The sequence below is a fragment of the Bufo gargarizans genome, chromosome 9 (genome assembly GCF_014858855.1).
Source record: "Bufo gargarizans isolate SCDJY-AF-19 chromosome 9, ASM1485885v1, whole genome shotgun sequence".
Classification (NCBI taxonomy): Eukaryota; Metazoa; Chordata; class Amphibia; order Anura; family Bufonidae; genus Bufo; species Bufo gargarizans.
The window spans coordinates 572,716-702,652 of record NC_058088.1 but is presented as its reverse complement, the minus strand read 5'-3'; the positions used below and the strand labels follow the sequence as shown (position 1 = coordinate 702,652).

At 44.0% G+C, this 129,937-nt stretch overlaps 1 protein-coding gene across 1 annotated transcript; it reads left to right on the top strand.

Moving 5' to 3' along the window:
- Positions 1-38,370: 38,370 nt before the first annotated feature.
- On the top strand, positions 38,371-123,916 carry LOC122919501 (cytochrome P450 2G1-like). The gene is made up of 10 exons (XM_044268565.1): positions 38,371-38,440; positions 40,849-41,201; positions 59,590-59,755; positions 69,627-69,776; positions 79,366-79,526; positions 79,621-79,797; positions 83,097-83,238; positions 105,726-105,913; positions 107,005-107,146; positions 121,544-123,916. Exons 2-10 carry the CDS (start codon positions 41,028-41,030, stop codon positions 121,723-121,725), a joined length of 1,482 nt encoding a protein of 493 aa, XP_044124500.1. The 5' UTR covers positions 38,371-38,440; positions 40,849-41,027; the 3' UTR covers positions 121,726-123,916.
- Positions 123,917-129,937: the final 6,021 nt, after the last annotated feature.

The following is a 129,937-nucleotide window of genomic DNA, read 5'->3' as shown; positions in this document are numbered from 1 at the left end:
CAAGCACATTTCTTGTTCTGGGTTGAAATACAATTCCCATTTAGCAATTTCATAATTTAGTGGTTCCTGCTATATCAGAGCTCTTTGAAATCTATCCCAAAAAGGGTATATAATATTGAAGGTGCACATAGGGTCATTCAGAGTAACTTCACACACACCCGCTACTGTGTATTTCCAAGTCTAATTCTGTCACTAAATCCATACCGGTGACCCAGCGCCTAAATACTAGGCCTCAAATTTAATTCCCTCTAAATCTCTCGTTACCCACCGCTGTACTGTTGTTGCTGGGCAAGATATTTAGTGTCCGTCAAAGCACATTTTTTGTTCTGGGTTGAAGTACAATTCCCAATTTAGCAATTTCATAATTTAGTGGTTTCTGCTATATCAGAGCTATTTGAAATCTATCCCAAAAAGGGTATATATATTGAAGGTGCACATAGGGTCATTCAGAATAACTTCACACACACCCGCTACTGTGTATTTCCAAGTCTAATTCTGTCACTAAACCCATACCTGTCACCCAGCGCCTAAATACTAGGCCTCAAATTTAAATCCCTCTAAATCTCTCGTTACCGTTGTCCTGTTGTAGCTGGGAAAGTTTTAGTGCCCGTCAAAGCACATTTTTTGTTCTGGGTTGAAGTACAATTCCCAATTTAGCAATTTCATAATTTAGTGGTTCCTGCTATATCAGAGCTATTTGAAATCTATCCCAAAAAGGGTATATAATATTGAAGGTGCACATAGGGTCATTCAGAATAACTTCACACACACCCGCTACTGTGTATTTCCAAGTCTAATTCTGTCACTAAATCCATACCGGTGACCCAGCGCCTAAATACTAGGCCTCAAATTTAATTCCCTCTAAATCTCTCGTTACCCACCGCTGTACTGTTGTTGCTGGGCAAGATATTTAGTGTCCGTCAAAGCACATTTTTTGTTCTGGGTTGAAGTACAATTCCCAATTTAGCAATTTCATAATTTAGTGGTTTCTGCTATATCAGAGCTATTTGAAATCTATCCCAAAAGGGTATATAATATTGAAGGTGCACATAGGGTCATTCAGAATAACTTCACACACACCCGCTACTGTGTATTTCCAAGTCTAATTCTGTCACTAAACCCATACCTGTCACCCAGCGCCTAAATACTAGGCCTCAAATTTATATCCAGCTAAATCTGTCCCTAGTGCTGTAGCTGGGCGAGTTATTTAGTGTCCGTTCAAGCACATTTCTTGTTCTGGGTTGAAATACAATTCCCAATTTAGCAATTTCATAATTTAGTGGTTCCTGCTATATCAGAGCTCTTTGAAATCTATCCCAAAAAGGGTATATAATATTGAAGGTGCACATAGGGTCATTCAGAGTAACTTCACACACACCCGCTACTGTGTATTTCCAAGTCTAATTCTGTCACTAAATCCATACCGGTGACCCAGCGCCTAAATACTAGGCCTCAAATTTAATTCCCTCTAAATCTCTCGTTACCCACCGCTGTACTGTTGTTGCTGGGCAAGATATTTAGTGTCCGTCAAAGCACATTTTTTGTTCTGGGTTGAAGTACAATTCCCAATTTAGCAATTTCATAATTTAGTGGTTTCTGCTATATCAGAGCTATTTGAAATCTATCCCTAAAAGGGTATATAATATTGAAGGTGCACATAGGGTCATTCAGAATAACTTCACACACACCCGCTACTGTGTATTTCCAAGTCTAATTCTGTCACTAAACCCATACCTGTCACCCAGCGCCTAAATACTAGGCCTCAAATTTAATCCCTCTAAATCTCTCGTTACCGTTGTCTGTTGTAGCTGGGAAAGTTATTTAGTGCCGTCAAAGCACATTTTTTGTTCTGGGTTGAAGTACAATTCCCAATTTAGCAATTTCATAATTTAGTGGTTCCTGCTATATCAGAGCTATTTGAAATCTATCCCAAAAAGGGTATATAATATTGAAGGTGCACATAGGGTCATTCAGAATAACTTCACACACACCCGCTACTGTGTATTTCCAAGTCTAATTCTGTCACTAAATCCATACCGGTGACCCAGCGCCTAAATACTAGGCCTCAAATTTAATTCCCTCTAAATCTCTCGTTACCCACCGCTGTACTGTTGTTGCTGGGCAAGATATTTAGTGTCCGTCAAAGCACATTTTTTGTTCTGGGTTGAAGTACAATTCCCAATTTAGCAATTTCATAATTTAGTGGTTTCTGCTATATCAGAGCTATTTGAAATCTATCCCAAAAGGGTATATAATATGAAGGTGCACATAGGGTCATTCAGAATAACTTCACACACACCCGCTACTGTGTATTTCCAAGTCTAATTCTGTCACTAAACCCATACCTGTCACCCAGCGCCTAAATACTAGGCCTCAAATTTAAATCCCTCTAAATCTCTCGTTACCGTTGTCCTGTTGTAGCTGGGAAGTTTTTAGTGCCCGTCAAAGCACATTTTTTGTTCTGGGTTGAAGTACAATTCCCAATTTAGCAATTTCATAATTTAGTGGTTCCTGCTATATCAGAGCTATTTGAAATCTATCCCAAAAAGGGTATATAATATTGAAGGTGCACATAGGGTCATTCAGAATAACTTCACACACACCCGCTACTGTGTATTTCCAAGTCTAATTCTGTCACTAAATCCATACCGGTGACCCAGCGCCTAAATACTAGGCCTCAAATTTAATTCCCTCTAAATCTCTCGTTACCCACCGCTGTACTGTTGTTGCTGGGCAAGATATTTAGTGTCCGTCAAAGCACATTTTTTGTTCTGGGTTGAAGTACAATTCCCAATTTAGCAATTTCATAATTTAGTGGTTTCTGCTATATCAGAGCTATTTGAAATCTATCCCTAAAAGGGTATAATATTGAAGGTGCACATAGGGTCATTCAGAATAACTTCACACACACCCGCTACTGTGTATTTCCAAGTCTAATTCTGTCACTAAACCCATACCTGTCACCCAGCGCCTAAATACTAGGCCTCAAATTTAATCCCTCTAAATCTCTCGTTACCGTGCTGTTGTAGCTGGGAGTTATTTAGTGTCCGTCAAGCACATTTTTTGTTCTGGGTTGAAGTACAATTCCCAATTTAGCAATTTCATAATTTAGTGGTTCCTGCTATATCAGAGCTATTGAAATCTATCCCAAAAAGGGTATATAATATTGAAGGTGCACATAGGGTCATTCAGAATAACTTCACACACACCCGCTACTGTGTATTTCCAAGTCTAATTCTGTCACTAAATCCATACCGGTGACCCAGCGCCTAAATACTAGGCCTCAAATTTAATTCCCTCTAAATCTCTCGTTACCCACCGCTGTACTGTTGTTGCTGGGCAAGATATTTAGTGTCCGTCAAAGCACATTTTTTGTTCTGGGTTGAAGTACAATTCCCAATTTAGCAATTTCATAATTTAGTGGTTTCTGCTATATCAGAGCTATTTGAAATCTATCCCAAAAGGGTATATAATATTGAAGGTGCACATAGGGTCATTCAGAATAACTTCACACACACCCGCTACTGTGTATTTCCAAGTCTAATTCTGTCACTAAACCCATACCTGTCACCCAGCGCCTAAATACTAGGCCTCAAATTTAAATCCCTCTAAATCTCTCGTTACCGTTGTCCTGTTGTAGCTGGGAAAGTTATTTAGTGCCCGTCAAAGCACATTTTTTGTTCTGGGTTGAAGTACAATTCCCAATTTAGCAATTTCATAATTTAGTGGTTCCTGCTATATCAGAGCTATTTGAAATCTATCCCAAAAGGGTATATAATATTGAAGGTGCACATAGGGTCATTCAGAATAACTTCACACACACCCGCTACTGTGTATTTCCAAGTCTAATTCTGTCACTAAATCCATACCGGTGACCCAGCGCCTAAATACTAGGCCTCAAATTTAATTCCCTCTAAATCTCTCGTTACCCACCGCTGTACTGTTGTTGCTGGGCAAGATATTTAGTGTCCGTCAAAGCACATTTTTTGTTCTGGGTTGAAGTACAATTCCCAATTTAGCAATTTCATAATTTAGTGGTTTCTGCTATATCAGAGCTATTTGAAATCTATCCCTAAAAGGGTATATAATATTGAAGGTGCACATAGGGTCATTCAGAATAACTTCACACACACCCGCTACTGTGTATTTCCAAGTCTAATTCTGTCACTAAACCCATACCTGTCACCCAGCGCCTAAATACTAGGCCTCAAATTTAAATCCCTCTAAATCTCTCGTTACCGTTGTCCTGTTGTAGCTGGGAAAGTTATTTAGTGCCCGTCAAAGCACATTTTTTGTTCTGGGTTGAAGTACAATTCCCAATTTAGCAATTTCATAATTTAGTGGTTCCTGCTATATCAGAGCTATTTGAAATCTATCCCAAAAGGGTATATAATATTGAAGGTGCACATAGGGTCATTCAGAATAACTTCACACACACCCGCTACTGTGTATTTCCAAGTCTAATTCTGTCACTAAATCCATACCGGTGACCCAGCGCCTAAATACTAGGCCTCAAATTTAATTCCCTCTAAATCTCTCGTTACCCACCGCTGTACTGTTGTTGCTGGGCAAGATATTTAGTGTCCGTCAAAGCACATTTTTTGTTCTGGGTTGAAGTACAATTCCCAATTTAGCAATTTCATAATTTAGTGGTTTCTGCTATATCAGAGCTATTTGAAATCTATCCCTAAAAGGGTATATAATATTGAAGGTGCACATAGGGTCATTCAGAATAACTTCACACACACCCGCTACTGTGTATTTCCAAGTCTAATTCTGTCACTAAATCCATACCGGTGACCCAGCGCCTAAATACTAGGCCTCAAATTTAATTCCCTCTAAATCTCTCGTTACCCACCGTTGTACTGTTGTTGCTGGGCAAGATATTTAGTGTCCGTCAAAGCACATTTTTGTTCTGGGTTGAAGTACAATTCCCAATTAGCAATTTCATAATTTAGTGGTTTCTGCTATATCAGAGCTATTTGAAATCTATCCCTAAAGGGTATATAATATTCAAGGTGCACATTGGGTCATTCAGAATAACTCCACACACACGCTTCTGTGCATTTCCAAGTCTAATTCTGTCACTAAATCCATACCGGTCACCCAGCGCCTAAATACTAGGCCTCAAATTTATATCCCGCTGAATTTGAATACAATACATTGGGCCAAATAATATATTTGTTGTTGTGGTGAACCATAACAATGAGAAAAACATCTAGTAAGGGACGCGGACGTGGACATGGTCGTGGTGGTGTTAGTGGACCCTCTGGTGCTGGGAGAGGACGTGGCCGTTCTGCCACATCCACACGTCCTAGTGTACCAACTACCTCAGGTCCCAGTAGCCGCCAGAATTTACAGCGATATATGGTGGGGCCCAATGCCGTTCTAAGGATGGTAAGGCCTGAGCAGGTACAGGCATTAGTCAATTGGGTGGCCGACAGTGGATCCAGCACGTTCACATTATCTCCCACCCAGTCTTCTGCAGAAAGCGCACAGATGGCGCCTGAAAACCAACCCCATCAGTCTGTCACATCACCCCCATGCATACCAGGGAAACTGTCTCAGCCTCAAGTTATGCAGCAGTCTCTTATGCTGTTTGAAGACTCCGCTGGCAGGGTTTCCCAAGGGCATCCACCTAGCCCTTCCCCAGCGGTGAAAGACATAGAATGCACTGACGCACAACCACTTATGTTTCCTGATGATGAGGACATGGGAATACCACCTCAGCATGTCTCTGATGATGACGAAACACAGGTGCCAACTGCTGCGTCTTTCTGCAGTGTGCAGACTGAACAGGAGGTCAGGGATCAAGACTGGGTGGAAGACGATGCAGGGGACGATGAGGTCCTAGACCCCACATGGAATGAAGGTCGTGCCACTGACTTTCACAGTTCGGAGGAAGAGGCAGTGGTGAGACCGAGCCAACAGCGTAGCAAAAGAGGGAGCAGTGGGCAAAAGCAGAACACCCGCCGCCAAGAGACTCCGCCTGCTACTGACCGCCGCCATCTGGGACCGAGCACCCCAAAGGCAGCTTCAAGGAGTTCCCTGGCATGGCACTTCTTCAAACAATGTGCTGACGACAAGACCCGAGTGGTTTGCACGCTGTGCCATCAGAGCCTGAAGCGAGGCATTAACGTTCTGAACCTGAGCACAACCTGCATGACCAGGCACCTGCATGCAAAGCATGAACTGCAGTGGAGTAAACACCTTAAAACCAAGGAAGTCACTCAGGCTCCCCCTGCTACCTCTTCTGCTGCTGCCGCCTCGGCCTATTCTGCTGCTGCCGCCTCGGCCTCTTCCTCCGCCTCTGGAGGAACGTTGGCACCTGCCGCCCAGCAAACAGGGGATGTACCACCAACACCACCACCACCACCTCCGTCACCAAGCGTCTCAACCATGTCACACGCCAGCGTTCAGCTCTCCATCTCACAAACATTTGATAGAAAGCGTAAATTCCCACCTAGCCACCCTCGATCCCTGGCCCTGAATGCCAGCATTTCTAAACTACTGGCCTATGAAATGCTGTCATTTAGGCTGGTGGACACAGACAGCTTCAAACAGCTCATGTCGCTTGCTGTCCCACAGTATGTTGTTCCCAGCCGGCACTACTTCTCCAAGAGAGCCGTGCCTTCCCTGCACAACCAAGTATCCGATAAAATCAAGTGTGCACTGCGCAACGCCATCTGTAGCAAGGTCCACCTAACCACAGATACGTGGACCAGTAAGCACGGCCAGGGACGCTATATCTCCCTAACTGCACACTGGGTAAATGTAGTGGCAGCTGGGCCCCAGGCGGAGAGCTGTTTGGCGCACGTCCTTCCGCCGCCAAGGATCGCAGGGCAACATTCTTTGCCTCCTGGTGCCACCTCCTCCTTCTCGGCTTCCTCCTCCTCTTCTTCCACCTGCTCATCCAGTCAGCCACACACCTTCACCACCAACTTCAGCACAGCCCGGGGTAAACGTCAGCAGGCCATTCTGAAACTCATATGTTTGGGGGACAGGCCCCACACCGCACAGGAGTTGTGGCGGGGTATAGAACAACAGACCGACGAGTGGTTGCTGCCGGTGAGCCTCAAGCCCGGCCTGGTGGGGTGTGATAATGGGCGAAATCTCGTTGCAGCTCTGGGACTAGCCAATTTGACGCACATCCCTTGCTTGGCGCATGTGCTGAATTTGGTGGTGCAGAAGTTCATTCACAACTACCCCGACATGTCAGAGCTGCTGCATAAAGTGCGGGCCGTCTGTTCGCGCTTCCGGCGTTCACATCCTGCTGCTGCTCGCCTGTCTGCGCTACAGCGTAACTTCGGCCTTCCCGCTCACCGCCTCATATGCGACGTGCCCACCAGGTGGAACTCCACCTTGCACATGCTGGACAGACTGTGCGAGCAGCAGCAGGCCATAGTGGAGTTTCAGCTGCAGCACGCACGGGTCAGTCGCACTACAGAACAGCACCACTTCACCACCAATGACTGGGCCTCCATGCGAGACCTGTGTGCCCTGTTGCGCTGTTTCGAGTACTCCACCAACATGGCCAGTGGCGATGACACCGTTATCAGCGTTACAATACCACTTCTATGTCTCCTTGAGAAAACACTTAGGGCGATGATGGAAGAGGAGGTGGCCCAGGAGGAGGAGGAGGAGGAGGAGGAAGAGGGGTCATTTTTAGCACTTTCAGGCCAGTCTCTTCGAAGTGACTCAGAGGGAGGTTTTTGGCAACAGCAGAGGCCAGGTACAAATGTGGCCAGCCAGGGCCCACTACTGGAGGACGAGGAGGACGAGGATGAGGAGGAGGTGGAGGAGGATGAGGATGAAGCATGGTCACAGCGGGGTGGCACCCAACGCAGCTCGGGTCCATCACTGGTGCGTGGCTGGGGGGAAAGGCAGGACGATGACGATACGCCTCCCACAGAGGACAGCTTGTCCTTATCCCTGGGCAGCCTGGCACACATGAGCGACTACATGCTGCAGTGCCTGCGCAACGACAGCAGAGTTGCCCACATTTTAACCTGTGCGGACTACTGGGTTGCCACCCTGCTGGATCCACGCTACAAAGACAATGTGCCCACCTTACTTCCTGCACTGGAGCGTGATAGGAAGATGCGCGAGTACAAGCGCACGTTGGTAGACACGCTACTGAGAGCATTCCCAAATGTCACAGGGGAACAAGTGGAAGCCCAAGGCCAAGGCAGAGGAGGAGCAAGAGGTCGCCAAGGCAGCTGTGTCACGGCCAGCTCCTCTGAGGGCAGGGTTAGCATGGCAGAGATGTGGAAAACTTTTGTCAACACGCCACAGCTAACTGCACCACCACCTGATACGCAACGTGTTAGCAGGAGGCAACATTTCACTAACATGGTGGAACAGTACGTGTGCACACCCCTCCACGTACTGACTGATGGTTCGGCCCCATTCAACTTCTGGGTCTCTAAATTGTCCACGTGGCCAGAGCTAGCCTTTATGCCTTGGAGGTGCTGGCCTGCCCGGCAGCCAGCGTTTTGTCTGAACGTGTATTCAGCACGGCAGGGGGCGTCATTACAGACAAACGCAGCCGCCTGTCTACAGCCAATGTGGACAAGCTGACGTTCATAAAAATGAACCAGGCATGGATCCCACAGGACCTGTCCGTCCCTTGTCCAGATTAGACATTAACTACCTCCCCATAACCATATATTATTGGACTCCAGGGCACTTCCTCATTCAATCCTATTTTTATTTTCATTTTACCATTATATTGCGAGGCTACCCAAAGTTGAATGAACCTCTCCTCTGCCTGTGTGCTAGGCCTAAATATATGCCAATGGACTGTTGCAGTGGTGGGTGACGTGAAGCCTCATTCTCTGCTATGACATGCAGACTGATTCTCTGCTGACATGAAGCCAGATCCTCTGTTACGGGAGCTCTCTCCTCTGCCTGGGTGCTGGGCCTAAATTTATGACAATTGACTGTTGCAGTGGTGGGTGACGTGAAGCCTGATTCTCTGCTATGATATGAAGACTGATTCTCTGCTGACATGAAGCCAGATTGTCTGTTACGGGACCTTTCTCCTCTGCCTGGGTTCTGGGCCTAAATTATGAAAATTGACTGTTGCAGTGGTGGGTGACGTGAAGCCTGATTCTCTGCTATGATATGAAGACTGATTCTCTGCTGACATGAAGCCAGATTGTCTGTTACGGGACCTTTCTCCTCTGCCTGGGTTCTGGGCCTAAATTTATGAAATTGACTCTTACAGTGGTGGGTGACGTGAAGCCTGATTCTCTGCTATGATATGAAGACTGATTCTCTGCTGACATGAAGCCAGATTCTCTGTTACGGGACCTCTCTCCTCTGCCTGGGTGCTGGGCCTAAATTTATGACAATGGACTGTTGCAGTGGTGGCTGACGTGAAGCCTGATTCTCTGCTATGACATGCAGACTGATTCTCTGCTGTCATGAAGCCAGATTGTCTGTTACGGGACCTCTCTGCTCTGCCTGTGTGCTAGGCCTAAATATATGCCAATGGACTGTTGCAGTGGTGGCTGACGTGAAGCCTCATTCTCTGCTATGACATGCAGACTGATTCTCTGCTGTCATGAAGCCAGATTGTCTGTTACGGGACCTCTCTGCTCTGCCTGTGTGCTAGGCCTAAATATATGCCAATGGACTGTTGCAGTGGTGGGTGACGTGAAGCCTCATTCTCTGCTATGACATGCAGACTGATTCTCTGCTGACATGAAGCCAGATTGTCTGTTACGGGACCTCTCTGCTCTGCCTGTGTGCTAGGCCTAAATATATGCCAATGGACTGTTGCAGTGGTGGGTGACGTGAAGCCTCATTCTCTGCTATGACATGCAGACTGATTCTCTGCTGACATGAAGCCAGATCCTCTGTTACGGGAGCTCTCTCCTCTGCCTGGGTGCTGGGCCTAAATTTATGACAATTGACTGTTGCAGTGGTGGGTGACGTGAAGCCTGATTCTCTGCTATGATATGAAGACTGATTCTCTGCTGACATGAAGCCAGATTGTCTGTTACGGGACCTTTCTCCTCTGCCTGGGTTCTGGGCCTAAATTTATGAAAATTGACTCTTACAGTGGTGGGTGACGTGAAGCCTGATTCTCTGCTATGATATGAAGACTGATTCTCTGCTGACATGAAGCCAGATTCTCTGTTACGGGACCTCTCTCCTCTGCCTGGGTGCTGGGTAGTGTTGAGCGCGAATATTCGAAAAGCAAATTTTTTTCGCGAATATCGCAACTTCGCGATTTCGCGAATATTTCGAATATAGTGCTATATATTCGTAAAAACGAATATTCGTTTTTTGTTTCCCCCCCCCCCCCCCACAAAATTACAGTACACATATAATTGATTGTTTCCCAAAGGTCCAACAGCTCAGATCTTACTCACATTGCCTAGAAAGTGATTGAGGCGCGAATCTTCGTAAGGCGATTTTATTAGCGCACATGCGAATATCGGCACGTCCCAGAACAGAGGCAAAGGGCTTTGCATTCATACATTAGTGAATTGAGTTGCGAATCTTCGTAAGGCGATTTTATTAGCGCACATGCGAATATCTACACTTGTCCCAGAACAGAGGCAAAGGGCTTTGCATTCATACATTAGTGATTGAATTGAGCTGCGAATCTTCGTAAGGCGATTTTATTAACGCAAATGCAAATATCTACACTTGTCCCCAGAACAGAGAGGCAAAGGCCTGTGCATTCATATAGTATAGCACCATATTCGCGAATACGTAGAACTTCGTAAAATTCGATTTACGAATATTCGTATTTTTTATTTTACTTTCCACCTTACAGATTACATTGATCTGTACTCTGTCAACTACTGTCATCACCCCCCACTGTATCTCGATTGATTCCCAAAAGTCTCACATTCCCTAGAAAGTGATTGAGGTGCGAATCTTCGTAAGGCGATTTTATTAGCGCACATGCGAATATCTACACTTGTCCCAGAACAGAGGCAAAGGGCATTGCATTCATACATTAGTGATTGAATTGAGTTGCGAATCTTCGTAAGGCGATTTCATTAGCGCACATGTGAATTTTGCATAGCATATGTATTATGCGATAATTCGAATTATCGCATATGCGAAATAATAACGAATTTGAATAATCGCGAATATTTTACGAATATTCTTTCGAATATTCACAAAATTTCGCGAATTCGAATATGGGACATGCCGCTCAACACTAGTGCTGGGCCTAAATTTATGACAATGGACTGTTGCAGTGGTGGGTGACGTGAAGCCTGATTCTCTGCTATGACATGCAGACTGATTCTCTGCTGACATGAAGCCAGATTGTCTGTTACGGGACCTCTCTCCTCTGCCTGGGTGCTGGGCCTAAATATATGCCAATGGACTCTTGCAGTGGTGGCTGACGTGAAGCCTCATTCTCTGCTATGACATGCAGACTAATTCTCTGCTGACATGAAGACAGATTCTCTGTTACGGGACCTCTCTCCTCTGCCTGGGTGCCGGGGCCTAAATATCTGAGAATGGACTGTTCCAGTGGTGGCTGACGTGAAGCCTCATTCTCTGCTATGACATGCAGACTAATTCTCTGCTGACATGAAGACAGATTCTCTGTTACGGGACCTCCCTCCTCTGCCTGGGTGCTGGGCCTAAATATATGCCAATGGACTGTTGCAGTGGTGGCTGACGTGAAGCCTCATTCTCTGCTATGACATGCAGACTAATTCTCTGCTGACATGAAGACAGATTCTCTGTTACGGGACCTCCCTCCTCTGCCTGGGTGCTGGGCCTAAATATATGCCAATGGACTGTTGCAGTGGTGGCTGACGTGAAGCCTCATTCTCTGCTATGACATGCAGACTGATTCTCTGCTGACATGAAGCCAGATTCTCTGTTACGGGACCTCTCTCCTCTGCCTGTGTGTGTGCTGGGCCTAAATATATGCCAATGGACTGTTGCAGTGGTGGCTGACGTGAAGCCTCATTCTCTGCTATGACATGCAGACTGATTCTCTGCTGACATGAAGCCAGATTCTCTGTTACGGGACCTCTCTCCTCTGCCTGTGTGTGTGCTGGGCCTAAATATATGCCAATGGACTGTTGCAGTGGTGGCTGACGTGAAGCCTCATTCTCTGCTATGACATGCAGACTAATTCTCTGCTGACATGAAGACAGATTCTCTGTTACGGGACCTCCCTCCTCTGCCTGGGTGCTGGGCCTAAATATATGCCAATGGACTGTTGCAGTGGTGGCTGACGTGAAGCCTCATTCTCTGCTATGACATGCAGACTGATTCTCTGCTGACATGAAGCCAGATTCTCTGTTACGGGACCTCTCTCCTCTGCCTGTGTGTGTGCTGGGCCTAAATATATGCCAATGGACTGTTGCAGTGGTGGCTGACGTGAAGCCTCATTCTCTGCTATGACATGCAGACTGATTCTCTGCTGACATGAAGCCAGATTCTCTGTTACGGGACCTCTCTCCTCTGCCTGTGTGTGTGCTGGGCCTAAATATATGCCAATGGACTGTTGCAGTGGTGGCTGACGTGAAGCCTCATTCTCTGCTATGACATGCAGACTAATTCTCTGCTGACATGAAGACAGATTCTCTGTTACGGGACCTCCCTCCTCTGCCTGGGTGCTGGGCCTAAATATATGCCAATGGACTGTTGCAGTGGTGGCTGACGTGAAGCCTCATTCTCTGCTATGACATGCAGACTGATTCTCTGCTGACATGAAGCCAGATTCTCTGTTACGGGACCTCTCTCCTCTGCCTGTGTGTGTGCTGGGCCTAAATATATGCCAATGGACTGTTGCAGTGGTGGCTGACGTGAAGCCTCATTCTCTGCTATGACATGCAGACTGATTCTCTGCTGACATGAAGCCAGATTCTCTGTTACGGGACCTCTCTCCTCTGCCTGTGTGTGTGCTGGGCCTAAATATATGCCAATGGACTGTTGCAGTGGTGGCTGACGTGAAGCCTCATTCTCTGCTATGACATGCAGACTAATTCTCTGCTGACATGAAGACAGATTCTCTGTTACGGGACCTCCCTCCTCTGCCTGGGTGCTGGGCCTAAATATATGCCAATGGACTGTTGCAGTGGTGGCTGACGTGAAGCCTCATTCTCTGCTATGACATGCAGACTAATTCTCTGCTGACATGAAGACAGATTCTCTGTTACGGGACCTCTCTCCTCTGCCTGGGTGCCGGGGCCTAAATATCTGAGAATGGACTGTTCCAGTGGTGGGTGACGGGAAGCCAGATTCTCTGCTATGGAACCTCTCTCCAATTGATTTTGGTTAATTTTTATTTATTTAATTTTTATTTTAATTCATTTCCCTATCCACATTTGTTTGCAGGGGATTTACCTACATGTTGCTGCCTTTTGCAGCCCTCTAGCTCTTTCCTGGGCTGTTTTACAGCCTTTTTAGTGCCGAAAAGTTCGGGTCCCCATTGACTTCAATGGGGTTCGGGTTCGGGACGAAGTTCGGATCGGGTTCGGATCCCGAACCCGAACATTTCCGGGATGTTCGGCCGAACTTCTCGAACCCGAACATCCAGGTGTTCGCTCAACTCTAGCTATGACATGAAGCCTGAATCTCTGCTATGAGACCTCTCTCCTCTGTCTGGGTGCCGGGGCCTAAATATCTGACAATGGACTGTTCCAGTTTTGGATGACGTGAAGCCTGATTCTCTGCTATGACATGAAGCCTGAATCTCTGCTATGTGACCTCTCTACTCTGTCTGGGTTCCGGGGCCTAAAAATATTTGACAGTGGCCTGTTCCAGTGTTGGGTGACATGAAGCATGATTCTCTGCCATGACATGAAGCCTGAATCTCTGCTATGGGACCTCTCTCCTCTGTCTCGGTGCCGGGGCCTAAAAATATCTGACAGTGGCCTGTTCCAGTGTTGGGTGACATGAAGCATGATTCTCTGCTATGACATGAAGCCTGATTTTCTGCTATGGGATGGGACCTCTCTCCAATTGATATTGGTTAATTTTTATTTATTTTAATTTTTATTCATTTCCCTATCCACATTTGTTTGCAGGGGATTTAACTACATTTTGCTGCCTTTTGCAGCCCTCTAGCCCTCTCCTGGGCTGTTTTACAGCCTTTTTAGTGCCGAAAAGTTCGGGTCCCTATTGACTTCAATGGGGTTCAGGTTCGGGACGAAGTTCGGGTCGGGTTCGGATCCCGAACCTGAACATTTCCGGGAAGTTCGGCCGAACTTCTCGAACCCGAACATCCAGGTGTTCGCTCAACTCTACATACTATGTAATTCGGTCCATACAACAAAAAGAGCTTCACCACATATAACTGCACCGCTGAATGGCAAATAGGCCCTTATTTTTTTCAACTTTTAAACTACACAAGCCTTATTAACAAATAAGTGCAACGCTGAACGGCAAATATATATTTTTTTTCCGCCATAAATACACGGCAAACAGGGCTTTAGAATATATCACTGCACTGCACAAGGGCAAATATTTTTTTCTTTTGGAACTAATACACAGCAAAAAGGGCTTTTCAACATATAACTGCACCGCTCAAGGGTAAGTACGGCATACTGTAGAAATATTTCCTTGTAATAAACCCTGTTAATGCCTGTATCAAACAGCACTTGCACCCCAATAAAAAGAACCGTTTGCTGGAATTAGAGAGCTGTATAATGGCAATTTGGATCCCCAGTCAGTGCAGCAAGGTGTAATAGGATTGTTTCTATTACCCAGTCAGTAATCTCTCCTACTGTACCCTGTTCTACATAAATGCTGTAGAATGATTTCTCCCTATCCTTTCCCTGCACTTACAGACGTGGACAAAATTGTTGGTACCCTTTGGTCAATGAAAGAAAAAGTCACAATGGTCACAGAAATAACTTTAATCTGACAAAAGTAATAATAAATTAAAATTCTATAAATGTTAACCAATGAAAGTCAGACATTGTTTTTCAACCATGCTTCAACAGAATTATGTAAAAAAATAAACTCATGAAACAGGCATGGACAAAAATGATGGTACCCCTAGAAAACACAGAACATAATGTGACCAAAGGGACATGTTAATTCAAGGTGTGTCCACTAATTAGCATCACAGGTGTCTACAACCTTGTAATCAGCCATTGGGCCTATATATATGGCTCCAGGTAATCACTGTGTTGTTTGGTGATATGGTGTGTACCACACTCGACATGGACCAGAGGAAGCAAAGGAAAGAGCTGTCTCAAGAGATCAGAAAGAAAATTATAGACAAGCATGTTAAAGGTAAAGGCTATAAGACCATCTCCAAGCAACTAGATGTTCCTGTGAGTACAGTTGCACATATTATTCATAAGTTTAAGATCCATGGGACTGTAGCCAACCTCCCTGGACGTGGCCGCAGGAGGAAAATTGATGACAAATCTAAGAGACGGATAATCCGAATGGTAACAAAAGAGCCTAGAAAGACTTCTAAAGAGATTCAAGGTGAACTTCATGCTCAAGGAACATCAGTGTCAGATCGCACCATCCGTCGTTGTTTGAGCCAAAGTGGACTACATGGGAGACGACCAAGGAGGACACCATTGTTGAAAACGAATCATAAAAAAGCAAGACTGGAATATGCCAAACTACATGTTGACAAGCCACAAAGCTTCTGGGAGAATGTCCTGTGGACAGATGAGACAAAAATCGAAGTTTTTGCCAAGGCACATCAGCTGTATGTTCACAGACGAAAAAATGAAGCATATCAAGAAAAGAACACTGTCCCTACTGTGAAACATGGAGGAGGCTCTGTTATGTTCTGGGGCTGCTTTGCTGCGTCTGGCACAGGGTGTCTTGAATCTGTGCAGGGTACAATGAAATCTCAAGACTATCAAGGAATTCTAGAGAGAAATGTACTAGCCAGTGTCAGAAAGCTTGGTCTCAGTCGCAGGTCATGGGTCTTGCAACAGGACAATGACCCAAAACACACCGCTAAAAACACCCAAGAATGGCTAAGAGGAAAAAATTGGACTATTCTAAAGTGGCCTTCTATGAGCCCTGACCTCAATCCTATTGAGCATCTTTGGAAGGAGCTGAAACATGCAGTCTGGAAAAGGCACCCTTCAAACCGGACACAACTGGAGCAGTTTGCTCATGAGGAGTGGGCCAAAATACCTGCTGAGAGTTGCAGATGTCTCATTGACAGTTACAGGAAGCGTTTGATTGCAGTGATTGCCTCAAAAGGTTGCGCAACAAAATATTAAGTTAGGGGTACCATCATTTTTGTCCATGCCTGTTTCATGAGTTTATTTTTTTACATAATTCTGTTGAAGCATGGTTGAAAAACAATGTCTGACTTTCATTGGTTAACATTTATAGAATTTTAATTTATTATTACTTTTGTCAGATTAAAGTTATTTCTGTGACCATTGTGACTTTTTCTTTCATTGACCAAAGGGTACCAACAATTTTGTCCACGTCTGTATAAATTGTTTTTTTTCACCACAATCAAGTCTTTAATAGCTGTATCAAACAGCACTTGCACCCCAATAACAAGAACAGTTTGCTGGAATGACAGAGCTGTATAATGGCAATTTGGATCCCCAGTCAGTGCACCAAGGTGTAATAGGATTGTTTCTATTACCCAGTCAACCTCACCTACTGAACTCTGTTCTACACAAATGCTGTGGAATGATTCCTCCCTATCTTTTCCCAGCACTTATAAATAGTTTTTTCACCACAAACAAGTCTTTCCTAGCACTGTCCCTAGCGCCTGCAGACGTCTCTCCCTGCACTAAGTACACTGGTAAATGGCAGAATCTAAGATGGCTGCCACTATTTATAGGGTTGTGACATCTCAGGGCTGGCTGCATGCATGGCATTATGGGTGATCCCGTCTTCCCAGAGTTCCTTTCTCCGTGTCCTCACATGTGCAGCAGCCATTTTAGGAAAAAATTTGATTTGTTACCACCAAAGCGCGAGGAAATTCGCCTTCGGTGCGAAACGATTTTTTCCTGAAATTTGGAACAAATTCCACTTTATCAGCTTTGATTCACTCATGTCTAGTCATAACTGATGACAAAAGACAACTGTATATAAAAAAAATGCATGAGTATGCAAAAAAAGCTGCATTGAAAACGCACAGCAACCGCAATGCGTTTTTTGACGGTGATACAATAACATGTTAAAGTATATTCAGTCACTGAGGAAGGAGCTAGTTTAAACTCTGAAACGCGTCTGGCCTGAACAAGCATACACATAGTATCTGGGACCCACTCACTAAAAAACTATGGAAATATGAAGAAAATATTCTTCTATTGAAAGCTGTGGAGTGCTCCACAGATACTACAACTTTCCATCTTTGAAAATAATTCATTCAAAGAAGCCATTTTTTGCAAATCTGACCAATGTCACTTTATGCATTAATAACTCTGGGATGCTTTTACCTATCATACTGATTCCGAGTTTGTTTTTTCGTGACATATTCTACTTTATGTTAGTGGTAAATTTTTACCGATACTTACCTCGTTTCTTTGTGAAAAATTCATAAATTCATGAAAAATTACAAAATTTAGAATTTTTTTTACTTTTAAATAGAGTTGAGCGAACACCTGGATGTTCGGGTTCGAGAAGTTCGGCCGAACATCCCGGAAATGTTCGGGTTCGGGATCCGAACCCGATCCGAACTTCGTCCCGAACCCGAACCCCATTGAAGTCAATGGGGACCCGAACTTTTCGGCACTAAAACGGCTGTAAAACAGCCCAGGAAAGGGCTAGAGGGCTGCAAAAGGCAGCAACATGTAGGTAAATCCCCTGCAAACAAATGTGGATAGGGAAATTAATTAAAATAAAAATTAAATAAATAAAAATTAACCAAAATCAATTGGAGAGAGGTTCCATAGCAGAGAATCTGGCTTCCCGTCACCCACCACTGGAACAGTCCATTCTCAGATATTTAGGCCCCGGCACCCAGGCAGAGGAGAGAGGTCCCGTAACAGAGAATCTGTCTTCATGTCAGCAGAGAATTAGTCTGCATGTCATAGCAGAGAATGAGGCTTCACGTCAGCCACCACTGCAACAGTCCATTGGCATATATTTAGGCCTAGCACACAGGCAGAGGAGAGAGGTCCCGTAACAGAGAATCTGGCTTCATGTCAGCAGAGAATCAGTCTGCATGTCATAGCAGAGAATGAGGCTTCACGTCAGCCACCACTGCAACAGTCCATTGGCATATATTTAGGCCCAGCACACACACAGGCAGAGGAGAGAGGTCCCGTAACAGAGAATCTGTCTTCATGTCAGCAGAGAATTAGTCTGCATGTCATAGCAGAGAATGAGGCTTCACGTCACCCACCACTGCAACAGTCCATTGGCATATATTTAGGCCTAGCACACAGGCAGAGCAGAGAGGTCCCGTAACAGACAATCTGGCTTCATGACAGCAGAGAATCAGTCTGCATGTCATAGCAGAGAATGAGGCTTCACGTCACCCACCACTGCAACAGTCCATTGGCATATATTTAGGCCTAGCACACAGGCAGAGGAGAGAGGTCCCGTAACAGAGAATCTGTCTTCATGTCAGCAGAGAATCAGTCTGCATGTCATAGCAGAGAATGAGGCTTCACGTCAGCCACCACTGCAACAGTCCATTGGCATATATTTAGGCCCAGCACCCAGGCAGAGGAGGGAGGTCCCGTAACAGAGAATCTGTCTTCATGTCAGCAGAGAATTAGTCTGCATGTCATAGCAGAGAATGAGGCTTCACGTCAGCCACCACTGCAACAGTCCATTGGCATATATTTAGGCCCAGCACACACACAGGCAGAGGAGAGAGGTCCCGTAACAGAGAATCTGGCTTCATGTCAGCAGAGAATCAGTCTGCATGTCATAGCAGAGAATGAGGCTTCACGTCAGCCACCACTGCAACAGTCCATTGGCATATATTTAGGCCCAGCACACACACAGGCAGAGGAGAGAGGTCCCGTAACAGAGAATCTGTCTTCATGTCAGCAGAGAATCAGTCTGCATGTCATAGCAGAGAATGAGGCTTCACGTCAGCCACCACTGCAACAGTCCATTGGCATATATTTAGGCCCAGCACCCAGGCAGAGGAGGGAGGTCCCGTAACAGAGAATCTGTCTTCATGTCAGCAGAGAATTAGTCTGCATGTCATAGCAGAGAATGAGGCTTCACGTCAGCCACCACTGCAACAGTACATTGGCATATATTTAGGCCCAGCACACACACAGGCAGAGGAGAGAGGTCCCGTAACAGAGAATCTGGCTTCATGTCAGCAGAGAATCAGTCTGCATGTCATAGCAGAGAATGAGGCTTCACGTCAGCCACCACTGCAACAGTCCATTGGCATATATTTAGGCCCAGCACACACACAGGCAGAGGAGAGAGGTCCCGTAACAGAGAATCTGGCTTCATGTCAGCAGAGAATCAGTCTGCATGTCATAGCAGAGAATGAGGCTTCACGTCAGCCACCACTGCAACAGTCCATTGGCATATATTTAGGCCCAGCACCCAGGCAGAGGAGGGAGGTCCCGTAACAGAGAATCTGTCTTCATGTCAGCAGAGAATTAGTCTGCATGTCATAGCAGAGAATGAGGCTTCACGTCAGCCACCACTGCAACAGTCCATTGGCATATATTTAGGCCCAGCACACACACAGGCAGAGGAGAGAGGTCCCGTAACAGAGAATCTGGCTTCATGTCAGCAGAGAATCAGTCTGCATGTCATAGCAGAGAATGAGGCTTCACGTCAGCCACCACTGCAACAGTCCATTGGCATATATTTAGGCCCAGCACACACACAGGCAGAGGAGAGAGGTCCCGTAACAGAGAATCTGGCTTCATGTCAGCAGAGAATCAGTCTGCATGTCATAGCAGAGAATGAGGCTTCACGTCAGCCACCACTGCAACAGTCCATTGGCATATATTTAGGCCCAGCACACACACAGGCAGAGGAGAGAGGTCCCGTAACAGAGAATCTGTCTTCATGTCAGCAGAGAATCAGTCTGCATGTCATAGCAGAGAATGAGGCTTCACGTCAGCCACCACTGCAACAGTCCATTGGCATATATTTAGGCCCAGCACACACACAGGCAGAGGAGAGAGGTCCCGTAACAGAGAATCTGTCTTCATGTCAGCAGAGAATTAGTCTGCATGTCATAGCAGAGAATGAGGCTTCACGTCACCCACCACTGCAACAGTCCATTGGCATATATTTAGGCCTAGCACACAGGCAGAGCAGAGAGGTCCCGTAACAGACAATCTGGCTTCATGACAGCAGAGAATCAGTCTGCATGTCATAGCAGAGAATGAGGCTTCACGTCACCCACCACTGCAACAGTCCATTGGCATATATTTAGGCCTAGCACACAGGCAGAGCAGAGAGGTCCCGTAACAGACAATCTGGCTTCATGACAGCAGAGAATCAGTCTGCATGTCATAGCAGAGAATGAGGCTTCACGTCACCCACCACTGCAACAGTCCATTGGCATATATTTAGGCCTAGCACACAGGCAGAGCAGAGAGGTCCCGTAACAGACAATCTGGCTTCATGTCAGCAGAGAATCAGTCTGCATGTCATAGCAGAGAATGAGGCTTCACGTCACCCACCACTGCAACAGTCCATTGGCATATATTTAGGCCTAGCACACAGGCAGAGCAGAGAGGTCCCGTAACAGACAATCTGGCTTCATGACAGCAGAGAATCAGTCTGCATGTCATAGCAGAGAATGAGGCTTCACGTCACCCACCACTGCAACAGTCCATTGGCATATATTTAGGCCTAGCACACAGGCAGAGCAGAGAGGTCCCGTAACAGACAATCTGGCTTCATGTCAGCAGAGAATCAGTCTGCATGTCATAGCAGAGAATGAGGCTTCACGTCACCCACCACTGCAACAGTCCATTGGCATATATTTAGGCCTAGCACACAGGCAGAGCAGAGAGGTCCCGTAACAGACGATCTGGCTTCATGTCAGCAGAGAATCAGTCTGCATGTCATAGCAGAGAATCAGGCTTCACGTCAGCCACCACTGCAACAGTCCATTGTCATAAATTTAGGCCCAGCACCCAGGCAGAGGAGAGAGGTCCCGTAACAGACAATCTGGCTTCATGTCAGCAGAGAATTAGTCTGCATGTCATAGCAGAGAATCAGGCTTCATGTCAGCCACCACTGCAACAGTCCATTGGCATATATTTAGGCCTAGCACACAGGCAGAGGAGAGGTTCATTCAACTTTGGGTAGCATCGAAATATAATGGTAAAATGAAAATAAAAATAGGATTGAATGAGGAAGTGCCCTGGAGTCCAATAATATATGGTTATGGGGAGGTAGTTAATGTCTAATCTGGACAAGGGACGGACAGGTCCTGTGGGATCCATGCCTGGTTCATTTTTATGAACGTCAGCTTGTCCACATTGGCTGTAGACAGGCGGCTGCGTTTGTCTGTAATGACGCCCCCTGCCGTGCTGAATACACGTTCAGACAAAACGCTGGCTGCCGGGCAGGCCAGCACCTCCAAGGCATAAAAGGCTAGCTCTGGCCACGTGGACAATTTAGAGACCCAGAAGTTGAATGGGGCCGAACCATCAGTCAGTACGTGGAGGGGTGTGCACACGTACTGTTCCACCATGTTAGTGAAATGTTGCCTCCTGCTAACACGTTGCGTATCAGGTGGTGGTGCAGTTAGCTGTGGCGTGTTGACAAAAGTTTTCCACATCTCTGCCATGCTAACCCTGCCCTCAGAGGAGCTGGCCGTGACACAGCTGCCTTGGCGACCTCTTGCTCCTCCTCTGCCTTGGCCTTGGGCTTCCACTTGTTCCCCTGTGACATTTGGGAATGCTCTCAGTAGCGCGTCTACCAACGTGCGCTTGTACTCGCGCATCTTCCTATCACGCTCCAGTGCAGGAAGTAAGGTGGGCACATTGTCTTTGTAGCGTGGATCCAGCAGGGTGGCAACCCAGTAGTCCGCACAGGTTAAAATGTGGGCAACTCTGCTGTCGTTGCGCAGGCACTGCAGCATGTAGTCGCTCATGTGTGCCAGGCTGCCCAGGGGTAAGGACAAGCTGTCCTCTGTGGGAGGCGTATCGTCATCGTCCTGCCTTTCCCCCCAGCCACGCACCAGTGATGGACCCGAGCTGCGTTGGGTGCCACCCCGCTGTGACCATGCTTCATCCTCATCCTCCTCCACCTCCTCCTCATCCTCGTCCTCCTCGTCCTCCAGTAGTGGGCCCTGGCTGGCCACATTTGTACCTGGCCTCTGCTGTTGCAAAAAACCTCCCTCTGAGTCACTTCGAAGAGACTGGCCTGAAAGTGCTAAAAATGACCCCTCTTCCTCATCCTCCTCCTCCTCCTCCTGGGCCACCTCCTGTTCCATCATCGCCCTAAGTGTTTTCTCAAGGAGACATAGAAGTGGTATTGTAACGCTGATAACGGTGTCATCGCCACTGGCCATGTTGGTGGAGTACTCGAAACAGCGCAACAGGGCACACAGGTCTCGCATGGAGGCCCAGTCATTGGTGGTGAAGTGGTGCTGTTCTGTAGTGCGACTGACCCGTGCGTGCTGCAGCTGAAACTCCACTATGGCCTGCTGCTGCTCGCACAGTCTGTCCAGCATGTGCAAGGTGGAGTTCCACCTGGTGGGCACGTCGCATATGAGGCGGTGAGCGGGAAGGCCGAAGTTATGCTGTAGCGCAGACAGGCGAGCAGCGGCAGGATGTGAACGCCGGAAGCGCGAACAGACGGCCCGCACTTTATGCAGCAGCTCTGACATGTCGGGGTAGTTGTGAATGAACTTCTGCACCACCAAATTCAGCACATGCGCCAAGCAAGGGATGTGCGTCAAATTGGCTAGTCCCAGAGCTGCAACGAGATTTCGCCCATTATCACACACCACCAGGCCGGGCTTGAGGCTCACCGGCAGCAACCACTCGTCGGTCTGTTGTTCAATACCCCGCCACAACTCCTGTGCGGTGTGGGGCCTGTCCCCCAAACATATGAGTTTCAGAATGGCCTGCTGACGTTTACCCCGGGCTGTGCTGAAGTTGGTGGTGAAGGTGTGTGGCTGACTGGATGAGCAGGTGGAAGAAGAGGAGGAGGAAGCCGAGAAGGAGGAGGTGGCAACAGGAGGCAAAGAATGTTGCCCTGCGATCCTTGGCGGCGGCAGGACGTGCGCCAAACAGCTCTCCGCCTGGGGCCCAGCTGCCACTACATTTACCCAGTGTGCAGTTAGGGAGATATAGCGTCCCTGGCCGTGCTTACTGGTCCACGTATCTGTGGTTAGGTAGACCTTGCTACAGATGGCGTTGCGCAGTGCACACTTGATTTTATCGGATACTTGGTTGTGCAGGGAAGGCACGGCTCTCTTGGAGAAGTAGTGCCGGCTGGGAACAACATACTGTGGGACAGCAAGCGACATGAGCTGTTTGAAGCTGTCTGTGTCCACCAGCCTAAATGACAGCATTTCATAGGCCAGTAGTTTAGAAATGCTGGCATTCAGGGCCAGGGATCGAGGGTGGCTAGGTGGGAATTTACGCTTTCTATCAAATGTTTGTGAGATGGAGAGCTGAACGCTGGCGTGTGACATGGTTGAGACGCTTGGTGACGGAGGTGGTGGTGGTGGTGTTGGTGGTACATCCCCTGTTTGCTGGGCGGCAGGTGCCAACGTTCCTCCAGAGGCGGAGGAAGAGGCCGAGGCGGCAGCAGCAGAATAGGCCGAGGCGGCAGCAGCAGAAGAGGTAGCAGGGGGAGCCTGAGTGACTTCCTTGGTTTTAAGGTGTTTACTCCACTGCAGTTCATGCTTTGCATGCAGGTGCCTGGTCATGCAGGTTGTGCTCAGGTTCAGAACGTTAATGCCTCGCTTCAGGCTCTGATGGCACAGCGTGCAAACCACTCGGGTCTTGTCGTCAGCACATTGTTTGAAGAAGTGCCATGCCAGGGAACTCCTTGAAGCTGCCTTTGGGGTGCTCGGTCCCAGATGGCGGCGGTCAGTAGCAGGCGGAGTCTCTTGGCGGCGGGTGTTCTGCTTTTGCCCACTGCTCCCTCTTTTGCTACGCTGTTGGCTCGGTCTCACCACTGCCTCTTCCTCCGAACTGTGAAAGTCAGTGGCACGACCTTCATTCCATGTGGGGTCTAGGACCTCATCGTCCCCTGCATCGTCTTCCACCCAGTCTTGATCCCTGACCTCCTGTTCAGTCTGCACACTGCAGAAAGACGCAGCAGTTGGCACCTGTGTTTCGTCATCATCAGAGACATGCTGAGGTGGTATTCCCATGTCCTCATCATCAGGAAACATAAGTGGTTGTGCGTCAGTGCATTCTATGTCTTTCACCGCTGGGGAAGGGCTAGGTGGATGCCCTTGGGAAACCCTGCCAGCGGAGTCTTCAAACAGCATAAGAGACTGCTGCATAACTTGAGGCTGAGACAGTTTCCCTGGTATGCATGGGGGTGATGTGACAGACTGATGGGGTTGGTTTTCAGGCGCCATCTGTGCGCTTTCTGCAGAAGACTGGGTGGGAGATAATGTGAACGTGCTGGATCCACTGTCGGCCACCCAATTGACTAATGCCTGTACCTGCTCAGGCCTTACCATCCTTAGAACGGCATTGGGCCCCACCATATATCGCTGTAAATTCTGGCGGCTACTGGGACCTGAGGTAGTTGGTACACTAGGACGTGTGGATGTGGCAGAACGGCCACGTCCTCTCCCAGCACCAGAGGGTCCACTAACACCACCACGACCATGTCCACGTCCGCGTCCCTTACTAGATGTTTTTCTCATTGTTATGGTTCACCACAACAACAAATATATTATTTGGCCCAATGTATTGTATTCAAATTCAGCGGGATATAAATTTGAGGCCTAGTATTTAGGCGCTGGGTGACCGGTATGGATTTAGTGACAGAATTAGACTTGGAAATGCACAGAAGCGTGTGTGTGAAGTTATTCTGAATGACCCAATGTGCACCTTGAATATTATATACCCTTTTTGGGATAGATTTCAAATAGCTCTGATATAGCAGGAACCACTAAATTATGAAATTGCTAAATTGGGAATTGTACTTCAACCCAGAACAAAAAATGTGCTTTGACGGGCACTAAATAACTTTCCCAGCTACAACAGTACAGCGGTAACGAGAGATTTAGAGGGATTTAAATTTGAGGCCTAGTATTTAGGCGCTGGGTGACAGGTATGGGTTTAGTGACAGAATTAGACTTGGAAATACACAGTAGCGGGTGTGTGTGAAGTTATTCTGAATGACCCAATGTGCACCTTCAATATTATATACCCTTTTTGGGATAGATTTCAAATAGCTCTGATATAGCAGGAACCACTAAATTATGAAATTGCTAAATTGGGAATTGTACTTCAACCCAGAACAAAAAATGTGCTTTGACGGACACTAAATATCTTGCCCAGCAACAACAGTACAGCGGTGGGTAACGAGAGATTTAGAGGGATTTAAATTTGAGGCCTAGTATTTAGGCGCTGGGTCACCGGTATGGATTTAGTGACAGAATTAGACTTGGAAATGCACAGAAGCGTGTGTGTGAAGTTATTCTGAATGACCCTATGTGCACCTTCAATATTATATACCCTTTTAGGGATAGATTTCAAATAGCTCTGATATAGCAGAAACCACTAAATTATGAAATTGCTAAATTGGGAATTGTACTTCAACCCAGAACAAAAAATGTGCTTTGACGGACACTAAATATCTTGCCCAGCAACAACAGTACAGCGGTGGGTAACGAGAGATTTAGAGGGATTTAAATTTGAGGCCTAGTATTTAGGCGCTGGGTGACAGGTATGGGTTTAGTGACAGAATTAGACTTGGAAATACACAGTAGCGGGTGTGTGTGAAGTTATTCTGAATGACCCAATGTGCACCTTCAATATTATATACCCTTTTTGGGATAGATTTCAAATAGCTCTGATATAGCAGGAACCACTAAATTATGAAATTGCTAAATTGGGAATTGTATTTCAACCCAGAACAAGAAATGTGCTTGAACGGACACTAAATAACTCGCCCAGCTACAGCACTAGGGACAGATTTAGCTGGATATAAATTTGAGGCCTAGTATTTAGGCGCTGGGTGACCGGTATGGATTTAGTGACAGAATTAGACTGGGATATGGCCAAAAAATGAACAGACTATTGCTGGTTAAATGCACTTGGTGTGACAGCTTCACCCTGATGTAGGCTTTAGCCAAAAAACAACCACACCATTGAGGGTTAAATGCACTTGGTGACAGGCGCAGCTTGCCCCTGATTTTGTATATGGCCAAAAAATGAACAGACTATTGCTGGTTAAATGCACTTGGTGTGACAGCTTCACCCTGATGTAGGCTTTAGCCAAAAAACAACCACACCATTGAGGGTTAAATGCACTTGGTGACAGGCGCAGCTTGCCCCTGATTTTGTATATGGCCAAAAAATGAACAGACTATTGCTGGTTAAATGCACTTGGTGTGACAGCTTCACCCTGATGTAGGCTTTAGCCAAAAAACAACCACACCATTGAGGGTTAAATGCACTTGGTGACAGGCGCAGCTTGCCCCTGATTTTGTATATGGCCAAAAAATGAACAGACTATTGCTGGTTAAATGCACTTGGTGTGACAGCTTCACCCTGATGTAGGCTTTAGCCAAAAAACAACCACACCATTGAGGGTTAAATGCACTTGGTCGCAGCTTGTGCTGGCGCACCACAAGACACAAAATGGCCGCCGATCACCCCAGAAAAATGAGACTGACAAACGGTCTGTGCAGCCTAAAAACAGTGAGCAATTGAGGATCAGCAGCTCAATGATCCACAGCTGCAGATCGATCAGTTAATCAAGTCCTTTGGAGGAGTTAATCTGCCTAATCTCGCCCTACTGTCGCAGCCGCAACCTCTCCCTACGCTAATCAGAGCAGAGTGACGGGCGGCGCTATGTGACTCCAGCTTAAATAGAGGCTGGGTCACATGGTGCTCTGGCCAATCACAGCCATGCCAATAGTAGGCATGGCTGTGATGGCCTCTTGGGGCAAGTAGTATGACGCTTGTTGATTGGCTGCTTTGCAGCCTTTCAAAAAGCGCCAAGAAAGCGTCACAAAAGCGCGAAGAAAGCGACGAACACCGAACCCGAACCCGGACTTTTACGAAAATGTCCGGGTTCGGGTCCGTGTCACGGACACCCCAAAATTCGGTACGAACCCGAACTATACAGTTCGAGTTCGCTCATCCCTACTTTTAAACTCTCTGCTTGTAAGAAGAATGGACATGTCAAATAAATTATATATTGATTTGCATATTTAATATGTTTTTACTTTTTTAAGACGTTAGAGGGCTTCAAAGTTGAGCAGCAATTTTCCAATTTTTACATGAACAGGTTCAGTTTCAAAGTAAATTTGAGGGTCTTTATGTTAGAAATCCCCCATAAATGACCCCATTATGAAAACTGCACCCCTCAAAGTATTCAAAATGACATTCGGAAAGTTTGTTAACCTTTTAAGTGTTTCACAGGAATAGCTGCAAAGTGGAGGAGAAAATTCAAAATCTCCTTTTTAAAACTAACATGTTCTTGTAGCTCCTTTTATTTCATTTTTACAAGTGTTAAAAGGAGAAGTGCCATAAAATTCATAGCCTTGAGGGGTCTAGTTTCCTAAATGGTGTGCCATGTGGGGGTTTCTTGCTGTTCTGGCACCATGGGGGCTTCCTAAATGTGACATGCCCCCAAAAAACATTTCAGCAGGAGGCGTGGCTCGATTACGAGCAGTGAGGACGTCTAGGTGAAGAGCTCCACACCAAGCCTTACAGTGGCCCACAGAACTGTCAGAAACAGACAACATAAGCTGCTTTCCAACCCACTAATCTACCTTGGCAACATCTGGGCACCTCTCCGTGATGACAAGAGGGAAGAAGAAAGCGTCAAGTCTGCCTAAACTCATGGCATTTTTTCACTCTGCACAGCAGGGCACACAAGATGGCACTGGTTCGCGCCACTCAGAGCGCGCTTCACGACCTGTGCTCCTGCAAAGCGGCTCACCATCCAAGATGCCTCCTGAGAATTCGCTGGGCACATCTCAGCAGCACCTTTACCACCTCCATGAAAAAGAGCTCCAAACTGTGAGTAACTCTTCAGTCTCCTCCTATCCCACACTGTGGTCTAACTAAAGCCCTTCACCAATACCACAAGTTCCCCTACATGAACTTAAATCCATGTTTCAAGAGCTAAAAAGCTGTATACACAAAGATATTAAAGAAGCTATCTCTGCCATCCATGTAGACCTAGTAGCAATTGGGGAGCGCACGGCACACTTGGAGGACGAAATGGATGAATTTGCCGTGGCCCATAATAATCTGGTGGACACTAACAACGCAATGGAGGATGATATTGCAGCCATTAAATTAAAACTAGCCGACCTGGAAGACCGCACCAGGCAGAATAACATTCGCTTCAGAAATATACCTGAGTCAATAACAGACTCTCAATTACAAGAATTCCTAAAGGATCTAATGGTGGCTATCCTCACAGAATCTTCTGATAAAGATCTTATTATAGACAGAGCCCACAGGGTCCCCAAAGCCAAATCTCTACCTTCACATATACCTCGTGATGTTCTAGCAAGGATTCACTACTATCACATAAAAGAAGCTCTCCTAAAGAGAGCAAACCAAAAAATACCCATACCAGAAAGGTTTCAACAAATCTCTTTATTCTCAGACTTATCTCCTGTCACACTATCTCGGCACAGAAAATTTGTAAACTACACAAAAATCTTGTGTCATCACAATAGCCCTTATAAATGGGGATTCCCTGTGAAGCTGAGTTTGCAAAAATGGAGCCACAAATGTATTTATCACTCCAAAAGAAGCTGAAGCAGCCATAAAGAATTGGACACTTGTATCATCACAAGAGGGCGACATAGCTCCACGTAACTGCTCCTAAGAAGAAACCTTCACTTCTCTCCCAAGAGTGGCAAACAGTCGGCTCATCATCTTCCAGAAATTGAGCAGACGCTTCTGCTCACCCTTTCACTTTCTTCACTTCAAGCTACTCATTATACGTGCTCTTCCCTCACCCACTGCCAGCTTAAATTAACAATCTTCCCACATTCTGCAAGAACAAAAATGGCTTGGTGGAAATTGTTTTGCCTGTTTTTAACCTTTTTTTCTAGCTACTACAACAACAGTTATTGATCACAAGGAACCATCTTCAAGAATACAATGTACCAGAACCAGGTTATCCCGACTGTACAAATAAGGAATTTTCTCGTGAGCATAAAAAACACTCAATACAATAACCTTTTATTCACAGGTTTTTACCTACTGTATGTTTAGCATTTAATTATTTACACTTTGTTGCACAGCTTCTCCTCCCTTTGGTTGATCAGCATGGGTATTAAAATTCTTTCCTATAACATTAAGGGACTCAATAGTGCCCTCAAAAGATCTCTAACATGGTCTGAAATAAAAAGACAAAAGTGTGACATTTTTTGTCTACAAGAAACCCATCTCAATAATAATGACGCCCCCCAGCTTAAAAAAACTCAATAGTCCCTCACCTGTTCTGTTCTCATGCTGTTTGCAAGAAGGGAGAGGTGGCGGTGGGAATTAGAAACAACATTGCATTTCACCTGCACAAACAAATATGTGACGAAGACGGTAGATATATAATTATATAAGTAATGTTTTATACACCATAGCAAATATCTATGCCCCAAACTCCAACCAAATTTGCTTCCTTAAAAAAATTCTTAACCTGATTTCAGACATAAAAAGGGATTCCTTCTGATTTGTCGTGAGTTTAATATGCCCGCAGACTCTGGCATAGACAAGAGCCCTCCCCATGATGATAGAGGCTTGTCCAGGCTACAGTCTCTGTTGCACTCTGAAGGCCTGCTTGATATTTGGAGGGTCTTGCATGTTAATGAAAAATACTTCACATTCTTCTAAAACCCACATAAGTCCTACTCAAGAATAGACCTCTTCATATATGACAAGTTATTACAAAGAGTAAGTAAAACTGCTAACCTTCCCATAACATGGTCAGACCATGCTCCTATTACCTTGGAAATTTCTGAACAATTTAACTGTCCACATTCTTCCCCATGGCATTTAAATAACTAATTACTAAAAAACGCGACCTTTCAGGAATCCAATACCTCAACATTATTAGAATATTTCCAATTGAATGACAATGATAGTGTCTCAGACACCACCTTATGGTGTGCTCACAGAGCATTCATAAGGGGTTAATTTTTTTAAAGTTGCCTCTATACAAAAAAGAAAGAGAACACAAACACTAGAATTGCTCATAACAGACATTAAAAAACTAGATGAAAAATTCCAAACTACCTCTCATAACGACACCTTAATTAAACTCTAAAAAGCACGTTACCAAATTTATCTACACCTTCAAAATAACTACAACTTCCACTATAGCCAAGGTAACAGAGCAAATAAACAACTGACCAGAAAAATCTAAAACTAAAGAAACCACATCCAGAATTCCCTTTCTATATGATCAACACAATAACAAAATTCTCAACCCTAAACTCATTTCTAAAGAATTTGCAAAGTACTATCGCGACTTATACAATCTCAACTCTTCTTTCCCATGACCACATCCTAATACTACCAATATAAACAGGTTTTTAGACTCCATATCCCTTCCCCAAATAACGACGCAGCAAATAAACATACTCAACAAATAAATATCCGTCAACGAAATAATGAAATGCATATCATCCTTAAAATTAAATAAATCACCAGGTCCGGACGGTTTAACCAATGAATATTACAAAAAATATGCCACTGCACATACCTCTTATTTACTCAAACTTTTAATCAAATAACACAAACACACAGTACAGTGACATGCTCCAGGCCTTAATTATAACACTTCCCAAACCTGGATAAATCCCAGATAGACCCTTCAACTTTAGACCAATCTCCCTACTCAATATGGATCTAAAAATATACTCAAAAATACTAGCCTCAAGATTGGTGGATATTCTCCCCAACATAATTAACCATGATCAAATAGGGTTTGTCAAAAACCGTCAATCTTCAGATGGTACAAGAAGATTTATTGATCTGTTGGAGGTGGTGCAAAATACCCGGGCGCTTTCTCTGCTCCTATCACTAGACGCGGAGAAGGCATTTGATAGGGTACATTGGGAATATATAAAAGCTGTTCTCTTAAAATTTGGCATTTCCGTTTTTTTCTTATCAGCTGTAATGGCACTATACTCATCTTCCACTGCCTTAGTTTATACCTCAGGCTTTTTATCAGCCCCCTTCCCCATAACCAACGGTGCACATCAGGGATGCGCTCTTTCCCCACTTTTTTTTGCCCTCATCATGGAACCCTTTGCAGAACAGATAAGATCCTCCCCTCTAATAGCAGGAATAAAATCAGGCTCCCAGAAACATTATATTGGACTTTTTGTAGATTATGTTATTATTATCACTTCTAACCCTTTGATCTTAGAAGCTATTACCAATATTATTAAGTCATTTAGTCTAGCCTCTTACTATAAAGTAAATATATCCAAATCCCAAATTCTCAACTTAGACCTTCCTATCTCTACCATAACTTACATCAAGAACACCTTTGGATACACCATAGCTAAATTCTCACTATCATATTTAGGCATTAAACTTACCTATCCTCCCTTCAATCCATATGAACATAACTTTATAAGTTTACTGGAAACCATTAAAACAAGTTTATCTCTTCTGAAATGGCAAAACCTCTCATGGTTAGGAAGACAGTCTGCTATAAGAATGATAGTTCTCCCCAAGATCATATATATCATGAGAAATGTACCCATACACCTTCCCAGATCATACCTTAATAAGCTACACTTTCTTCTCACTCATTATTTATGGATGAAAAGGAAGAACAGAGTTAAATCTTCCACCCTTATATTACACAGTAAACAAGGAGGAATAAATCCCCTCTCTTTGCTACACTATCACCAAGCTTTGATCCTTGACCAAATGAGATCTTTACTATTTAACGATCCATCTAAACACTGGGTTCAAATTGAACTACACAATCTAAAAACCCACACATTGTCAAATTACCTAGCATCTCAATCCTTCTTCAAAACACAGAATCTACCCTCGCTCTCAACCCTTAAAGCTATTCTTTATGTCTAGAACTCTATCCCTAACAACACATCACTACTTTCTCAAAATTTGCAAAACTCACCTTTAGACATTTGCGAATTGGCCATTAAAAAATTATCTCTGTCAAATTGGAAGACTGAAGGTATTTCTAGGGTCGAACAACTATGGGATAGCAATGTATTCAGTTCTTTCTCCCAACTGAAAGAGAAATGCAATATACCCTCCAAAGACACTTGTCAGACACTTACTACAATCACACAAATCTCCAATCCAAATTCTGACAACAACAGATTGAAAGATTGGATACAATCTAATAATTTAAACAACAAAGGTATCACCAAAGGTTATCAATTGTTGAAAGACACATCCAACGACTCCCTCAACTACCTAAAAAATAAATGGCAATCAGAACTCCAAACTATTATCTAGGATGACCAGTGGATGGAATCCTACACCATCACCTCTAAATTATCGAAAAACATAGGGCATTTTGAAAATGCCAGGAAGATATTTTACGACTGGTACTTCACGCCAGCCTACTTAAATAGATTCCTCCCAGACATACCTCCTGAGTGCTGGAGGTGCCATAAACACATTGGTACTTATAAATATATTTGGTGGACGTGTCCCATAATAGTGGCTCTTTGGGAGCAGGTCTTTGACCTCATATCCCAACTCTGTGTCACTCACATTAAATCCTTCTCCACTATTGGCTCTCTTATCAATTGGACTAGGCGATTTCCCTTATCATTCTCGAACAATTACAGCACACATCATCTTTACCACTAGACAAAAAATCACATTTTGCTGGAAGAAAGAAGAGGTCCCCTCTATTTGTAGAATTATTAGAGAAATCAACAACTGTTGGTATGAGGGAATGTACGCCCGTGCTCACAACAATTTAAACAGAGATGGGATATCTGGCTAAATTCAGCTCACTGTAATCTCCCTGACAAACTTTTCTAACTCGTTCCAAACGACCCTCTTCTCCTCTTTCTCTCTCTTATGAGTTCAGGGAACTTACTACCCATTGCTATTCATATTGCAATCTGGTACATATAAAACCAAATGTAATGAAACAAGGTCCTGCTACCCCTTTTTCTAATGGTCACTATTATTATTCCTTTAGTTAAAAAAAATAAACATTTCAGCAAATTTCTCTGTCCAAAATCCCAATGGCGCTCCTTCTCTTCTGAGCCATGTAGTTCACCCACAGATTACTCTACATCCACATATGAGGTATTTTCTGACTCGGGAGAAATTGGGCTACAAATTTTGTGGTGCTTTTCTCCTTCTCCCCACAGGTGTTTGGTGCAATGTTGTAAAAGTTGAACGTCAAAATGAAAAATGTGATTTTTTATACTAAATTGCTGGTGTTACCCCACATTTTTCATTTTTACAAGGGGTAATAGGAGAAAAAGCACCCCAAAATTTGATGGTTAAGAAACATTCTTTCCTGTATATTTACTTGTATATAAAGTGCAAGTGATGTCAAAAATTACAAGGAAGGGGTACTCCGATACAACCTGTATATCACATAATGGAGGGCCTCATTCACATTGTAGTACAATAGTTCAGGTAGTGGGACTCCTACATTCATAAAGCCTATGCACTAAGTGAAAGGTGCCTTTGTTACACATAAAGGATGGCATCATACACACCCTTGAAAAATTATGATTGATGGCCTGCTTGTGACCTTCAAAAACATTTGGAGCAAGGACCTGCTGATCTGACCATCTAAAACATTAGGGGCGAGGGCCTGCTATTGGTGACTCTAGATAACCTCTGAGCGATTGCATGTCCCCGTCACAGCGACGATCCATTCGGATGTCTGGCTATGAACTTTCGATGTTCTTTTCTGCGCCTACTATGGTGATCACGGGTAACGGGGAATCAGGGTTCGATTCTGGAGAGGGAGCCTGAGAAAGGGCTATCACATCCAAAGGAAGGTCAATGGCTGAAATCTGATTGGCTGTTGTTGCCTTGCCCCTTTTTTCCCCAAATTTTTAACCACCCAAGTTATTAAAGCACAAGCATCCAATGAAGGCAGCAGGCTCGTGGTAATTACCCACTCCCGACTTGGGGAAGTAGTGACAATAAATAAAAATACAGCACTCTTAAGAGGCCCTGTTATTAGAATGAGTACACTTTCCGTTAATGAGGATCTATTGGAGGGCAAGTCTGGTGCCAGCAGCCGACTTGCACCCGGCCTCCACAAAATTCACCCAGTGTGCCATCATGGTGAGGATTGTGTTGACCAGACTCTTGGCTACTGAGACTGGACTTGTAGGTTAGGGCCTGCTCCACGCTTTGTTAACTCTAGATAACTTCTAGGCGATCGTGCGTCCTCGTGACACCAACGATCCATTCGGATGTCTGCCCTATCAACTTTTGATGCTATTTTCTGCGCCTACCATGGTGATCATGGGTAACGGGGAATCAGGGTTCGATGCCGGAGAGGGAGCTTGAAAACGGGCTACCACATCCAAGGGAGGTTAATGGCTGAAATCTGATTGGCTGTTGTTGCCCTACCCCTTTTCTTTTTACTACCAGAGAGGGTGGGACAAGTTATTAAAGCACAAGCATCCAAGGAAGGCAGCAGGCGCGCAGAAATTACCCACTTCCGACTCCGGGAGGTAGTGATGATAAATAACAATACAGCACTCTTAAGAGGCCCTGTTATTGGAATGAGTACACTTTCCGTTAACGAGGATCTATTGGAGGGCCAGTCTGGTGCCAGCAGCCAACTTTCTCCCGGCGTCCACAATGTTCACCCACTGTGCCGTCATGGTAAGGATTGTGTTGATCAGACTCTTGGCTACTGAGACTGGACTTGTAGGTGAGGGCCTGCTGCCGCTTTGTTGACTCTAGATAACTTCTAGGCGATAGCACGTCCCTGTGACAGTGACGATCCATTTGGATGTCTGCCCTATAAACTTTGGAGCAATTTTTCAACAAGAGCCTTCTGGTATAGCACCGTTTTGCTTGTCCTCTCCACCAGAGGAATGAGAGATGAGAAGTTCTCTTTGTAACGGGGGTTGAGAAGGGTGAACAACCAGTAATCCATGTTCTCTAAAATGCGTATAACGTGCGGGTCGTGGGAAGGGCAGCCTAACATGAAGTCAGCCATGTGTGGACGTGGGCTAGGCATGGGATGTGTGTGAGCTTCCCAAACTCCAAAGCTGCCACCAAGTTACAGTCATTATAAAACACAACCATGCCTGGTTGTAGGTTGAGTGGCGAGAGCCACAGCTCAGTCTGGTCTCTTATCCCCTGCAACAGCTCTGCAGCGGTGTGCTAATTGTCCCCTAAGCATATCAGCTTCAGCACGGCCTGTTGGCGCTTCCCCACTGCAGTGCTACACTGCTTCCAGCTACCAGCTGATGGCTGACTGGTGCTGCATGCGGATAATTCGGAGGTGGAAGTGGAGGAGGATGTGGAGGAGGAGAAGTGGGGGTTGGAGCCACTAACGTAGGTGCTGATAGAAACCCCGATAGAATTAAGGCCCACAATGCTCGGCATTGGTAGCACCTGTGCTATCCCAGGGAACGACTCGCACCCGGCCTCCACAATGTTCACCCAGTGTGCCGTCAGGGAAATGTAGCGTCCCTGGCCAAATGCACTTGTCCATCTGTCTGTGGTTAAGTGGACCTTCCCAGTAAATGCATTGGTCAGGGCACGTGTGACATTTCGGGACACATGTTGGTGTAAGGCGGGCATGGCACACCTTGAAAAATAGTGGCAGCTCGGGAAAGAGTACCGTGGGGCAGCCGCTGACATCAGGCTGCGGAAGGCCTCAGTGTCCACAATCCTAAATGGCAACATTTCTAGGGCCAGTAATTTTGAAAGGTGCGCATTTAGTGCTATGGCCTGTGGGTGGGTGGCTGGGTATTTGCGCTTGCGTTCAAATGCCTGGGGTAATGACATTTGGATGCTGTGCTGTGACAGGGAAGTGGATATGGTCGCTGATGGTGCTTGTGAAGGTCCAGGTGCAGGGCGGGAGGCATCCTCGCCTGCGCCTTCGACAGGTCGATTGGCCAGCATTTACCAAAGGGGAAGAGGAGGCAATAGTGTGACCCGCAGACACAGATTGTGGACCCAGGCGTTCATCCCACTTATTACGGTGCTTGGATGCCCTGTGTCGGATCATGCTGGTGGTGCTGAGGTTGCTAGTGTTCACGCCCCGCCTCATTATGGTGTGGCACAGGTTGCAAACTGCTATTCTTTTGTCGTCCGCACTTTCCTCAAAAAAGCACCATACCGCGGAACACCTACCTCTTGGCAAGGGAGATTTACGCAGGGGGGTGCTCCATGGAACAGTTGCGGGCCTGTGTGGTGTGGCCTGCCTTCTACCTTTTGCCACCCCACTGCCTCTTCCAGCGTGTTGCGGTGCTTCAGATCCCTCCCCCTCTGTACTGCTGTCCTCGCTCGGCTTTCCAACTTCCCATGTTGGGTTAGTGACCTCTTCGTCCACCACCCCCTCTTCCACTTTATCACTCTGATCATCCTCTTGATTTGTTGACCTAACCACAACCTCAGTGATTGACAACTGTGTATTATCCTCTTCATCCATCTCTTGAGACAGTAATTGCGGTTGATTCATTGGCAACTGTGTCTCATCATCATCCACCTCATTAAACACTAATTGCCGTTCCCCACCATCATGTTTTTATGACTGTGGATGCTCAAGAGGCTGGGAATCAGGGCACAAGATCTCATGTTCCTCTTCAAGCGTGCTTGACGAGAGGGCCAAATCAAGTAATGGCGATGAAATGAGGTCCTCGGGATCACTTGTTTGTCCAGACCCTTCAGGTGGGAGGAAGGAGGATCAGGGTGAGGATTCTGTTGGCCAGACTCTTGGCTACTGAGACTGGACTTGGTAGAAGACAGGGTGGTGCTTAACTGACTGGAAGCATTATCTGCTGCAATCCGACCGACCACCTGGTCGCACTGGTTTGACTTCAAGAGTTTTGTACTGCGATGCCCTGCAAACTGGAACATGAAGCTAGGTATCGTGGATGATTTTTTTTCTTGTGCTTTGGCAGCAAGCACAGTTTCAATGCGCCCAGGGCCACGGTCTGTGCGTGAACCATCAGCATCACTGCCACTTCCCTGTACCTTAATGCTCGCCTTCTTCATATTAACTGTTATATAAACGCTTGACACACAAGATGTGGCAGGGATGTCACAGTTCACAGCAAACACAGTATATGGAAAAAGTAAAATAAAGTATGAAAAAAGGAAAATAGATTTCACGTATATTTTTCCTATCTTTGGCCCTGACACACAGAAGGTATTGCACAGATGTCACAAGTCACTGCAGACACCCTCTATAGAAAAAGTATTCAAAATGATGGGAAAAAATATATACTAGTTTTCACTTATATTTTCCCTATGTCTGGCCCTGACACACAGAAGGTATTGCACAGATGTCACAAGTCACTGCAGACACGCTCTATAGAAACAGTATTGAAAATGATGGGAAAAATAAATTGATGGCTATATTATATTGCTGCCACCACACACAATAGTCCTTAAAATGACTTTTGGGTCTTTGAAATGTTTTTCAACTAAATAGATTGTGAATCTTGCGATCACACTCTCTACACTATCTGTCCCTTCCTAAGCGCAGCTCTTCCTGACTACAAACGAGCAGAACATGCGTCATCGGGTGCTATATAGCACCCAATGACATATTCCGGCCAGCCAATCGCTGTAATGCCAGGAGCCAACATGGCTACTGGCATTACAGTGATGGCAGTACTTACCTGCACGTTTACTGGCTGCATAGCAGCCGCGAAATCTGCAGGGAGGAGACTCGTGCATAGCGCTAGAGCACATGCTGTACTCGGCCGAGTACCGCCATGTGCCGAGCATAGCGATGCCCGAGCCGAACAGCAGTTTGGTCGAGCATGCTCGCTCAACACTAGTCTACACATATATAACAGGAGCCATTTAAAATGTCAAATGAAGATGTGGGTACATGCCAGCTCTGTACACCAGGCTAGTCAGAGCCGTGTAAGTGCCCACCAAGGCAACCTCCAGAACCACTGCCAGGTTACTAGAATCCCCTTTAATCCACCATTCAGTGAATGACAATTGCATGGCACTATAATACAGGGACAGATTAGGAAGATTCAATCTTCCCTGCTCGTATGAAGCTTTTAGGGAACAATGCCTTTAAGATCATGTCCTGTGAAAGTCAGCTGTGAATCATCTAAGTTGATGTTTCATTTTTTTTTGTATGAATTTGTCCCTTATCCAAGAATTTTTGACTCTCAGCACATAGATTGGACTAAGAACTACAGGCAAAACTACTGCGGGCTCTGGACAGAAAAGGATCATGGTTCACCCTGCAGTCTATAGTAAGTAACTTGCAATTCCCCCTTTATAGTGTTACCAGTTTATGTTAGTTTTATTGAGAAGATTTATGTTGTGACGATATTAGATTAGTGATATTATATTTGCTCTGCTGCATGATGTGTGTTAGTGATTTTATAGCATCCTGGTCAGCTGCCTCTGACTTTTCTGGCCACCTTTCTTATGCTGCCCACAGTCCATGAGGGTACAGTGTGCATGCCTCTATATTAGTAAATATGCATATGTCTGCATGTATGTATGTATGTACTGAGCAGATTTCTACAAGGTTTGTGTGCTTATAAGTGCGAGCATTGAAGTGCTTGTATGTATTTGGTGTGACGTGTGAATGAGGCATTAAGGAGACTGTCTCAAGTTGGAGCCGACTCCTACAGAAAAGCTCCCTGTTTCTTTTGATATTTAGTTCTTTTTCTTCTACTACTTGTATTTTGGTCGCTGAAATTTTGTTATGTATTTATTTTTCTTTTACCTTTACTGTTCCTATGTCCCATTCTGGGCAGTGGTCACATGACCATGTCCATGCAGCTCTTTCTTATTTCCTATGATGTTATGTCCATGGCCGGGGCGGTGATTAGGGAGTGTAACTATCTGGGTGGGAGGATTATTAACTAGCCGTTAGGGGCAGTGGTGGAGCTATGGCAAACAAAGGAGAGGTGCATCACAGGTTTGGTTGGATACAGCAACAGAAAGTTCTACATGCAGACTGAAAAGAGACCAGAATGATTTGTTTAAGTAACTACATGATTTAATCTATTATAAATTATAGTAATCCCGGAAACCCCTTTAAGGGGTAAATTGCCCAGGATCAGCTGAACATTGTGCTATCATCACATCATTTGCACCAAAGGATCAAAGGGGTTGTCGGACCATATACCTTTGTTTCCTGCTCTCAACAGGCAGATAACAGACAAGCAGTCAATGCGTTGCAGCAGAAGTCCTTTGCCTTTGCCAATGATCAGCAAAGTGAAGTTCCCACTTCAGTTATTTGGTTAATTATTTCCATCAGTTATTGGTAGAGTAAAGGAACCTACAGAGAGAGGTGTAATGTAAAGATTTGCCCCTATTCTGTGTGATTGAGCCGCACCAGGTTTTAATTTGTTATAATCAATGATGAGCGGCAGGGGCAATATTCAAATTTGCAATATTTCGCAAATATTTGTCATATATTTGCAAATTTGAGAATTTGCGATGTCCAGTCATTATTTTCTTGATTGCGAAAATAGGTAATCAGAAAATTTGCGGTAGGAAAATTTGCGATCAACACTACTCCTAAAGTCAAAGATATTGCAGCCTTCTCATTGGCCCCCAAGCAAGAAGCAGTGAGGGATCATGGGTTCTAATCTAAAAAAAATTTAGAGTATTTGCGATTACAAAGATATAGCACTATATTCTAGATATTCGCAAATTCTCGAAATGCCAATATTCGCGATAGTCAATCAATCAAAGGTACGTTATAAAAAATAGAGAGATCAATAGTTAAAGATTTTGAACAACCTCAATATAATTTAATTTAATCTGCCATATGTTAGCCAAAATAAGTATTTGTTTTATGAAATGCAATATGGCTCAGTAAGGTGCTCTAGCTTAGTAACCTAACTCACCAGCCGTCATTTAACCCCTGCTATACATTTGGACATTATTGTTTTGCTTTGCTGTGGTTGACATATGGGAAGATTAATTTATCAAAACTGGTGTACAGAGACATTGGCTTAGCTGCCCTTAGCAACCAATCAGATTCCACCTTCCATTATTCAGATCTCATGTGGAAAATGAAAGGTGGAATCTAATTGGTTGCTATTTGGAACTAAGCCAGTTGTCCTTTGGACTAGTTAGTATTTTGTGGTGCTAATATATTGATATCGAACTATCCATAGAATAGGTCCTAAATATTAGATCTGTGGGGGTCCGACAGCCAGCCACAGTTCTAAATGTAAACAGTGTACAGAGCCTGAGCACCACAGCTTTGTAGACTGGTACTGCAATTCAGCTATTCAGCTCTTATTCAGGTGAACAGGAGCTGAGCTGCAGTACCTGGAAGTGGCCACTACCCAGTGTACAGTGCTGTGGTGTTCAGGCTCTGTACATTGTTTACTGCCTGATTTGTGTGGTTGCAGGGTGGAAGACTGCTGTCATTCTGAGATTGATGACCTATTCTTGGTATAGGTCACCAATATCGTCCTCCTGAAAAATTTCTTTAACTCTATATCTTAAATAACAAAGTACAGGGATGCAGCATAATTTATCATCTATAAACAAAAGGTAATAAACATCATTTTACCATGTTTCTTATCAGTCTACAAATTGCATATGTTCAGAAATGTTCAGGTTAATTAAGCGTGTCTTAATATTTATAATTATAAGCCAATGAGTCACAGTCCTTCTGTTTGTTTCTCAGTTGGTGGGATTGGATCCAAAACAAATAACCAAGTTCTCCTGCCAAAGAAATGAAGATCTAGGTGGCTGTTGAACAACCTAGTAGCAGGTGTGTCAATTACCACCCTCTTTTTGGATCCTAAGAATAAATAGTTCTGACACACCTAGCGAGAGATTGAATTCTCCACAAACGTTGTCAACATGGAACTCATAGGAGCAACTACTTTGTTACTACTAGCATGCATAGTCTTCATCCTTCTAAGCATAACACAAGCCAGAAAAAGGAAAAGATTTCCACCAGGGCCAACACCCTTGCCCATCCTCGGAAACATTCTTCAAATTAATGCTAAAGAAGTTCTTAAGTCACTCTATAAGGTAAGATTATATAATTCCAGAATGTAGATCAAAGATGTTCTGGGTGATAGAAATTTCAGAAAATGGGAAGTTGAAAAAGACACAAGTCTTTCCAATTTAACCATCAGTCATTGCTAGATTATTACCCTCAATCACATTTGCTATCAAATAAGCCTCTTGCTCTTTTGTAAATGCTAACATAGTATCTGCCATTACTACCTCTTGAGGTTGGGCTTTCTATAGTTTGAATACTCTTACTGTAAAGAATCCTTTCCTATATTGACTTTCCTCCACATGCAATGAATGTTCCCTATATCTTTTATATAGTCCTTGGAATGAATAAAACATCTTAGAAGAAATTTATAGAGGGGTAATATTACATTGGGGTTTTTATCTTTTTTTATTATACACTTTAAAATCGTATTTGCTTTTGCAGCTACTGTCTGACCACGACTACTGCTACTTAGCTTACTTGTAGCCAGGTTATCCAGGTCCTTCTCTAGTTGAGTTTTCCCCAGTTTTTTTCTGTATAATGTATATGCAGTGAAGATGAGCGAACCAGTTTGTAACTTATTCCAAAGGTTTCCAGTGTTTTCCATCCAGGCTAGATAGCATTTAAAATCTCAGTGAAATTGTGACCCACTAGTCCTAAATCTGTGTCAGGGCATCTCCAGACAGTTAATATTTTTGTTTTGTTTAAGTGTGGGAAAATAGCATATTAGTATGTCTTACAATTTACAGGGTAGGAGACGATTATAGCTCTGAGTGATAACGTGAAATACTAGTCCTTAATCCATGTCGTACATCTGACCTTATATTGATTATAGCTCAATTCTTATCTTACTGATAAGACTGTAGCTTAAATGAGTGTTCATGACCTTCTAGTAATTTAGAGTTAAGGTTTATTAGAGGACCAGCACAAAGCAAAAGTACCATTCACACAGCTAGACAGTTAACCCTTTGTGACAGGACAGCTCAATATTTTTAACCCCTTCACTACCAGCACCGTTCATGCAGTGCAGCGGATGTCATGGCTGTCGGGTCTCCGCTGTTTCAATAATATTCCGATCATTAAAGCCTTTAGATACTGTGATCAAGTCAGATCACTGCATCTAAAGGGTGAAACCGGCATTCTCTGTGGCCAATTAGGATGCCAGTAAGAGACAGAGGGTATTGAAGATGCAATTCTTATTTATTTTATTTTTATTTTTTATATTTTTATTGAGCGTAAAATAAAGAGTCAGTACATATGATAAGATATGATGAATTACAAAATAGTATCAAATGAAGACATATGAGTAACATTTGGAAACAAACGGTATGACAGGTATTGTTTTACAACATTCCTATTAGACGGACAGTACATTAGGTAGTAAAAAACTCTTATACAAGTGAATCTTCTATAAGGGTTTTGTTAGGTCCTATTTGTGGATGGTAGTCCCAAATCTGGAGGGACAGGTGTAAGCCTGGTGTGTGATACGCTTATGTTTCTGTATACGAACCATGCTTTCCAATGAGCCCTATATAAGTGTATCCTACGCCGCAATCTCTTCAAATCTGCAAATCTGGTCCATCTTCCCTATCCATTGGGTTGGTATTACGAGGCATGCCGCACTTAACATAATATGGAATAGTTTAGTTTGTGGTGTTATAGATATAGAGGAGAACATATCCAATAATGCTAATTGAGGTGAAGCTGGAATATTTACTCTGCATATTTTGGTTAGCCATAGCAAATATGTCCTTCCACCATTCCTGAATTGGAGGGCATTGCCACCATATATGAAAGAATGATCCTCTATCTGTTTTGCACCTCCATCACGTGTCCAGATTGTTTGGGTTGTAAAGGCAGGTAAAGTCCGGGGTCCTATACCACCTAGTTAATATTTTGTATCCATTTTCTTGAGTATGGAAACACCTAGATGTTTTATGTGGTAGTAGAAGGAGTTTCGAAATCTCAGCCTGAGAGAGGTTAGTACCTCGGTCTCGCTCCCAGAGGCCTATATCTGCTGGTTTAATCGTTGATGCTGGTGTGCTTAATTTCTTATAAATTTGGGAGATTAGTTTGGTGTGTTTAGAGTGGTCATTTACTATACTTTCAAACCAGGTCAGAGGACGTAATAAGTCACTCATAGAAATATTCTTGGAGATAAAGGTGCGCAAGAAAGACAGTAAGTAAGGAAAGTGTGTGCATTCAGGAAAGACATGGAAGATATTCTCATTTTTCATTACTGTACCTTCTTCATCAAAAAGTGAGCAAATTGGCAGTGTTGAATTTCGAACTGAATGCGGCAGACATTCTCTCAAGTTGGACGGAGTATGGGCTAGAATGTCTTTTATTTGGATCAATGGTGAGGGTAATGGTATAGCATGAAGAGATTATTGAAGCCATTTCCAGGCCCCAATTGTCGACTTCACAACTGGATTAAGAGGTCTATCTTGGGCTGGAAAGTTTTTTGTACCTACCAAGAGGCCTGAAGGGAACGATCCAAGTTCGCTCTGTTCCATGAAGACCCAGGGTTTCTGGTTTGGATTTGCTAGCCAGTCTACTATTCTAGATAACAGAACAGCTCTCCCATATAATTCCGAGCACTTCTCCCGGCCCAAATAAATAAACTGATTTGCCGTTTTATTTTAATGTAGTATGATTTTGGGACTGGGATAGGTAATACTTGTTGTAGATATGTCAGTCTGGGTAGAACTAGAGAGGTTACAATATTTTTTCGGACAAACCATGACAACATTGGGTTCTTTAGATTGAAGGAGAGGAGTGAAGTTCAGTCGAAAAAGGGGGGATGGGTCAGGACCAATCTTAACTCCTAGGTATGTAATATACGGTGTATCCCAATTGAAGGGGGAATTTGCTTTTAATAAGTTTCTAATTGGAGATGGGAGATTCATACTTAGAATATGGGATTTGCTCATATTAATTTTGAAATTAGAGTAGGAGCTGAACTGTTCTAATATCTTATATATCAATGGTAGGGCTTTGGCTGGATTAGTGTTCAATATAAGCAGATCGTCTGAAAAAGCAGCCATTTTATGTTCTTGTTGGTCTATCCTAATGCCTTCAATCCTCTTTTTTATTTCTAATAGCCTGGAGTAGTGTTTCCATTACAAGGACGAATAATAGCGGTGACAGTGGGCAACCCTGTCCGGTGCCATTACGGATATTGAAGCGGGGGGATAGAGTGTCGTTAATGATGATAGATGCTGAAGCATGTGTATATAGGGAAAAGACAGCGTTAATGTATGGGACAGGGAACTTAATTGCTATAAGAACTTCTCTCATATAATCCCAACTAACCCTGTCATAGGCTTTTTCTGTGTCTGTGCTAAGGAGGACCAGAGAACATTTAAACCTTTTTGCAAAGTAAATAGCATTTCATACTTTGGCAGTATTATCTCTGCCCTCCCTACCACGGACAAAGCCTACTTGATCTTCTTTAATTAGGGATGGAAGGAAGATGGACAGACGAGTGGCTAACATCTTAGCTACAGTAACAGTTTCAAATCCAAGTTTAACAGGGAAATTGGGTGGTAGTTAGAGCATTGGGAGCTGTCTTTCCCTTCTTTCGGGATCAATGTGATATGTGCCCTAGTCATGTCTGTGGATAATGGGACACCAGACAAGGAGCTATTAAATATGGAGAGTAGACGTGGACCTAATATGTTGTGAAAGGTGCGGTAGTATAAAGCTGGGTAGCCATCAGGTCCAGGGCTCTTTCCGTTAGGAAGTTGTTTAATTGCCGTCGTAAGTTCATCCATTGTGGAGGGGGCTTGTAGGATTTGAGCCTGGGAGTCTGATAAAGCTGGTAAGGAAAGGGAATTAAGAAATGATGTTACTGATTCTTCTGGGGGTGGGGAGGGGGAGTATCACCTTCCTTGCCCTCTTCTTTTATATTATATAGGGAGTAATAAAACTTTTGAAATTGTTTGGCTATTTCTGGGGTGGTAGATACTTCTTTCCCATTAGGGACTCCAATCTTGTGTATATAATTATGGGATTTCCTCTGCTTAATACGTTTCATCATGAATTTAGAAGCTTTATCTCCATGTGCATAGTGTTTGTACTGCGCATGGAGATAATATTTTGCTGAAGCTGTATTGAGAAGGTTTTTTAAAATAGTTTTCAATTCAGTAAAATGCTTCAAGTGAGAATCCATTAAAGTTTTCTTATGTAGATTTTCCAATCGATGGATCTGGGCTAAAAGATCATCTACTCTTTTTTTTCTTTCTTTTTTGATTCTTGACCCCATACTAATAAATTGGCCTCTCATGTAGGCCTTATGGGTGTCCCACAATATTTGGGGGGATGTCTCAGGTAGGGAGTTGAAGGAGAGAAATTCCTCTAATAGCTTTTAGGTGTTCTTTAGATTCTCCTCAGTGGATATCAGCTGTTCATTTAAACGCCATCTAAATGCTTTAGGTTCTAGTGATGGGGCTAGGATCGCAATAAACACTGGTGCATGGGCAGATAAAAGCATATTACCTATGTAGGCACTAGTACACAGGTGTAGATGTTCTTTTGACATAAATAGATAATCGAGCCTTTGGTACGAGCTGTGAGGGTGGGAAAAGAAGGTGTAGTCCTGCCTGGAGGGGTTACGTAGTCGCCATACGTCATAGATAGCTCCCTGTTGTAATTTATTCTTAAGGCGTCTAAGTGCTCTGGCAGATAAAGCAGATTTCTTGGATGATGAATCTAAAGATGGGTTTACTGCAATGTTTAGATCACCTCCAAGCACTACCACACCCTTCTTGTATGAGTCCAAAAGGGCGAGCGTCTCGACCAACCATGGTATCTGATTGACATTTGGAGCATATAGGTTAGCAAAGGTATAAATTTGATTGGCTATTGTTCCCTTTAATAGCATATCTGCCCTCTTCATCTTGAATATGGGAGATGTATGTGAAAGGTAGACCCCTCTGGAACCCTATGCTCACGCCTCTAGGTGCAGCAGAGTTTGATCTACAATGATACCAGTGTGGAAACATGGAATGGGAAAGGTCAGGGAATTTATTCAATTTAAAATGGGTCTCCTGAAGCATCAGGACTGAGCATTTTTCTTTTTTTTTGCATAAGAAAAAATTTGACTACGTTTGGACGGGGCATTAAAACCCTTAACGTTGAAGGTGGCAATGCACAGGTCAGCCATCTAATAAAGAGATGTCTAACTGTGCACCGCTGAGAATTTTTAGCGTGAGCTGTTTGAGTGGATTATGTGTGTACTTAACCATCCAGGGCGGAGTAACGGGGCTGCAGATCTGTCCCCTCCTCTTTTGGGGATATATGGTTGACATCTTATGGTACCTGTCATAAAACCAAAGAAAAAAAAATAACACTGTATACAGATTAAAACGTATAGTGAGTATATAACCCACGAATGCTAGAGAAATTCTACTCCAATAGTAAGAAAGGGGGAAAACTGTGCACAGTTGGTTGACAATGTCTCTGAATCTGCATATTTTAATGCACAAAATACATAAGGTCCAAATCTGTTAGTGGCACTGATACTGCATTATTTGCAAAGTCAACTGTCAGTAGTAGCGTCTTCAGTCTGTTTGTGGAAAGCAAAAGACATCACATTGCACCTGTCTGTCTTTAAATTCCTGAAAACTAGCAAACCCTTCCATTGTTTGTGTGAAAGTGTACATTTAGGCCCAAAAAATGTCATGAATATGGAAGGTTTGCAAATGAAAAATCCAGGGGCAGAATATGGGTAGTAGCAACATCTGATCAGAAGTAGGCCACAGTTGTCCATGCTTCGGAAAGGCGCAACATTGTCATTGAAGAGAAAAAGAATGAGATTGTGGACTGGATGAATCACGCATCCTCTCAGTCGCTGCAGTTTGACGTGGAGGTGAATTCTGATTCTGAAACCTGCCATTGAGGCAAGGGTCCCAGCATTCCTCTTTTGTGAGAGCAGTCACAGTTTGGGCTGCCCTAAGGATGAGGTATCTGTTTTGATTTTTGTGGCACCCATAGCAACGGCTTTGGCGCTGGGGGCAGCGACAGTGGCAGTTGGAGCAAATGCAGAGCAGGGAATAGTGAGGGAGCCAAGAAGCCCACGATGATACTGTATCTCACAGTCTGATAAAAGGAGCAGGGAGAGTGAGGACTCTGATGATGACTGTGTGTTGAGCAAGACCTGGGAGCCGGATCAGGGTGCTGAGAAGAAGACAAAGTCAGAGGAGGAGGGTGGTGGATGCAAGGGCAGCAATAAAGTGCAGAAGCCATGTAGCATACCTTCCAAAGAACAGCCAGGGCCATGTCTGCTTCGGGATCTGGTGATGTGGCTGACACTGTATGTGCATTAGTCTTTAACCTACAATTAATCTCTGGTGTCTTCCCCTCTGGTTTTAAAAAAACATGCTACCATTACACCCATCCTCAAAAGCGTTCACTTGACCCATTGTCAGGAATCATCCTGCTATGTCTGTTTAGTTCAGATTGTCTTGCCCTCAAGTTCTCCCTCAGTTAAGATGGTGGATTGTGTCTCAGCTGGGTGCCATCTTACTTCCTGTTTCACATTTAAACCTCTTAAGCCTGTTACTAATTGCTTAAGTATTGTGCTTAGCTTCTGCTCGTGTAGTCCTCTTGCTTGGAACTAGCTCTCTGGTTTGTTCCTCCTTCTTGCGGCTTACCCTGCTACTTTGTGAAGATCCTGCTACCTCTTGTTGCCAACCCAGATTGCGTGACTACGTTCCTGTGCCACCTGCCCTGACCCATTGCTCGTCTGACCTCGGCTCTGCTGCATTCTTCAGTCCTGCACCGTTGCTACCGCTCTGCCTGTCTGGCTCTGCTACATCCTTCAGTCCTGCAACCTCCTATTCAAGACTCCAGTGTTTCCTGTGTACATGCCTTGTTCCTGCCATTGGATTCCAGCAGTACTCCACTAGTATCGTGACACTCATCTTCTTTGTCCAGTTATCGCCCATATCACTTCTTCAATATGCCTCAAAGCTACTTGAGCAACATATCCATTCTGATCTGTCCTCTCACCTCTTCTCCTGCTCCCTCTTTGACCGGCTACAATCTGGCTTCTGACCCCACAACTCAACTGAGACTGCCTTTACCAAAGTCACCAATGACCTACTAACAGCCCAAAAAAAACCACATTACTCTGTCCTCCTTCTCCTTGACCTGTCCTCTGTCTTTGACACTGTTGACCACTCCCTTCTGTTACAAACTCTCTCATCTCTTGGCATCGCTGATATGGCCCTCTCCTGGATCACATCATACCCCACAGAGTGGACATTTAGCATCTCCCACTCTCACACCACCTCCTAGTCTCATTCACTTACTGTTGGTGTCCCACAAGACTCTGTTCTAGGTCCCCTGCTCTTCTCTATCTACACTTTTGACCTGGGACAGCTCATAGAGTCCCATGGCTTTCAGTATCACTTTTATGCTGTCGACACACAAATCTACCTCTCTGGTTCAGACATCACCACCTTACTATCTAAAATCCCACAATGCCTCTCTTCCATATCTTCCTTCTTCTCCTCTTGCTTTCTAAAACTTAACATAAATAAAACAGAATTAATCATCTTTCCCCCATCTTGCTCAACCTCCCCAATAGTGTTGAGCACGAATATTCGAATAGCAAATTTTTTTCTCGAATATCGCAATTTCGAGATTTTGCGAATATTTAGAATATCGTTCTATATATTCGCGAAATCGAATATTCTTTATTTTTTTATTTTTTTATTGTTATATTTTTTTCTTTCCCACTTCCCTAAAGTTGTTCTTACCTGTCCTTTGGATTCCTGGCTTCCTGGCTGCTCCAGTCAGTGCCCGTTGCAGCTTCTGCCAACTTCCGTGCTCATGGAGCGTCCCCATCACCATGGGAAAGTCTCCATATACTAGAATGTACTGTCGGATTTGAGAATTACGTTGAAATTGCAATTCGATTAATTCAAGTTATAATAATCGAATTGCGATTTCAACTTAACACTGCTATATTCCATATAAGCTAAATTACAATCTATATGGGTATTTTACGAAATTTCGTAATATTGCTCTAACTTCGTCTTTTAGAATATTCGTAATATTGCGCTAACTTCGTCTTTTAGAATATTCATAATATTGCGCTAACTTCGTCTTTTAGAATATTCGTAATATTCTAAAAGACGAAGTTAGAGCAATATTAAGAATATACGTAAAAAGTTGAAATCGCGATGCGATTAATATAACCCGAAGTAATCGCATGGCGATTTCAACTTAACACTGCTATATTCCATATAAGCTAAATTACAATCTATATGGGTATTTTACGAAATTTCGTAATATTGCTCTAACTTCGTCTTTTAGAATATTCGTAATATTGCGCTAACTTCGTCTTTTAGAATATTCGTAATATTGCGCTAACTTCGTCTTTTAGAATATTCGTAATATTCTAAAAGACGAAGTTAGAGCAATATTAAGAATATACGTAAAAAGTTGAAATCGCGATGCGATTAATATAACCCGAAGTAATCGCATGGCGATTTCAACTTAACACTGCTATATTCCATATAAGCTAAATTACAATCTATATGGGTATTTTACGAAATTTCGTAATATTGCTCTAACTTCGTCTTTTAGAATATTCGTAATATTGCGCTAACTTCGTCTTTTAGAATATTCGTAATATTGCGCTAACTTCGTCTTTTAGAATATTCGTAATATTCTAAAAGACGAAGTTAGAGCAATATTAAGAATATACGTAAAAAGTTGAAATCGCGATGCGATTAATATAACCCGAAGTAATCGCATGGCGATTTCAACTTAACACTGCTATATTTCATATAAGCTAAATTACAATCTATATGGGTATTTTACGAAATTTCGTAATATTGCTCTAACTTCGTCTTTTAGAATATTCGTAATATTGCGCTAACTTCGTCTTTTAGAATATTCGTAATATTGCGCTAACTTCGTCTTTTAGAATATTCGTAATATTCTAAAAGACGAAGTTAGAGCAATATTAAGAATATACGTAAAAAGTTGAAATCGCAATGCGATTAATATAACCCGAAGTAATCGCATGGCGATTTCAACTTAGCACTGCTATATTCCATATTAGCTAAATTACAATCTATATGGGTATTTGACGAAATTTCGTAATATTGCTCTAACTTCGTCTTTTAGAATATTCTTAATATTGCTCTAACTTCGTCTTTTAGAATATTCGTAATATTGCGCTAACTTCGTCTTTTAGAATATTCGTAATATTCTAAAAGACGAAGTTAGAGCAATATTAAGAATATACGTAAAAAGTTGAAATCGCGATGCGATTAATATATCTCGAAGTAATCGCATGGCGATTTCAACTTAGCACTGCTATATTCCATATTAGGCTAGAATTAACGAATATGGAATATAGCAGTAGTGCTATATTCCATATTAGGCTAGAATTAACAAATATGGAATATAGCAGTATTAAGTTGAAATCGCAATCCGAGTAATTCAAGTTATAATAATCGAATTGCAATTTTAACTTAACACTGCTATATTCCATATTCGTTAATTCTAGCCTAATATGGAATATAGCAGTGCTAAGTTGAAATGGCCATGCGATTACTTCGAGTTATTAATACGATATTAATCGCATCGCGATTTCAACTTTTTACGTATATTCTTAATATTGCTCTAACTTCGTCTTTTAGAATATTACGAATATTCTAAAAGACGAAGTTAGCGCAATATTACGAATATTCTAAAAGACGAAGTTAGAGCAATATTAAGAATATTCTAAAAGACGAAGTTAGAGCAATATTACGAAATTTCGTCAAATACCCATATAGATTGTAATTTAGCTAATATACTGCCATAGTAATTTTTTTTATAGTGTACATATTTTACAAAACTTAAGTTCAGAAGAGGCAAAAAAAATTTAGAAAAAAAAGGATTATAGCACTATATTAGCTAAATTACAATCTATATGTGTATTTTACAAAATTTCGTAATATTGCTCTAACTTCGTCTTTTAGAATATTCGTAATATTCTAAAAGACGAAGTTAGAGCAATATTACGAAATTTCGTGAAATACACATATTAGCCTAGCCATAGTCAATTAGTCATAGGAACGTTGCCTTATACTATCAAAGGAAAAATCGCAATACGCGATTAATTAAATCGCATATTATTCGCGATCATTGGAATAATTACGAATATTCGATTTTGACAAATATAACACGAATATTCAATCGAAATATCGCAAAATCGAATATGGCACCTCCCACTCATCACTACTCCCCAACAGACTATCTATAATGATCAATAGCTGCACACTCTCCCCAGTCAACCAAGTCCGCTGTGTTGGAGTGACCTTGAATTTCTGCCTCTCCTTTCGACCGAACATCCAAGCCCTTTCCACCACATGCCGCCTCCAGCACAAAAACCATCTCCCGCATCCGCTCTTTCTCAACTTTGAATCTGCGAAAATGCTTGTACATGCCCTCATCATCTCCCACCTAGAGTACTGCAACATTCTTCTCTGTGTCCTTCCATCTAGCACATTTGCACCCCTCCAATCTATCCTCCACTCTGCTGCCCGACTAATCCACCTCTTACCCTGTTACTCCTCTGCCTCTCCCCTCTACCACTCACTTCACTGGCTCCCCATTGCCCAGCGAATTCAGTTCAAAATACTAACAAATGCATACTCCAGCATCCCAAAAAATCTGCGTCATCTTTATTTCAATTCCGGTTAAAAGTACATAGGTAAGACTTTACCACCCTCCACCACAGGTAAACATGTTTCAAACGCAATGTTCTTAATCATAACCTTGGTGATTAAGAACATTGTGTTTGAAACATGTTAACCTGCGGTGGAGGGTGGTGAAGTCTTACCTATGTACTTTTAACCGGAATTGAAATAAAGATGACGCAGATTTTTTTAGATGCTGGAGACTCCAGATTTTTTTCAATTATCCAAAGGACGGGTCCGGCCAACTCCGTGCACCGAATATGTATGGTGAGCTGGAACTTTTTTACTTTTAACAAATACATACAAGGCTGTCCACAACCTGTCCCCTCCCTACATTTCTGAGCTGATTTCCTGATACATCCCCACACGCAATCTCCAATCCTCACAAGACCTCCTTCTCTCCTCTCCTCTTATCACCTCTTCCCACAATCACCTCTAAGATTTCTCCCGTGCCTCCCCCACACTCTGGAAATCGCTACCCCAACATATGAGACTCTTACCTACAGTGGAATCCTTCAAAAGAAACCTAAAAACCCACCTCTTCAGACAAGCCTACAACTAGTGACCCTGCTGCCTCTATACCACCATGACAAACTTTACCCTCTCCTACTGTGTCCTCCCATACCATGTAGATTGTAAGCCCTCATTGGATTGGCAGGGCCCTCTCTCCTTCTGTTTCAGTTTATAACTCGTCTTGTTTATGCTTAGTGCAATTGCCTGTATTATGTATGCATGCCCCTTTTCATATGTACATGAATGAATGGCGCTTTAACCCGTTTGCTACCAGTGCCGTACATGTATGCCGCTGACTGCTCTAGATTAAATACCAGCGCCGTAGTACAGCGGTGCGCTGATCAGGCGGGTGCAGGAGCACCTGCAGGGGTCAAGCAGTGACTGATAGCCAGACCCCTGCTGTATGTGCCGACATCGGTGAAAACACAGATGCCGGCTCATTAACCCTAGATGTAAAATGGTCAGTAAAAAAAAAGTTTCAAGTAAAAAAAGAGTCCTTTTCCCAAAATAAAGTTATTTTTATTTTTTTTTAAATAGGGAAAAAAAAAGAAAAGTAGACATATTAGGTATTGCTGCATCCATATCAACTGGCTCTATAAAAATATCACATGATCCACCCTGTCAGGGGAACTCTGTAAAATAATAAAATAAAAACTGTGCCAAAAAAAACTATTTTCTGAACACCTTGCCTCATAAAAAGTATAATATCAAGCGATCAAAAAGTCTTATGTACCCCAAAATTGTACCAATCAAACCATCATCTCATCCTGCAAAAAAGAACTCATACCTAAGACAATCTCCCCCAAAAAATAATATATATGGCTCACAAAAACAAGATTTTATTCTGTTCAAAAAGGCTTTCACTGTGTAAAACTTAGAAAAAAAAAAAATAATAATAATAATAGACACATTGGGTATTGGCACATCCGTAACAAACTGCTTTATAAAAATATCACATGAAATGGCCCCTCAGGTGAATGCTGTAAAAATACTATGACAAAACAGCCTTTTTTTGTCACCTTGACTCACAAAAAGAGTAATACCAAGCGATCAAAAAATCTCATGTACTCCAAAATGGTACCAATGAAAACATCACCTCATCCCACAAAAAAATTAGCCCCCACATAAGACAATCACTCAAAAAATGAAAACCAATGGCACCCGTAAACCAATCCATCAAAATCTGAGTTGCAATAGCCAAATGGTGCTCCATCTATTTTGAATCCTGCCATGAGCCCCCACTGCAGTTTACCACCACATATGGGGTGTTGGCGTATTCAGGAGAAAATGGGTAACAAATTAGGGGTGCTTTTTCTCCCGTTACCCCTTGTGAAAATGAAAAATTTGGGTCTAAAGCAACATTTTATTGGAAGAAATGAAACTTTTCATTTTCACAGTCAAGTGTTTCCAAATTCCATAAAACGCATAGGGGGTCAAAGTGTTCAGTACCCCCTCTAATATATTCTTTAAGGGGTCTAGTTTCCAAAATGGGGTCACTTTTTGAGGGTTTCCACTTTAGGGGTACATCAGGGTTTCTTCAAATACATAATGGTGCCTAAAAACCATTCCAGCAAAATCTTCATCCAAAATCCATATGGCGCTGCTTTCCTTCTGACCACAGGCACATGCCAATAGAGCAGTTTACCGCCACATATGGGGTAATTAAGTAAACCGCAGAATCAGAGTAATGCATATTAAGTATTTTTTTACTGGTAACCCTTGCTGTGTGGCAAGAAAAAATTGATTAACATAAAAGAATAAAAATGTTGAAATTTCACCTCCATTTTCCTTTAATTCTTGTGGAACGCCTTAAGGATTAACAAAGTTTGTAACATCAGTTTTGAATAATTTGAGGGGTGTAGTTTCTAAAATGGGGTCATTAATGGGTGGTTTCCATTATGTCAGCCCCTCAAAATCACTTTCTAACTGAATTGGTGCTTTGAAAAATGGTTTTAGAAATTTTTGTGAAAATTTAAAAAATTGCTTCTAAAATTTGAAGCCTTCTAACGTCCTAAGTAAAATAACATTTAAAAATTATGCCAACATAAAGCAGACACATGTGGAATGTTGATTGATAACTATTTCATGAGGTATTACTATCTGTCTTAAAAGTAGAGAAATTCAAATTTAGAACATTTTTGGTCAATTTTGAATTATTTTATAAATAAAGGTGAATATATTGACTCAAATTTATCACTATCATGAAGTACAATGTGTCACGAGAAAAAAACATCTCAGAAGGGCATGGATAAGTAAAAGCGTTCCAAAGTTATTACCACATACGTAAAGTGACGCATGTCAGATTTGCAAAAATCGGCCTGGGGCTTGCTGTACTAAGTGGGCTTGTGAATAAGTGGAGTTTAAATAACCGGAGTGCTGGTGCTGAGTGTGATTCTGCCGGAGTGATTGCAAATAGCTGCATATAGTTTATTGCAGAGGTCCTTGTGAGTTAAGTCCTTGGATTTTGATCCTGACTAGTGTTGAGCGAGCATGCCTGTTTGGCTCGAGCCCAGTAGCCGAGTACCGCATGTGCTCGAGCTCCATGCTCGAGTCCCCTCCCTGCACGTTTAGCGGCTGCTAAGCAGCCAATAAACGTGCAGGTAAGTACTGCAATCACTATAATGTCAGTAGCCATGTTGGTATATAGCACCCGATGACACGTGTTCGGCTCATTGTGAGTCAGGGAGAGCTGCGATTAGGAAGGGACAGGTAGTGTAGAAACATAGAAACATAGAAACATAGAATGTGTCGGCAGATAAGAACCATTTGGCCCATCTAGTCTGCCCAATATATCTGAATCCTATGAATAGCCCCGGCCCTATCTTATATGAAGGATGGCCTTATGCCTATCCCATGCATGCTTAAACTCCTTCACTGTATTTGCAGCTACCACTTCTGCAGGAAGGCTATTCCATGCATCCACTACCCTCTCAGTAAAGTAATACTTCCTTATATTACTTTTAAACCTTTGCCCCTCTAATTTAAAACTGTGTCCTCTTGTGGTAGTTTTTCTTCTTTTAAATATGCTCTCCTCCTTTACTGAGTTGATTCCCTTTATGTATTTAAAAGTTTCTATCATATCCCCTCGGTCTCTTCTTTCTTCCAAGCTATACATATTAAGGTCTTTTAACCTTTCCTGGTAAGTTTTATCCTGCAATCCATGGACCAGTTTAGTAGCTCTTCTCTGAACTCTCTCTAGAGTATCTATATCCTTCTGGAGATATGGCCTCCAGTACTGTGCACAATACTCCAAGTGAGGTCTCACCAGTGTTCTGTACAGCGGCATAAGCACTTCACTCTTTCTACTGCTTATACCTCTCCCTATACATCCAAGCATTCTGCTTGCATTTCGTGCTGCTTTATTACATTGTCTTCCCACCTGTAGGGAGTGTGATCGCCATATATTCAACAGAAAAACGTTTCAGAGACCCAAAAGTCTTTTTATGGACAATTGTGTGTAGTGGGATCAATTTAATCTTGCAAAGTAGTGTTCGATTTTTTTCCTCATACTTTGAAATTCTTTTTCTATAGAGGGTGTCTGCAGTGACTTGTGACATCTGTGCTGCAATACCTCCTGTGTGTCAGGGCCGGATATTGGGAAAAATATTAGTGACAACAAACATATTTTTTTCCCATAATTTATCCACACTTTGCCTATACACGTTGTCTGCAGTGAATTGTCACATCTGCACTGCAATAGCGTGTGTCAGGGCCAGATACTGGGAAAAATTAAAGCGAAAACAAATATACTTTTTCCCTAATTTATCCACACTTTGCCTATAAACGGTGTCTGCAGTGAATTGTCACATCTGTGCTGCAATAGCGTGCGTCAGGGTCAGATATTGGGAAAAATATTAGCAAAAACAATTATAATTACAAGCAGTAAGGGACAGGGAAGTGGCCGTGATGCTGATGGTGCACGCAGAGGCCATGGCCCTGGGCGAGATGAAACTATCTGCTGCCAGAGCACAAAATAAAAAACAGTCGTTCAAAATACCTATCTACATGTCCCAGTTTTCAGGGTGGACACCACTCTTGAAGTCAGCCCAGTGCGAGCAGGTGGACCTCTTTGCATCGCCATTAATTGATTTGGAACACTTGAAGAGGGACCTAAGATCTTGTACCCTGATTCCCAACCTCTTGACCATCCAGAGTCACAAGAACATGACGGTAGGGAATGGCAATTTGTGTTTAATGAGGTGGATGATGATGAGACACCGTTGCCAATGACTCAACCGCAATTACTGTCTCAAGAGGTTGAGGAAGAGGATAACACACAGTTGTCAATCACTGAGGTTGTGGTTAGGTCAACAAATCAGGAGCATGATCAGAGTGAGGAAGTGGAAGAGGAGGTGCTGGACGACGAGGTCACTGATCCAACCTGTGAAGGTGCCAACAAGCCGAGCGAGGAGAGCAGTACAGAGGGGGAGGGATCTGCAGCACTGCAACAGGCTGGAAGAGGCAGTGGGGTTGCAAAAGGTAGAAGGCGGGCACCACCGAACAGGCCTGCAATTGTTCCACAGAGCACCCCCTTGCGTAAATCTCCCTTGCTAAGGGGTAGGTGTTCGGCAGTATGGCCCTTTTTTGAGAAAAGAATAGTATTTTGCAACCTGTGCCAGGCCAAAATTAGTCAGGGCGTGAACACTAGCAACCGCATCACCACCAGCATGATCCACCAAATGTCATCAAAGCACCCTAATAGTTAGGCCGAACGCCTGTGTCCACAATCTGTGTCTGTGGGTCACACCACTGCCTCCTCTTCCCCTGTGTTACGTGCTGGCCAATCCCCTGTCCAAGACGCAGGCCCGGATGCCTCCCGCCCTGCACCTAGATTAATGCTGCGCATCTGCCACTACTACCACTACCATCACAACTACTACTACTATTATTACTACTACCCATAGACAGCCAATCTACTGCCTTTTATGTTCCATGCCATGCTGCTTTTGCTGCCACTACTATTGCTGCTCCCAATTAAAAAGGTACATTTCCTAGGCTTGTTCAGAACAAGCCACTTTATCTTCTGACACTCGTGCGTGTCATATGGGAAGGCATTTTACCCTGTTAAGGCATCATAAAAAAAAAAAAGAGATAATATGCTTTCCTAAAAATTCTGAGCCCTAAGAGACTAGAGGTTGTTATATACCAATTTCCATGTAAATTGTACCAAACCTGCTTTAGCCCAAAACAGAGAGAGAGAGAGAAATGTTTTTCTTTTAAAGTGAGAAACAAGAAGGAAAAAATAAATATAAGCCCTAGGATACTTCAGGGTGACATACCAGCACTGAGTCCCTCTAAATCAGGCATGCTCAACCTGCGGCCCTCCAGCTGTTGTAAAACTACAACTCCCACCATGCCCTGCTGTAGGCTGATAGCTGTAAGCTGTTCGGGCATGCTGGGAGTTGTAGTTTTGCAACAGCTGGTGGGTCGCAGGTTGAGCATGCCTGCTCTAAATGAACATGCAATCTGCTGGTCAGTTCATCTCTATGGGAGTTCCAGAATTAGCTAAGCTCAGTACTCAGCTGTTTCCTTAAATCCCTTTGAGGTGAATGGTCTCAACCTGCTGCTCTGTTTATTTCTGGGGGCTCTGAAATGTTCCAAGGTTCTCATGATTAGAAGGAGTAGGACATCCACTGATGTAACCCTTATCTCCTATCCTGTGGATAGGAGATAACCTGTAACAACAGGAACACCCCATTAAATCTTCATGTTAGATCTATCCTTGTCAAAGAGCTAGTTTCTATTTTGAATGAAACATGAGAAATAGACTAAAGAATAAAATGAATAACCTATTTTCCTTAGGGACCTGTAGTCTCCAAGAATCTGCTAAGATCAGCTAACTTCCGTTTTAGTCTATTAACCAGTGGTAGAGGATGAATCTAAGAAAGAACCTGATGTTAAGTTGAATTTTGTATTTTTAGACTTTGGAGTAAAGGAGATACCCAAGCTAATCGACCTTGATTGGAAGCATAGAGGCTAATAAACTTAACTGGTGTTTTAGTAATTTAGGAGCAGACATCGGCCTTCAGCATCTGTAAAAGTGTCAATGTGCGTAAAGGGAAAATCATTTCATATCACAGTATTGACCCCTTTGAAGCAGAAACAGGTTGACAACTATGGTATCATGTAGCATTGAGTATGAGAAATTTGGTAACTTGTGTCTCCTGAAATGAGTCTCTTGAAATAAAATAGCAGGATTTTCTTAGCAATGGCATAATTTGATAATATTGTGCTGAGGAATGCATCTTTTAACATTGAAGGAAACTATCTTTATAGAATAAGCAATTTTTTGTGATATCATATTGTATATGTAGTCATAATCTATGTGTAGAGTGTGAAAGGGTAATTAAACCAATACATGCAAACTACCTGTAGATAGTGCAAGCTGTACAAAGGTAAAGTGTATTGTTGATCAAAGCTAGCTTCGGATGCTACATACAAAGTCACTTCATTCAAAACTTGGGTTTAATGCTGTCCATAGTTTGCCCAACAATATCATCTATATTGCCATACACAGTATACCCCACAATCCCATTCACAGTGCTTCAAAGTGCACCCCACAGTAACTTGCATAGTATGCCCAACAGTCCCATCCATAGTGCCCCCCAATGCCATCCACAGTGTCATACAGTGTGCTCCACAATGCCATTCACAGTGCTATCCATAGTGCTATCCATGGTGCACCCCACAGTGCCATCTACAGTGCCTCACAATGCCATCCTTAGTGCATCTCACTGTACTTTCCATAGTGCCCACAGTTCCATCCACAGTGATTTTCATCATGTGCCCCACAGTGTCATCCAATGTGCCCTAGAGTGCTTTCCATTGTGCACCCCACAGTGCCATACAGTACAGTATAGTGTGCCCCACAATGCCATCCACACTGCCCCACAGTGCCATCCACAGTGCCCCATGGTGCCATCCAAGCAACCATTCACAGTGCCATACATAGTGTTCTCCACAGTGCCATCCACATTGCCATCCAGAATGCCATCCGCAGTGCCTTCCATCGTGTGCCTTACAGTGCCATGCACTGTGCCATGCATAAAATTGTTCTTTTTCACAATCAGTGCAAAAAAGTTTTCTTTTTCCCCTCTTCTCACAATTGGCTTAACATTCATCTATGTTGACCAATTAGTTCATGATAGAATATGTTAATCTTTTTTGTGTCAATTTGTTTTGCTTACCTCCCTTCTAGCTGAGTGAAAAGTATGGACCGGTATACACTATCCACATGGGCATGGATCCTGTCGTTGTATTGTGCAGCTGTGATGCAGTGAGGGAAGCTCTCATTGACAATGCGGAGGACTTTGGTGCCAGGGGGCATTTTCCAATTCTGGAGAAGTTTAGTTCTGGAGGTCATGGTAAGGTTGGATATGCTTATATCAACACTGCATAATTTAGAGTCGTATAAAAAGGTTGTTCAATGTATTTAAAAAAAAATAATAATACATTAAAATAATAAAAGATTGCATCCTCACCACTTAGTTTCCAGCTATACCCAGCACAGTCGCTCAGGTCCTCACCTCTAGTTTGTATTTACAATGCTTCAGCAGTGATGTTTTCACATTTTACACATAGCCACTGCAGCCAATTACTGGCCTCAATGGTATATGGCACAAATTCACTGATGCCAGTGATTGGCTGCAGCAGTTGCGTGCCATATATATCTACATCCCTGCTGCCATCATGCAAACACAGAAGGGAGGAGAAAGAGTACTAGAGTGGCAGTGCTGGCAATGGAGAAAGTATTAATTGGAGAGTATATTATCTTTTATTATTTTGTAGTACATTTTTAGTAGCTACTGTCTCTAATAGGCTAAAACTTATGTAATCTGTGTATTTATTCCAGGTCCTCCTACACTGTGCATGCATAATATTGCTATGAAACTATTATGCCCATGTAATATGTTTAGTTTACCAGCAGGTGGCAGTGGATATGACAGATAGATATTTAGATATAATGGAACTCACCTTTCCACCCACCCCCGTTGGGCAGAGGTGGGTTAGTATTGCTTCCTACCATGGGAAAGGCTGCAGGAAGTTCTAGTTTAGTTGTTCCAGGCTAGTGTTGGAAGCAGATGTGTAAAGATGGAGCAGTGAGGGGAGGCATCAGGCAACCTCCTGCAACAGGGGTTTCTCCAGGAAAGCAGCTAATAGAGCGCCAGGACTCCTTACAGATTCAGAGACAGAGTATGTGAGGGGGTCAACAGCCAAACGCACCCCATTACAAAGGTACCAGAACAGTCATAAAGGCCAGCTGCTAGACTAAAGTCAAGTTTAGCACAGCAGAGGGAGATAAAGCAGAATATTTAAGTTTGCCTGCCAGTTTATGCCAAAACCGGCTGGAACCAAGAGAAAGATCACTTCTTGTACTGATGAAAGTTGATTCAAGTAAAGCTATTGAACTTTATAAAGCCTGGACTCTACTTATTCTCCATCTCCACCATTAATTTCACCTTTATTGCTACGGAGCCAAACCCTGGGGAGCGACGGTATCCAGGTCGAAGCACCGTGACACACACAGAGACTAATAAGGCTGCACCACACCACTCGGCATTCCTATAGACCTGGGACACAATCGGCCCTGGAGGCCAGCTACTTGCACACTTGTGGGCTTTCAAGAACTTTTGAAATGCCAGACAACCCTTTTATGAACTTCTGTAACTTGCCAATTCATAATACAGAAAGGTGAAATAAAATGTGCAACAAACTTGCCATTTCAACCTATCTCATTCAGGGTGGCCACCTGAGGATAGAAGTAAAAGAAAAGAAGCCAATAAGTTATTCAGCACCATTGCCATAAAACTCATATCCCACATCCTGTACAGATGAGGGCCATCAGCAACTATAACTTCACAACCCCACACCAATTTTCAGCTCCCATCATATTTTATGTTTACTTTGCCTATTGAACCACAGTGGGCATCAGCTCTACTAGAAGAATTGCCTATGGACTGATCAGATCATGAGACTGGGTAGCAGTGGTCATAGCAAACACCCATCCTGCTACTATGGGCAAGCAAGCACCACTGTAGGTAAAATATTTTAGCATGTTGCATTTTGATCCGGGCCACATTTTCTACCACTATCTCCACTCAAGACTAGAGACCAGACTACCCTATAAAGCCCACCAGTTAACAATAGAAACATCACACAATGTTGAAAGGCACAGTACCTGTTAACCACAACATGAATGTCCAGTTAGCGTCATTGATGAAAAAAGCTGCTTAAGCGCACAGCTGCTAAGGGTCATTTTGTGAACACTGTTGTGTAAGTGGTGCTGGTCAATGCTCTAAGTGGGATCATACCCTTATATACAGCTTTAGCCTGTCTCTTTGCCTCCTACTTGTGAATGGTTTCTCCTTGTCAGTGCTTATAAGCAGAGGAATGTAAGTGCAGTGTGAAGCTATAGCTCAAATGATACACTGGAGATTCTGCACACAGGACACACACAGATAGTATAGCCAGTTAATGTGAGTCGGGTGAGGTTGCAGCTAATCATTGCAGGGCATCACCTACTATATCAGTGCTCTCTTAAAAAGAAATGATATGAACAGTTCTATATACATAGAGACATAAAGAGTAAAAAGGGTAAAGCAGGGATCCAAGAGCTCTTGGGAGGTATAGACAGATGATGTTGTAATTATGTAGTTCACAAAAAGTTAGCCACAGAGGAGAGACTGACATCCTGCATGAAGCATTCTTCAGATCGGTAGTAAGACTAAGATAAAAAAAACATAGCTGTTCATAAGGGCCCATTTGGACGAACGCATGGCAATGGCTCTGTGGTCCACAAAGCATGGGCACCGTCCGTGTGCAATCCGTGCTGCAGATGCATACCTATTGACTTGTTTCCGCGATCCACAAAATACGAGAAAAGATAGGACATGTCCTATATTTTGTATTGCAGTGTTTCCGTGGCCTTCTGATCCGTGCCTCCGTTCTGCAAAAGATAAGACATGTCTCTTACGGTCTTATGAATGAGACCTAAAGCAAGGGTCCAGAATGTATAGCTGCAGCCAAACTGGGGAAAAGGAAATTATTCTGCTAGAATATAACTGGAGGTGAGTTAGGATTATATATCCAAAACCTGGTACAATGATTGATGGGCAGAGGTGCTGATTATGCTACAGAATACTTGTAATGCCTCATGCCTCAGTGTTTTGGTCAGTGATTTCCATCCGTGATTTTGAGCCAAAGCCAGGTGCAGCTCTAAACACAGAACAGGTGCAGATTTTTCCCTTAGACCTTATGTCTGGGGAGGCTCCAGTCCTGGTTTTGGCTCACAATCACTGATGGAAATCCCTGACCAAAACACTGATGTGTGAATGAGGATTAAGGCTACTTTCACACTAGCGTTCGGGGCTCCACTTGTGAGTTCCGTGTGAAGGCTCTCACAAGCAGCCCTGAACGCATCCGTACGGCCCCAATGCATTCTGAGTGGATGCAGATCCGCTCAGAATGCCTCAGTCTAACCGAAGAACTTTAATTGGAGACTAAATGAATTCATCCTTGGGAACCCTGATTACATAAAGAAAATTGCGTCACTACTAGACGAATACTTTAAATTGAACTCTTTGCCAGAAATCTCGCCCCAAACCGTCTGGGATGCTCATAAACCTTTCATCAGAGGCGAGTTTATCAGCTTAGGATCGCATCTAAAGAAAGCCAGGGAGAGTAATATTAATAATCTCCTCTCTAAGGTTAACAAACTAGAATCTACCCATAAGAATACCCCCTCTGACTCCCATCTTCAAGAGCTTTCCAAGGCAAGAGCCGAATTGAAAGCCCTGTTAAACAACAATTCAGCTAAATACTATCTCAACTCCCAGTACAAGTTTTTTGCTCACGGGGATAAGGCCACAAAATTCCTGATGAATAGAATTAAATCTAGAAGAGAAGACAATTACATTCACCAACTGTCCTCTCCTAAGGGCGACCCAGTATTTGACTCTTTCAAGATTGCCAAACAATTTAGAGACTTCTATGAAGCCCTGTATAACCTCCCTCCCACCGTACTCCCAACATCTCACTCCACATTAGTGGAGGCTTATCTTAAGTCTACTACCTGCCCAACGCTGTCGGCAGACCAAAAGCATTCGCTGGAAGCCCCATTTACCATGGAAGAGATCTCTCTTGCCCTAGCCCAAATGCCCCAGGGGAAAAGTCCGGGCCCAGACGGACTACCGGCATTTTACTACAAAACATTTAAAAAACAGCTCATGCCGCATCTACTCACGGTCTGCAACCAGTCCCTACAGGGTGTTCCTTTGTCTAGGGATATGACGTCTGCTCATGTAGCCTTGATTCCAAAGGAGGGGAAGGACTCCAAGCAATGTGCAAACTATAGGCCAATTTCTCTCCTGAATATTGATCTAAAAATACTCGCGAAACTACTGGCCAACCGCCTTGCAGTCCTTCTCCCTCTGCTGGTGCATATGGATCAGGTGGGCTTTGTGCGTAATAGGGAAGGTAGAGATAATACAACCAGAGTCATCAACGCTCTCTGCTATGCCAGACATACTTCCACTCCCCTTTTACTTCTTAGCACCGACGCTGAAAAAGCGTTTGACCGCATAAATTGGTATTATTTACGACATGTTCTCACCTTCTTCGGCCTACCTGATCCATATATCAAGGCTGTATTTGCCATGTACGACCAGGCTTCCGCCCGTGTGATGGTTAACGGTGACCTATCGTCTCCCTTTCAAATCCGAAACGGAACTCGTCAGGGTTGCCCACTATCCCCCCTATTATTCATCCTGGCCATGGAACCCCTTTTGTCTAGGCTTAGGATGGATACTGAGATTAAGGGTTTGTTTCTAGGAGGTAGGACCCACAAGATCGCTGCATTTGCAGACGACGTCATGATTATGACATCAAACCCTAAGACCTCTCTCCCCCTAATTCAGGAACATTTACAGAACTACAGTCTAGTTTCAAATTTTAAGATCAACGAGTGCAAATCCACCATCATTTGCACGGGTGTTTCACCACAACTCAAACTCTCCTTAATGAAAGATTCTCACTTCAATTGGTCCTCTCCAACTATCACCTACCTAGGAGTGAAAATTAGCCCTACCATCTCAGACCTCTTCAGACTTAATTATATCCCTTTGAAGGCTGCCCTATTCTTAGCCCTGGAAAAACTCACTAAATCAGCATCTACCCTATCCTGGTTTGGAAGTAAAAACATCCTTTCTGCTCTTATTATCCCACGTCTCACATACCTCCAACAAGTGCTCCCAATTCCCATCCCAAAGTCTTATTACTCAGCCCTGAAACAAAAGTTCAGAATGTTCGTATGGAATGGCAGGAGAGCGAGAATATCCTACTCATTTTTATCTAGGTCACGTTCATCGGGTGGTATAGGATTGCCAGACCCTGAACTATATGGGAAGGCTATCCTTATGTCCCGAACCATTGACTGGTTGAGAAACACTGACAGCAAGTCCTGGGTGGCCATGGAACAGAGCATCAGGGCCGTTTCTAGGGGCGGGCGGGACGGGCGGCCGCCCGGGGCGCTGCCAGAAGCAGGGGGCGCCCGTTGAGGTACAAAAAAAATAATAAAAAATTTGTTAAAGGATCGGGCGGGCGGCCGGCGGCGCCCCTCATGCTGAGCCTCCTGAGCGGCCGGCTCAGTGCTGCGCAGCCTGCCTGCGCTGCAGACTGCTGAGTTGTTAGTGTAGCGTGGCCGAGCTCTGTTCGGTCCGGCCCGGGGTACAGGAGCTTTTGTTTCTTGTACCCGGCCGGACTGAAAGGAAGTGCACACTAAGTGAGCACTTCCTGTCAGCCGGGTACAGGAAACAAAAGCTCCTGTACCGCGGAGCGAACAGAGCTCGGCCACGCTACACTAGATGTGACATTGACAAGGGGGAGGAAATGAGAGGAGGGAGGGGGGGAGGAAATGAGAGGAGGGAGGGGGGGGGAGTAGAATGAGACTGAGAGTGACAAGGGAGGGGGGGGAGTAGAATGAGACTGAGAGTGACAAGGGAGGGGGGGGAGGAGGAGTAGAATGAGAGTGACAAGGGAGGGGGGGGGAGAAGAGAGTGACAAGGGAGGGGGGGAGAAGAGAGTGACAAGGGAGGGGGGGGAGAAGAGAGTGACAAGGGAGGGGGGGGGAGAAGAGAGTGACAAGGGAGGGGGGGGGAGAAGAGAGTGACAAGGGAGGGGGGGGGGAGAAGAGAGTGACAAGGGAGGGGGGGGAGAAGAGAGTGACAAGGGAGGGGGGGGGGAGAAGAGAGTGACAAGGGAGAGGGGGGGGGAAAAGAGTGACAAGGGAGGGGGGGAGAAGAGAGTGACAAGGGAGGGGGGGGAGAAGAGAGTAAGGCTACTTTCACACTAGCGTTCGATCTGATCCGTTCTGAACGGATCCGATCATAATAATGCAGACGGAGGCTCCGTTCAGAACGGATCCGTCTGCATTATATTGGCATATAAAAGCTAAGTGTGAAAATAGCCTCGTACGGATCCGTCCAGACTTTCAATGTAAAGTCAATGGGGGACGGATCCGCTTGAAGATTGAGCCATATTGTGGCATCTTCAAACGGATCCGTCCCCATTGACTTACATTGTAAGTCTGGACGGATCCGCACGCCTCCGCACGGCCAGGCGGACACCCGAACGCTGCAAGCAGCGTTCAGCTGTCCGCCTGGCCGTGCGGAGGCGAGCGGAGCGGAGGCTGAACGCCGCCAGACTGATGCAGTCTGAGCGGATCCGCTCCATTCAGACTGCATCAGGGCTGGACGGCTGCGTTCGGGTCCGCTCGTGAACCCCTTCAAACGGAGCTCACGAGCGGACCGACGAACGCTAGTGTGAAAGTAGCCTGACAAGGGAGGGGGGGGAGAAGAGAGTGACAAGGGAGGGGGGGGAGAAGAGAGTGACAAGGGAGGGGGGGGGAGAAGAGAGTGACAAGGGAGGGGGGGGAGAAGAGAGTGACAAGGGAGGGGGGGGGAGAAGAGAGTGACAAGGGAGGGGGGGGAGAAGAGAGTGACAAGGGAGGGGGGGGAGAAGAGAGTGACAAGGGAGGGGGGGAGAAGAGAGTGACAAGGGAGGGGGGGGAGAAGAGAGTGACAAGGGAGGGGGGGGAGAAGAGAGTGACAAGGGAGGGGGGGGAGAAGAGAGTGACAAGGGAGGGGGGGGAGAAGAGAGTGACAAGGGAGGGGGGGGAAGAGAGTGACAAGGGAGTCCGCAGAGCCAGACTGCAGCCAGAGACCAGATCATCTAATTGTCCTGGTGGTAAGTAGACAATGCAATATGTGTATTATTTAATTGTTTAGTTATTAATACTACATTTTGCGGACCGCACATTGCCGGCACTAAGAGAATATGCCTATTCTTGTCCTTTATTGGGGACAAGAATAGGACATGTACTATTTTTTTTCAGGTTCGGAATTGCGGATCCGGGTCCGCAATTCCGGATCTGATAAGGGGGGGCGGGGGTGCCAATTTTTATCTTGCCTAGGGCGGCAAAAATCCTTGCACCGGCCCTGGTCAGACTTACTGACGTCACGCGCCTGATCCTCCCACTAGGCGGCGCAGGCGCGTGACATACAGTGACTGAGTGAGCGCCGCACTGCCTGCCTGTTACCGCCCGCCCTGAGCCCCTGAGCAGTGCTGATGCCTGCTGTGAGGCGAGTGATGGTCTGGGGGGGCATTAATTACAATGGGGGGATGGGGGTTATTACAATGGGGGGGGGGCATTAATTACAATGGGGGGGAATTAATTACAATGGGGGGGCCACTGTGGGAGACATGAAAATGGGGGCCACTGTCACTGTGGGGGACATTAAGTTTAATAAGGATCACTATGGACATTATTTAGAATGGAGGCTGCTGTTGGTGTCATTACTCATTATAACTGTATAATGTCTGATAGGCCTAGTCCTGAGCTGAGTTATATTACCCTGCCCATGCCCTGTATAATAATGTACCCATCCCTGATACCCCTTAGTTATATTACCCCGCTGGAGTAATATAACTAAGGGGTATCAGGGTACATTATTATACAGGGCAGGGTAATATAACTCAGGACTAGGCCTATCAGACATTATACAGTTATAATGACATCCACAGCAGCCTCCATTCTAAATAATGTCCATAGTGATCCTTATTAAAAATAATGTCCCCCCACAGGCAGGCAGTGCGGGCGGCGGCGCTCACTCACTGTACCTCACGGGGGGGGGGGGGGGGGGGAGTTTTTTTGACACTCGCCCTGAGAGAAATTTAGAAATTTTACCTAGAAACTGCACTGCAGAGCATTATGGGTCAACCAGCTTGTGCCCTATGTCTGGGTCATAGAGTACCCCCCCAAGTTAACTTGCAACCCTTCCCAATTATCAGGGCCACAGTGGAAGCATGGAAATGGTGGAATCTCTTTCACTGCTCAATTCCCTTCCCATCCCCCCTGGTCACGATTAGTGATATTCTTGGTTCATCCACGGGCGGGCCTAGAAGTTCCTCCTCTAAATCAGTTGGTTCTTCCTCCATGCCAATATCCCTTCTCCTGGAACCCCAGGGCTTAGTCCCAACAAATGATACCATTAAAACTCTTCTCAACCCACAACCATGTGATTTCAACCTCATCCCACTTATCAAATCGTTTGTTAATAAAAACAACACGAATGGTGAACTCCTTCGCCCCCTTACATGGTTTGAGGCTTTAATAACTAGCCCTAATCCCCCTAAAAAACCTATTTCTCTTATATATAACAAACTAAGATCTCCCCCCCTAATTGTTAAGCCAGCTTTCATTCGATCCTGGGAACTGGAGACAGGCGTGGATCTCCCTCTTCAAACTTTACCTACACTATTTGAGACCCCACATAAGTCTTCTAGATGTGTTAGAGCACAGGAGAATGGATACAAAATCCTCTCACAATGGTACATCACCCCGGTTAAATCCTCTCATTTCTCCAGAGCTACGTCTACAATATGCTGGAGGTGTCAAGGGGAGAAAGGTACTTTCTTACACATATGGTGGACGTGCTCGAGCATTAACAAATGGTGGGCGGAAATTTTCCAGATCAGTAACCTAATCTGCTCCTCAAATATTGCCCTATCCCCCTATGGTGCCTTGCTCTCCCTTTTTACTGATAAAGAGTCGCCCCCTCCCACGTTCCTCTTCAAGCAATTCTTATTGGCAGCCCGTCTCCTAGTTCCTAAACATTGGCTACAAGATAGCTTACCCTCGATGGAGCAATGGAGACTCAAAGTAGATCAAATCTACCGTTTTGAGGAAATGGCCTCCTGGGAGTCACGGTCTCACCCAATTTTCCTGAGAAAGTGGGCCCCCTGGGCAAAGTACAGATTTTCTGAACCTTAGTCTACCTAACACAAACACATGGCCTCCCTTTCGACCCTGTCATATTAGCTATGCGATTAGGTCTAGCAATTTAGATTCTGACCAGTTCTGCTTGGTAATTTACTGGTAGATGGAGATGCCTGTCCCCTCCCGGCTGCGAGCCATATATGACTCATACACATATAGGGTGGGTACGAGGTCACTAAGGTGTGTCAGATTATTTTGGTTTTCTCCCTCTAGCTGCATTGACACTCCTTCTAAGCAGCCATGCCTCGATACTGTCCTATATGCACTGACCTATGGAATGCAAGCTGCGTTTATGGAGTACCTCTTACTTTTTCTGTAAGGATTTCTATCCTAATTCCGTTATGTACGATATTTTGCCTCTATGATAATGTGTATGGTACCGATTTACGCCACTGTTGGCGTACTGTTACAGTGTATGTTTTACCGAAAGTAAAATAAAAACTTAAAAAAAAAAAAAAAAAAAAGAATGCCTCAGTCTGGCACCGTTTGGCCTCCGCTCCACTCAGCAGCCGGACACCCGAACGCTGCTTGCAGCGTTTGGGAGTCCGCCTGGCCGTGCGGAGCCAAACGGATCCGTCCAGACTTACAATGTAAGTCAATGGGGACGGATCCGTTTGAAGTTGACACAATATGGCTCAATTTCAAACGGATCCGTCCCCCATTGGCTTTCAATGTAAAGTCTGGACGGATCCGTCTGACTAACTTTCAGACTTAGAATTTTTTCTGAAATATAATGCAGACGGATCCGTTCTGAACGGATCCCATCGTCTGCATTTTAGGAGCGGATCCGCTCCGAACGCAAGTGTGAAAGTAGCCTAATGGGAAAATGTATTTTATTGTTTCCATTAGCTCTTGCTATTGTGAAGGGTACTCTTTCCACTCATTCTACATCTTTTTTTCAGGGGTAGTGGGCAGTAACGGAGAGCGCTGGAAACAGCTACGCCGCTTCTCTCTGATGACATTAAGAAACTTTGGGATGGGTAAAAGAAGCATTGAACAGAGAATTCAAGAAGAGGCCCAGTTCCTTATAGAAGTATTGAGAAAGAGCAATGGTGAGAACTAAAGGGAAATAATGTCATTAGACAAGATATTTTCTAAGACTTCTTATTTCAGTAGATTTTTTTGACATCAATGCAATAGTTGGTCATATAATAGCTGAAAATCAAGAGGGAAAAATGTTCTAAATTCACAGGAATTTTTGTATTTCATCTGACCTCATAAAAATCTTGAAATATTGCAAGCAGATTAAAGGAAAGCTGTCAGGTCCCTTAGGCCTCATGCACACGACCTTGGTGTGTTTTGTGGTCCGCAAATCGCAGATCCGCAAAACAGGGTTGGCATCCGTGCGTGTTCCGCAATTTGTGGAAAACGGCACAGACAGCTTTAATATAAATGCTTATTCTTGTCTGCAAAGCGCGGACAAGAATAGGACATGTTATATTTTTTTAGCGGGGCCACGGAACGGAGCAACGGATGCGGACAGCACACGGAGTGCTGTCCGCGTCTTTTACGGCCCCATTGAAGTGAATGGGTCCGCAACCGAGCCACAAAATGGCGGCTCGGATGCGGACCAAAACAATGGCTGTGTGCATGAGGCCTATGTTGCCCTCCCATAGTGCAGCTGATGTCAGTGGTCTGTTACTTATGTGGGAGTGTGGCATGCTTTCTCAGAACTTGCACATATCGTGTGGCCGGTTTCAGCAATAACGATATTTATGATGTGTTCTCCTCTGCCCTCTCTCTGCTGATTGACAGGCTTCTCTCTATGCACAGCAACAGAGAAACCCATTAAGCAGAGGGGAGGGAACCTACATCTCATGAATGTCATCGTACTCCTCGCTCCATGCACTGCAGAATGTAACATGTGTGTTTGGAAAACCCACACCTCCACATAAATAACTGACTGCTAATAACAGCGTAAGGAATCTGACAGGTTTGCTTTAACCACTTGCCTACAACTTCAGGACTTTATACGTCATGGCAATAGGCTCTTATCTGTAAACCTGACATATAAAAGCGTTGGGTCACATCATGATCTGCTGGTGGCCTGTGCCACTGCAGATTGCTGTGACCGAGCTGTCATTAGACAGCTGGGGTCACAAGGAGAAGTGTCGTGACAAGCAGGAGCACCTGAGGGGGTAGATCATGTGATATTTTTATAGAGCAGGTCATTACAGATGTGATGATACCTAATATATCTACTTTTTTTACATTTATTTCAGTTTTATAAAATAAAAGCATTTTTGATTTATGACTGTGTCTACATTTTCTGAAATCCATATTTACTTTATTTTTCGGGTGATCGTCTTATGTAGGGGCATATTTTTTGTGGGAAGAGTTGACGTTCAGCGGCAACACCACTTGCTCATCAGACGTCTGATCTGTGACAGCCCGACGCGCTGGAACTCCACCTTGTATATCTATTTGTACTGGCCTGCAGTAAAATTGATATCCAATGACCGTCTAATATACCTCCAGCCACATAATCACTTGCTCTTTTCTGTACGTTAAATGAATAGTTTTTGGGGCCTGTACTACACTGCCCTGCATTAAAATTGTTATCCAATGACCCTCTAATATACCTCCAGACATATAATCACTTGATGTTTCTGTCCGATGAATGAATAATTTTTGGGGCTTGTAGTCCACTGGCCTGCAGTAAAATTGATATCCATTGACCGTCTAATCTACCTTCAGCCACATAATCACTTGATCTTTTATGTACGTTGAATGTATAATTTTTGGGGCCTGTAATCTAACTAGCCAATAGTAAAATTGTTATACAGTGACCGCCTAATGTACCTCCAGCCACATAATCACTTGATGTTTTCTGTCCGATGAATGAATAATTTTTGGGGCCTGTAGTCCACTGGCCTGCAGTAAAATTGATATCCATTGACCGTCTAATCTACCTCCAGCCACATAATCACTTGATCTTTTATGTACAGTATATATATATTCATACTTCTGATATACAGTATATGAATGCATAATATGTTGGAAACTACTACTTATTTTAGCCATAATATATTTTTTTATATTATAATATATTAAATATTCTAAATATATTATAATATATGTAAATAAATTATGGCTAAAAACTTACTAGAGATAAATGTTTCTGTCGGGATTCAAACTCCCAACCATAATATGTAGGAAACTACTAGTGATGTTTTTATATATTTATATATATTATAATATATTATATGTTCTAAATATATTATAATATATGATGGCTAAAAATTTACATATACAAATGTTTCTGTTGGTATTCAAACTCCCAATGTTGTACATTAGAGGCAAGGATGTTAACCACTACACTATACAGCTATAAGTGAGCTGGCACAGGAATATAAAATAAGTCTTCTGCTGAATAGGAATACTCACTACATCAGGAACTACTATGAGGTTTTTCTGACACATTTAAGTGTTTGGCTTTATAGCTGAGTGGATAAGGTCCTTGCCTCTAATGTACAATGTTGAAAGTTTAAATAGTGGCAGAAACATTTCAGAAATTAGATTTAAATACACTGGATGTCCCCAAGCACTAACTCCCATATATGGATATAGCTATATATGGAGTCAGAGCAGGGACTGCTAAGCTGAACTAGAGTCCCAACACCCTCCCCTCTTCAGAGCAGAGTTTTACAAAGTAATAGCATTTTTTTTCTACCGATCATCTTTTGTAGGGACTTTTTTTGCAGAGTGAGGTAACAGTGTGATTGGTACCATTTTGGGGTGCATATTATTTTTTGATCGCTTGGTATTAACACTTTTTGTGAGAGAACAAAAAAGATCTGTTTTTGCACAGTTTTTATTTTTTACAGATTTACATGATTGGGTGGATCATGTTATATTTTTATAAAGCCAGTCGTTACGGATGTGGTGATACCTAATATGTCTGGGTTTTTAGATTTTTTACACTTCATCATGTTTTTTTTGTTTGTTTGATTATTATTATTTTTTGTCCCACTATGGGACTTCAACTTTTCAGGGTTTGATCACTGTTTTAATGCAATAGAATTATATTGTATGTCATTGAGCTACCAGTTTAGTTGTATAGGAGACCCTGGGGTCTGGATCTCCAAGGCTTCCATAGAAGGCAAGCTCCGATTCCTCTGCAAGGCATCAAGCGGCCTTCTCAGCCATCGGGTCCCCGTCACCACAGCATGAGATGTAGAGGAATAATGTACCCTCCCCAAGCCAGGTGTGTTCAGCGGTCAGCACTAACCATGGCACACAAGGTGTTACTACACTAGCAACGGTGTATTCACTGATGCCGGCGTATACAGCAGGGGCTGCAGGGGCTTGTCCACTGATCGGATGAGAGCAGCTTCTGCATCCGCCCGATCACCCTGCCGTACATCGCTGGGCCTCAGGTCTCGTCTTACAGGGCCGTACAGGTGCCTTTAAAAGTTATAGTAAAAAAGTATATACAGCTGTGTACTGATATGTGAGGTATGGGGTATAATAGATGTAATGTGTGTTTGTGTGTATATATATATATATACAGTCATGTGAAAAAATTAGGACACCCTTTGAAAGCATGTGTTTTTTTGTAACATTTTTAATAAAAGGTTATTTCATCTCCATTTCAACAATACAGAGAGATTAAAGTAATCCAACTAAACAAAGAAAACTGAAGAAAAGTCTTTTCAAGATCTTCTGTAAATGTCATTCTACAAAAATGCCTATTCTAACTGAGGAAAAAGATAGGACACCCTCACATGTATTCCCTCTTAAATTGGCTCAGATCTCACACAGGTATATCACACCAGGTGCACATAATTAGTAGATCGTTACTCTGCATGTTGAATGAGGCTTGCCCTATTTAAACCTCAGACATTTAGTTTGGTGTGCTCCTGACTGTTGAAGTGAGAGTGAGCACCATGGTGAGAGCAAAAGAGCTGTCAGAGGACTTCAGAAAAAAGATTGTAGCAGCCTATGAGTCTGGGAAGGGATTTAAAAAGATCTCAAAAGATTTTGAAATCAGCCATTCCACTGTCCGGAAGATAGTCTACAAGTGGAGGGCTTTCAAAACAACTGCCAACATGCCCAGGACTGGTCGCCCCAGCAAGTTCACCCCAAGAGCAGACCGCAAGATGCTAAAAGAGGTCTCCAAAAACCCTAAAGTGTCATCTCGAGAACTACAGCAGGCTCTGGCTACTGTTGATGTAGAAGTACATGCCTCTACAATCAGAAAGAGACTGTACAAGTTTAACTTGCATGGGAGGTGTGCAAGGAGGAAACCTTTGCTTTCCAAGAGAAACATCGAGGCCAGACTGACATTTGCCAGAGATAAAGTTGACAAAGACCAGGACTTCTGGAATAATGTTCTTTGGACAGATGAGTCCAAAATTGAATTATTTGGACACAACAGCAGAGGACATGTTTGGCGTAAACCAAACACAGCATTCCAAGAAAAGAACCTCATACCAACTGTGAAGCATGGAGGTGGAAGTGTCATGGTTTGGGGCTGCTTTGCTGCAGCAGGACCTGGTCAGCTCACCATCATAGAATCCACGATGAATTCTACTGTGTATCAGAAGGTGCTTGAAGAACATGTGAGACCATCAGTTAGAAAATTAAAGCTGAAGCGGAACTGGACCATGCAACATGACAATGACCCAAAACATACTAGTAAATCAACCAAAGATTGGCTGAAAAAGAAGAAATGGAGAGTCCTGGAATGGCCAAGTCAAAGTCCAGATTTGAATCCCATTGAGATGCTGTGGGGTGACTTGAAAAGGGCTGTACGTGCAAGAAACCCCTCAAACATCTCACAGCTGAAAAAGTTCTGCATTGAGGAGTGGGGTAAAATTTCCTCAGACCAATGTCGAAGACTGGTAGATGGCTACAAGAACCGTCTCACTGCAGTTATTTCAGCCAAAGGAGGTAACACTCGCTATTAGGGGCAAGGGTGTCCTATCTTTTTCCTCAGTTAGAATAGGCATTTTTGTAGAATGACATTTACAGAAGATCTTGAAAAGACTTTTCTTCAGTTTTCTTTGTTTAGTCGGATTACTTTAATCTCTCTGTATTGTTGAAACGGAGATGAAATAACCTTTTATTAAAAATGTTACAAAAAACCACATGCTTTCAAAGGGTGTCCTAATTTTTTCACATGACTGTATGTGTGAAACTCGAAAAATTTTAATATCGTGCAAAGTTCATTTATTTCAGTAATGTAACTTAAAAGGTGAAACTAATATATGAGACTCATTACAGGCAAAGCGACTAGCGAGATATTTCAAGCCTTTATTTGTTATCATTTGGATGATTATGGCTTACAGCTTATGAAACCCCAAAGTCTCAATTTTGAGGTACCCTTTGCTCAGGGGGTGATGGGAAATCTCAACGTCCCTCTGGTACCTCTGACACCAAACTTCTATTATCGGCTTGGTTTGCGTCTTGTTCTGACGTCAGGAGAGCGCTTCACTCAGTAGGGAATAACAGACACAACAATGATGTACTGAATGAACGCTCTTAAGTTTATTTTTAATGAACACAGGTTATATAGAGGGGGTTTTACTCCCTTTATTACCATATCAACGTAAGTTATTTATTCAACCTATCATATTAACACGTTCTATTCTACAGACAAAAAGAGCAACAATAACGGAACTTCCATATTTGGGATATTGTCCGGGAGTAGTGCCAAAGAGATAAGATCCATGGTTACAGAGAACAGAAACTTAGCAGAAAACAGAGTTAGTTTTAACATATAAAAACATGGATTCCTTTCAGGGGGTATGGAGTAATTAGCTGACTAGAGTGTGACACTTTGAACCTAGAATATTTAACCTTTTCATAAAATTCCAATTTTAAGCTGCATTAAAGGGGTATTATCATCTTAATGATCACTGTTAAATCTGTTAATGATTTAACAGTGATCATTTTTCTAACTATAGTTAACTAACAAATCCCCACCCCTTAGAAAACAATAAACCTATACTTACCTGACTGTTGTCTTCCGTCTCCCCTGGTTATGGCCACCGCCTTTCTCAGGAATCAAGGTGGCCGCGCGTGCGCAGATGACTTTTCTTTTCTTCTCCCGGCCGGCCCCGCGCTGTACTGAACGCACATGACGAGTCCGTGTATACGCCTGGTGACTACTTCCTGGCAAGTATACTATACTGGCCAGCAAGAAGTCACCAGGGCGCATGCGCGGACTCGGCGTGCGCGTTCAGTACAGCACGCGGAGCGGCCGGGAGAAGACATCAATGAAGATGGAGCCCGCCCCCTGCCGAAACCAGGAAGTGGACCGCGCGCTGGGGGCAGGTAAGTATAAAACTGCGTCTTGTGAAAACCCCTTTAATGCAATTCCTTTTAATTGCATTACTGAAATAGATGGACTTTTGCACAATATTCTATATATATATATATACACACACACTGTACATACCTATATAAATGTGCCAATATTGACTGGTATTTAGAACTGTTTATAATTACCTCTAGCTTAACTAAGGCCCCAGTTCCAGCTGAAGAAAAACAGCCCCTTGGCATGATGCTGCCACCACCATGCTTCACTGTGGGTATAGTGTTCTTTTGGTGATGTGCAGTGTTGTTTTTGCGGCAAACATATCTTTTGGAATTATGGCCAAAAAGTTCAACCTTGGTTTCATAAGACCGTAACACCATTTCCCACATGCTTTTGGGAGACTTCACATGTGTTTTTACAAAATGTAGCCTGTCTTGAATGTTTTTCTTCTTAAGAAAAGGCTTTCGTCTTGCCACTCTACCCCATATGAAGAATACGGGAGATTGTTGTCACATGTACCACACAGCCAGTACTTGCCAGATATTCCTGAAACTCCATTAATGTTGCTGTTGGCCTCTTGGTCGCCTCCCAGACCAGTTTTCTTCTCGTCTTTTCATCAGTTTTGGAGGGACGTCTAGTTCTTGGTAATGTCACTGTTGTGCCATATTTTCTCCACTTGATGATGACTGTCTTCACTGTGTTCCATGGTATATCTAATGCCTTGGAAATTCTTTTGTACCCTTCTCCTGACTGATACATTTTAACAATGAGATCCCTCTGATGCTTTTGAAGCTCTCTGTGGACCATGGCTTTTGCTGTGGGATGAGACTAAGACAATTTCAGGAAAGACCAACTAGAGCAGCTGAACTTTATTTGGGGTTAATCAGAGGCACTTTAAATGATGGTCGGTGTATGCTGACTCCTATTTAACAGGATTTTGAATGTGATTGCTTAATTCTGAACACAGCTACATCTCCAGTTAGAAGAGGGTGTGCACACTTATGCAACCACATTATTTTAGTTTTTTTTTGTTTGTTTGTTTTCTTCCCTCTACCTAAAAGATTTCAGTTTGTTTTTCCATTGAGTGGTACAGTTTATAGGTCACATTAAAGGTGGAAAAAATTCTGAAATGATTTATCTTTGTTTCATTTTTTTACATCACAGAAACCTGACATTTTAACAGGGGTGTGTAGACATTTTAAGTCCACTGTATATAGTAGTGTACTGATATGTGAGGTATAAATTACACATCATATCTCACATATTAGTATACTGCTTTATATACAACATATCTGTACATAGTATATCTATTATACCTCATACCTGCTGTGTATGATTCCCGACCAAGTATTGAGTGCATAAGGCTGAGTTCACACGGGCGTGTCCGGATTAGGTCTGGATGCGTCCCGGTGTATTGCGGCAAACCCGCGCGATTAGGTACGCAATTGCAGTCAGTTTTGACTGCGATTGCGTTCCGATGTTCAGTTTTTATCACGCGGGTGCAATGTGTTTTGCACTCGCGTGATAAAAAACCGACTGTGGTACCCAGACCCGAACTTCTTCACAGAAGTTCAGGTTTGGGTTAGTTGTAGTGTAGATTGTATTATTTTCCCTTATAACATGGTTATAAGGGAAAATAATAGCATTCTGAATACAGAATGCTTAGTACAAGGTCAATTGAGGGTTAAAAAAAAATAAAAGAAATTAACTCACCTTGTCCTCTTCATCGCGCAGTTCCCGGTCTCTTCTGATGAGCTGTCGGCTAAAGGACCTTTGGTGACGTCAGATCACATGCTCCAATCACATGGTACATCACCGTGGTGATGTACCATGTGATTGGAGCATGTGATCTGACGTCACCAAAGGTCCTTTAGCCGACAGCTCATCAGAAGAGACCGGGAACTGCGCGATGAAGAGGACAAGGTGAGTTAATTTCTTTTATTTTTTTTTAACCCTCAATTGACCTTGTACTAAGCATTCTGTATTCAGAATGCTATTATTTTCCCTTATAACCATGTTATAAGGGAAAATAATACAGTGAATAGACTGTCACCTAGCAACCATGAGTGAAAATCGCACCGCATCCGCACTTGCTTGCGGATGCTTGCGATTTTCACTCAGCCCCATTCATTTCTATGGGGCCTGTCCTGCGTTACAAACGCAGAATATAGAGCATGCTGCGATTTTAAAGCATTGCAGAAGTGATGCGTGAAAAAAATCGCTCATGTGCACAGCCCCATAGAAATGAATGGTGCCGGATTCAGTGTGGGTGCAATACGTTCACCTACCGCATTGCACCCGCGCGGAAATCTCGCCCGTGTGAACTCAGCCTAACTGAACATAATTATTTGAAGGTTGACTTTTTTTGTATTAAAAACACTTTTCTTTTATTGGTCGGATGAAATATGCTAATTTTTTTAGATAGGAATTTTGGGTTTTCATGAGCTGTATGCCAAAATCATCAATATTAAAACAATAAAAGGCTTGAACTACTTCAGTTGGTGTGTAATGAATCTAAAATATATGAAAGTCTAATGTTTATCAGTACATTACAGAAAATAATGAACTTTATCACAATATGCTAATTTTTTTAGAAGGACCTGTATATATATATATACACACACATAGCAGTGTACTGATATATGAGGTACAAGGTATAATAGATGCTGTGTGTACAGATATATGTGGTCAGTTACATAATCACTGTGTGAGGTATTGGGGGTTGTAGTTGTCTGCAGTACTATATATGAGCGATATATGAGGAACTCAGTTATAATGTATAATGTGGCACTTTTGAAGTATGAGAATTAATGAGGCATCAGGTACTAGAAAAGGGGAATGGGGGGCAAATGAAGAAAAAAGGGGAGGGCTTAATTTTGCCATTCTATTCTAGACACATTGAGAGCTTATCTTGAAGTTCTTCTCTATGTTGTTGGGGGAGTTGATCGACCTGTGATGATGCCATCATAGGTCCTGGCAGATACACATTTATAACCTGGGAACTATACCATTCTCTGTGCAATTCCTTCAGCTAAACTTCCTAATTTTGGGACTATACCAATCTCTGTGTAGTTTGTCTACTAGATGAAACATCAAAGGTCCTTTATCTTTCTGCACTGAGGACAGGAACTCTGGACTGAAGCAAGGCGGAAGCCTGTACTAAATGAAATTAGGGTGTAGGGCATTTTGTCCACTGTGGCTTGCCCTTCCCCACGAGCCCGCAGCCGCTTGGTCTGCCTCCATTGGAGGTACACCACTTGCTTGAGACATCTGCTGGAGGTATCAGAATTAGCACCTTGATTCATGTGTGGTGGGAGTGTAGGGATGTCTTCTCCTGCAAGCTCTGTGGCCTTCTCTCAGCTCTTTTCTCATGACAGGCCAGCCTCTGGATCCAACATTCTATTTTTCCAAAGCTGTTTCAAATGTCATCTGTTCAGTGGTATTTGGAGTTCGATTTGACTATGCGGACAAAGAGTTTCTACAACTTCTGAGCTTTATGAATGAAATCTTTAGAGGAGTTAGCTCTGTTTGGGGACAGGTAAGGAACATTTATTTTTTGCAGTCCAAAAATATATTGATGTCAAGTGTTACATGTCTATGTGCTATGACTTTGCTACATGAATTTCTTCCAGATATACAATTTCTATCCTAAAGTTATGGAAAAGATCCCAGGGCCTCATCAAAAAATGCTTAATGCCATTGATGGTATTCAGGAAATTATTACCAAACGTGTGGAAATGCATAAGGAGACTCTGGATCCCAACGATCCTCGGGATTTCATTGACTGTTTCCTCATTAAGATGGAACAGGTAAGTTGTTTAATTTATGTTACACAGGGGGTGCTGGTAGGGCATGTGTCTCAAATCCTAAAAACATTATCAGTTGAGGGAACCAACAAGCCACTTTGCCTTGACCAAGATATTAATATACATGGCTAGGCAACATAACATATAAATTTGTAGACAAAAAGTCTGGTTTCTAACACTATGGACTTAGTGTATATCAGGGCCAGAATCTTTCTCCTACCTCCAGTATGCGCCTGCCTCAAATTAGTGTATCTGCAATAGACAAGAGACACTGTATGGTGTAGAGATGAGTGACGTTTTAAAAAATTTGATTCGGCAAATTTGCTGAAGTTCGCCAATAAATTAAATTTGTTCTGAATTAATTTGTCACAAAGTGTTATAAATCATGTATACCTAGGCCACTTTGCCTTAGGCCTCTTGCACATAAACGTGTTTTTTTTTTTTCAGTTTCCGTTCAGTTTTTTTTGTGTTCCGTATATGGACCGTATACAGAACCATTCATTTTAATGGATCCGCAAGAAAATGGAAGGTACTCTGTATGTCTTCAGTTTCCGTATTTCTGTTTTTCCATTCCGTTCAAAGATAGAACATGTCCTATTATTGTCCCCATAAGGGACAAGGATAGTACTGTTCTATCAGGGGTAAGCTGTTCCGTTCCGCAAAAAAACAGAATGCACACGGACATTATCTGTATTTTTTGCGGATATGTTTTTTGCGGACCGCAAAATACTGAAAAAGCCATACAGTCATGTGCAAGAGGCCTCAGGGTACAGCCACACGGCGCTGCACTGGTGGCGGATTGCGGCCATGCTGCAGTGAAGAGCAGCACGGACAATTAGCCTGCAGCTGCCTTTCATTTAGTAATAAAGACTGCACTGTTAATGGCTGCACAACACCTTTAATGCATTTAAACAGGGGCTGTTGCTGGTATGGGGTTTTGCTGGTTAGGTTAGGGGCATAATATGCAAATGATTGCTGTTCTGGCCTGCAGTCTCCTGCAGGATATTTCACAGTAAACACAGAACATTAATCAGCTCTAGCATACCCACTTCTCCAACCCCAGCACTTTCCTGCCCTACAGGTGGAAGCCCTTCTTCTGCCATCTGCTTTTCCTCCTTTTCCACATCATCTAATATCGATGAGAATATGTCACCACTGGACCATCCAGCTCCTCCTCTCTCTGCATCTTGCTGACTTTTCTAGGACATGGGGTCTTTGAAGGATGATTTGAAAGAAGTACAGCCAGCAAAAGATGAGCATAGTAATCATTAAGATCTGGCTCCCTGAAGGGGTGCAGACTAGATGGTATTGGTTGGTGTGCTGTGGTGAAATAATAAAGTCCTCCATCTTATTGTTACTTAATTACATATCTTAGCTTACTGCTGGTGTAGGAAAAAGTTAATGTAAGAATAAATAAAGAAATCTGATGCAGATTAAGTTTCCCTTCACTCTCCCTGCACTCTCCCTCTTTAATATTCTTATATTAAATAGTTTTCATCAACACTGTCCCCAGCGCATGAGTGCTTGCCACATTTCTCTCTCACCTATGCTCAGCTCACAGGGCAATGGAGGAAGCCATGCAGGATGGGGCTATGACATCTGATATCTGTCTATTGGCTGGCTGCTTGCCATTATGTGTGATCTTGCACTCCCGGGCTTGTCTCCTCTAGACTTAGTTGCACTTTGATACGTGCAGCCGCCATTTTAGGAAAACCTGATTTGTTACCATGAAGCCCAAGTAAAATCGTATTTGTTGCGAATTTAAGTTTTCCTAAACACCGGACCGAATTCCAGTTCGAATGCTTCGCTCAACACTAGTATGGTGCAGTCAGTGAAATTGTACTTTTTTCAAATATTAAAGAGATACAGTTACTATACATATTACAGTTGAATAAATATACAGTGCTTCTTGAAAGTTTGTGAACCATTCAGAATTTCTACGTAATTTTGACCTAAAACTACATCAGATTTTCACAGAGGTCCTAAAAGTAGATAACAAAATCAAACAAATGAGCCATAAATATTAGCCCTTAATTTATTTATTGAGGAAAATAATCCAATTTCACATTGTCCTGCCTCCACTTCACCTACCCCCGTGTTCTATGTGGAGCTCAACAGGCAGTTAAACACCTTCCTACTAGTCAAGAAAAGAGACTGGGCGGAAGCCGGATAACCGGATGTACAGATGTAGCAGGGCTAACACACACACTCTTAACTCAAATTTCTTAACTCGAACTTTCTTAACTTTCTTATCTTGAAACAAAAGCCATTGAAAAGCAATTGCTTAACGCATTTAGTTGCATTTAGTTTAGATAACGTGTCTCATAAAGCATGTGTGTTCACCCTGCTACATCGTAGAATAAGTGTGAAACTGAGGAAAAAGAGTATACGTACATCCACAAATTGAAATGTATTTTATTAGGATTTTATGTGATACACAAAGTAGTAAGTATGTGTGAAATGAAAAGAAATTGATACATGGTTTTTAACATTTTTTACAACCTCCAAGCAGACTGTACTTACCTCACTCCCCGGCACCCACTTCGCTTCTGACACCCGCATGGCTGCCACCTTAACTCCCTGTCGCATGTATGAAAACATCCGGTATCTGGGGGGCAGCCAATAGCAGGCCGTGGCAGGAACGAGCCTCCCGACTCGTCACCCTCTGCTATTGGCTGCCCACCCCTCCTGATGCAGGATGTTTTCATTCATGTGACGGGGCAATGCGGGTGCAGGGGAACCTAAATCTATGTATTTCCATCTCCACGCAGATACAATAAATTTTTTGTTTGTTTTAAATATATTAAAACCAGCATATACGTGTCCTACAATAAGTAGAATAGCGGAGGACAACATCTGTGAGTCATAACGTTTTAGACCTAAATCCGTGCATTTCCATATCCATCCAGCTCTAATTTAATTTTTGGGCGGTTGACTTTATGTAAACCAGCTTATATGTGCCTTACAATATGCAGGATAGCAGACAAAATTATCTGTCAGTGATGCCCAACTTAATTTTGTTTAGTTGAATTTATTAAAACCAGCATCTACGTGTCTTATTATAGCAGAGAATTACCAAGTCTAAGATTGTGTATTCATTTGTTTGACTGGTTTGGTTATCTTTATCTACTATTAGGACTGTATGAAAATCTGATGTAGATTTAGGTCAAATTTAAGCAGAAATATCAAAAATTATGAAGGGTTCAAAAACTTTGAAGCCCCCCCCCAAGTTTTTCTAAGTGATGAGAGGCATGTGGATGAAGAGGACTTTATGCATCTAACATTTAACCCTGTTTTCACAGGAAAAAAATATACCCGAGACTGAGTTTCATATGAAAGGCATTGTGAATACCACATTTGACATGTTTGCTGCTGGGACAGAAACTGTTAGCACAACAGTGCGTTATGGATTCTTGATTCTCCTCAAGCATCCCGATGTTGAAGGTTGGTAAAGTGCTTAAAATACTAATATACTTCTACTCTTGTAGAAACTGTAAAACGTGCCTGTTTTAACAACTATTTGCATTTTCCATGTAATAACAATTCTGGAGCATCTATTCTTATCACTTTAAGATGTTTATTATTCCTACTAGAAATTATAAATAAATTATTGGCATTTTATAATGAAGGTCCAGTTTGTGGTCAATATCTGTATAGTCTGATACTAATCACACTGAATGGATTGTGTCAGACTGTGCAGAAAAGTACCCCCAACTGGCAACACTAATCTAGATCTTCACGACAGGCTGACAGTAATACATAACTTTTAGAGGAATGACACATCACACAGTTATATTAATATAATTGATGATACAAGAGGGATGCAAATAGTTACTGAAACAGACATATCAATAGAGGATAATGTTCGTCTTTAACTGTTGCACACATTGAATTGCACCAGCAGTGGGTCCCAATATGTGTGGCATAGTATTGCACCAAATTTTTACCTGAAGGCACCTTTGAATTAATTCTGCAAGAAAATTTAGACTAGCACAATCATTGTCACAGGTGCATATCCATCAAACAAGCATATAGAGAACTAATAAAAGCATGGCTGCTCAACATTTTTCATGACAACAATAGAACTGAGAAATGGGGGTTATTAAAAATTAATGTGGTATTATACCTACTAGAAATGAAAAAAATAGAAGCTCTTTGTGCACATTTTTGATCAAACGTGTTTCAGGCCCATCTACAGCGGAAGCCACCTTGACGCCTGGTAGATGGGCCCGACACATGTTTGATCAAAAATGTGCGCAAAGAGCTTCTATTTTTTCATTTCTAGTAGGTATAATACCACATTAATGTTGAATGACCCCTATTTCTCAGTTTTATTGTTTGCATGTGAAATGTTGTGCAGCCATGCTTTTATTAGTTCTCTATATATTTGAATTAATTCTGTCAGTATAGCTGCATGACAATAGGATTCCTATAGGCGACCTAACCATTAACCTTAATTAATTAGTCTTTATCTGAAGGGCGGTCACACCGTATTCGTGTTTGGAGGGACCTTGAAATCCTGCTTACGTCAGCACCTCCCGTCTGACTATAGCATCCAAGTCTCGATCCATGAATCCAGGTGTCTGTGTCTTGGTATTATATTACATGCTACCTGGGCGAGTTTCTGGCCCGATATAATCCCATTAATGGACCAGGCTTATAGCTAACGAGGAACTGATGGCAGTGTACTGGGCTTGCAGGGCTCTGATTCACTGGGGCAGTGAAAGGGCTTTCCCAGCTTGTCAGGGTTGGGAGCGAGAGTTGTGCCATGCTAGAGGTCATGTGGGCCACTCTCCTTCACTCCCCGTGCCTTCCTGTGCCCGTGTAGACAGGTGGCAGGGGAGCCGCTGAATCCCTCGGTGGGCTCCTGATCTATTCAGTAAAGGAGTCTTTGAGAGCATCTCTCTGCGCAAGGAAGCGCTGCCACTGTATTCCCCTGCCCCGCCCCCTCTTGCTTGAGTTCCCATAAGTATCAGCACTGTGGTATACAATCTCAATTACCGTATCAGGGAAAGCAAGTGGCAGGATGACATTACAACTAGTGATAGACGAACATCGTCCGGGACGTTTCGCGAATGCCCCTTTGACTTTAATGGCAGACGTACCAGAAAAACCTTCAGGTCATTTTTGCAGCCACCAAATACTTACTAAAGTGCACAAATAGTCCCACAACATGGACAGTGACATTCCAGAGGGGGATCATTGGCAAAGATTACCACAAAAAAATATGTATTTAAATCAGGGGCCATTTTCATGCGTCTTAAAGGGAAACTCTAAAAAATGTGCCCTGCTGGAGCCTAGAAAATTTTTATTTTAGGCCACAGGAGTACAGGCCCCAAAAATTTGGCATTCACCTGATACAATTGCAAGTGGTCATCACAGGTGTTGAATTCCTCCCAGATCCATGCCTCATTCATTTTTAGAAATGTGAGGTAGTCCATACTGTCATGAACTAGGCAAGTACGCTTATCAGTCACGATCATCCCTGCTACGCTGGACGTCCTTTCGGACAAGACACTCGACGAGGGGCAAGCCAAGAGTTCCATGGAAAATTGTGCCAGCTCTGGCCACAGGTCAAGCCAGCCCACTCAGTAGTCAAGGGGTTCCTCGCTTCTCAGAGTGTCCACATCGGCTGTTAACCCGATGTAGACACCTGTCGGTCTAGGCGTTCCCTGAGGCTGAATCCAAAGGGCAGCTGTCAATGGGTTGGCTGCAAGAATGATATCATATCACAAGTGACCATCACATCTTCAAACGCCCTCTTCTTGCAGGTGAAGTAGGATTGGTGCCAGCACCTGTTTCACTGTGGGTGGAAATTCCTCTGCAAGCGCCCACAACAGCAGAATGCAGCATCTCTTGCAGCAAGGCCTGGAAATACTGCATTCTGCCAGCCCTCTGTGATGCTGGTGACATGTCCGCCTTTTTTTGTTTGTAACAGTGGTTTAAGTAAGTTGACACCCAGTACTGGTCCTTTATGCTTTTTATATGGGGGTCCCTCTTCAAACACTGGTGCATTAAGGCCCCCATTTGCGCTAAATTGGAAGCAGTGGAGCGCCCTGCTCATCACCCAGGAGAATGTTATCCTCGGTCTCGGTCTCTTTCTTAAAATTCCCCTCAAAGACGCTCTTCTTGCTCCTCCTCCTCCTTCCCCCAGCCACCATCCTCCTCTGACTCCTCTTCAGACTCCTGCTGACTTGTCTCAGATGGAGTAGCCCCCCTGGGAATTCATTCAGCATTGCCACTTCCTCATCTTCCAGCTCCTGCTCCTCGACGGCTTGATCAATGACACGACGCAATGCACGCTCCAGAAAAAGGCGTAAGGTACGATGTCATTGATGGTGATCTCATCAAATGGCCGCGAAGTCTGCATGCATCTCACATGAGCAGCCTCTGGCGCGGTGAAAAGAAACAAGCTCCCCAGAACCTGTCCTGCTGCAGAGTTCGTACAGGTAGTCATTAACGGCACGTTGCTGCTGGAGCAGCCTATCAAGCATATACAAGGTGGAGTTCCAGCGCATCGGGCAGTCACAAATCAGATGTCTGACAGGCAGGTGGTGTCGCCGCTGAACATCAGCAAGGTAAGCCATGGCTGTGTAAGATCTTCTGAAATGGCCAGAGATTTTCCTGGCCTGCCGCAAGACGTCCTGGACCCCCGGATATTTGGCAACGAATCACTGCACGACTAAGTTCAGGACGTGTGCCATGCACGGCACGTGTGCCATTTTGCCCTATTTCATGCGCTCAGCAGATTGTCCACACCACTTTAACCAACTGTCAAATTGAGCGTGGTTAGCCACTGATCGGTCTGTGACTGCAGAGCTGAAAGGAGTGCAAGACCGGTGTGGCTCTCGGTTTCCAGGCACAACAGCTGCAGCACAGCATGGCAACGTCTCACCTGGGACGTCGAATAGGTTCTGGGGAGCTTGGGGGGCGCAGCGGAAGAGGCGGCAGCAGTGGAAAAGGAGGAGTCAGCCAAGAAGATGACAGAGGATGGAGTATGAGGAGGAGAAGAAGATGCAGGCCCGCATTTAATCCATGCCGGTAACACCAAATACACGGGTTGCATGCTTGACAGCTGTCAGAAGCTTCACCCAGTGGGCAGTAAAAGTTATGTACCTTCCCTGTCTGTGTTTGCTAGACCACATGTCTGTGGTCAGATGTATCTTGGCATTGACACTGTGTGCCAGAGATATACTAACTTGCTGCTGAACATGGCCATATAGCTCTGGGACTGACATTAGAGATCTCGGAGTAAGGAGCAACAGTGGGGACCACCCTCCTTGGGCTGATCTGGGTACTGTTGTCAGACCGCCCTGTGGCGGCTGTTGCTACCTCCTCTTCCTCATCTGATGCCAAGAATGGCTGCGCATAGGTAAGGGGGCAGGGCCTGGAAGCATGCCGGATCACACTGCGCACTTACGTGATGTCACAAAGTTATCAGCACTGAAGGTCCAGCAGGAAGTTGGGAACAGAGGAGCGCGGGAGTCACTGCTAGTCTGCCACTGCCCACTTGCCAGTAGTCTGACTCTATACTACAGTCACTCACCCCACCTCACCTCGTTTTCTCTCTCTCTGCCAGACGTTTCTGCCAGCCTGAGCAAGGCCCAGGAGCAGCACTCATTCAGCCAGCCAGAGTCCACACTGAGCCCAGCCAGCCTCCAGCATTCAGCCTTGCCAGTTGTCACTGACTTTCAGCAGGTCGATTCAGCAGCTTTTAGCCTGAGCCATCCCAGCAGGTAATAGTTACTATGGCCTTGGTATGTTCTGTATATTATTATACGTGAGCTGGCCTGGTATAAATTATACATCTTCTGGTATATTAAGATGTATAACTTATACCAGCTGTACATATATAATCATATAAAGAAATACCTAGGTTATACCAGCATGCTCTATATCCCTATATACAAGATGTATAACTTATACCAACTGTACATATATCATTATATACAGGAGATACTAGGTTATACCAGCCTGGTCAGTGGTGGATCCAGAGCCTGGTCTCGGGAGAAAAACTTCCAGATTATTTTCTGTCTGCCGCCACAAGACTACACAGTGTAGAGGTATACTGTATATTGTGTGGCATAGTGTATGCTATATGTGTATAACGAACATATTTCACATGAAAACTTACAAGTAATTGGCTTGGCCCTTGGGGATCTCGGACACCACTTTAACACTTTGGCTGGGGGGCTCGGTGGAGCTGATTTATTTTAATGAGAAAGATTTTATAATAAGGATTTGGAGAAGGGGAAGAGGGATAGCCCGAAGAGCCCCCCCTAATGTGCCAGTAACAAGAGCCCCCCCTAATGTGCCAGTAACATGAGGCCTCCCTAATTTGCCAGTAACATGAGGCCCCACTAATGTGCCAGTAACATGAGGCCCCACTAATGTGCCAGTAACAAGAGGCCCCCTATTGTGCAAGTAAAAAGAGCCACTCCAATCATGTGCCAGTAACAAGAGCCACCCTAATGTGCCAGTAACAAGAGGCCCCCCTAATGTGCCAGTAACAAGAGCCACCTTAATGTGCCAGTAACAGGAGCCCACCCAATCATGTGCCAGTAACAGGAGCCCACCCAATCATGTGCCAGTAACAAGAGCCACCCTAATGTGCCAGTAACAAGAGCCACCCTAATGTGCCAGTAACAAGAGACCCCCTTATGTGCCAGTAACAAGAGACCCCCTTATGTGCCAGTAACAAGAGCCCCCCTAATGTGCCATTCACAAGAGCCCACCCAATCATGTGCCAGTAGAAAGAGACCCACTAATGTGCCAGTAACGAGAGGCCCCCTAATGTGCCAGTAACAAGAGACCCCCTAATGTGCCAGTAACAAGAGGCCCCCCTAATGTCCCAGTAACAAGAGCCCCCACAATCATGTGCCACTAACAAGAGTCCCCCTAATGTGCCAGTAACAAGAGTCCCCCTAATGTGCCATTAACAAGAGGCCCCCTAATGTGCCTGTAACAAGAGGTCCCCCTACGAATGTGCCAGTAATAAGTGCCCCCCTAATGTGCCAGTAAAACTATTGTATATATAAAATAAAAAACACTTATACTTACCTCCATATCAGCGATACGATGCAGGCCTCTTCCGCCCTTTTTTGCCACGCTGTACGGCTCAGACCTATCAGAGGAAGGGGAAGGGACACTCCTCTAACTCCCCTTCCTGTTCGCTATCGCAGCACTGCCATCTGTATCACTGTCCTGAGGATGGTGATACAGATGACTATGGAGATGAGCGCTTCCACAATGGAAGCGCTTATCTCCCTGTGCCCTGTGTCCGCCGCCCCCACTTCTGAGCGGCTCGGGGCGGGCAATTGCCCCGTTGCCCCCCTGGATCCGCCAGTGAGCTTGGTCCATATCACTACATACAAGAAGATGTATAACTTATACCAGCTGTACATATATAATTATATACAGGAGATACCCAGGTTATATCATCAGCGTGGTCCACTATATTACTATATACAAGAAGATGTTATACCATATATCATCCTCTTGTAAATAGTGATATACAGTATATAATTTATATATACTTACATACACGTGCGCGCAGTGGGTGAGGGGGTGGCTGCAGGTTGGGAGGGGGGCGGTGACGGAAGAAGGCACAATGGATCAGTTTCGCACCGGGGCCCCATGGATTGTGTGTACGCGGACACGCTCTATCAGTATTTTGTGTAAAAAAGGTATATAGAACCCCTCAATGAGTATTTGCTAGAAGCTGGTATATCAAACCCCTTAATCAATATTTGGTGTAAGCTGGTGTATCGCAGACCTCAATCAATATTTGGTGGAAGCTGGTATATCAATACCCTCTATCAGTATTTTGTGGAGACAAGTATATAGTACCCCTTAAAGAGTATTTGCTAGAAGCTGGTATATCAAACCCCTTAATCATTATTTGGTGTAAGCCGATGTATCGCATACCTCAATCAATATTTCGTGGAAGCTGGTATAGCAATCCCCTCTATCAGTATTTTGTGGAAACAGGTATATAGAACCCCGTAATGAGTGTTTGCTGGAAGCCGGTAAATCAAAACCTTAATCAATATTTGGTGGAAGACGGTGTATCACAGGCCTCAATCAATATTTGGTAGAAGCCGGTATACAGTTGCAAGAAAAAATATTTGAACCCTTTGGAATGATATGGATTTCTGCACAAATCGGTCATAAAATGTGATCTGATCTTCATCTAAGTCACAACAATAGACAATCACAGTCTGCTTAACCTAATAACACACAAAGACTTAAATGTTACCATGTTTTTATTGAACACACCATGTAAACATTCACAGTGCAGGTGGAAAAAGTATGTGAACCCCTAGACTAAAAACATCTCCAAGAGCTAATTGGAGTAGGGTGTCAGCCAACTGGAGTCCAATCAATGAGATGAGATTTGAGGTGTTGGTTACAGCTGCCCTGCCCTATAAAAAAACACACACCAGTTCTGGGTTTGCTTTTGACGAAGCATTGCCTGATGTGAATGATGCCTCGCACAAAAGAGCTCTCAGAAGACCTACGATTAAGAATTGTTGACTTGCATAAAGCTGGAAAGGGTTATAAAAGTATCTCCAAAAGCCTTGCTGTTCAAAATCATCAGTCCACGGTAAGACAAATTGTCTATAAATGGAGAAAGTTCAGCATTGCTTCTACTCTCCCTAGGAGTGGCCGTCCTGTAAAGATGACTGCAAGAGCACAGCGCAGATTGCTCAATGAGGTGAAGAAGAATTCTAGAGTGTCAGCTAAAGACTTACAAAAGTCTCTGGCATATGCTAACATCCCTGTTAGCAAATCTACGATACGTAAAACACTAAACAAGAATGGATTTCATGGGAGGATACCACAGAGCCACTGCTGTCCAAAAAAAACATTGCTGCGTGTTTACAGTTTGCACACGAGCACCTGGATGTTCCACAGCAGTACTGGCAAAATATTCTGTGGACAGTTAAAACCAAAGTTGAGTTGTTTGTAAGAAACACACAACACTATGTGTGGAGAAAAAGAGGCACAGCACACCAACATCAAAACCTCATCCCAACCATGGGGCTGCTTTGCCGCATCAGGGCCTGGACGGATTGCTATCATAAAATGAATTCCCAAGTTTATCAAGATATTTTGCAGGAGAACTTAAGGCCGTCTGTCCACCAGCTGAAGCTCAACAGAAGATGGGGGTTGCAACAGGACAACGACCCAAAGCATAGAAGTAATGGCTTAAGCAGAAAAAAAATACGCCTTTTGGAGTGGCCTAGTCATCAACCCGATTGAGATGCTGTGGCATGACCTCAAGAAAACAATTCAGACCAGACATCCCAAGAATATTGCTGAGCTGAAACAGTTCTGTAAAGATGGATAGTAAAGAATTACTCCTGACCGTTGTGCACGTCTGATCTGCAACTACAGGAAACGTTTGGTTGAAGTTATTGCTGCCAAAGGAGGTTCAACCAGTTATTAAATCCAAGGGTTCACAAACTTTTTTCACCTGCACTGTGAATGTTTACATGGTGTGCTCAATAAAAACATGGTAACATGTAATTTTTTGTGTGTAATTAGTTTAAGCAGACTGTGATTGTCTATTTTATGACCAATTTGTGCAGAAATCCATATCATTCCAAAGGGTTCACATACTTTTTCTTGCAACTGTAGCAATACCCGCTAACAGTATTTTGTGGAAACAGGTATATAGAACTAGAGATGGCTTTGCGGTTCTCCCAGCGGTCATTTCGCAGCAAACTATGCTCGTTCGTGGTTCGCCGAACATGCAAACATATGGCGATGTCTGTCGGTGCCATATTCTTTTACATTGTAAAGAACTTTGACCCATGACACATCCATCAGGTGGTACAGGATAGCCAATTTAGACGTTTCAGCACATGGACATACCCCCTACCTTATAAATAAACCTGATCTGGCCACCATTTTATATTCAGTATATTGCCAGTGTAGGGAGAGGTTGCTGTGTGGAGCAGGGACAGACTGTTAGGGCCATAAAAGTCCTTTTAAGGTATGGATTAGGTGTGCTATTGATAGGTGTGACTTCCTGGGGGTGTAATATACTTATACTTTCTAACATAGAAAGTATATTATAGTGCATTTGTATTGTGCAGCAGTTGTGTGCGGTTTTGCTGCGATACTGCAGCTACACAGAGTGCCAAATGCTATTGGAATAAATAATTTCTACTGGTTTGATATACCAGTTGCCCCCTTCAAAAAATGATTGAAGCAGGGGTGTGATATACCAATAATATACTTTCTATATAGTGCATTTGGCTAGTGTAGCATTTGTTTGTGGTTTTGCTGCATTACCTCAGCTACACAGAGTGACAAACGCTATTGGAGCAAATCATTTCTACTGGTTTGATTTACCAGTTGCCCCCCCCCCCCCCAAAAAAAAAAAGTGATTGAAGCAGGGGTGTTATATACCAATAATATACTTTATATATAGTGCATTTAGGTAGTGCAGCATTTGTTTGCATTTTTTTTTTTGCGTTACTGCAGCTACATAGTGACAAACGGTATTGGAACATATCATTTCTACTGGTGTTATATACCACTTTCCCCTCCAAAAAAAACTGACTGAGGCAGGGGTGTGATATACCTTCTTCCACAAATAATGCACTTCTATAGGGACTTTTGTCACAGGGTAATTTGGAAAATGACAGGCAGAGGAAGAAGCAGGCCATTTCGCAAGGGGTGGTAGGAGTCGTGCAGGTGCACCAGGCCAGAGCCTAAGTGGGAAGTTGCAGAAGGTGAGTGCGATTACGTCAAATGATGGACTAGACTTGGTTGAGTGGCTCACTCAGCCTTCCGCTTCTGCATCCTCCTCACCTTCTCTATCGGCACCCTCCTCACTCTCTGCTGTGTGCACCCCCAAATACACCATCACCACCACCATATCCCCTCCACTCGAGTCAGAGGAATTATTTTCCCATCCATTCCAAGACCTTACCGGTGCGCAGCCATTTTTGTCTGACGACAGTACCCAGATAAGCCCAAGGAGTGTGTCCCCACTGTTGCTGCCTACTCCGAGATCTCTAATGTCAGTGGTGGTGAACGTGATGATGATGAAGTGTCGATGGACGTCACATGGGTGCCAACAAGAGAGGAAGAGGAGATGAGTTCAGAGGGAGAGCCGGAGCAGCAGATAAGGAGGAGAAGGTGGAGATGCATGCAGTACTTACAGTGCACAGGAGGCAACTGGCCTTTACATAGAAGAGGTTTGTGTCGGTTGAGGGAGCGAATCGAGTCCCTGCAATGCTGTGGCAGGGACTTGATGTGTCAGAAGGCAGCCTGATGCCATGCAGAGTAACGGTGTAAAAAAAATCCATTTTTGTCACCTTGAAGGGCGAGAACCCAGTAGAGGCCTGGGGTACCTTTCGCACTGCGAACATGAGATAGGGCAGAATGAGGTCGCAGTCCTTCCCATCTTTAGACACTACCTTTTTCAACATATTTTTTTATGTTTGGTTAAACCGTTCTACCAGACCGTCCGTTTGCGGATGGTAAAAGATGTGTTGATGCCCCCTGGTGGACTTCGGTATTGGGCCTATGAGGTCCATAGCTATTCGGTCAAACGGTACTTCGATAATCGGGAGAGGTACTAGGGGACTACGGAAATGTGCCTGGGGGCTAGTTATCTGGCAGGTCGGGCAAGACTTACAAAACTCTGTCACTTCTTTGAATATGCTGTGCCAGTAAAACCGCTGTAGAATACGATCCTGAGTTTGGGGGTGACCCCCAAGAAAGTCCAGGTGACCCCCCAAGAACGTGTTGGTGGGCTAGATCTAACACAAGCTTGTGATAAGCAAGTGGCGGTCACTCCTACCGCTGGCCCTTTCGTCTCAGGTTCCCATGGTTCTGGTCTCCCCCCTGAGCCAGGCCACTCTGCTAGGGTTACCCTTGTCTCATGGGTATCAGTCACTCTCATAGCAGGCCACAGTGCCAGGAAGTCTCTCCCTATTATGAGTTCATAATGTAGATTTGTGGTAACAGCCACCTCATGGGTCCATCTACCGGCCACCGTGGTTAGAGACACCAGCGCGGTGGGGTAGTCTTTTAAGTCTCCGTGGATGCACATCACTCTGACTTTCTGACCAGTATACTCAGTGGACCGCACCAGGGTAGCCCTTACTAGTGTCACCAGACTCCCTGATTCCAGCAGAGCCTCCAACGGAGTGTCTCCCACTTCCAGAGCAAGATCTGCACCTCCATGGACCAATACCAGTTTGCTTACAGAGCACATAGGTCAACTGAGGATGCTGTCTCACTTACCCTTCACACTGCGCTGTCACAACTGGAGCAGAGAGACAGCTATGTGCGGATGCTGTTCATTGATTACAGCTCGGCCTTTAACACCATCCCTCCCAACAAGTTGGCAACGAAACTGAACAACTTGGGTCTCAGCTCACACCTGTGCAACTGGATACTGGATTTTCTTACAAAAAGACCACAAATCGTACGCATGGGCAAGCACTTTTCTTCATCCTTAACACTAAACACTGGGGTACCACAAGGCTGTGTGTTGAGCCCTCTCCTTTACTCCCTCTTCACAAATGACTGTAAACCTATTCACAATACCAATACCATTATAAAATTTGCAGATGACACGACCGTGATAGGCCTAATCTCCAACAATGATGAAACAGCCTACAGGAAAAGATAGTTCAAAGTTTCAGATTCTTGGGAGTTCATATTAGTCAGGACCTGTCATGGATAAAAAACACAACAGAAATTACCAAAAAAGGCCTTCAGAGGCTTTATTTTCTGAGGAGTCTGAAGAAAGCACAACTCCCAAAACAGCTGCTAGTCAATTTTTACAGGTGCACCATAGAATACATGCCCGCACCACTAGGCTGAAGAACAGCTTTTACCCCAAAGCAATCAGTCTCCTAAATGCTTGGAGATTATTGCCCCTTCATAGGATAGAAACTACCACAGACTGAAAGTGACTGCTGCATTAACGAACCCATGATGACCTCTTGTCTGCAGTGGTGTCTGAATCAGTGTGTATATATACGCATAAGCACTTCCTACTTTGCACTTGCTATATATATATATGCTGTGAACTGTTAATAGTAATGCCTTCTAGTGCAATGTTTTGTTTTTTTCTAGTGTAATGCTTTAGTTTAAATGTCAGTTCTTGTTCCTCTGTCCATGGCATCTAGGATTGCTCCAAACAACATTTCATTGTATTGTACATTGTATTACATTGTATTGTACAGTGACAATAAAGGCATCTTACTTACTTACTCTTACAGCTGCCTATTTAAGGACAGCCAGGTGCTGCCAAAACCCGGACTGGGATTTAAAATACCGTCCGGTATTTGACCTCACCTGGCTGTAAATTAGCCCAGCAGCACATGCTGGGAGGAAAATACCTGTTTTCCCAGACCAAACCTCTCTCTGTGTCGCAACTTGGAGAGACCTTGCTGATGCAGTATAATTGACTTGTGTCTTGTTACTGTGCACAATTTTGCCATGGTATGTGAAATGAAACTTCCACAACCTCAACTTTGTAGCAGAGTTTGGCTTCCCCATGCCTGGTTTCTGTTTCAGTTAATGACTGTGTTTCATACTACATATAAAAATTAAGTTCAATATCAACTGTTTGGTATAACTAGTTAATCATACACCTGACTATAATCCTACAAAATCCCTGACTTTCCTGAAAGAAAAGGGAGGTCACACCTAATATTGATTTGTGTCACAGATGTGGACCCACTTTGCTAACTACAGTGTCTTCAAAAGGTTTACACACCCTATGAACTTTTCCACATTTTTTCATATTATACTCAAACTGAAATGTATTTTATTGGAATTTTATGTGCTAGACCAACACAAATTAGTGAGTATGTGGGAATTTAAAAAGCAAATAATACATGGTTTTCAAAAATTTTAATAAAATCTGAAAAGTGTAATCTGCATTTGTATTCAGCCCCCTATACTCTGATACCCCTAAAGAAAATCCAGTGTGACCAATTGTCTTCTTAAGTAACCTAATTAGTAAAGTCCACCTGTGTGTAATTTATTTACATATAATTAAACCTGTTTTGTGAAGGTCTCAGAGGTTTGTTAAAGAACATTGTTGATCAAACAGCATCATTAAAACCAAGGAACATACCAGACAGTTCTGGGAAAAAGTAGTGGAGAAGTGTAAAACAGGGTTACGTTATACAAAATATCCCAATCCCAACCTATAACATCTCACAGTGCAACTATTAGTTGTGTACTCCACAAATCTGGCGTTTATAGAAAAGTGGCAAGAATAAAGTAATTTTTGAAAGAAAGCCATGAGAAGTATTGTTTGCTGTTTGCCACAAGCTACAGTATGTAGGGGTTACAGCAAACATGTGGAGGAAGATGCTCTGGTTACATGAGACAAAATTTGAACTTTTTGGCCTAAATGCAAAATGCACTGCATTTACCCTGAACACACCATCCTCACCATGAAACTTGGAGGTGGCAACATAATGCTATGGGGATGCTTTTCTTCAGCAGGGACAGGGAAGCTGGTCAGAGTAGATGGAAAGATGGATATAGCTTAATACAGGGCAACCCTGGAAGAAAACCTGTTAGAGGCTGCAAAAGACTTGAGCCTGGGGCAGAGGTTCACCTTCCAGTAGGAAAACAACCCTAAACATGCAGCCAGAGCTACAATGGAATGGTTTAAATACATGGTTTTAATAAATTAATCTGCTCCAGTATTAAAATCCCTGATCCCTATGATGAGTGTCGTTCAGCGGTAATCCGCACCAGTTGGCAAAGGGTAGACACATGGCGATCCGAACATGTAACAGCATCACAGAACAGTTAGTGCTGAATGCCACTTGGCCCTCCAGGAATATGGACACAGAATCGGTCAAATGACTCCTTATATTTGGGTTAACACCAGATGGGCCGAACTTGCTGGATGGATCAAACAAGGCAGCTGGATTATTGCCATATGGGAGGAGTGACGTTAGTTATGGGAATGAACCACACAAATCACTCCACCAACTCGACCCAAGTTCATAATAACTTATACGTTCTTTTAGCAAAAAAAAAATGAGTCTGCTTCATTATTGCAATCGTTTATGGTCAGAACTGTGACAGTATTTCCAGGCAATTCGCTCCACCAACTGGACCCAAATTCATCATTCCTAGCTACCATGTTTTGTTATGGAGAATTTTATTCTGCGTCACTCCGACAGCCACAGCAAACTTTGAACAAATTCTACTTCACTCTGCAGTGTAACAAAATTTTAGCCCATTTGGATCCCTCCATAAGGTCCTGGATAAGTCTATACTATGAACTTAATGGTATTTTGCTTTCAGTATGTATTTGGGCTAAAACCAGATGGGAGGAACGTGCTGGATGGATTAAACATGGCAGCTGGATTATTGCCACACAGGAGGAGTGTGGTTGGTTAGTGAAACAAACCGTACAAATCACTCCACCAACTCGACCCAAATTAATCAAAGCTAGTGTTGGGTAAGCATGCTTGGCCGAACACTAGTTCGGCTCGAGCATCGCGATGCTCGGTACATTGTGGTGTTCGGCCGAATACCGCGTGTGCTTGAGCGCGATGCTCGAGTCTCCTCCCCGCACGTTTGTTGGTTGCTACGCAGCCAATAAACGTGCAGGTAACTGCTGCCATTCACTGCAATGCCGTATCCATGGAACATAGCACCCGATGACACATGTTCGGCTCAGTATTAGTCAGGGAGAGCTGGAGAGCAGAAGGGAGAGATAGTGTAGGGATTGAAATAGCAATATTTTAGTTTTTATACTTGTTATAGACCCAAAAGTTCTTTTAAGGACTATTGTGTGTGGCAGCAATATATATTTGTAACGCAACCTGCGCTAAATTGCTAAAACTTGTTAGAGACCCAAAAGGCCTTTTTATGAACTATTGTGTGTGGCAGCAATATATATTTTTAGCGCAAACTGCGCTAAATAGCTTACAAGTTTGATCGCTGCAAACAGTGACATTATCTACGCTACATCTCCAGTATAACGTTAGTGCATCCGAAATATCAGTGACATTCAGTGTAATTTTTTTTCGCCGCTGGTGACAGCGACATTATCTGTGCTACATCTCCTGTGTAACGTGTGCGCAGCCTAAAAATATCTGTGACACCCAGTGTACTTTTTCTGTAGACGGCGTCCGCTGCGGACAGTTACATTACTTGCGCTACATCTCCTGTATAACGTTTGCCCATCCTAAATATCAGTGACAATCATTCAGTGTAATTTTTTATTAGGAGGTGGTGACAGCAACATTACTTGCGCTATACCTCCTGTTTAACGTGTGCGCATCCTAAATATCAGAGACATTCATTCAGTGTAAGTTTTAATAGACTTTAGTGACAGCGACATTACTTGTGCTATACCTCCTGTTTAACGTGTGCGCATCCGAAATATCAGTGACATTTATTCAGTGTAATTTTGTATTAGGTGGTGGTGACAGCGACATTACTTATGATATACCTCCTGTTTAACGTGTGCGTATCCTAAAAATATCTGTGAAATTCTGTGTACTTTATTTGCGGATACACTTACAAAACCTGTGATTCTGTACGTGTGACATACTTGCAAGCACATATACCATTTATCATGCGCAAGGCGAGCAGTAAGGGACAGGGAAGTGGCCGTGCTGCTGATGGAGCACTCAGAGGCCATGCCCTTAGGCGCGGTGAAAATGTGCCTGCTGCCAGTGCACAAGAAACACACTCATCCATGATACCTTGCTTCATGTCCCAGTTCGCAGGGCGGCGCAGGACACCACTCTCGAAGTCAGACCAGTGCGACCAGGTGGTTGGTTGAATTGCAGCAGATAATGCTTCTAGTCGGTTAAGCACCATGGTGTCTCCCACAAAGTCCAGTCTCAGTAGCCAAGAGTCTGGTCAACAGAATCCTCACCCTGATACTCCTTCCACCCACCATAGAGAGTTTTGGCAAACAACTGATTCCACACTCGGATATTCCGAGGAGCTGTTTTCATCGCCATTCCTTAATTTGGGCCTCTCGCCAAGCCCGCTTGAAGAGGTACATGAGGAGATCTTGTGCCATGATTCCCAAACTCTGGAGCATCCACAGTCAGAAGAAGATGACGGTAGGGAATGGCAATTAGTGTTTCACGAGGTAGATGATGATGATGAGACACCGTTGCCAAAAAGTAAACCGCAATGAGTGTCTCAAGAGGTTTATGATGAGGATGAGGTTGTTGTTAGGTCAACAAATCGGGAGGATGACCAGAGTGAGGAAGTAAAAGAGGAGGTGCAGGACAATGTAGTCACTGACACAACCTTGGAAGGTGGCAAGCCGAGCGAGGACAGCAGAGTACAGAGGGGGAGGGATCCGCAGCACCGCAACAGGCTGGAAGAGGCAGTAGGGTGGTAAAAGAAAGAGGGTGGGCCACACCAAACAGGCCCACAACTGTTTCCCGGAGCACCCCCTTGCGGCAATCTCCCTTGCCAAGGGGTAGGTGTTCCGCAGTCTGGCGCTTTTTTGAGGAAAGTGCGGACGACAAAAGAATTGTAATTTGCAACCTGTGCCATACCAAAATGAGCAGGGGCATGAACACTAGCAACCTCACCACCACCAGCATGATCCGCCACATGGCATCAAAGCACACTAAATTGGGTCCACAACCAGTGTCTGCGGATCACACCACTGCCTCCTCTCCCCCTGTGTTACGTGCTGGCCAATCCCCTGTCCATCCCGCCATGCACCTGGACCTTCGCAGGCACCATCAGCTAGCACATCCACTTCATTGTCCCAGCGCAGCATACAGATGTCTATACCCCAGGCCTTTGAACGAAAGTGCAAATACCCAGCCACCCACCCACAGATCATAGCACTAAATGCGCATCTTTCCAAATTGCTGGCCCTGGAAATGTTGCCAATTAGGCTTTTGGTCAGGGATGACGGCACAGTGGGTGAATGTTGTGGAGGCTGGGAGCGGGTCGTACCCTGGGATGGCACAGGTGCTACTGACGCCAAGGATTGCGGGCCCTACTTCCATCAGGGTTTCCCCCTCCACCAACGTTAGTGGCTGCAACTCCCCTTCTCCTCCTCCGCCTCCTCCTCCACTTTCACCTCTGAATTATCATCTTGCAGTACCAGTCAGCTGGAAGCAGTTTAACACTGCTGTGGGGAAGTGTCGTGCTTAAACTGATCTGCTTGGTTTACAAACAGCACACCGCCGCAGAGCTATGATAGGGGATAAGGGACCAGACTGAGCTGTGGCTATCGCCACTCAACCTACAACCAGGCATGATTGTGTCTGATAATGGCTGTAATGCCATGCCTAGCCTACGTGTTCAGCCTAATGCAATTTGCCTGAGCTACTGGTGAAGGTGCGCCATTGTGTGCCCACTTCCACAGGTCATCGACAGCTTCCGCCGGTCTGGCAATGCTGAAGCAGTGCTTGCAATTGCCAGCTCACCGACTTTTGTGCAACGTAAGCACGCACTTGAACTCAAAGTTCCACATGTTGGCCAGGCTTTGTTAGCAGCAGAAGGCAGTAGTGGAATACCAGCTGCAACATGGCAGTCGCCTTTCCAGTCAGCTTCTGCTCTTCACAAGCGACGAGTGGGCATTGATGTCTGACCTCTTTAAGGTTTTAAGCAACTTTGAGGAACCAACACAGATGGTGAGTGGCGATAACGCTATTATCAGTGTAATCATCCCACTTCTGTGTCTACTCAAATGCTCGCTGCTCACAATTAAGGCGGACGCATTGCATGTAGAAGAGGTGGAAATGTACACAGGGTGATAGCCAGACCACCCTCAGTTCGTTTTCTTAGCACTAGTTGGATTATGAGGAGGAGCAGGAGACGGTTGCCTCCACTACAGAGGGTAGTACCCATGGAAGTTTTATTACATCTGTTCAGCGTGTTTGGGTAGAAGAGGAGGAAGAGGATGAGGAAATTGAGAGTCATCCTCCTGATGAGGACAGTGAAGTCTTGTCTGTTGGGACTCTGGCACACATAACTGACTTTAAGTTAGGCTGCCTTTCCCATGACCCTTGCGTTGTGCGCATTTTGGCCAATACCGATTACTGGTTGTTCACTCTTCTCGACCCCCGCTACAAAGAGAACTTCTCATCTCTCATTGCTGTGGTGGAAGGGACGAGCAAAATGGCGCAATACCAGACGTTCCTTGTGGAAAAATTGCTCCAAAAATTTCCAGCTGCCAACGCTGGTTGCAGAGTACGTAGTTCCTTGGCCAACTGAGGAGGGGAGATGAGTTGAACACCCAGCAGTTCCAACAGAGGCAGGACAACACTCTCCAAAGGGTGTGACAATTTTATGACACCCTGCCAGCACCCTCAACCTGATGTGCGGCCTAGTGTCACAAGGAGGAAAAAATTTGGGAAGATGGTGAAGGAGTACGTAGCAGACCATGTCAGCATCCTCAGTGATCCCTGTGTGCCTTACAACTATTTGGTGTCAAAGCTGGACATGTGGCACACACTGGCGCTCTACACTTGGAGGTGCTGGCCTGCCCCACCGCTAGTGTTTTGTCAGAGTGTGTTTTTCTTGCTGCTGTGGGCATAATAACTGATAAGCGCTTCCCCCTGTCAACTGAAAATGCTGACCGGTTGACTCTTAAAGCGACTGGACATAAAGGCACTCTAAATGTGGCTTTTACGGTGTATTGAATACAATGCATTCCCATGCACCCCTTTGACCACTAAAAAGGGTATATAGTTAAATCTCCCATTTCTCGTCCTCCTCCTCCTCCATCATATCAACATGCTTATTAGGCTGCCCATGCTCCTAATGTTTTAGAGGGTCAGCTCAGCAGCGGGCCCTCACCCGTTATTGTTTCAGATGGTCATCAGCAGGCCCTCACCCATAATGTTTTTGAGGGTCACCACCAGGCCCTCAACCATAATGTTTTAGAGGGTTAGCTCAGCAGCAGGCCCTCAACCTTAATGTTTTATGAGGTCAGCTCAGCAGCAGGCCCTCGCCTACAAAATGTGTTAGATGGTCAGCTCGGCAGAAGGCCTTCGCCCACAAACATTTTTAGATGGCCAGCTTCGCAGCAGGCCCTCGCCCAAAACTTTTTTTTGATGGTTAGCTCGGCAGCAGACTCTCGCCCACAAATTTTTTGGGATGGTCAGCTTGGCTGCAGGCCCTCGCTCATAAAATGTTTTAAATGGTCCACTCAGCAGCAGGCACTTGCCCACAAAATTTATTAGATGTCAGCTCTGCTGCAGGCCCTTGTCCACAAAATGTTTTAGATGGTCAGCTCGGCAGCAGGCCCTCGCTCACAACATTTTTTAGATGCTTAGCTCGGCAGCAGGTACTTGGCGACAAAATGTATTAGATGGTCAGCTCTGCAGCAGGCCTTTGCTCCTAATGTTTTTGAGGGTCACCAGCAGGCCATCAATCATAATTTTTCAAGGGTGTGTATGATGCCCTCCTTTATGTGTAATAAAGTTCCTTGTAATATTGGCAGCCCTTTTACGTAGTACATAGGCTTTATGAGTGTAGGAGTCCCACCACCTGAACAATTGTACCACAATGTGAATGAGGCCCCTCTTTATGTGATATACAGGTTGTATCAGAGTGCCTCTTCCTTGTAATTTTTGGCAGCACTTATACTTTACATACAAGTAAATATACAGGAAATAATGTTTCCTAACAATTTTTCCTCTAAAATCGATTTTATCTTCGGTTTGGTGCATATTATCATCAGTCTGCAAAAGTGGCTTATTACTCGGAGAACATCATTACCAGCAGCGACCTGGAAGTCCAAGATGCATCTTTACATCCTCCCCATGCTGTTCCTGAACCATTTTGGTGGCGTTTCCATCAATTTCTGACTCTTCAGAGCAGGGGGTGCCTGGTTTAATGCTCGGGTTCTCCCATTGACTCCCATTGTGTCTATTGACTTCCCTAGCATCCCGAGGGGTTCTACTCGAGCATCCGAGCACTTTGGGTACTTTCACGCTTGCGGCAGGACAGCTCTGACAGGCTGTTCACCCTGTCGGATACGTCCTTCCGCTATTTCGCCGTGCCACCGGACGGCCGCTCCGTCCCCATTGACTATAAAGGGGACGGGGCAGAGCTCCGGCGCAGCATGGCAGTTCACGGTGAGAGTCCGCCGGACTAAAAAGTCGTGCATGCAAGACTTTTAGTCCGGCGACCTTTCGCCATGCACTGCCGTGCTGCGCTGGAGCTCCGCCCTGTCCCCATTATAGTCAATGGGGATGGAGCGGCGGTCCTGCGGCACGGTGAAATAGTGGAAGGACGGATCCGACAGGGTGAACAGCCTTTCGGATCCGTTTTGCCGCAAGTGTGAAAGTACCCTAATACATTCTTTTATTCAGTGTTTGGTCAGTGCTTTGCATCAGTATTTGATGAGAATTTGGAAGCTAAAAGTGCGAGTGGGTCCAAAACACAGATGATATGCAAATAATTATATTACATTTTATCTCTGTTTTGGACTCACTTCTGTTTTATCTTGCAATTACTGATCAAATAATGATGCAAAACACTGATAAAACACTGACTGAAAGAGGCTTTATGTATACTCAAAATACAGGATATTTTTTTTTTGTTTCATGTCCTTCTGATGGATCAGAAGAATGGAAACATAAACAGTGATGTTAACACAGCATTATTGCCACTGCTGCTGCCACCCCCAGCCCCTCCCCATTTTGTCATGGGGCCACTTTTGTCACAGTTACTGCCACTGCTGCTGCCACTGTCCCCACTCTGTCATTGGTCCATTACTGCTGCTGCCACCATTCCCACTCGGTCATGGGGCCGCTAACAGAAGGGATTAACCATGAATCTTGGTATCCTGCACGGTGATGTAGATTGCAGTAATACTGCCTGTAATACTGATGGCACAGTACCTACTGAATGTATTAACTATGAATTTGGGTGCACTAGATCATAATGCTACTCCATTCACTATGCCTGTAGTTTAAGATCCAAGCCTTCACACTGAGAATGGGTCATCGAGTGGGATGCATAACATTAGGCAGAGTGGCCTGGGTATACTTGATTTATCGCGATTCATGACAAATTAATTAGTAATAAATTGAATTTCTTGAAAAGCTTTGGTGAATCGACCAAATCAAATTTTTCAAAACTTCACTCATCTCTAGTAATCTTGCTGACAAATAATAAAGTATTGTGCTAGTTATTACGCAGGATGAAAGGCATACATTTAGAATGCAAAATCAAGGGCGACATTGCTGTTTTTTCATATACAAGAAAATTAATTGGTCACCCGTAAGTTATATGAACCCTAAAATGGTTTTATTAAAAATTAAGACTCCTCTAGCAAAAAAACTCCCACACAGTGGCACACACAACTACATTAACAGGAAAGTAAAAATGATATGGTTCTTGCAAATAATGTGGAAATGTAAAAGCAATTTTTTCCATGAGACACAATAAAATTGTGCAAAGTGCAAAAACAATTAAAAAAGATACACATTTGGTATCAATTTAACTGGATTTTTACCTTATCACAGACCCACTGATGTGGACCATTACAACAGTTTGTTGAGCACAAAAGGGCAGTTCAGTAACCCTGGTGTGACGAATATCGCACCTCGTGGCCCCGCCTGACGTCAACTACGTCAAGCTCACAAGATACGGTTTAGTCACTGGTTTCCAAGAAGTGATGTTACGCCCTCCCTGGGAGCATGTAAGGTTAGCTTGGTATAGTTTACACAGACCCCTCCTAACCACATAGGTACCGGGAGGCGCAGGCGTGAGAGAAGGGGGTCCACGCGGCCTCCGGTGTAACGCCACATTCGCTCACAACCCTGACAAGCTGAGAGAGCCTTTTCACTGCCCCAGTGAAACAGAGCTTTTCCAGCCAGGTAGACTGCCACCAGTTCTTCGTTTGATATATGCCCAGTCCGCTAACGGGATTATATAGGGTGAGAAACCAACCTGCAGTAGCGTAAAACTATGCCGAAAAACATGACGTGGGGATTGATGGACCGAAATACAAGCACAGCACAAGATTAAATGATATATTTAATTGCCTTAAGGGTGCACTAGACAATACGCAATATACACAGAGAAAATATACAGTGGTCGGATGTGCACATACAGGAGGTATGATACAATAGAGTTAAACAGAGCAAGGGTCAGTTAACAGGTGGATGAGTAGTCTTTCAGATTTTGATGAATTATGGGTTGCTATAATCTTGGCTGCAGTCACATGGTGGCAGTGATGTCAGCAGTTTGTCCACGGTCCCCCAAAACACATTACTCGATGTGACCCCCCTTCAGAGAAAGACCCTGGCCTCTGGCCTGCATGGGCCTTTTCACCTGTAGTCAGTCACTCCCCTGCCTCCCTCTGAGAAGAGTCCACCCTCCCTTCCTTGTCCTGGTAGCCAAAGACCCACAAAACCCATTATGGCCCATAGCTCCAGACCGGAAGGTCACAGGTAGATGATTCTGGGACCAACTGATCTGCCTGGGTTCTGGCTACAGGTAGAGACCAAACATGGCATCGTTATTAGGTTCCTGCTGAGAGATCTCTGTATCTCCCCTTCCTGGCACTCAACCACCAAATGACGACCAGGGGCACGTCCACCTTGACCCAGGGTCCAGATATGAAACCAGTTTATGCCTGTGATGGACAGGAAGTTCATAATTCCTTATGAACCCCTGGTTCCATGATGTCTGACGGATTTTTTATTTTTTTTCTGTTGACCAGCTCAGCCCCCTTATCAGCATTCATCGTGGCAGAAAGGCTTGAGGTGCCACTGGGGCTGAGTAAGGTGTGAACTGCAAACATGCGGTCTGCTTTGAAGCCAGGGCCCCTGTGGAGTTTATTCCCTCTGCTATCTGACAGCAAATAGCTGGAATTAGATCATGGCTGGGATTCCTCACACCTGGTATAGAATATCAGCATGAATGCTTTGATTATGCTTATACTGTACTCCAATTGCCTTCTATATCTACAGAACGCATCCATGAAGAGATTGACCAAGTCATTGGAAGAAACAGGGCACCATGCATAGAGGATCGATCTCATATGCCCTATATCGATGCTGTAATCCATGAAATGCAAAGATTTATCAACCTCCTACCACTGGGAATCCCACACAAAGTAATACGTGACATGAAATTTAGAGGATTTTTAATTCCAAAGGTGAATCCATGCTGTCCTCTAATAATAGTAATAATACTAATACTAATAATCTTTATTTATATATCGCCAACATATTCCACAGTGCTTTACAGTTCTGGGCTTCATATACAAACATTCATAAATAACATAGCAACAGACATGTCAATAATTACAACAAGAGGAATGAGAACACTGGACGCTAGAGCTTACAATTTATTAGGAGATAGGGGTGACACAAAAGGAAAAGGGGCTTGTTTTGTACAATGGTCCAGCCATTTTGGGAAAATAGGGGAGAAGATATAAAGCTGCTTGAGCCAGTCACCAGCTGGTATCTGTAGTGCTTCTGGTTGCATGGGTGCGGTGGAGAGTTTGGTGGAGGATCAGGTTTAGGAAATGATAGATGGTCTATGTATGGAGAGGTGTTAGATCAGGGGATATGATAGGTCACTTTAAAAAGATGTGTTTGTATATTGTGGTTTAACCTAATTTCCTGGGGTAGGGTGTTCCAGAGAACTGGTGCAGCTCAGGAGAAGTCTTGTAGCTGGGAGTGAGAGGTTTGGATTATGGTAGAAGTCAGTCGTAAGTCATTGACTGAATGGAGAGGATGAGTAGGGTGGTAGACACAAATGAGGGAAGAGATGTAGGGGGTGCAACACTGTGGACAGAGCGGTCAGAGAAATATGAAGAAAACCAGGTGAGTGCAGTGTCATTAAGGCTGATAGACTGGAGCATGGTGAGTAGAAGATAGCAGTCTACAGTGTCAAAAGCTGCAGAGAGGTCAAGGAGAATGAGCAGAGTCCCCATTACATTTTGGTCATTTGTCACTTTGGTGAGGGCAGTTTCTGTGGAATGTAGGGTGAAGAAACCAGATTGTAATGGGTCAAGGAGAGAGTGAGCAGAGAAATAGAGGATGAGGTGAGAGTACACCAAACGCTCCAGGAGTTGAGAGATAAAGGGAAGATTGGAAACTGGTATGTAGTTAGTTGTGTAGGATGGGTCAAGATATGCTTTTTTAAATAATGGAGTAATGATAGAGTTAAAATGATAATAATCTTGAATAGATATGAGGAAATTTTCATAATAGTTATTATTTATCTAATTGCTATTCTTAGGATACAACCATCTACCCAGTGCTCAGTTCTGTGCTACAAGATCCAAAGCAGTTTAAATACCCACATCAATTCAATCCAGGACATTTTTTGGATGATAAAGGATTGTTTATTCGGAATGATGGATTTATGCCGTTTTCTTCAGGTAACAGATCAGCACTGATAACTGAATAAGTGTTAAAATCATTAAGCCAGGTAAAATATCAGATTTTTGGTCTATGTAAGGCCTTATGCACACGACAGTATTTTTTCACTGTCCGCAAAACGGGGTTTCGTTGGTCCGTGATTCGTGACCGTTTTTTCGTCCGTGGGTCTTCCTTGATTTTTGGAGGATCCACGGATGATTTTTGGAGGATCCACGGACATGAAAAAAAAGTTGTTTTGGTGTCCGCCTGGCCGTGCGGAGCCAAACGGATCCGTCCTGAATTACAATGCAAGTCAATGGGGACGGATCCGTTTGCCGTTGACACAATATGGTGCAATTGCAAACGGATCCGTCCCCATTGACTTTCAATGAAAAGTCTGGAGTCCCTTTTAAACCATCAGAGTTTTCTCCAATCCGATGGTATATTTTTTATTTGAAGCGTCCCCATCACCATGGGAACTCCTCTATGTTAGAATATACTGTCGGATATGAGTTACATCGTGAAAACTCATATCCAACAGTATATTCTAACACAGAGGCGTTCCCATGGTGATGGGGACGCTTCTCATTAGAATATACTACAAACTGTGTACATGACTGCCCCCTGCTGCCTGGCAGCACCCGATCTCTTACAGGGGGCCGTGATCAGCACAATTAACCCCTCAGGTGCCTCACCTGAAGGGGTTAATTGTGCGTATCATAGCCTCCTGTAAGAGATCAGTGCTGCCAGGCAGCAGGGGGCAGACCCCCCCCTCCCCAGTTTGAATATCATTGGTGGCCAGTGCGGCCCCCCCCTCCCTCTATTGTATTAATAACATTGGTGGCCAGTGTGCGGCCTCCCCCGGCCCCCCCTCCATCATTGGTGGCAGTGGAGTTCTGATCGGAGTCCCAGTTTAATCGGTGGGGCTCCGATCGGTAACCATGGCAACCAGGACGCTACCTGGTTGCCATGGTTACCGATCTGAGCCCCAGCAATTAAACTGGGATTCCGATCGGAACTCCGCTGCCACCAATGATGGAGGGGGGGCCGGGGGAGGCCGCACACTGCCACCAATGTTCTTATTACAATAGAGGGAGGGAGGGGGGCCGGGGGAGGCCGCACACTGCCACCAATGTTCTTATTACAATAGAGGGAGGGAGGGGGGCCGGGGGAGGCCGCACACTGCCACCAATGTTCTAATTACAATAGAGGGAGGGAGGGGGGGCCGGGGGAGGCCGCACACTGCCACCAATGTTCTTATTACAATAGAGGGAGGAAGGGGGGGCCGGGGGGGGTGCACACTGTGCCACCAATGTTATTATTACAATGGAGGGAGGGAGGGAGGGGGGGCCGCACTGGCCACCAATGATATTTAAACTGGGGAGGGGGTCTGCCCCCTGCTGCCTGGCAACCCCGGATCTCTTACATGGGGCTATGATTCGCACAATTAACCCCTTCAGGTGCAGCACCTGAGGGGTTAATTGTATGGATCACAGCCCCCTGTAAGAGATCAGGGCTGCCAGGCAGCAGGGGGCAGTCATGTACACAGTTCGTTGTATATTCTAACTAGAAGCGTCCCCATCACTATGGGAACGCCTCTGTGTTAGAATATACTGTCGGATCTGAGTTTTCACGAAGTGAAAACTCAGCTCTGAAAAAGCTTTTATGCAGATGGATCTTCGGATCCGTCTGTATGAAAGTAACCTGCGGCCACGGATCACGGACACGGATGCCAATCTTGTGTGCATCCGTGTTCTTTCACGGACCCATTGACTTGAATGGGTCTGTGAACCGTTGTCCATCAAAAAAATAGGACAGGTCGTATTTTTTTGACGGACAGGATACACGGATCACGGAGGCGGATGACAAACGGTGCATTTTCCGAGTTTTCAACGGACCCATTGAAAGTCAATGGGTCCGCAGAAAATCAAGGAAAATGGAACAACGGCCAAGGGTGCACACAACGGTCGTGTGCATGAGGCCTAATTATGGGTGAGGAGAGGATTGGTAATGAGCTTAAATTTTTTTGTGTGTATAGCTATCAATTTAGGATGACTTTTCATACAGTGTTTTGGGCATCTCAGAGATACAATCAAAACAAAAAAAGAAAACAATAGAAATTTCCCAAATTATTTCAAAGTCCATAATAAAGCACTCCTAATAGAGGGGGGGGGGGGGGGGGACCTCATTTAAAGCCACTATCAATATCTGCTACAGAACACGTCTTGCTTTGGAGGACACAGCAGATTTGTCTATTATATTGACAGGCCATTGGTATCATGAAATACTAAATTTTCCATGTGGCAGCAGTGCAGGGAAATTAAACACTTGTTGCCAGTTTAAAGTGGTTCTACAGTTTGTTTTAACTGATGATCTATCCTCTGGATATATAGTGTACTGTACTGTATTATACAGACATCAGACCCACTGGATTTTTAAGAACCATTTGGGTCTGGGTAAAAAAAAAAGTGAATAAAAGTAAAGATAAAAAAACACATTTATCGCTGAATAAAAATTACACTACACATATGAGGAAATTGAAATTTTGTCCACCTTACTTCCCCAAAAAGGTATTAAAAGTGATCAAAAAAGTTGCATGTACGCCAAAATAGTACCAATAAAACCGTCACCTCATCCCGAAAAAAATTAGCCCCTACATGAGACAATAAAAATAAAAAAAACTATGGGTCTCAGACTATGGAGACAATATAACATGATTTTTTTTTTATTTAAAAAATGATATTATTGTGTAAAACTTACTTAAATAAATAAATAGTATACATATTAGGTATTGCCGCATCCGTATCGACCAGCTCTATAATAATATCACATGACCTAACCTCTCAGATAAACACCGTAAAAAAAAAAAGCTGTGCTAAATAAACAATTTTTTGTCACCTTACATCATAAAAAGTGTAATAGCAAGCGATTAAAAAGTCATATGCACCCCAAAATAGCGCCAATCAAACCGTCATCTCATCAAAAATGAGACTCTACCTAAGATAATCGCCCAAAAACTGAAAAAACTATGGCCCTGCCTTCCAAAAACCGTATGGCATTCCTTTCCTTCTGCGCCCTGCCGTGTGCCTGTACAGCAGTTTACGACCACATATGGGGTGTTTCTGTAAACTACAGAATCAGGGCCATAAATAATGAGTTTTGTTGGGCTGTTAACCCTTGCTTTGTAACTGGAAACAAATTATTAAAATGGAAAATTTGCCAAAAATGTGAAATTTTGAAATTGTATCTCTATTTTCCATTCATTCTTGTGGAACACCTAAAGGGTTAACAACATTTGTAAAATCAGTTTTGAATACCTTGAGGGGTGTTGTTTCGAGAATGGGGTCATTTTTGGGTAGTTTCTATCATGTAAGCTTCACAACGTGACTTCAGACCTGAACTGGTCCTTAAAAAGTTGGTTTTTGAAAATTTCTGAGAAATTTTAAGATTTACTTGTAAACTTCTAAGCCTTGTAACGTCCCCCAAAATCAAAATGCTAATCCCAAAATGATCTTAACATGAAAAAGACATAGGGGAAATGTAAAGTAATAACTATTTTTGTAGGTATTAATATGTATTATATCACCATAGCTGACCAGGTGCAGAACCGTGTGACAATTTCTAGCTTTAAATAAGTGATATCCTGGAGAACCACTGTGAACTGCGTCTAGAGTGGAGGGTAAGGTCAAGGCGGAGCATGAAGAGGCAGATGAGAACATTGGTGCAGAAATACCAGCATTACAACACGGAGATGGCATTGCCATCACCTGGCCAAGTTGCTGGTGTGCTTGGTCTGGAACGACATATACCTAGTGGGCTGTGAGCTACTGTACTTGACCACAGTTACAACTCCATATGTCAGTGCTGGCATGAACTCTCTCAAAGACTGAACCACCTTCTGCTCAACGTACATGGAAAAGTAACGTCAGCTTGGGATTCTCCACCTTAGGTTGGCACAAGCCATCAGTTCTCTGAAACTACACATAAAGGTAGGGACTGTACCAGCAAACTGGCCAGGTGCATGCTCAGCTGATATGCAATCATATGAGTGCACACATACTGTTGTCTTTTTGCAATCGCCTCAGTGATCGATTACTGTCAAAACAAGTGATGAGGAGTAGGAGGAGAAGGCTGAGCATCAGGAGCAATAGACGACATTGAAGTTGATGGGAGGCAACAACAGCTTCCTTCTGCCAACATTGTTGAGCCGTGACTGCTGGAAAGGGGGTTCAGGCCAATGGGAGACCTTGCTGTGTCATGGGCATAACGTCACCCTCACCCCCTGATGATGACAAAGCCCCCCTTAAACCTGACTCCCACGTCTGATAGGCTACATCTATTTGGTCACTACTTATGTCGTTCTCACATGTATCTTGCACACGTCCCTCACCTCTTGCAACATGTGCTCCCATCCGACTGTCATCATTGTTAGTTGCATTCCTAGAGGAGTCCGCAATAGACCTCTCCAACTCTGTGTTGACCTGTAACTGCTTACCGTCCTCACAAAGCTTATCCTTGTTAAAAAAGTGGAGCAGAGTCGGTGGCTACCATTACTTGGCTAGCAGAAGGTGCAGCTATCACGGCCTTTGGTATGAACTGTGACACTGTTGCTACACTTGCGGTTGCCCGTGGCAACATGTTGCTGTGTGAGCATGCGGTGGCAGTGTCTCGGCCTTCTGGGTGATTGCCGTGACATGTTGCCACGCATGCTGTTGCCGGTGGTAACATGTGGATTGGTTTGCTTGTGTGTGCACTTCCTCTTTAACTGGCTTCCTTCCCTTGTCTGGTGTTGGAAGGGTTAACTCCCTTCCTAGTGTGGGTTTATGTGTGTGTGGTTGTGGCTGCTTGGGCTATTTAGTCTCTGCTGGAAGCCTGTAGCTAAGGGTTCCTCTAGCCTTAGTGTATGATGGTGGTTCACGGTTCCTGGCTTGTTCCATCTGTCCAGTGAGGGCCACCCTTGTGGTCATAGATGTTCTATGTCATCCCGGTGTCTCCTTCCCTCCTGTCCCTATTTGTATAAAGTGAGTTATGTGCAGGGTGTTTGAATGTCTAGTTTCGTGTTACATGTCTGGTTGTGTTTGGTGTCATGTTTACTAGACATTCCCCTCTCTCAAGTTATTGCAGCTATGGTGTCCTGGGTTCCTGTGTGGTTTGTGGTGTGTGCCGTGTCCTTTAATGTTGGTGTGGACACTAGCACTTGTGTGCGGGGTCCAGTCAGCATGTCTGTGGCAGGTAAGTGTGTTACTGGTTTCACTTACCTGCCATCTCCTTTAGCTGTATGTGTTCCCCTCTCCTTGCAGCCTGGCCTCAAATAGAGACTCCTGTTCCTCCATGACTGGGATGAACAGGTCGTCTCTCCCCTGCTCCTAAGTGAGGGATTTCCAGGGTGACTCAGGATATTAGGTATCCAGTGTATGAGCCATCCCACCATAAGGGGTCCGCTCATATGGTGAGGAGTCAGGGAGAGGATTAGGGACGCGGTAGGAGGTGACCTGCTCTCTTATCACTCCTTTTTGCCAGGCTGACCCCCTTTACCCTTTGACACCGCATGGTGGGGGGTTTCCCCCACTCTCCGCCGTGACAGCAGCATAAGCAAGAGGCAGGTTCAGGACAGGTGAGGAGAAAGAGGCAGTTCCTGGACCATGCCAACTAAAGTGTGGTGTTAAAGGAACCCACCAATTCCTGTCTGTGTGCATATATTGTCACTTTAGATGATCTTGAAGAGCAAGTCATCCAATCCAGTACAGTTGAATTGTTGATCAAAACATGAACGTTGGATGACAGTGGCAGCTCTGGCCTGTTGCTGCAGTTGCTGCTCCCACCACCACAGTGGCATACCTACCATATAGGCAGACCACGCAGCTGCTATGGGGCCCGTGAAGAAGGGGGGCTCGCAGTGGTGGTGTCACCACCAGACATCTAAGAAGCTCTGACAGATGTCTTTCAGAACCTCCTCCTTGAGCTTCCCTTTGTTTTGCTTTCATTTTCTCATCTCGTTAGCCTCTCTCAGCTGTCATGTAGTTGCACTGATTGCATCCCTTTAAATCCCTTCCCAGACTGCTTCACTTTGCGGTTTATATTCCTTCCTGGAGTGTGTGCATGCTGATCCTACTTCTGAGTCTTCTACAGATAAGTTTTGTTCATTCATTTGTGTTTTTCTGTTTGCTGGATTCCAGGTGACCCTGACTCCGTCCGTATCAAGTGTAGGGAGCCGGTGGCTGTGTCCCCTCACTATTATAGGGTCTTCAGGTGTTATACAGTTGAGGTACGAGGATATGCGATCATCTACCATTGGGATTTTCGCATAGGCTGGGCAGTCAGGGAGAGAGCCAGGTCTGATGCAGGGCTCTCCCTTTTGTTCCTTAGTTTTGGATCCAGTGAGTCGGATATTCATTTTGTGTCTTCTAGTTTCCTGTACACCTTCCGTAACATTATAAACTGCCAAAACCGTCTCAAGCATGGATCCGGTTTCACTTTTGACTGAACGCATGCAGGGTCTTTCATTGGAGGTAGCAGATCTCCGTAAGACTCTTTTTTCAGTTTCAAGTGACCAGTTCAGCTTGCGTTCATGGAGTTTGTTCTGAGCCTAAGATCTCGCTCCCGGATACGTTCTCCGGGGGTAGTGAGAATTTTGTTCGTTTTAGAGAGGCTTGCAAACTCCATTTTTGCCTACTTCCCCATTCCTCTGGTGATGAGGAACGGAGGGTGGGGATCATCATCTCGCTGCTCAGGGATAACGCTCAGTCCCGGGCCTTTTAGCTGCCGGTGGGGGCACGGCCCCTCTGTTCAGTGGATGAATTATTTTTAGCCCTGGGTCAGATATATGATGATCCGGATCGTATTGCTCTGGCTGAGTCTAGACTACGTCTTTTATGTCAGGGTAAACAATCTGCAGAGATATACTGCTCAGAATTTCGGAGATGGGAAGCTGATACTGGTTGGAATGATGCTGCACTCCGAAGTAAATTTTGCCATGGTCTTTCAGAGGGATTGAAAGATGCATTTGCCTTTCATGAGAGACCTACCTCCTTGGACTCTGCCATGTCTTGGGCCGTTTGTATTAACAGGCATCTTAGAGAGAGAGGAGAGATCACTCCTTCATGTCATACTCAGTCCCAGGACAGTGCGGCGGTCTCATTCAGTGCACAGGGGTCTCAGTCGCTCTCAATCCCTTCTGAGCAGGAGCCCATGCAGCTCGGTTTGATTGCCTCTGACAGTGAAAGATTCAGTCCTCATAGGAAGGTTTGTTTCTGTTGTGGGGGTATAAATCATTTGGCAAATGTTTGTCCCTCTAGGAGATTCAGACAGTCTTTTGAGAGTAATAAAGAAACTAAAAGAAAAAAATCCTTTAAAAATGTTCCATCTATTACCATTGGCAAGGTTGATGCGGAAATTGAAGGTTTTCCGTTTGCTTATAATTCCCGTTTTGTCCTACCTGCCAGGGTGGTGCAAGAGAGCAAGAACATTTTTTGTGAGATTTTTGTAGATAGTGGAGCAGCTGTCAATCTTATTGATAATCAATTTGCTATAACTCATGGTTTCCAGGTATGCACTTTGGGAAAGGATATACCTGTTTTTGCTATTGATTCCGCTCCACTTTCTCAGAAATCGTTAAAGGGCATAGTTCACAATATCCGTTTGATTGTGAGTGGTGCTCATGTTGAGGATGTGTCATGTTTCGTCCTTAGCAGGTTGCCTACTCCTCTTGTGTTGGGGCTACCCTGGCTCACTAAACATAACCCCACCATTGATTGGCAAGCGAGGCAAATAAATGGTTGGAGTGACTTTTGCAGAGAGAATTGCCTCACAACATCTGTTTCTGAGGTTTCTACTAAGACTGTACCATCTTTTCTGAGAGTGGTGTTCAGGACTTGCCCCCGCACAGGGAGTACGATTGCCCTATTAATCTCACCCCAGGCGCCAAGCTGCCTAAATCTCGTTTATACAATCTCTCCCAACCTGAAAGGGTCGCTATGCGTGCTTATATCTCTGAGAGTCTGAGAAAGGGACACATACGACCCTCAAAGTCACCTGTTGCCACTGTTTTTTTCTTTGTTAAGAAAAAAGATGGTTCTTTAAGACCATGTCTGGATTTAAGGGAGCTGAACAGTATCACAATTTGTGACCCTTATCCGCTTCCTCTGATCCCGGACCTGTTTAACCAGATTGTTGGGGCTAAAGTTTTTTCCAAGTTGGATCTAAGAGGGGCATACAACCTGGTCAGGGTCAGAGAAGGAGAGGAATGGAAGACAGCATTCAATACCCCTGAGGGCCATTTTGAGCATTTGGTTATGCCTTTTGGTTTGATGAATGCTCCAGCCGTCTTTCAGCATTTTGTGAACAGCATTTTTTATCATTTAATGGGGAAATTTGTATTAGTGTATCTAGATGACATTTTGATTTTTTTTCCTGATTTCAAAACTCATAAGGAACACTTACGTCAGGTCTTGCTCATCCTGCGGGAGAATAAATTGTACGCTAAACTGGAAAAATGTGTGTTTGCGGTTCCAGAAATTCAATTTCTGGGGTTTCTTCTCTCCGCTTTTGGTTTTTGCATGGACCCCGAGAAGGTCCGCGCTGTGCTTGAGTGGGAGCTTCCTGAGAATCAGAAGGCGCTGATGCGTTTTTTGGGCTTTGCCAATTATTACAGGAAGTTTATTTTGAATTATTCCTCTGTTGTTAAACCACTCACTGATATGACTAGAAAGGGGGTAGATTTTTCCTCCTGGTCGGTAGAGGCGCGTAAGGCCTTTTCTAATATCAAGGAGAGTTTTGCTTCCGCTCCCATCTTGGTACAACCTGATATTTCTCTACCCTTCATAGTTGAGGTTGATGCTTCTGAGGTGGGTGTGGGTGCGGTCTTGTCTCAGGGTCCCTCTCCTGCCAAATGGCGACCGTGTGCCTTTTTCTCGAAGAAACTCTCCTCCGCAGAGAGAAATTACGATGTGGGAGATAGGGAGTTGTTGGCCATCAAGTTGGCTTTTGAGGAATGGCGCCATTGGCTAGAGGGAGCCAGACACCCTATTACCGTGTTTACTGACCATAAGAATCTGGCCTACTTGGAGTCAGCCAAGCGTCTGAACCCGAGACAGGCCCGATGGTCTTTGTTCTTTTCCAGGTTTAATTTTGTTGTCACGTTCCGCCCTGGGGTTAAGAATGTGAAGGCGGATACCCTGTCACGTTGTTTTCCGGGAGGTGGGAATTTTGAAGACCCGGGTCCCATTTTGGCTGAAGGTGTGGTGCTCTCTGCTCTTTATCCTGAATTGGAGGCAGAGGTTCAGGTAGCCCAGTCAGAGGCTCCTGATCTTTGTCCTCCTGGGAGGTTGTTTGTGCCTCTCGCTTTAAGACACAAGATTTTTAAGGAACACCACGATACTGTCCTTGCTGGCACCCGGGGGCAAGAGCCACAGTGGATCTCATCGCTCGGAGATTCTGGTGGCCGGCACTTCGTAAGTCGGTTGAGGGTTTTGTGGCAGCTTGCGAGACCTGCGCTTGTGCCAAAGTCCCTCATTCACGGCCATCAGGTCCTCTCCTTCCCTTACCCATTCCTTCCCGTCCTTTGACACATCTGTCCATGGACTTCATTACGGACCTGCCTCATTCCTCGGGGAAGCCTGTGATTCTGGTGGACCGTTTTAGCAAAATGGTGCATTTCATCCCTTTTCCTGGCTTGCCCAATGCTAAGACGCTGGCGCAGGCATTTATTGATCACATTGTCAAATTGCATGGTATTCCTTCAGACATAGTCTCTGATAGGGGCACGCAGTTTGTTTCCAGATTCTGGAAGGCTTTCTGTTCTCGCTTGGGGGTTCGGTTGTCATTCTCTTCTGCTTTCCACCCGCAGTCGAATGGCCAGACAGAGCGCGACAATCAGAATCTGGAGACATATCTGCGCTGTTTTGTGGCGGAGAATCAGGAGGATTGGTGTTCTTTTTTGTCCCTTGCTGAGTTTGCTTTAAATAACCGTCATCAGGAGTCATATGGGTTTCATCCGCAGTTTGGGACATTCTCTCGAGAGGGGTCTTCTGGTTTACCTGATGAGGACAGATTCTCCTCGTCGTTGTCATCTATTTGGCAAAAGATTCAGGATAATCTAAAGAGCATGAGTGAGAGATATAAGCGTGTGGCGGATAAGAGATGTGTGCCTGGTCCGGACCTGAATGTTGGTGATCTGGTGTGGTTGTCTACTAAGAATATCAAATTGAAGGTTCCCTCCTGGAAGTTGGGTCCTAAGTTTATTGGGCCTTACAAAATCTTGTCCGTCATCAATCCTGTTGCCTACCGTCTTGATCTTCCTCAGACTTGGAAGATCCATAATGTTTTTCATAAGTCCTTATTAAAACCTTATTTCCAACCCATTGTACCCTCGTCTTTGCCTCCTCCTCCGATTGTGGTTGATGGTAATCTTGAATTTCAGGTCTCTAGGATTGTGGATTCTCGTGTTGTCCGCGGTTCTCTCCAGTACCTCGTTCATTGGGAGGGTTATGGTCCTGAGGAGAGGATGTGGGTCCCAGTGACGGACATTAAGGCCACTCGTCTCATCAGGGCTTTCCATAGGTCCCATCCTGAGAAGGTGGGCTCTGAGTGTCCGGAGTCCACTCGTAGAAGGAGGGGTACTGTCACCACCAGACATCTGAGAAGCTCTGATAGATGTCTTTCAGAACCTCCTCCTTGAGCTTCCCTTTGTTTTGCTTTCATTTTCTCATCTCGTTAGCCTCTCTCAGCTGTCATGTAGTTGCACTGATTGCATCCCTTTAAATCCCTTCCCAGACTGCTTCACTTTGCAGTTTATATTCCTCCCTGGAGTGTGTGCATGCTGATCCTACTTCTGAGTCTTCTACAGATAAATTTTGTTCATTCATTTGTGTTTTTCTGTTTGCTGGATCCCAGGTGACCCTGACTCCCTCCGTATAAAGTGTAGGGAGCCGGTGGCCGTGTCCCCTCACTTTTATAGGGTATTCAGGTGTTATACAGTCGAGGTAAGAGGATATGCGATCATCTACCATTGGGATTTTCGCATAGGCTGAGCAGTCAGGGAGAGAGCCAGGTCTGATGCAGGGCTCTCCCTTTTGTTCCTTAGTTTTGGATCCAGTGAGTCGGATATTCATTTTGTGTCTTCTAGTTTCCTGTACACCTTCCGTGACAGGTGGAGAGGCCGCACCTTCTAATTGCTCCCATCTATCTTCCTAAAGATACAGGTCACACGTCCTGTAAGGGTACTGCACAGTATAAAGTGTAGTTCCCAGGTTAGAACAGTGCATCTGTCAGGACCTGTGATGACATCATCTTCAACATCACAAGTCCTGCAGGATCTAGCAAATGAACTGCACCTAAAATGGTAGTTCCCTAATGGCAAGTATTACAAGTTCACAATCAGCTCTGCATTGATACATACAGACTGTAATGGAGTGGTAAGAGGAGGTCCTCCACTTTTATCTTTATTTGCATCCCACCCATGCCCTGCTTTTACTCATTGCTCACTTATATATGATACTTCACTCACCTAAAGAATTTCTCATTAATGCGATTATCTAGTCAACCAATCACATGGCAGTTGCTTCAATGCATGTAGGGTTGTGGTCCTGGTCAAGACAATCTCCTGAACTCCAAACTTAATGTCAGAATGGGAAAGAAAGGTGATTTAAGCAATTTTGAGCGTGGCATGGTTGTTGGTGCCAGACAGGCCGGTCTGAGTATTTCACAATCTGCTCAGTTACTGGGATTTTCACGCACAACCATTTCTAGGGTTTACAAAGATTGGTGTGAAAAGGGAAAAACATCCAGTATGCGGCAGTCCTGTGGGCGAAAATGCCTTGTTGATGCTAGAGGTCAGAGGAGAATGGGCAGACTGATTCAAGCTCATAGAAGAGCAATGTTGACTGAAATAACCACTCGTTACAACCGAGGTATGCAGCAAAGCATTTGTGTAGCCACAACACGCACAACCTTGAGGCGGATGGGCTACAACAGCAGAATACCCCACCGGGTACCACTCATCTCCACTACAAATAGGTAAAAGAGGCTACAATTTGCACAAGCTCACCAAAAGTGGACTGTTGAAAACTGGAAATATGTTGCCTGGTCTTATGAGTCTCGATTTCTGTTGAGACATTCAAATGGTAGAGTCCGAATTTGGCATAAACAGAATGAGAACATGTATCCATCATGCCTTGTTACCACTGTGCAGGCTGCTGGTGGTGGCGTAATGGTGTGGGGATGTTTTCTGGGCACACTTTAGGCCCCTTAGAGCCAATTGGTCATCATTTAAATGCCACAGGCTACCTGAGCATTGTTTTTGACCATGTCCATCCCTTCATGACCACCATGTACCCATCCTCTGATGGCTACTTCCAGCAGGATAATGCACCATGTCACAAAGCTCTAATAATTTCCAATTGCTTTCTTGAACATGACAATGAGTTCACTGTACTAAAATGGCCCCCACAGTCAGCAGATCTCAACCCGATAGAGCATCTTTGGGATGTGGTGGAACGGGAGCTTTGTGCCCTAGATGTGCATTCCTCAAATCTCCATCAACTGCAAGATGCTATCCTATCAATATGGGCCAACATTTCTAAAGAATGAATCAATGCCACGTAGAATTAAAGGGAACCTGTCACCTCTACTATGCTACCCTCACTGAGAGTTTCTAAATGTTCATTGTGTTATCCTAAACATATAAATTACACTTTGAATTCCATTTGCAGACAAATTCAATAAGTATTATCCATTTTTGTTCTTCCCGCCTTTTATGCAAATTAACATAAAAGAGTCATATCTTACTCGTGTGACCAGAGAAGAGTCATATTTTCAAGCTCTGACTCATCTCAGGTTAATTTGCATATTTATCAAATAGTTTTTTTTACACAATAAAAGCACCCAGAGCTATGGGGACTGGGTATTGTGGATGTGCTAACAGCCATCTAGCAACCCATGTCCTCAGCTCCATACCCAAAATCCCGGTGACAGGTTCCCTTTAAGGCAGTTTTGAAGGCAAAAGGGGGTCCAATACCGTATTAGTATGGTGTTCCTAATAATTCTTTAGGTGAGTGTATATATATATATACACACACTGCATATATTACACAGTATTATAGATACAATATGTACAGATATATAGTATATACAACAGTGTACTAATATGTGAGGTACAAGGTATAATAGATGCAGTGTGCACATATATATAGTATATACAGCAGTGTACTGATATATGAGGTACAAGGTATAATAGATGCAGTGTGTATAGATATATAGTATATACAGCAGTGTACTGAAATGTGAGGTGTGGGGTATAATAGATGCAGTGTGCACATGTATATAGTATATACGGCAGTGTACTGATATGTTAGGTACGAGGTATAATAGATGCAGTGTGTATAGATATATAGTATATACAGCAGTGTACTGAAATTTGAGGTATGATTAGATTCTTGCTATGGGGCTCAGTGATTTCTATGTACACCCCTGCACCACCACATTCTTCTGCTGCTACTTGTGTCCACTACAGCAAATCTTTTGCCACTGCCCATTCCTTTAGAGGTGCCCACGGAAATTTTGGACATAGTGTACTGTAACTGTATCATTAATGTACCAGATTAACTGAATATTGCAGCAGTTGAATAAGATAAATGCGACAATATATTGAATATATATTGCGCCCTTTAATACTGAAGCGCAGTAATTCTGTGTATAAACTAACAGATTAACTGGGATTGTGGCAGCAATTGAACAAGACGCACATGTCAATTACACTCAACCGGCACTGTCCCTGCAGTGTCCCTATGCTCTCCCTACAATCTCCGTGCACTTTCCCTTTTGCAATATACTTGCACTCTCCCTATCCAATATTCTTCTATTAATTGCTTTCTGCAACACTGTTCCTAGCGCACAAGTGCTTGTCACATTTCTCCCTAAGCTCAGCTCACAGTGAAATGGTGGAGACCATGTGGGATGAGGCTTTCACGGAATGTGACATCATAGGGAATGGTTATCTGCGGATTTGCTGGCTGCACAGGATTATGGGTTATATCGCATTCCCGGGCTTCTTACTTTCACTTTGTAACACATTACCACGAAGTGTGAGGAAATTCGGATTTGTGGTTACATCTTTCATATGGCACCTAAAACCATTGTTTACCGGCAGCACATAACCCTGTGTAAAAATGGGATGTGCTGCCTGAAGACAATGAAACTGTATAAGGATGAAAATCATAGTAGCGATCATTTGTCAACATATAGAGGTAATGATTGTTCCATATACGATGCATCATCCCAGGTAAAAGGGCCTTTAGGTTAATTAACCCTATTCCCTTCCTTGTTATCCCCCCGCCCACCGGGATCTAAAACGTAAAATCTTTGGGAGTACAGGCAACTATGTATTTTTATTTTATTTATCCAAATATTCCATTACTCCCCAGGCAAACGGATCTGTCTCGGAGAAGGTCTTGCAAGAATGGAGCTCTTCCTGTTTTTCACCACCATTTTACAGAATTTCAGCCTCTGGTCACCTATGAGCTTAGAAGAAATAGACTTAACACCGCAAATGAGTGGATTTGGAAATGTTCCTTGTTCTTACCAGTTGGCCTTCATCCCACGTTAATTTATTTTGTTATTGAATTTTTACTTTGAGCATTTACAAGAATCAATTGTTGCAAGCTTGGAAGCTAAGAGTCAAATGCCAGCAGCAGTAGGAAATAATAATTGTATGTCTTAAAATTGAAAATAGTTTATTATATAAGATAAATTACATTGTGTAGTAAAATAAATGTACTAATGTGCCAGTTTCAATAAACTAGGCCAAACATGACCTTAAGCCCAAAATGTAGGCCTTCTATAAATAGGCATATTACTCATCAGTGTTGTACAGACCTGCAATATGGCACTATTGGCATTTGCTGTGTTATGGAAGTATTGCTTCTAGGGGGAATACAGAGCCATAGATGCAAATTTTGGCACAAATGGTCCATAATATTAACCCGTAGTGATTACCATTCAGAAGCATTGCCACATGGATGAAAGACCTTAAAGGACGTGTCTGAGTTAAATAAAAACTCAAACAGTAGTAGTTAATATGATAAGGTAGAAAAAGTCATACTCACCCTTTTCACATTTCCACTTCCAAGCATCACAATCTCATAATGCAGTGCTGACATCTTCTTATTAGCTACAGCATTGACATCTTGTACACACCAGGTCACCATGCAGCCAATCATTGGCTTCAGCAGAATATAGTGCATGACTTTTATTGACCAGTGTGTCATGTAGACTCACTGTGCTCGCCACCATACTGTCACTCACCGAGCTTCTGTCCTCCAGCAGCAGGGTCCGTTACCAGATCCCTGTGTCCCACGCCTCGCTGCAAGGCCTCTTTCTGTATGTGTATTAAAGAGACCATACACTGCTAAAACGCAAAGGTTAATTCTTCTTTTTACTCTGTGTCCAGCTGCTGACTAATGTGCTTATCAGCCCTCCTATATATGCTGGCTGTTTATTTCACCCCTTGCCTGAGCAATCTGTTAGGCCTTTCTAGCGTCCTTGATGTTGCAAAAAAGCTGTAATCTATTTGTCTGCCTGTGTACAGACTTCAGTTGGATTTCTGGATTCTAACTCTCTGCCCATATGTCATCACCCGTGCTGTTCCCTGTACTGATCCTGTGCTGCCTGACCCTTGGATTGGATTTGCATGAACTCTTCTTGTCCTGACCTCTGCCTGTTTCCTGACTACAGATATTGCCTAATCCATTGGTGCTTGGCATTGGTGTCTCTAAACCCATAGGTCAGCTGCCAACTATTGTACACTGGGACTGTTCCAAGAGGTAGCGGTCTGGTGCCTCCGCTGCAAGGAAGGCCAGATCCCTGTAAAGGGGTTAGCGAGTGAAAATAAGGTAACTTTCAGGACAGTGACCTCAGGAAGAGTCCGGGGCCATAATTCTGGAATCAACAGGGGAGAAAAGGGGTGTACCTCACCGACACATATAATGGAGTGAGTAATATTGAAACTATAGCTTATAAAATTACACTTCAAAAATGTATCCAGACCCCTCTTTTAGAGATTTCACTATCACAAAACTCTGTCAGAGAGTTCCTTAGAAAATAACCCTCTTCTATGTTGATGGAGAAACCTTCTTTCCTCTAGACGTAGAGGATGTCCCCATTTTACAATCACAGTCCTGGGTATTAAGCTTTGATATATTTATTCTATGTTATTAGATCTCTCCTCATCTTTTTTTCTAAATTAAATAACCCTAATTTTGATAATCTTTCTGGGTACTGTAGTTCACCCATTCCATTTCTAACTTTAGTTTTCCAACTTTGAAATAGTTCTGCTATGTCCTTCGCCCAAAATTATACACAACACTCCATGTGCAGTCTGACCCTGAAACACATTTCCCTTACATTCACTACCATAAAAGAGCGTTGGGTTATAGAAGGTAGCAAATCAGTGTACTATACCATAATAAACTGAATTAATTAGAAAAATATCCAGACAGGTAAAATCAATTTACACTGCAGTGTTTTACACCAATCAGTCAGGTAAGGCAACCAAGGTCATTTGAGACAAAAATTCCAAATATACTCAGAACGATCATACGCCCCGAATATGTTAAATTTGTACAAAGCCAAAACTGCATCAATACATTGTATTCAAAGAAAAATAGAAAGTTTCCTAGAGGGTTTTCAGTCGATAGATGTGAGTAAGGCATTCTACAATATTTATTAGAAATTAGGTAATTAACCATACCCAACAATCAACAGTATTTTCAGGGAAACACACAACCAGTAAGGCCAATTTGATGTTCAAAAATGCATGCACCTCAGTCAAAAAGGCAGGCATACCTAGACATTCCCATATCATGTGTATTAGAGTGCCTCTTACACCATGATAACTGGTTCTACATAGGCATGGGTCACTGGAAACATCTAAAAAGGCAGGATTGCTGAAGAATAAACTCTTGCTTCAGATCTGCCTAGGATCTAAAATATTGTTCAACATACAACTGAGATTTTACTTAAAATATTGAATACCCCTTGGTGGCTAGAAGTCATAATCAACAAGTTTAATTCTGCACATTTATGACAGCCGTCATATTAGAAGTCAAATGGAGAAGTGGGTACATGGCAGCTCTGTACACCAGGTTACTAATATTCTTGTAGAGGTCATAAAGGTGGCCTCCAGAACCACTGCCATGTTATTGGAATCGGCTCTAATCCACCATGCAGCGAATGACAATTGCATGTCACTATATCTTCCCCCCAATCTATTAGGCCTTTAGGGTATCGTGGGAACAAACCCTTTAAATCAGGGCCTGGGACAGTCAGTTGTGAAACATCTAAGTTGATGGGGTTTTTTTGGGATGAATTTGTCACTCGTCCAAAAATGTATGACTCTCAGCTCATAAAAGAACATACAGATAAAATTACTGCATGCTCAGACAGTATTCTGAACAGAAAAGGATCATGGTTCACCCTGCAGTCTATAGTAACTGAACTGCAATTCTTAGTGTTGATCTCAAATATTCTAACCACAAATTATTATCGCACTTCGAAAATTAGCAAAGATGTAGAATATAGTGCTATATATTCGTAATCGAGAATATTCTAGAATTTTTTTTTTCATTTTCATCAGACAGTATCCTCCCTTCTTGCTTTTGGGCCAATTAGAGGGCTGCAATGTATTTGTCAGAGCTTAGCAACATCCCTAGCAACCAATAGGAAAGTTGCCTACCCCTTTACTATATAATAAACTCCCCAGCAGCCATTTTGTACTGTTTATTGCAGTTGTGAGAGAGAGCATTGAAATTACCGTGCTCTGTTGTTTGCTTAGTCAATTACATTAGATAGGTAGTTAGATCATATATATAATACAGCTAGTGGGAGATAGTCAGTGTAGGTTAGATAGTGAAATAGTGTAGCTAATAGGTTTGAGTGCAGGGTGTTAGATAGTGTGATTGGAATTACTGTACTGTGATAGCTATTAGTGTCTTTGTCTAAAGTATTTTGCTGTCTATTTTTCTGTGCTGTGCTAGGATTTGCTGTGCTAGTTATTTAGTGTCTTTGAGTTTCGTCTTAAAAAAAAATAATAATAAAGTAATCTGCTGTCTGGTTTTCTGTGCTGTGATAGGAATTTGCTGTGCTACTGATTTAGTGTCTGTGTTTCGTCGTTCAAAAAATTTTAACATAAAAAAAGTCATCTGCTGTCTGGTTTTCTGTGCTGTGATAAGAATTTGTGTGCTGTGATAGGATTTACTGTGCTGTGCTAGTGATTTTGTATATTTGTGTTTCGTCTTTAAAAAAATAAAAATTGTCATTTGCTGTCTGTTTTTCAGAAGCCCTATTTTATGTGATGTTTGCCCCATTGTCCCAAACCCAATAAAGTCATCCCAAAGTCCGTCTTTATTTTCTTTGTATAGTTTTTTTGGCAGTAAACACATTTTGAGTGGCTTTCATGAGTGGCCATTGGTGTGCCGGCAGCAGTGGTCGTGGTAGGGGAGTTGGTTCCAGTGCTGGACCGCTGCCAGCATGGGACCACTCTTCTACCCACAGAGTGGCAGGCGTAGCTGGCAGAGACATCCGCCTCATCCAGGATTTATTTGGCAGCGGCCCCATTTCGTCTCAGGACGCAAAGGCAGTTGTGGTTTTTGTGACACTATCCAGTTGCACGGAGTCCTCTGCCTCAGCAGCAGCAGCTCTCCACCTCCTTCAGGACAAGCCCCCATCGGACAAGACTCGTCCCTGCTGCAGTTTGACAGCGAAAGAGAGAGGGACATCATGGGGGAGGTAATGTAGGAGAGTGAGCTGCAGCTTGGTCCTGATGCTCTGGACCTTTTGGAAGGAATGGAGGAGGGGGTACCGCCCATCAGTACCCCAGTAACATCCCTTCCAACTGGTGTGGGTGGTTTCAGGTGCAGAACCCCCGCACCTAGTCAGACCCAGGTATCAGCGGGGTCGGGGGGGGGGGGGGCGACAGCAGAGCCAGGTCAGGGGCTCCACATCTGCTGTTCCCCTCATTCCACCAACGGTAGACCTTGGGTCTGACAATACAGGCGAGGAAGAGGAGGGTGACACTGACCAAGAATTCGTGCCACCTCCCTTGTTAGGTGATAGCAGCACTGATGAGGAATGTAGGCACCCAAGGCAAATGGTGCGCCAGGTCATCAGGGAGCCCAGTGGCAGGGGCTTCACTGGTAATGGCAGCAGGAGGCTGCAGCAGCGGCAACAGAACCCGAACTGGCGCAAGCCAGCACCATCCCATCTGACAGGAGGATAGTGTGTAAGTCACCTGTTTGGGTTTACTTCATCCTGGCAGAAGAAGATCACAATTGCCATCTGTCAGCTGTAGTGTTGAGCGCGAATATTCAATTAGCGAATTTTAATCTCAAATATCAGCACTTCGCTAATTCGCGAATATTTCGAATATACTGCTAGATATTTGCTAATTCGAATATTCATTTTTTTCCCCAAAAGCAGTTCTTCTTACTCTGTGCTCATTGCCCGCTCCAGTCAGTTGGCACGTCTGCCGAGTGCCGACTTCCCGTGCGTATGGAGCGCACCCATCAACACGGGAACGCCTCCATGCTAGAATGTACTAGAATCACGGTCACCAAGACCACGCTCAAAGTTGGATGCGCAATGCGAGTAAAATGACACATTGAGAATCCAACTTAATTTTGTGTGTTGGCAATGTTCCTAATGGTTGGCTTGCTAGAATTAACGAATATAGAGAATATAGCGCTATATTCTTATTCGTTATATTCATTAATTCTAGCAAGCCAACCATTAGGAACGTTGACTATATACAGAACTAAGTTGGATTCACAATGCAAGAATATTACTTTGCCTATATTTTGCAATAAATAGAATAATGACTCAGTATTCTATGTATTGCAAAAAATAGGCAAAGTAATATTCTCGCATTGCGAATCTAACTTAGAGCTGTCTACAGGCAACTTTCCTATTGGCTTCTTGCTTGATTTAACGAATATAGAAAATATAGCGCTATATTTGTATTCGGCATATTCGTTAATTCTAGATAGCCAAAGAATAGAGAAGTAAGGTGCATATACCCCAGTCTAAGTTGGATGAGCAATGTGAGTAATATTACGTAATCTTCTCGCATTGCGAATCCAACTTAGAGTGGGGTATAGCCAACTTTCCTATTGGTTGGTTTGCTAGAATTAACGAAGATAATGAATATAGCACTATATACTCTATATTAGTTAATTCTAGCAAGCCAATAGGAAAGTTGCCTATGGACAGTTTTAAGTTGGATTCGCAATGCGAGAATATTACTTTAAAGAAAAAAATGTGGGGGGTTCAGTCAGCACAACCCTGTATGCAGGTGCACATTGCTATGGCGAAATACACATACAAACGCAAAAACACAAATGCAATCGCACTCTGCAACCAGCACTCTGCCCTGCCTCTATGCCTCATTCAACATCCAGCATAGAGGCAGGGCAGAGTGCTGGTTGCAGAGTGTGATTGCATTTGTGTTTTTGTGTTTGTATGTGTATTTCGCCATAGCAATGTGCACCTGCATACAGGGTTGTGTTGACTGAACCCCCCACATATTTTTCTTTGTAGTATATATTGGAGGCGTGGCGATCTCCATGCAGTCATGCACACCTGACCAGTTGGTCTGCCCTGGAGGCTGGTTTTAAAGTCAGTATAAAACTGAGCCTACCAGTAGCCATTTGGCTCCAGGAGAAGTATATAGTGGGCTCAGCATGCATGTTGGTACTTGCATCCCTGGATCCAATGGAAGCTATTATGGCACCAGACGGGGTTAAAAGCAGAGTGTGCCTGGCGTGCATGCTGTACCTGCGCTCCCTGGACCTTGTGTGGCTGTCATGGCTCATAACAGGTAGGAACTAGTGCTAGGGACCACTCATAGAGGCGACCTTGACGTGGTGAGTGGCTTATTATGCTTTGGCCAAACTGTACACTAATGCCTCATTCAACATCCAGCATAGAGGCAGGGCAGAGTGCTGGTTGCAGAGTGTGATTGCATTTGTGTTTTTGCGAGAATATTACTTTGCCTATTTTTTGCAATAAAAATAATACTGAGTCATTACTCTATTTTTTGCAAAAAATAGGCAAAGTAATATTCTCGTATTGCGAATCCAACTTAGAGCTGTCCATAGGCAACTTTCCTATTGGCTTGCTAGAATTAACGAATATAAGGAATATAGCACTATATTCGTTATCTTCATTAACTCTAGATAGCCAAACAATAGGAAAGTACTCACCCGTGCATTCTGCAGCTGAAACTCTACTATCGCCTGCTGCTGATCGCACAGTCTGGCCAGCATGTGCAAGGTGGAGCTCCACCTTGTGGGCACGGCGCATATGAGGCAGTAAGCGGGAAGGCCGAAGTTATGCTGCAGCGCTGACAGGCGTGCAGCAGCAGGGTGAGAACGCCAAAAGCACGCACAGACGGCCTGCACTTTATGCCGCAGCTCTAACATATTAGGATAATTTTTAAGGAATCTCAGCACATGCGCCAGGCAAGGGATGTGCGTCAAACCGGCGAGTCCTAGAGCTGCTACGAGATTTCACCCATTATCGCACCAGGCCGGGCTTGAGGCTGACTGGCACAAACCACTCATCGGTCTGTTGTTCAAGGCCCGTCCACAGGTCCTGCGCGGTGTGGGGTTTGTTCCCCAAACAGATACGTTTTAAAACTGCCTGCTGTCGTTTACTCCTGGCTGTGCTGAAGTTAGTGGTGAAGGTGTTAAGATGACTGGATGAGGAGCTGGTAGAGGATGAGGAAGCGGAGTAGGAGGAAAAAGCAACAGGAGGCAAACTGAAGCGCCCTGCAATCCTCTGTGGTGGAAGGACATGCGCCAAACTGCTATTCGCCTCAGGCCCAGCCGCCAATGCATTTACCCAGTGTGCTGTTGTGGAGATATAACGGCCCTGACCATGCTTACTGGTCCACGTATCCGTAGTCAGGTGCACCTTGCCACAGATGGCCTTGCGCAGTGCACACCTGATTTTGTCCCCTACTTGTTTGTGCAAGGAAGGGATGGCTCGCCTGGAAAAGTAGTGGTGGCTGGGCACGATGTACCGTGGGACAGCCACCGCCATAAGGCCTTTAAAACTCTCTGTTTCCACCAGACGGAATGACAGCATTTCAAAGGACAGTAATTTTGAAATGCTGGCTTTCATGGCTAGGGATCGCGGGTAGGTAGGGGGATACTTCCTCTTCCGCTTCAGTGTTTGGGAGATGGAGAGCTGAACACTTTCGTGGGACATTGTGGAGATGCTTGGTGACCCAGATGGTGGTGTTGCTGGCAGATCCTCTGTTTGCGGGGTGGCAGGTGCCACTGTCACTCCAGAGGTAGATGAAGAGGCAGAGACTGCAGCAGGAGAGGAAGCAGGAGGAGCCAGAGACCTTTCTTGGTTTTTGAGGTGTCTACTCCACTGCAGCTGATGCTTCTCACTTAGATACCTGGTCATGCAGATTGTGCTCAGGTTGAGAACGTTTATGCCTCGCTTCAGGCTCTGATTGCACAGCGTGCAATCCACTTGTGTCTTGTTGTCAGCACATTGTCTGAAGAACTGCCACGCCAGGGAACTCCTTAGAGCTGGCTTTGGTGTGCTCTGTCCCTTGCTGAGTTGGGCAGTAGCAGATGTACTGTCTAGGGGATGGCCGCTCCGCTTTTGCACCCTGCTCCCTCTTCTGCTGTGCTGGTGGCTCTGTGCGACCACCGCATCTTCCTCCGAAGTACACAGGTCACTTGCATGACCTTGATTCCATGTGGGGTCGAAGACCTCATCCTCCTCCACATCATCTTCCACCCAGTCTT

Coding starts and splice junctions, on each gene's coding strand:
- LOC122919501 (XM_044268565.1), top strand. CDS start 41,028: ATGGAACTCATAGGAGCAACTACTTTGTTACTACTAGCATGCATAGTC. Junction 83,239..105,725: donor CAAGCATCCCGATGTTGAAG/GTTGGTAAAGTG, acceptor CTATATCTACAG/AACGCATCCATGAAGAGATT. Junction 105,914..107,004: donor GAGGATTTTTAATTCCAAAG/GTGAATCCATGC, acceptor TGCTATTCTTAG/GATACAACCATCTACCCAGT.